At 42.4% G+C, this 141195-nt stretch overlaps 6 protein-coding genes across 10 annotated transcripts; 4 read left to right on the top strand and 2 right to left on the bottom strand.

The window, feature by feature from the left end:
• The first annotated feature begins 22965 nt into the window (after nucleotides 1-22965).
• Nucleotides 22966-31526, top strand: LOC100685462 (zinc finger protein 501). 2 transcript variants are annotated; one of them, XM_038527568.1, is made up of 3 exons: nucleotides 22970-23102; nucleotides 26779-26905; nucleotides 28204-31526. In XM_038527568.1, the coding sequence occupies exons 1-3, from the start codon at nucleotides 23070-23072 to the stop codon at nucleotides 29874-29876; spliced, it is 1833 nt and encodes a 610-aa protein (XP_038383496.1). In that variant the 5' UTR covers nucleotides 22970-23069; the 3' UTR covers nucleotides 29877-31526. The 2 variants fall into 2 exon arrangements, with proteins under 2 accessions (XP_038383497.1, XP_038383496.1); XM_038527569.1 differs by lacking the exon at nucleotides 26779-26905 and having other exon boundaries at nucleotides 22966-23102.
• Nucleotides 22971-50797, top strand: LOC491462 (zinc finger protein OZF-like). Of its 4 annotated transcripts, XM_038527576.1 has the most exons (3): nucleotides 41974-42245; nucleotides 44880-45006; nucleotides 46231-50797. In XM_038527576.1, the coding sequence occupies exons 1-3, from the start codon at nucleotides 42213-42215 to the stop codon at nucleotides 47772-47774; spliced, it is 1704 nt and encodes a 567-aa protein (XP_038383504.1). In that variant the 5' UTR covers nucleotides 41974-42212; the 3' UTR covers nucleotides 47775-50797. The 4 variants fall into 4 exon arrangements, with proteins under 4 accessions (XP_038383506.1, XP_038383505.1, XP_038383504.1 ...); XM_038527578.1 differs by lacking the exons at nucleotides 41974-42245; nucleotides 44880-45006 and adding an exon at nucleotides 22971-23102; XM_038527577.1 differs by lacking the exons at nucleotides 41974-42245; nucleotides 44880-45006 and adding an exon at nucleotides 30319-30448.
• Nucleotides 50798-75561: 24764 nt separating this feature from the next.
• ZNF550 (zinc finger protein 550) lies at nucleotides 75562-82845 on the bottom strand. Its single transcript, XM_038527584.1, has 4 exons — nucleotides 82671-82845; nucleotides 80418-80544; nucleotides 78220-78315; nucleotides 75562-77304 (listed from the first exon to the last, which is right to left on the bottom strand). Exons 1-4 carry the CDS (start codon nucleotides 82695-82697, stop codon nucleotides 76289-76291), a joined length of 1266 nt encoding a protein of 421 aa, XP_038383512.1. The 5' UTR covers nucleotides 82698-82845; the 3' UTR covers nucleotides 75562-76288.
• A 10304-nt stretch (nucleotides 82846-93149) lies between these two features.
• LOC102155171 (zinc finger protein interacting with ribonucleoprotein K) lies at nucleotides 93150-99177 on the bottom strand. The gene is given in 5 exon segments (XM_038525522.1): nucleotides 93150-94060; nucleotides 94220-94424; nucleotides 94427-94577; nucleotides 94580-94787; nucleotides 99131-99177. Coding segments are annotated over 5 exon segments (1179 nt in total). The 3' UTR covers nucleotides 93150-93492.
• Nucleotides 99178-111210: 12033 nt separating this feature from the next.
• Nucleotides 111211-117037, top strand: ZSCAN4 (zinc finger and SCAN domain containing 4). Its single transcript, XM_038525521.1, has 4 exons — nucleotides 111211-111236; nucleotides 114854-115235; nucleotides 115837-116002; nucleotides 116092-117037. Exons 1-4 carry the CDS (start codon nucleotides 111211-111213, stop codon nucleotides 116826-116828), a joined length of 1311 nt encoding a protein of 436 aa, XP_038381449.1. The 3' UTR covers nucleotides 116829-117037.
• Nucleotides 117038-127608: 10571 nt separating this feature from the next.
• Nucleotides 127609-134364, top strand: LOC119875986 (zinc finger protein 154-like). The gene is made up of 3 exons (XM_038527580.1): nucleotides 127609-127877; nucleotides 130725-130851; nucleotides 132196-134364. The coding sequence occupies exons 1-3, from the start codon at nucleotides 127845-127847 to the stop codon at nucleotides 133581-133583; spliced, it is 1548 nt and encodes a 515-aa protein (XP_038383508.1). The 5' UTR covers nucleotides 127609-127844; the 3' UTR covers nucleotides 133584-134364.
• Nucleotides 134365-141195: the final 6831 nt, after the last annotated feature.

Here is a 141195-nt window from a genome sequence, read left to right as displayed (position 1 = left end):
TTTGCCAAATTTCATTTTCTGTTGTGATGGTGACTGTAGTGGTCATGGGCATAGAATGTGTAGAAAGTGACCATCTGAACCCCGACATAAATGGGTTTTCTTGATCTCCCTCTGCTGTAACTGCAATGATAGCATCTGTCTGGGGAATTGAAATGATCTCTGAAAACCATTTGTGAAAAGTAAATTTACTCCCTACCAGTTTTAATCACTAGCAAAATTATGCACGATGTTACTAATTACCTCATGCTACCCATTAACATTTATTACATAAAAATTCACTTTGAGGGCAGACCCAGTGGCGCAGCGGTTTGGTGCCGCCTGCAGCCTGGGGTGTGATCCTGGAAACCCGGGATCGAGTCCGCATCAGGCTCCCTGCATGGAGCCTGCTTCTCCCTCTGCCTCTCTCTCTCTCTCTGTCTCTATGAATAAATAACTAAAATCTTTGGAAAAAAAAATTCACTTTGAGAAGGTACCCTGTGTTCTCATTATCCAGCATCTTTATTACTGAGAAGCTGCACATGATTACACAACTCGATGTCCTCAGATCAGAATGTGACTTCTCTTCCACCAGACTTCTTATGTCAAGCTTAGTCAAGTATGACTCAAGGGTTGTGTCCCAACTGGAAGGATAGATTTGTTCTTAACAGATGGGAAGGGGTGTTGGTGGTGGAGATAAAAGAGCTTGGAAGCATTGGGATCTCACTTTTGAACGTATTTTGTTTTAGAAACATTAAATATCCAAATGAGGCAGACTGTTGACATTTCAATATAGAACTCTAATTTTTTGGTAAAAATGTCAGCATTTTAATGCACTGATAGAGTGATTTCTTGAATGCTCATACTCTGCAATCCAGACTCCTCAACAGAAGAAGAAATTAATGTTCAGAAATACCACAAAGTAAAATGTCTCATATATGGATTTTTGCAGTTATAGGTAGGTAAGTCCAATATCTTAGAAAAAGTAAACGTAGAAGCAATTTAGCTGAGGAGTATTTAAATACTGGTTGACCTGGAGTACAAAAGGAGTGTTCCTAGGTCTCAAACCAGGACCACCTGTGGTACCATTTACACTCTAGATCTCTATGTGAGATCAGGCTGGCATAGATTCCAGATGAGATCACATCCCTTGTGTGGCTCCTTTCCTTGCCTCATTCTCCAGCCTTCCATTTTTCCTGATAATTACTCCTCTGTAAATCACATGTCATTGAATCCTGTGCCAGCTTCTGCTTCCACAAAACCCAACCTCAGACAGGACACATCTGGCCAAAATGTGAAATAGTAATCATATGAAGTGTATCCAGGATATGAAGGTTTCTTCTCCATAATAAGGTGAGCAAAGAAGATCAAGAAAACTTGCTTAAATGTGTCCTGAAATGAACAAAGCTCTGCAATTTTAGAGGATGGTTAGAATGTGATGGTGAATCTATTCGTGGGAGAGTGCCTGCCTCCTTAGTCAATACCTGATGCACATGGCACATGATGTTCTCTGCTGTGACTGTGTGAGATGGATCTCAAGTTCTTAGCAAAACAAACTTTTTCATAACAGCAAAAGGATTAAGGAAGAAGCAAGCATTCAATAATTTGTAAAATCTAAATAGATGGAACATAGATTGCAATGTCAGTAGTACTCTCCCAAATGATACTGAAAGATTATTTTTTTCTTATTATATACACATAAAAATGAGTCATTGTAAAAAAGAAACAACTAAAGTGACACCAAATTATCAGGGTCTCTTCAATTTTTTAGTTCCCTTTTTGCCTCTTTTGAGTCATGCTTTTTCACTGTAGTAGTAACTAAGGTGGAATGTGACATACAACTTTTAAAAACTTTAAAGCATATTATCTAACTAAAATTCCTTTGCAGGGTGCTGGGTGGCTCAATTGGTTAAGCATCTGCCTTCAGCTTGGGTCATGACCCCAGGGTCCTGGAACTGAGCCCTGAGTTGGGCTCCCTGCTCAGTGATGAGCCTGATTCTCCCTTTCCCTCCCCTTCTCCCTCTGTGTGCTCACTTGCTCTCTTGCTCTCTCTCTCATAAATAAATAAATAAATAAATAAATAAATAAATAAATCTTAAAAAAAATAAAATAGAAGAGAGAACTCTGCCAAAAAAAAAAAAAACAAATAAAAGAAATAACCTCAGTTTCCATCTATAAGTTTCTGGGTGAATGAATGAGGGCATAACTGCACTCACTTCTCAATATCTGTAGAAGTAGGGACAGGAAATTTTTGTATACCAAGCCAGTCAGTATTGTTTCAGTCTTTTTTCCAACATGATTGAGAAGTTAGGAAACATCATGAGCATAAAGCAAATTTTATAACTGCTTATGGGTGTTTTTCATCTGTAAGAAAGACTGGATAAATGGCAAAAATTGCCCTCAGATGAAGCATGCTATGCAGGAATTAAAAAAATGCTCACTAAGACACAACTAAAACATCTGCCAAGCATGTCAGTTTACTGTGCAGTATAGCCTCATACACCCACATCTAGTGCTACAATTTTCTGCCTGATTTTATTTACGTTTTTAAAATTGAGGTATTATTGTTATACAACATTATATTAGTTTCAGCTGTATAACATAATGATTTGACATTTGTATATATTGCAAAATGATCACAATAAGTCTAGTTAACATCATCACCATGCATAGTTACAAATTTTTTCCTATGATGAGAACTTGTGAGATCTCACTGTGAGATCTACTCTCTTAGCAACTTTCAAATGCACAATGCAATATTATTATTTTTTAAAAAAATTTATAGTCACACAGAGAGAGAGAGAGAGAGGCAGAGACACAAGCAGAGGGAGAAGTAGGCTCCATGCACCGGGAGCCCGACGCGGGATTCAATCCCAGGTCTCCAGGATCGCGCCCCAGGCCAAAGGCAAGCGCCAAACCGCTGCACCACCCAGGAATCCCACAATGCAATATTATTAACCATAGTTACCATGGTGCTCATCAGTTCCCCATGACTTATTTATTTTGTAAGTGGAAGTTTGTTCCTTTTGATTCCCTTCACCTGTTTTGTCCATCCCTACTCACTACTTCACAATAACTCAAAAGCCATAATCCTTCTGACACTCTACCTCATGCAAATTTCAGCTCTTTAAAGTAAAATGTTATATTTATTGCAATATTTGTGTATTTCTTAAACACTTAAAATGTGTAAAACTGTGTTTCTACATTTAATAGGCTTCTATCTTCTTTTTTATGTTTCACTGATGACATTTTTTAGCGTCCCAATAAACTCTGTGATTTTATTTTGGATCCTGTATATCGCAGTGGTTTTCAGGAACATATGCATTGTGTCATAGCAGAACTGATTCTATGGAGTTTTCTCCAGGATATATTCTATTTTTTTAAAGATTTATTTATTTATTCATGAGAGACAGAGAGTGAAAGAGGCAGACCTAGGCAGAGGGAGAAGCAAGCTCCTCGCAGGGAGCTCAATGCAGGACTCCATCCCAGGACTCCAGGATCATGCATGACCCCAGCTAAAGGCAGATGCTCAACCGCTGAGCCACCCAGGCGTCCCTCCAGGATATATTCTTTTTTTTTTTTTTAAGATTTTATTTATTTATTCATGAGAGATACAGAGAGAGAGAGAGAAGCAGAGACACCGGCAGAGGGAGAAGCAGGCTCCATGCAGGGAGCCTGACATGGGACTCAATCCCAGGTCTTCAGGATCACACCCCAGGCTGCAGGCAGTACTAAACCGCTGTGCCACCAGGGCTGCCCTCCAGGATATATTCTAAAAAGGAAAAGGCATAGTTCAAAACAGTGTACACAGTATGCCATATTTTTTTCAACCAAATAGAAAATTTTAAATAAAGGAAAAAAATGTAAACTGTAAACAGGTAGAGAGACAGAAATGAAAACTTTTGAAAGTTTCTTGTGTTTTCTCTTTCGTTTGTAGAAATTTAAATATTTTACATAGTTTTTATACAATGTCAAATCAAAATGACACTTATAAATCCTTAAAATGAAAAATAAATAAATAAATAAATCCTTAAAATGAAGGGCAAAATGAAAGAAAAAGTGAGCTTTATTGTGTGTTGGCCTTGTGTCCTATCTAGAAAAAGAAAAAGCCTTCAAATGGCTTTAAATCCCAGACACACACACACACACACACACAGGAATCAACTGAATAAAAGTAATGAAATCTGAATAGGAGCAGTGTATACTATCATTGTTATGCAAAATGTTACCATTGGAAGAAACTGAGTATTCACCAGCTTTCTCTGTATTAGTTCTTATAACTGCATGTGAATCACTAGTTTATCTATAAAAATCTCAACTTATAAAATATCTAAGGGATACATACATTGCAAAAATACCTGCAAAAATATCTTAAAATTGATACGTTAAAATTTGGCACTATTACACCAAAATTAGGGAATTAAAAAAACAGAAACAAAATTTAAAACTCTATTAAAGGGGATCCCTGGGTGGCTCGGCGGTTTAGCGCCTGCCTTTGGCCCAGGGCGCGGTCCTGGGGTCCCAGGATCGAGTCCCACGTCGGACTCCCTGCATGGAGCCTACTTCTCCCTCTGCCTGTGTCTCGGCCTCTCTCTCTCTGTCTACATCAATCATGAATAAATAAATATAATCTTTATAAAAAGATATCTTGCTACCTTAAAAATAAAATAAAATAAAACTCTATTAAAATATGAGGAAATTGGGCAGCCTTGGTGGCTCAGTGGTTTAGCGCCGCCTTCAGCCCAGGGCACGGTCCTGGAGACCCGAGATCAAGTAGTCCCACGTCGGACTCTCCGCATGGAGCCTGCTTCTCCCTCTGCCTGTGTCTCTGCCTCTTTCTCTGTCTCTCATGAATAAATAAATAAAATCTTAAAAAAAATAATAGAATAAAATATGAGGAAATAAATACTATCAGAAGAAGCTGCAGCCCAAGATAATATTTGTAAAGATTCTGTTACAGTATTACACTACAGTTCCAATCTTAATGGGGATATTTCTAACATTTCTCAAGTAATTATCAAATATAAAAATGAAAGGAGAACGAAGATAATGGGTACAAACAAAAGCTTTATGCTGAAAATGGATAGAAGTAGAAAAGTCAAAACAAGAAGCAAAGCCAACACATGGCACAAAATGAAAACCATAGTAAACAAATACATAAATAGGCATATGCATATACTTTTCCTGATAAATATAACCAATTTCTGGGGAAATTATGTTATTTATTGCATGATATTAACTTATCTGGACATAGAAACAGTTATTTCAACCTCATAATTAGAACTAAATAACACGCTGTATTTAAATTGTAAAGAATGACAGACCTTTTAGATAAAAATATTGGAGTGCATTTTTATGATTTCGAGTTGTCCATACCAATGGCATTTTAATTTAATAATAAAATATTATAATATAATAAAAATATTAGTAGATACTAAACAAACAAATTAAAATTAAACACAAGAATATTTAATTAAATAAAAAATATAAAAGGGGGATGCCTGGGTGGGTCAGTGGTTGAGCATCTGCCTTCGGCTCAGGGTTCAGGGCATGATCCCGGATTCTGGGGATCAAGTTCTGCATCAGGCTTCCTGAGAGGAGCCTGCTTCTCCCTCTACATATGTCTTTGCCTCTTTTTCTGTGTCTCTCATGAAAAAATAAATAAAATCTTTAAAAATATATATACATATATATAAGAGGAATTGTCAACCACGACCTCAGTAAAAAAACTAGACTATTGAAACCAAAAACAAATGATGGCAATGTGCAGTACTCAACAGACACCTTATACACTTATGAAATATGTTTGTCTCATATGTGATCATAAAAATGCAATGGAACTGAAAATGATGTTCTGTTATTTTCAACTCTAGCATCAATTTGCAAAAACGTTATGGCTCATTTTTTTTCTGATACAAAATTTTATTTCTCTTTCCTATCACAAACCATAATTAATTAAATATTATGCCATTAAGGTGCCTGAAAATTAGAAGACATTTTGAAACTTTTCATGCTTTCTTTCAGCTTGCCAGTTTGACTCACACCCTTTACCTCAATAGTACTTATTTTTAGAACCTAAAAAGTTATTTTTTCCAGAACAATTTATTTTGTTTTATTTTATTTTTTTAGAACAATTTATTTTGGATCAAGGAGATATAGATCTAATTTTTTAACGATTTTATTTCAGTTGCCTTGCTCATAATAAATACATTATGTAATGCAAGTCATTAACTTTGGAGGAATATAACTGAGTTAGCACATATGTCACCTGGTAGGGACATGGTGTGAGGACAGAAGTAGTGATCCTATTAGCAGTGATCACATGCATTCCACTGACATTGATTAGGATATTTGACAAGAGAATAAAGAGAAGGAATTGGCACAAGGTCAGTTAGAGGAGCATTCTCAGAGATTTTACTGGATATATATATATATATGAAAATCTGGAAGGAGCCATTGGCAGCAATGTTCTTTCTAAGAGTTGAAGAATGTGGGAGGGAGGAGGGAGATAGTGTGTCAAAGTGAATATATACTTTAATTTTATTTATATGTGGATTTGTTAAAAATATTCATATGAGGGATGCCTGGGTGGCTCAGCTGTTGGGCATCTTCCTTCTGCTCAGGGCGTGATCCTGGGATGCGGGATCGAGTCCCACATCAGGCTTCTTTTAAGGAGCTTGCTTCTCCCTCTGCCTGCGTCTCTGCGTCTCTCTCTTTGTGTCCCTCATGAATAAATAAAATATTTTAAAAATATATTCATATGAAAGCTATAATGTTATAACACCATTTAAGGTTGAAACAAAAAATATAGAAAATCACTAGAGTAATGAACCTAGGTTACAAAAAAGACAAGTGAAACAAAATAAGAGAAGGGGTAAAGGAAAGAACCAGGCATCATCTTCAAGAAGAATCACAAAATGAAGTGAAATAATAGAAACATGTGGGATAATAAATAATAATAATAATTTAATAAAATTATAAATAATAATTTATAATTATAATAATAAAGTTGACTGTGGAAGTTTAAAATATTTGCACAAAACAGAAAGCCTGACAATTAAGACATTGCTGGGTTATACATCCCTCTGGCCCCTAAAGACTTGTAGTGATTTGAAAGCAAAAAAGGCTCATAATTTCCCCAAATCTTAGGGGTTCTGTGGAGACCTAGGGAGGGTCTAAATTAAGTGCCTCCTGCTATTCTAACAGAGTATCTGGTCAGCATTTTAATTTTTTTGTTTGAAAAAGAAATATAAATGGACATACATTTGGGTACAATCATACTACAGCTAAGAGATTTTATGGCTAGGGAGAGAGAGAGAGAGAGAGAGAGAAACAGGAATGGGTCAATCCACAAGGATGGTCATTGGAGGGTGGAGAGTATCAGATTAGTATGACAACAAGACAAATGAGGCACTTTAAAATCTGTTTAAATTCCAGGATAACATTTCCATTTAAGATTTCAAGTCCTAGTTATTCTTTTATTCATATTCCCACAATCTTTTTGCCCTATTTATCTTTACACAATTTTTGCGTTTCTGTACATGATAGATAAACGAGTCTCTCACTGGTCTATATGAGAAATATGGTTAACAATCTCCCACTGATGATAGAAATTTAGAGACACATCTTTGAAGATTCCATTTAGCATAACATACCCCCACTCAAAACAGAAGAGAACACCAAAACAACATGCACATACACCAGCAGCAGGTATCACACAGATACTAGGTGACTACTCAGAGTGGGCGCTCACCATTTATGTGTCTATCTACCTATCATCTACATAAGACTCCTTCCCCACCCCAGATCAGAAAGCCAGGGTTTTTTTAGATTTTTTTAAAAATTTATTTATTCATGAGAGACACACACACACACACACAGAGACAGAGGCAGAGACAGAAGCAGACTCCATGCAGGGAGCCCAGTGTGGGACTCAATCCTGGGTCTCCAGGATCACACCCTGGGCTGAAGGCAGCGCTAAACCACTGAGCTACCCAGGCTGCCCCAGAAGGCCAATTTTTAAAATAATAATCATGGATTTCCTGAGATAAGTATTTCCTGAGAGCATGATACTTACCTGAAAAGAAAAGCTATTTACACAGTTTAGGCTCCCAGGACAGGGACTGCTACCACAGCATCGGTGAAGTATCTCAATAGGACACATATGCCAGACAAAAAGGTTTGTTCTGTGATATCATCTGCTTGCCAGGAAGTGAATATCATTTCACCTGTAAATTCAGTGACAGTGTCTGCATGAGGAGTAGAGATTAATTCTAATTAATCCCCAAATAACTAAAAAATATTTGGGATTTCGCAAACTTCTGAAAGCTATTAAAAGTGTTAATAGGATATTCATTAAAAGTGGCAGAGGGCGCCTATGTGGCTCAAGTCATGATCTCAGGGACCTAGGATTGAGCCCTGCACCAGGCTCCCTGCTCAGCAGGGAATCTGCTCTCCCTCTCCCTCTGCCCTTCCCCCCCAGTTCAAACACACGGGCACAGGCACTCTCTCTCTCAAATAAGATCTTTTTAAAAATTTGTTTAAAGGGACATCTGGATGGCTCAGCAGCTTAGTGCCTGCCTTCCACCCAGCGTGTGATCCTGGAGTCCTGGGATCCAGTCCCACATCGGGCTCCCTGCATGGGGCCTGCTTCTTCTCCCTCTGCCTGTGTCTCTGCCTCTCTCTGTGTCTCTCATGAATAAATAAATAAAATCTTTAAGAAAAATAAAAATTAAAAAATTGTTTAAAAAAGAGTGGCAGAAAAAGATGGAATCTACTTTTGAAATAATCTAATCCTAATGGAATGTGAAAGAATACCATTTTATCTAATCAGTGAGAGAAGATGTTGATTGAATGTCTTAGTTTGAGGGCTTTATTTACAGAAAATAATCCCTTTCCATTGCTGAGAGTACTGAAAACACAGAAATATTGTTTTGTCCTTCTCAATGCACTATATTAGGAGGCATATAGTGTCTGTTTTCCCTTTATTGGTAATAGTAACTTTTTCACTTTGTCCCTCTGATCTCCCTACACAAAAGTTACTATTTTTCTGGTATAACTGTAAGTGATTAGGGGAAGGGTTCTTTGAAAATGTATAAAAATTATTTTCCTCATTATTTTGTACTCTTTTAAGAAATGGTCAATCAGGTGTGGCCACAAGGGGAGATAAGGGAGGGGCTCAGGAAAACAAAGTTTATGATATTCACATGTTCTAGAAACAGGAGACATGCCACAGAGGACCACATGGGAAAGACACCGGGTTGGTCAGGAGGTAAAATATAGGAGCAAGGGGAAGGTTTAGGGTACCACCTTTATTTGGGTTTCTGGGAGAAAGGCAAGGCAGACCAGGTAAACAGTTTAGGATTGGCTAGTATGAGTAAGTTTAGGCTTTGGCTTTGTAAGTGGTCCCTAGTTGCTTGGCACCTGGCTGTTACAGCTGACAAGATTCCAGGCTATTGTCCTTGATCTACTTCTGCTTCCATCTGGAGAAGCAAATATTTATCTTAGACAGAGAGAAAATGAGAATTCGAGCAGGGGCAGAGGGAGAAGGAGAGAATCTCAAGCCGACTCCATGCTGAGCTCAAGGCCCAGCAAGGGGTTTGATGATCCCACTATCCCAAGATTATGATATGAGCTGAAACCAAGAGTCTGACCCTTAAGGGACTGAGCCATGCAGGCATCCCTGCCATAGGCTGCTTATTGTTGAGGTGATACCTGAGTACATTTTATGGGCTCCAAAATGCTCAATGTCTCTAGGATATCATATGGGAAGCAGTCACTCCCAATTCTTTAATTTGCACATACCAGTGAGTTTCTCATAAGTACACACTGTGGCCTCTGGGGCTATTATTACTAAGCATATGAGCCCAAATAGTCTATGACACTCTTTAGCAAATATTGTTTTTCTTGATTCTTGTCCTCTATCCACAAAACATGGACTATAACCATTAGGGTACATAATATCACAAGCCAGACATACAGAGAATTTTATATCTATGTATCTGGGCAACGTTTTCTTTCTTTCTTTTTCTTTCTTTCTTTCTTTCTTTCTTTCTTTCTTTCTTTCTTTCTTTCTCTTTCCTTTCTCTCTCTCTCTCTCTCTCTTTCTCCCTTCCTTTTCTTTCTTTCTTCTTTCTTTTAAGATTTTATTTATTTATTCATGACAGACACACAGAGAGAGGCAGACACATAGGCAGAGGGAGAAGCAGGCTCCTTGTGGGTAGCCCAATGCGGGACTCATCCAAGGACCCTAGGATCACAACCTAAGCCAGAGACAGATGCTCAACAACTGAGCCATCCAGGCATCCTTGGACACTTTTTTCAATGGCTTCTTTCCTTGGTTATAAACTCCACATAGATCTGTGGCTCTGCTGTAGAACACAGCATTTTGGGTGTAGTTAGGAGGCAACAATCCCTGCATATTACTTCCCAAAAGGGTTTTTTTGAAATAGATATAGCCAGACAAATGGATATTAAAAACTAAGTAATATTAGAATTATTTCACATTTTAATCTGTTAGTATTAGAAACACATTATATAGATGAATCCAGATTGTATTCATCTTAAATACATTGGGGTCAGTCCTTGACCTTTAGCTTCAAGCAGATGAGAAGGTATCTGAAGACAAATAGTCTCACCACTATGGCCATATGTAGATAAAGCAAAGATATGATATCATTCTCTGGCTCTCAGCCTCTCACAAGGCACTAAGTAAATGTTAGAACTTTTTCTTTTTGCAGATTTTCACATCGTCCCTTTCCAAAATAATTTCAGTAAGAGAATTCCTTATTTAGATATTATACTCATTACAATAATTCATTTGGGTAAAGGTAAGGCATCCATAAATCCCTGCCTTGTACCATTATTTCATTGCAAACCATCTAGAGTTTCATTACCATATACCTTGTTATGTTGTCTTTTAAACTTTTTTAAGATTATTTTTTTAAAGACATGTTAGATTCATAGCACAACTGAGAGGAGGGTAGAGAGATTTCTTTTGTTCTCCTTGCCGCTATCCACAGCCTCTTCCATTATCAACATCCCCACCAAAATGGTGCATTTGTGACCATTGTTGAGCTTACACTGATATGTTATTATCACCCACAGCCCATAGTTATATTAGGGGTCATTCTTGGTGTTGTTCATCAGTGGGATTTGGATAAATGTCTAACAACATGTCTCCATCATTATACTCTCATACATAGGATTTTCACTGTTCTAAACTTCCCTGCTCTGTCTATTCATTCATTCAATCCCTTTCCCTATCCCTGGCAACCATTGATCCTTTTACTCTCTCCATGGTTCTACCCTTTCCAGAATGTCATATAGTTGGAATCATACAGTATGTAGCCTTTTCAGATCGGCTTCTTTCATTTAGTAATGTGATTTTAAGGTTCTTCTATGTCTTTTCAGGGTTGATTGGTTCAGTTATTTTTAGCACTGAATAATATTCCATTGTCTTAGTGGGCCACAGTTTATTTTTCCATTCACCTACTGAAAGACATTTTCTTTTTTTTTTAAGATTTATTTATTTATTCATGACACACACACACACACACACACACACACACACACACGGAGGCAGAGACATAGGCAGAGGGAGAAGCAGGCTCTCCACAGGAGCCAGATGCGGGACTCGATCCAGGATCCTGGGATCATGCCCCAAGCCAAAGGCAGCCCGCTGAGCCACCCAGGTGTCCCTTGAAAGACATTTTCATTGCTTCCAAGTCTTGGCAATTGTGGCTAAAGCAGCTATAAACAACAGTGTGCCTGGTTTTGTTTATTTGGCATTATTTATCTTGTTTCTTAATCTCCATCACCTTTTTTACCCATACCCCTACTCACCTCCTCTCTGGCAACCACCAGTTTGTTCTCTGTATTTAAAAGTTTGTTTTGGATCAGACTTGGATCAGAGGCATAGTCAGGACAAGCTTTAGTATCATACTGTATCACCACCCATAACTCTTCAGCTATAGTATCTTCTCTGTTGCCTTCACTTTCCCTAGGACAAAGAAAACTAGCCAAGACAGTGTATTCTTAAATGACTTTCCCTAACTTTCAAAATATTTTGACATTCACTTATTTTTTATCTCCCCAATCCTACACCTACTGACTACAGGTCCTATATTTATACTTTCCCTCTCAAGACTGTAGTCCTTGAACAACCACAAACCACAAATGTCCAGAAGCCATCCAGACAGCAACAATGGTTCCTCACCCACTACTCCAGTACTGCCAATTTTCTTTTCCCCCCAAACTGTCTTCTCATTATTATTTAGAGTTGAGGATCATATGAATTATCCTATCTGTATCATAAACTGCAAACATTTCATGAGTCTAGATAATTGAAAAGACTCACACGTCTTCAGAACATCCAGATGTGAGGCTTTTATTAAAAGGTACTGGACGGGAGGTGGGTGGTAGATGGGTTAAATGGGTGATGGGTACTAATGAGGGCCCTTGTGATGAGCACTGGATGTCCTATGTGATGGAGGAGCAGAGGATTAGCTGAGAACAAAGCACATTGACAAGTCCATGAAATAGGCAGTGACTTTCCTGTATGAGACTCAACTGCCTTGATGTTAATACTTTACTAAGGGCAAAAGGCAATCTTAGCCTGACCCCAGGATCCTGTAGGTCTACTTTAACATAAAAAAATTCCTTTAGGAGTTTCCTTTATCTCTAAACACCACCCCCCCACAAGATACATGTTGGCAATCATCCGCCAAGCACATGGCCCACCGATGTACATCTGAAGGGCCTCATGACAAATGTTTTATTAGGTGGTAATAAATGACCTTTTCCCAACAATAGCTAGCCCCCTCAAGGTTCTGGAAACTTTGCTTCCAAAATTCTTTAGAGAGTACACTATCCCCAAACCCCTCCCAACTCCCAGGTCTATAATCAGGAACTTCTCACAGGCCTGTGGCAGTAGCTCTTCCTGCCCACGGGTCCTGTCCCCGTGCTTTAATAAAACCACCATTTTTGCACCAAAGATGTCTCAAGAATTCTTTCTCGGTCATAGGCTCTGGATCTCACCTATATTCCAAAACTTCATCACTATGTAAGTGATGAATCACTAAATTCTACACCTGAAACTAAAAAAAGGCAGGGGGACCCTATGCTGGGAGGGAGAGGAGAGTTAAAGGACATACTGTAGTAAAATAAAAGGAGTGTGGGTCACCCAGGCACAGCTTTGCAGAATTGTTATTTGCACATGGATATGATTCATCTTCAGATCAAGGATAATTTGAGTCAGTATTCCCAAAAAGGATTTTATGCCCTTCTGCTAAAAGTAAAATCAAGATGCCTAATCAATTATGCAATTTTGAAAACCATCAGTAAACAAACTGGCCTTGGGTGCCCCCATGGGATTTTTGGACTTTAAACAGAACATAATAAGTCCCACTGCCCTATCTCAACAAACGCTCAAAGCCAGACATCCAGAGTTCCTAGACATAGCACTGAAGTTTTCCAGTCCAAGTGAATTAATTCTACCTTATGCAGAACAAATACACAACACATTACAATTTGTGAGATGCTGCTAAAGTAATTCTCTTTAAAGGAAGGTATTTTGCTAAAGGTTTTTAGATAGGGCAGTGAAGGAAGAAAAAGGGAATGATGATGTGACCAGTTTAGAAACAAAGAAGTAACATTGCGTCTATTAACAGAGGACGTGATGGTATATGGAGAAAATCCTATAGGACCTACAAAACCCTAGAAACTAAAAATAAAACTACTAGAACTATTAAGTGTTACTCTACATAATAGCAATAAATAACTGCTAATTTTAAAAATACTGCAGCCTCTAATAGTGTCAGATATATTAACACTTAGAGATAAATAAGATGTTTAACTTCTTGGTGAAAGTCAAATAGGATACTGAGGAAAACAAAAAGTAACAAGTCTTTATTCACTTACTAAGATAGTATAAATGAGAGGCCCAAAAGAGAAAAGGGTGCTGGCTTCCATGAATTTTACTTGCCAGAACTGCACTGGGTGAGGGTCAGTTAGGTTAGTGCAGATTAAGGATCTCACTGCCAGGGTAGCCTTGTACAAACAGACTCAGTGTATGGGGGGGGGGGGCGGGGGAGGAGAAATGGCTAGGAGTACTGGGAGTGCTGAGTACTAAGTCAAAGTGTGGAAGGTCTTCAAATCCCCCCCATAAGAGGGTCTTGGTAGAGGTGCCTGAATACTATTTCAGTGGAGTCCTGCCTTTGCTCCCACCTATGAAAAGGACTCTGAATGGAGTTCCCTAGTCTAGGAATGCAGATACCCACAAGAGCATGGCTGTGGTGCAGCCTGGGTGGCTCAGCGGTTTAGCACCACCTTCAGCCCAGGGCCTGATCCTGGAGACCTGGGATCGAGTCCCATGTCAGTCTCCCTGCATGGAGCCTGCTTCTCTCTCTGCCTGGGTCTCTGCCTCTCTCTCTCTCTGTCTCTCTCTGTCTCTCATGAATGAATTAAAAAAAAAAAAAATCTAAAAAAAAAAAAAAAAAAAGCATGGCTGTGGGCAGAAAGAGAATGATTCATTGGTTGTAACTCCCTGAGTGTGCACCAGGTCTGTTGTGGGGAGGGCAGCTTTCTCCCAGAAGGCTTGCCAGGTGAAGTCTTTCTAATTGCCTATAGTTGGCCTGAAAGTTCACATATAGGATTTTAGCTTGGAGTTAAGCTACTCAAGAACTGAATAAAAGGAGAGATATACCATATTTATGGACCAGAATACTTCCTATTAAGATGTTACTCTCTCAGAGTCAGCCTATAGATAAAATGCAATCTATAACAAAATCCTGGTAGATTTGTTCCAGTAGAAATTAACAAGCAGATTCTAAAATATACATGTAAATATAAAGGGCCAAGGATGGCCAAAATAACTTTGAAAAAGAACAAAGGGGCAACTGGGTGGCTCAGTGGTTGAGTGTCTGCCTCAGGTTGTGATCCTGGGGTCCTGGGATCAAGTCCCACATCAGGCTCCCCACAGGGAGCTTGCTTCTCCCTCTGCCTATGTCTCTGCCTCTTTCTCTGTGTCTCTCAGACACAGAATAAATAAATAAATAAATAAATAAAAACAATCTTTAAAAAGAAAAGAAAAAGAATGGCGTTAGAGACTACACAACCCTGATTTTAAGACTTTTTATAAAAACACATTCATTAGCACATGGAAGTATTGGTATAAATACAACAAACTGATATGTGAGACAACAGAAAGATTAAACTTTCAGCTCCGTTCACTTGGAGAAATTGGGGCAAAGCTTAACATTCTGGAAGCCAAGGCGCCTGGGTAGCTCAGAGGTTGAGTGTCTGCCTTCGGCTAGGGTCATGATCCTGGGATCCTGGGATCAAGCCCTGCATCGGGCTCCCTGTGGAAAGCCTGCTTTTCCCTCTGCCTATGTCTCTGTCTCTCGTGTCTCTCGTGAATAAATGGATAAAATCTTTAAAAACAAACAAACAAAAACAAAAACAAAAAAAACCCTGGAAGTCACTAAGAAGGTAGGTGGTACTGAAAACAAACAAACAAACAAACAAACAAAACAAAACAAAACAAAAAAACCTCATCAATTCTTTGCAAACAGGAGACACAGTCACATTTAGTTTCATCCAGGAAATATTCCCCCCAAATGCTGCCATTGTCTCATTTTGCAGAAAAGCACCAAGGGGTTGACTGAGACTAGTCAGTTAAGACTATGGACTGTGGGCCTGAGATCATGCCCCGAGACCACAGTGAAGTTGAAAGAAAAAGGAGAATGGCGTTTTCCAGGATCCCAGCTTCCATCTGAGTAAAGAAGGTAATTCCTGAGCTGGCCAAACCCATGACAGCAATGTCTAGGGGTATGGATTTTAATCACACTCCAGAACATAGGGGAAAATAAAAGTATATGCATTACCATCTTCACGTTTCCCTCAATGTGGAACAGAACCCACAATGCCCACATAAAATAAAGCATAAAAATATATTATGAAACATGGAAGAGTTTATTAGTTGAAGCAGTAATTCTTAAAAAAAGAAAAGAAAAAAGAACTGGAAGCACAAGAAATAACTTGTCAGATAAACAAAGACTCATTGACACAAAGTACTACTTACTGATTGTAAAAAGTAAAGAAGCAGGTTTTTATACACCAGGAATAGTTCCTACAATTTTCTACTTCTATAGGAGAGAAGAAAAGTATATATGTTTATGTGTATGTTTGTGTGTGCTTACATAAGGAAACAGTTCAAGGATAAATGAAAAATAAAGGGAGAGATGTGTTAGTGAGGAAGAAAGAACAGTTTGAAGGAATACATTCAAAAGCCAGACTTAGGAATCAACATTAATTACAATTTTCACTGTGCAACAATATTATATAAAACAATTAACCAAGCTATAAAACAATTTAAAAAATTAACCTACAATTAAAAATCATAACAGAGGGCAGCCTCTGTGGCACAGTGGTTTAGCGCTGCCTGCGGCCCTGGGCGTGATCCTGGAGACCTGGGATCAAGTCCCAAGTCGGGTTCTCTGTGGAGCCTTCTTCTCCCTCTGCCTGTGTCTCTGTGCCTCCCTCTCTGTGTGTGTCTGTCATGAATAAATAAATAAAATCTTTAAAAAAATCATAACAGATCCATCATATGAAGCAGAATTGAAAAATAATTTGTTTTTTTAAACCAAATCCATATTACCAAAAGTATTTTCCCTAGACATACAGAGAATTTGTTTTCTTTATTACAGATGCAAAAGAACAATTGTGAATTTTAGCTTCTAATCCAGGACGTGGAAGGAGAGCTTGTAGGGGCATCACTGCTGCACTATAAGGAAAAAGAGCTTTGTTTGCCCCAAATCCATGATGGAGGGCTAAGCTGAGCTTTCCCAGGACTGCAGGGTTACCATTTTGCAGGACTGTGACCTTCAGCGAAGGTCACCCTGCCCCACTCTTCTCAGTCCGCATGGAGCTGGCACAGCAAGGATCGTGTCCCAAGCCCTCCCACATCCAGACCCCCATCTGCATGGTTCCCTGTTTGAGGGAGAGTGGTTTCTTTCTTTTTTTTTTTTTTTAAGATTTATTTTTGTTTATTTATGATAGACAGAGAGAGAGAGAGACAGAGACAGAGACACAGGCAGAGGGAGAAGCAGGCTCCATGCCGGGAGCCCGACGCGGGACTCGATCCCGGGACTCCAGGATCACACCCCCGTCCAATGGCAGGCGTGAAACCGCTGAGCCACCCAGGGATCCCCGGGAGAGTGGTTTCATGAACTCTTTGCCTTCCTAGCTCCCACTTCTAGGTCTGGGGACTTTGGGGGCTTCCCTTGGCCCAGATTCCTGAATCTTGAATCCAGTCCTGGGCTTGTATGATAAAGTCCACATTTCTGGCAACCAATGTAACATGAGTCCAAAGGTTGTCCCTGGGATGGGAAGAGTCTTCTGCAAATACTTGGAGATGAAATACTTGGAGATGAGGCTGAATTGACAGTGTTCAAGTAACCATAGTCTACTTTAGTGGGAATGAGGAGGGCACAGGGAGGAGCAGGATTCAGAACTAGTACTGCTGGCTGAACAGTTGAGCCTCTGTTCTGAGGGTCTGGGGAGCCACAGAAAATTTGGAACAGAAGAGGGAGGTAATCTGACTTATCATGAACAAGTCCTCTAAGGAGTTCAGAGTGGAGAACAGATTGTGGGGATGAGGAAGGAGATAATTGCAGTAGTCTGGAGCACCCTGGAACACCCTTGACGGTGGCTGGACCAGAGGGGTGGCTGTGGAAGTGGAGGAGGTGGTTGGATCTGGATCTCTGGGAGCTGGCTAACTGCAGGGTTTTGACTTTAACACCTGCAAGAATGGAAACACCATCAACTGAGATGGGGTCAGGGGTAGGACTCACTTTCTGGGGCAATACTCAACCAGTAGTATGTGATGAAAGGTTACCTGGCCACAGGAACCAGTGAGTTCAGATGCTTAGAGATGACAGTGAGTTGGGTGTTCAGGGAATGAATTGTGGGTCCCTATTCTATTTGCTGGGCCCAGAAAACTGACGGATGGGGGCAGAAGTCAGCCCTGGAATGGCAGCCTAAGGTGGTCAGAGACTCCAGGGGAAGCTATTATAATAGTCCAGGGGAAAGTTGATGGTTCATAGCAATGGCTCTGAAGCTGGTAGAAGAGGTTGGTTTCTCAATCTGTTTGGTTAGCAGGGACAATTTTCTGCTATATGGATGAGAGAACAGTCAGTTATGCCCCCAAGATGTTTAGCCTTCACAACTGAAATGTGGAAGCATTGGGTACTGAGATGGAAAGTCAGTAGTGGGAGTACTTAACAGAAGCACACTACACGGAGTTAGCTTTTGCCCTTTCGGTCTGAGATATTCCAGGGACCCCTCAGTGGAGATGTCAAGTTGGCAGTTAGAAACAAATGTGGAATTTAAAGGAGGAATTGAGATTGAAGATATCTGAGTAGGTTAACGGCATATATAATATGTCCTATTTCAGAGGAGACCTCTTCAAGTTATGGTGGCAGTGCCATTAGGGGGAAGAATGTGGAGGTTATTGTCCAAGGACTGGGTATCTGGGTAGTGCTGGCAGTCTTCATTAACAGAAGCTGGACAGTACTGACCGTGGGGGGTGTGGTGGTGAGAGGGGAAAGTGTTGGCTACTGGCACAGGCTTCCAAGGGGAAGTGGTTATGGGATCTGTTCAGAGACAAGGAAGTAATGGGAGTCAGATGATGCAGAGGTCAGTATTGATACTTTTTCTTCCCTCTCCAGGCTCAGACTTTTCTTTTTCTTTTTTTGATAACTGTTGGTAGAGCCAGAGGAATTTCAGACAAGCTGACAAGCTTGGAAGCAAATGATTTTTACTGGAAGCAATGATTTTTACACTGGCGTGTGATGGGAGCAGATGAGGCTGGGCTTTGAATGAGTGTGGGTGGAGAGAAAAGAGGTTATGAGTGTATGTATAGGACATGCAACACTGAAAAGGAAGGGGGGTTTAGGCTACCTGAGGTCCATGGAGGGTCTGGTTGGCTGAAGATGAAACAAGGAGCCAGGCCAGGTGGGGTGGTCCTCAGAGCAGCAGAGGAGCAGGCGGGAACTGCCTCTGGCAGGAGGGTCCATCAGAGGCTTGAGGTGCCTCTGAATCTGGCTGCAGTTGGCAAGCACTCCCTGGATGCCACATGCAGATGTCTTGTAGAGAAGCCAGAGAGGTGCCTGTGACATGGACCAGAATGTGGCAATGGTGTTGGGGATGTAGCAGCCATAGGATGAAGATAGAGCAGGTGCAGTCCCAAGAATGTTGTGCAAATGGGAAGGGAGTTTGAATGGATTACTCAGGGTCTTTGTTCTCAGCATTTAAGCAAAGAGGATGAGCACAAGTGGAATGATCTGAGGAACTCCAGGGGAATGGACTCTCAGGAGAGCGGTAGGTACTCTATATGCCAGTTCTAGAAAGTAGATGACAACTTCTTTTCCCATCAATTCCTACTGATGACTGACAGAGTGAGGAGTTTGACATAAGGAAGAGCAGGTACCTTTGGAGAAGGACCTAGGATCTCCTCTGAGTTGAGGAGCTGAGGAGGAGGGCCATGGCCATGGCCTGGGGGTCTTGGTTAGAGAGGCTGCTTATGCACTCCCCTGCCCTCATCACAACAGGGCCATGTGACCTTTGAGGATGTGGCTGTGTACTTCTCAAAGGAGGAGTGGAGGCTCCTTGATGAGGCTCAGAGACACCTGTACTGCAACGTGATGCTGGAGAACTTGGCACTTATAGCCTCTCTGGGTAAGGAACCTCATTTCCACACCATTGTCTTATGTGGGGCTGTGCTCTGCTCCTTTTCCCAAGGGTCTCTGTCCCTCTCAGAGCTGGGCCATGGGCACTGCTTCCTTCCCTGGTTTCTTGGCATGGGTGTTGTGTTTGCTGGGCCTGGGCTTTATGAAAACTCCCAGGGTGTTCTGCCTTGAAGCCTCTCACAGAAAGGTTTGGTTTCTGAGTCTTGTAGCCTGTCCTGCCAATGCATTTGGCTTTGTACCTTCTTGGTAAGGTGACTGTTCCCACTTGTGTCAGATGTGTCACAATTTCTGCCCCTCCTTTTATTAGATATTGTGTGGACCTTGCCTGTCTCGGGGAGTTACAGGCACTTGAGTGGTCATGACTGCCACACACCACTAGGGTGCTACAGTAAGCCTCTCCTTCAAGGTTCTTTGTATAATAAATTTTTGTTTTAGTAGTCTCATGAGTTGAGATACCCTGGGCTAGTGTTGTCTATTCGACTGCTGTGTTTTTCTATTCAAACTTACATCTTCCAGGTCCCATTTAGTTACGCAACTTGAGCCAAAGGTTGGAGGGGAGCTCTGGGTGCCTAACAGGGTGACAAACTTCCAAAGGTTAATGGAGTCCTGGGTCTGGTGAGCTGGAGCTATAAGAAGGCATGATGTCAGGACTGACTACACATCATATCACGTAAATGTCCTTTTTCATTTTCCTGAGTGCCAATAAAGTTATTTTTTAAAACTATTGTTTGAGTTTTGGAATTCTAAAGTGGTATGCAAGAGCTTTGCAGTCTTTGGCTTTAAATCTCTCTCTTGCTTATTTGTAGGATTTATTAAATGTACTTATTATATATACATATTAACTCTTTAAAAATTATAGATGACTCAATACCTTCTCATCTGCATTCTTGTTATTTCAATTTTTATGTTTTTTGTAATAGAAGCCTATTATTTTCATATAGTTTGTGTATATGTTTTGATAATTTTTATATTTGGCTTGAGAACTCTTGCTCTATCATTTCACAAATACGTTTTCTTCCATGATCTTGTATGAGTTATGTATTTTTTATTCCCATTTAAGCCTTCTTTATCTGAAATTAATTTTTCTATGATTAAGAGCAGAGATGAAAATTGGAGTTTAAAAGTTGGATACCCTATTTCCCCTGAACAATTTTTTAAGCAGCTATTTTCCAATGTTTTCTAGCACCAACATAGCTCAGTCTTGCAGGAGGAATCTAAATATGTGAGCACCTCTTTATAACCTTTAGAATTTACTCTGCTAGTTTTGAACTTGAATTCCATGCTACTATGCCAATAAGACACTGTTTTATTTTAAATTTATGACTTGCATTAATCTCTTATAGAAAAATCACTATGAGGGCAGCCCCGGTGGCGCAGCGGTTTAGCGCCACCTGCAGTCCGGGGTTTGATCCTGGGGACCCTGGATCAAGTCCAACGCCAGGCTCCCTGCATGGAGCCTGCTTCTCCCTCTACCTGTGCCTCTGCCTCTCTCTCTCTGTGTCTCTATGAATAAATAAATAAAATCTTTTTTTGAAAAAAAGAAAAATCACTACGAGCTTTTATATTAAAATAATTTTTGTATCTTCTATACATACTGACTTATGACATTTATGAATAGCTTCTAAAATTCCAAAATAATGTTGGGATTTTTACATTTATAACTGTTATTTTCAACACTTCACCTTACCAGTCACCCCCAAAATAGTATTTTAGCACAATATCTTAGTGGTTTTGCCTTGCAACACCACCAATCATGGCAAATTAGCAAATAGTGTCAACAATGGATATGTGATATCTACTTTTATATCTTTACTTTGTAGCCAATGATGAAGCATACTAGCAAAACCGTAGGCAACAGAATTTTGTTGTATATAATTCACATTTTTTATTCCAAATCTCAATGCTTTGAGTTTTCTTTTTTCCTTTGAGGTTTTATTTATTTATTTGCTAGAGAGCAAGAGAGAGCATGAGCTGGGTTTAACTGATTAAGCTACCCATGCGCCCCAATGCCTTGATTTTTCTTACTTGAAAATTTCTCCAAGATTTTCTCTTGACAGTCTTTTAGAAAGAAAACATATTTTTAAAAAAACACAAAAATTAAGGACTGTGTCTTACCTCAGTTTTCTAATACTTTGCATGGTTTGTAATCCTGCATCAATGTTTATGTTGAGAAATCAGGTTAAAGTGGATTCTTTTAATAGGTATATATATTCACACATATACATGAACAGCAATAATCCCGAAACCTCACTAAAATGTAGTGAGGGAAAAAAAAAATGTAGTGAGGAAGTTTCGGCAAAGGGAGCTCTTACGCATTACCACTGAGTCAATTGCAGACCCAATAGGAAGAGATACACTTGACCTAGCATATGGATACTACTTCACTATCCCAGCTGAAGAAAGAAAACTTCCCTTATCCTCCAACTCAACAACTCAGCCAATGAAAAGTCCCTCTTCTTCGAACTCCCAGTTTATTCCACGGGACTTGTAGTTTATAACAGCCTTCCCAACTCACTCCTTTTCTCCATAAAACTGGGAACCTCTCCTTTGTCCTTCGACTGCCTACGATTTTGCTGTAGTTTGTTTATCTTGGATTATAATTCTCTTTTATTCCTAAATAAGACCTTCTTTGGCTGGTAAAATAAGTGGCAGTTTTGTTTTACGGTTAACAGGTTTTGGTGTCTCAAAGACTCTAAGACTCAACCCGACGTGACTTTTCCATTTATTTATTCATGAGACACAGAGAGAGGCAGAGACATATAGGCAGAGGGAGAAGTAGGTTCCACAGAGACATAGGCAGAGGGAGAAGGAGAAGCAAGTTCCCCGCAGCAATCCCGATGGAGGGCTCGATTCCAGGACCCCGGGACCATGACCTGAGCCGAAAGCAGACGCCCAACCACTGAGCCACCCAGGAGCCCCACTTGCAATGGTCTTAATTTGTCCTCTCCTAGGGACCATTCGGCCATCAATCCGCAGGCGAGGGGGAGTGGCTTTTACCCCCACAGCAAGCTGAGGATTAGAGGAACTACATTACCCAGAAGACTGTGCGCCAAGCTTCCGGATCACAGTGACCAATAAGGGAGCAGAGTTTCCACGAGGACGAAAGACCAGGGGGTGGGAGTTCCCGCCTGTTTCGCTTGGAGGCAGTGTTTCCGGCCACGGGCTGCTCGTTCGTGCGTCTGGCTGAGGAAACTAGATCCTAGAGGAGCGAAAGACTTGTGTGCTTTGCAACGGAGCGGGTGTGAGGTTCCGTGTGAGCGCGGCTGCAGCGACCCACTTCGGGGCCTCCTGCCAGTCTCCGCCATTATCCCGCGTCCCCTGGCCCGGTTGAACCCGCAGGTTACTATGGCGACGGCCAGGCTAAAGTACCTGGCTCAGGTGAGAGTGTGTTCTCGGGACTCCTCCCAAGGAGGAGTCTCCTGCTCAGGACACTGCAGTCCAGGCTCCGGGTCCCAGAACCTGGGGCGTTCGAGGAAGGGGCCCCCATTTCTGGCCGCCAGTGGAATGTGTGTGGAAGGGACCGTGGGGGCGCCCGGGAGAGCTGGGGTCCCACTCCCGCTGCAGGGAGCAGCTGGGCGGTCGGAGCGAGGGCTCTAGGGACCTGGGAGGATGTTGAAGTTTCAGTCTTTCAAAGGCTCCGGGGAGCACGGACTTAGGGAGCGGGGGAGAATGCTGCAAAAGACTCGAAACAGTGACGCTAGTTTCTGGACCAGAACGCTGAGACGAGAAAACTGGTGTGAGGAGCAGGTGTCAGGGAGAGTTTAGGAGTTGGATTTTGGACATACTGTTTCCGAGATTCCCAAAATAGAAGTGACATACAAGCTCTGGTCTGGACTGGGGTAAGCTGGCTCAGTGATGTTCGGATAATGACAGCCTAAGTCTTGGAACCAGGACCAAGCCTGGATCTCAAATTTAGGATGGAAAATCTGGACCCTTCTGTGAGATAGGTCCGGAGATGAAGAGAGGTCTGGGGCTGGAGGGCAGGCAGAGTGCCTTGCAGATGGGAGGGTCCCGTGGTCCAGGGCTTTATGGGGGGTGGGGAGGGTGTAATGAGTTAAGGAGCCGTGCTGGGATGGAGATGGAAGGGAAGATGTGAGAGTGTGTGAGATTCTCTGCTCTGAAGACTCAGCAGACAGTCTATTCCCTGTGGAGTCAAGGAAGGGCCAGCCTGGCTGGTGGAGCAGCCCAGGCTGTCAAGATCTCATAGGTGCCTCAGCTCACCTAGGAAGTACAAGTTCAAAACGGTATAGCTTTAGCCAGTTAAGCTTATGTAAGCAAGTAGTAATTGATTAAAATGACAATATGCCTTTGTGATAAAGTGTGTGTGTGTGTGTGTGTGTGTGTATGATTTTGTTATGGACTCGGCTTTGTGATAAAATGTGTGTGTGTGTGTGTGTGTATTTGGATTTTGTTATGGACTCACCATATATCTCCTAAAACCCTTAGAATTTTCTGGGTGTTAGGAGTGTTTTTTGTTATCCTAACTGTCCCCTTTTATCACGCAGGAGTTTATTTTAATGAGATGACTTGGGGTGAGGCTCCTAGATATCCTCAAGTTGAGGCCGATCACCAGAAAGACTGGATGATTAGAAGTTTACACTTGGAAAAGCATGAGACTCTTAATCTTGGAGATGTGAATTTGAGCCCCAAGTTGGGTAGAGAGATTACTTTAAAATAAATAAATACAATGTTAAAAAAAAAAAAAAAGATATTTCAATTTTTAGTTACCCCCCACCTCCCAGATGGGAGAGGAGTTGGAGGTATTGTTGAGCAGTGAGATTCACGGAGCCTCCAGGATGGTGAACACATTGAAATAATAGAAGTAAGTGCTGGGACATTGTGCTCACTGACCCTGATCCCCATCTCCATGGTCCTGGTACATACATAAAGGAGATAGTGACATGATGAGGCCCTTCTTTCTGGGCCCTTGGGTCATCTCAGGTGCAGGGTCCTTAATCAAGGTCAGAAGTCGTGTTGAATTGTCCCATTTCTCTAGTCCATAAGGTGAAATGATGAAAGGTTTCCTGGCACAAGAACCAGCATGTCCACATTGGAGTATTCACTGAACTGCAGAACTCCATTAAATCTGTTGGGAATAGATTGAGGGGCAAGAGTCAGTCCTCGAGTAGCAGCCTGAGGAACTGAACCTCTGTTGAGGGTAGTGAGTCCGTGGAAAGTTTGGAGCAAAGAAGGGAAGTGATCCGACTCAGGTCTAAAATTTTTTTTTTTTTTTTTTTTTTTTAATTTATGATAGTCACACACACACACAGAGAGAGGCAGAGACATAGGTAGAGGGAGAAGCAGGCTCCATGCACCGGGAGCCCGACGTGGGATTCGATTCCGGGTCTCCAGGATCACGCCCTGGGCCAAAGGCAGGCGCTAAACCGCTACGCCCCCAGGGATCCCCCGACTCAGGTCTAAACAGGCTACTCTGCCTGCAGAGTGGAGGATAGATTGTGGGGGTGAGGTAGAGGCAAGGAGACCCCAGTGGAGACTGCAGTCTTGGTGAAGGTTAATGGTAGCCGGATCATAGCACTGGCTCCTAGCTGGAGAAGATTGTTTTGTTTCCAGGCTATTTTGTAAGTAGGGGTGATTTTCTGCTGTACAGAGTGAGAGAATCTGGGATTACTCCAGGATATTTGGCTTTAGCCGGAAGTGTGAAAGTGCCATACCTGAGATGGAAGTCCATAGCAGGAGTATTTAACAGCAGCGCTATCAGGAGTTAGGTTTTTGCCATGTTGCATCTGAGCTATTGCAGGGATCCCTGAGTGGAGGTGGCAAGTGGGCATCTGGAAACACACATCTGGATTTCAAGGAAGGGGTTCAGGTTTCCTCCGTGGTGGCAGGCATATAGACCATGTCACATATAAGAGGATACACCCTGAAGATCATGTTGGCAATGCCATTACAGGGGAAGGATGGAAGGATATTCTCCATGGACTGGCTCACTTACTTGGGCACCTGGATAGGGATGGCTGTCATCACTAAGACATGAGGAAGTACAGTGACCATGAGTGTGTGTGTATGGGGGTGGGGGGTATAAGGGAACAGGCCTTCTATGGGGGTCCAGGTGGTGGCACAGGATTCCCAGAGGTTGGATGCAAGATTTATTGAAAGGCAGAGCAGTAATGGAGATCAGATGACACTGAGGAAGGCATGGTACTTTTTTCCCTCCACAGGTTGTTTTGTGACAGCTCTTGCTGGAACCTGAAGAGTGTCAGATGGTAACAGATTAGCTAAAGGGAAAAGGAGGTCAGCTGATAGTCTCTTGGGCTGCGGTAGGAGAAGTGGGACTGGGCTGTGAATGAGAGGAGGTGGAGAGAGGAAAAGTGTGACTGGTATGGGGACAGAACAAGCAAAACTGAGGAGGAGGGCTTAGGGGGTCTGAATTCTACACAGATTAGGTGGCTGAAATTGGAAGACAGGGCCAGGCCAGGTGGGACAGTCCTTAGAGCATTGCTGGGACTGCCTTTGGCAGGAGGGTCTATTAGAGGCCTGGGGTAACCCTGGATCCTGCTGCATTTGCCAGTCACTGTCTGGGTGCCATGTGCAGAATGGCATATGGGGAAGCCAGAGAGGTGCCTATGACAAGGACCATAAGTGGCAGTGGTATCGTGAGTGAGTGGTCTTGGCCTGGCATGTGAGAGAGGAGTGCTGTGCAAATGGGGAGGGAATGTGAGGACACACTGAGTGTCCTTGTACTCAGGGTTTAAGCCAGAAGGCTGAGCATAAGTGACATATGGGGCATGATCTGTATGATCCCAGGGGAGTTGACTGTGAAGAGAGTGGCAGGGACTCACTCTGTGCATCAGCCTAGAGCACAGACAGGTAAGAACCTCTCTCCCCATCAATTCTTATTGATGATTGACAGAATGAGGAGTTTGACATGAGGAAGAGCAGGTACCTTTGGAGAAGGACCTAGGATCTCCTCTGAGTTGAGGAGCTGAGTTGGAGAAGGACCTAGGATCTCCTCTGAGTTGAGGAGCCATGGCCATGGCCTGGGGGTCTTGGTTAGAGAGGCTGCTTATGCACTCCTCTGCCCTCATCACAACAGGGCCATGTGACCTTTGAGGATGTGGCTGTGTACTTCTCAAAGGAGGAGTGGAGGCTCCTTGATGAGGCTCAGAGACACCTGTACTGCAACGTGATGCTGGAGAACTTGGCACTTATAGCCTCTCTGGGTAAGGAACCTCATTTCCACACCATTGTCTTATGTGGGGCTGTGCTCTGCTCCTTTTCCCAAGGGTCTCTGTCCCTCTCAGAGCTGGGCCATGGGCACTGCTTCCTTCCCTGGTTTCTTGGCATGGGTGTTGTGTTTGCTGGGCCTGGGCTTTATGAAACTTCCAGGGTGTTCTGCCTTGAAGCCTCTCACTGAAAGGTTTGGTTTCTGAGTCTTGTACCTGCCTGATCAATGCTGATTAGCTTTGCCCTACCTTTTCTGTGTTGACTGTTTCCATTTGTGGAAGATCTGTGTCACAGGCTCTGTCCCCTTCTGTTTTGTGTACTGCCTGTCTTGGAAATTATAGATACTGACATGGTTAGTATTTACAGGCAACCCTAATTCTTTTTGCAAGACTGTCTTCAAAATCCTTTTAGTAATAGATTTCTTTCTTGTAGTCTATGAGTACAGTCACTCTGGGCCAATGTTGGCCACTTAACTGCCTTGTTTTCTCCTGAGGACTTCAATCTGCTGGGTTCCAGAAAATTGTCTAGGTTGAGCTGAGAAGTAGAGGAGAATCGTGAGTTCCTAACAGCTCAGATACTTCTCTAACCATAGGAAAGGAGATTAATGGGATCCTAGGCCTGGAGCAGTGGGAAGGCATGATTACAGGACTTTGTATATGCCATACCAGGAAAATGTCCTTTGCTCACAATTATTTTAGTGCCAAGACTCATAGCTACAACTCATTTCAGTCCTTCCTCCCCATGCTTGACATTTCGCCCACTTGTCATTTCTGCTGTGACTTCTAGTCCTGACTGTCCCTTACATCTGTGTCTCTCACATCTTTACCCAATTCTCTCTCTCTGTAATGTTCTGTAGCATTGGCCTACCCTCCATATGTCATGACATGTGTGCATAGCCCTGAATGATTGACCACCAGCTACCCAGAGGCAGTTGCCTTTTTCTGGGGTGGGATACACATTCTTTATAGCACACACTTGTCATAAGCAGACAAGGTCCTGCTGGGAACCACTGGCAGAGGAGGGAGTTGTACCAGACCTGTCTTGCTGGCACATCACTGTATCCTACTTTCTTGCTAGTTTTGAGGCCTCTGTACCTTCCTTCCCCCCACACTGTTTTATAACCATCAGAGGCCTGGTACTACACAATGTCCCCTTCCTCCACCTGATCCTGGCTCCTTTGTCTTGAAAACAAACCCATGGACTCAGTCCTGGTTGTGTCCTACACACATTTGTAATGGGCTGTTCTGTCTCACCAAAGTCTATATACACTTCACCAGCATTTTTCTGCTCTTAGGTTGTTGGCATGGGGTAAACGCTGAGGAAGCTTTTTTTGAGCAGTGTGTTTTTGTGGAAAGAGTGCCACAGGCCAGAACTTCAGATCCAGGCCGATCTATCCCAAAGGTTCATTCCTGCAATATGTGTGTCTCAGTGGAGAAAGACATCTTGTACCTGGCTGAACACAAAGGAACTCACGCTGGCCTGAAACCATGCACTTGTGGGCCTTGTGGAAAACTGTGCTTATTCAGTTCATACCTACAGCAGCACCAGAAGCAGAACCATGGAGAGAAGGATCTTGAAAGGGAAGAGAGCAGGGCTTTGTTCATGAAGAACAAAATCCTTGTGTCAGACAGTATTTTCACCTGTGGAGAGGCTGAGGATGTTTCCTTGGGGACTGTGGGCCTTGTCCAGCACCAGACCATCCCCAGCAGAGAGCATCCACAGAGAGGCAAGGGGAGAAGCGCAGTGTCTCACACTCTGCAAGGGCAACACAGTGAACATGGGCAAGCCTCCCACAAAAAGGTTAAATACACAGAGCAGCAGAGTGCTCACACTGGAGAAAGCCTTCATAAGTGCAGTCAATGTGAAAAGTCTTTCATCTACAAAAAAAGACTTCTTGAGCACCAGAGAATCCACACTGGAGGAAAGCCTCATGAGTGTAGCAAATGTGGGAAATTCTTTAAGTACAAATCTAGTCTTAATCAACACTGGAAAGTTCACACTGGAGATAGGCCTCATAAGTGCAGTGAATGTGGGAAGTCCTTCATCTATAAAAGTAGACTTCTTGAGCACCAGAGAATTCATACTAGAGAAAGACCTTATAAGTGCAATGAATGTGGAAAGTCCTTCATCTATAAAAAGAGACTTCTTGAGCACCAGAGAATCCACATTGGAGAAAGGCTTTATAAGTGCAGTGAATGTGGGAAGTCTTTCTTCTACAAAAGAATACTTCTAAGGCACCAGAGAATCCACACTGGAGGAAAGCCTTATGAGTGTAATGAATGTGGGAAATTTTTTAGACACAGACCCAGTCTTATTCATCACTGGAAAGTTCACACTAGAGAAAGGCCTTATAAATGCAATGAATGTGGGAAGTCCTTCATCCATAAAAGGAGACTTCTTGATCACCAGAGAATCCACACTGGAGAAAGGCCTTATAAGTGCAATGAATGTGAAAAGTCCTTCTTCTATAAAAGAATACTTCTTGAGCACCAGAGAATCCATACTGGAGAAAAGCCTTACAAGTGTAACGAATGTGGGAAGTTCTTGAGACACAAATCTAGTCTTAATCATCACTGGAAAGTTCACACTGGAGAAAGGCCTCATAAGTGCAGTGAATGTGGAAAGGCCTTCATCTATAAAAAGAGACTTCTTGAACACCAGAGAATCCACACTGGAGAAAGACTTTATAAGTGCAGTGAATGTGAAAAGTCCTTTGTCTACAAAAGCAGACTTCTTGAGCACCAGAGAATCCACACTGGAGAAAAGCCTTTTGAGTGCAGCAAATGTGGGAAGTTCTTCAGACACAGCTCCACCCTCTTTAAACACCAGAAAGTCCACACTGGCAAAAGCCGTCTCAGTGCAGTAAATGTGGAAATCTTTCATCCACAGAAAAATATTTCTTTTGTACCAGAAAATCCATATCGGAGAAAAGTTTCTCATGTAGCAAACATGAGAAAACCTTCATAAAAATGTTTGAATTCAATGAACACCAGAGAGTTCACCCTAGAGAAAAGCCATATGAATATAATGAATGTGGGAAATTCTTTAGACACTGATCACTGATCCACTCACGTTCAACACCAAAATGTTCATGCTGGAAAGAGGCCTTGAATAAGTGTAATGAATCTGGGATGTCCTCCATTTATAAAAGAAATCTTGAGCACAGAGAATCCAAACTGGAGAAAGAACCTTTGAGTACAATGAATGTGGGAGAGCCTTCAGCCTCAAGGATAGACTTGTTCAGCACCACAAAGTCCACACTGGAGAAAAGCCTTTTTGTGCAGCAAATGTGGAAAGATTTTTATTGGAAGATACTGCTTCATCAGGCACTGTGAAGTTCATAGTAGAGAAAGTCCTTAGCCACAAGGGAATGCACTGTCACCAAGTTTAACAACACACCAGAGTGTAGACTTTCCATGGGATTGACCAATTGAACCTTTTATTTATGAGGATCTCCAAATCACTACAGGTATCAGGTGCTTGCGACTGTTTCTTCAGCTAACCTGACTTTCGGATGTGCAGAGTGCCTCTGGCAGAAGGTATCTCTCTTCTACAATGTTGCATGTCCCCACAGCATCCATCAGTCTCCCAGTGTGTTCAGGGGATATAGATCTTTGTGCTCCAAATCCTGAAGGAAATTGTATGTAATAGCCTAATTGAGCTGCATGGGGTGTAGATGAGACCCAGCTTTGTTGATAGGAGCAGTCTGGGTTCTTGGTGGATCACAGAGGTTTCCTTCATGATGCTATTCTTTCATGTGATTCTCATGATAGATTTATGCCTACTCCAAGTGTCCCAGCTAGGAAACTGTTTGCCTCACCATTGACTGTTGTGCATTGACATGCATTGACAAACACCTTATTGTTTAAGTCACCTTGAAGTTTGGAGGTTATGTGCCCTTTCGGGTTAGGTTTAGGATAGAATTGTGGTTTCCAGTGTGAAGGGTTGAATAGCTTTTGTGAGTCATAATGTCAATATCAGAGGCATAGTACAAGTCAGAAAATAGTTCCTATTCCTATTTGGGCTTAATTTGTATTGCTTCTCAAGGTGTCCTGGGAAAGATTGCAGGGCTTTGTGATTAATATGTAGCCGTGCATTCCTGTGTCACAGAGTAGTTAAATGTCTAACTTAATAAAGGATAATCTAATGTGGTGATACCAGTTTACATTCTCACCAGAAAAACCATTACTAGAGTTCCAGTTGCTTTATATCTTTATACCTGGTATGGTCAGGCTTCCTAATTTCAGCAATGTAATAGGTGAGTAGTGACACCTTGTAATTTTAATTTGTATTTCCCTAATGACATGGTGTTTAGAGGTTTTTTCGTGTGTTAATTTCCAACCATCATCTCTTTTTTGAAATTTCTGTTTATATGATTTTCCATCGTAATTACTGAGTTTTGACATTTGTCCATGGATTAGTGATAAAAATCTTCTATTTTAAATATTTGCCAATATATTCTTCCAGTCTTGATTTTGTCTTTTCAATCACTGTTCTTGTGAAAAATTTTAAAAATTTTAATGAAGTCTAATTTGTCTGTTCTTTTACTGAATATCCTTTTGATCTTGTATATAAAAAAAAGTTTGCCAAATTTAAAGACATAATTTTTCCTGTTTCTTTTTTTTAAAGACTCCATTAAAAAAAAAATAGAGACTCCATTTATTCATGAGAGACACAGAGAGAGAAAGAGAGAGGGAGGCAGAGACACAGGCAGAGAGGGAGAAGCAGGCTCCATGCAAGGAGCCCGACATGGGACTCAATCCCGGGACTCCAGGACCACGCCCTGGGCGGAAGGCAGGTGCCAAACCACTGAGCCACCCAGGGATCCCCTTTTCCTATGTTTTTTTTTTTTTTTTTTTTTTTTTTTTTTTTATGATAGTCACACACAGAGATAGAGAGAGAGAGGCAGAGACACAGGCAGAGGGAGAAGCAGGCTCCATGCACCGGGAGCCCGATGTGGGATTCGATCCCGGGTCTCCAGGATCGCGCCCTGGGCCAAAGGCAGGCGCCAAACCACTGCGCCACCCAGGGATCCCCCTATGTTTCTTTCTGTAAGTTTTTTCTTTTTTTTTTTTCCTGATGTAAATGTGCCTTTCTCAGTTAACTTTTGAACATTTTTTTTTTTTAATTTATTTATGATAGTCACAGAGAGAGAGAGAGAGAGGCAGAGACACAGGCAGAGGGAGAAGCAGGCTCCATGCACCGGGAGCCCGATGTGGGACTCGATCCCGGGTCTCCAGGATCGCACCCTGGGCCAAAGGCAGGCGCCAAACCGCTGCGCCACCCAGGGATCCCTACTTTTGGACATTCTTAATTAAAAAAAAAAATTTTATATGGGAACAACTGGGTGGCTCAGCCGTTGAGCATCTGCCTTCAGCTCAGGGTGTGATCCCAGGTCTAGGGATTAAGTTCCCCATTGGACTCCCTGTGCAAGGAGCCTGCTTCTCCCTCTGCCTATGTCTCTGCTTCTCTCTCTGTGCCTCTCATGAATTAAGAACTAAAATCTTTAAAAAAAAATAGGGCAGCCCCGGTGGCGCAGCGGTTTAGCGCCGCCTGCAGCCCAGGGCGTGATTCTGGAGACCAGGAATTGAGTCCCGCATCGGGCTCCCTGCATGGGGCCTGCTTCTCCCTCTGCCTGTGTCTCTGCCTGACTCTCTCTCTCTCTGAATGAATTAAAAAAAAAAAAAAAAAAAAAAGGATACCCAGGGGCAGCTGGCTGGCTCAGTAGACTCAGTAGAGTCAGTAGAGCATGTGACTCTTGATCTCAGGGTCATGAGTTTGGTCCCCAATTTGGGCATACAGATTACTTAAAAAAAAAAAAAAAAAGTAAGAAAAAAAATATGATACCCATATTCATTTAAAAGATTTTTTTTTTCTCCCTTAAATTGGCTTTTGTATTTTCATTGAAGGTTAATCATTTATGTGTATGTTTATTTCTGGACTCTCTTCTGTTGTATTTATCTATTTTATTCTATACTTTTTTGTGTTGAATAATTTGTTTTTGTAATATGTCTTGAAACCAAGGTCATGTACTCCTACAACTGTCTTCTTTTTCAAATTTGAGTGGTCATTCTTGGTCTTTCACCTTTCCATATGAATTTTAGAATCCACTTGTCAATTTCTATATCACAAAAAAGCAAACAAGGATTTTGATTGAGACTGCGTTTAATCTTCAATTTAGAAGAAATACTGAATGTCCCAATCCATAAACATCATATGTCTCCTTTTACTTAAATCTTACTGAATTTTTGTTCATAATGGGGATTTTATTTTATTTTATTATTTTATTTTATTTTATTTTAATTTAATTTAATTTAATTTTATTTTATTTTTTATTTATTTTTAAGTCACCCAATGCAGGGCTTGAATCACAACCCTAAGATTAAGAGTCACATGCTCCACTGACTGAGTGAGCCAGGCGTCCCTCTTAGCAGTGTTTTTTAGTTTTTTTTACAGGCCTCACGTATCTTATATATCTCCAAGTATTTTCTACATTTGATGATATTATAAATGGTAATTTTTACATCAAATTTCAATTTGCTAAAAAAAATTTCAATTTGCCAATTGTTTAGCGTTATTATACTGAAATAGATACAAAGGATAGAAGCAATCCTCCTTAATTTTATAAATGATGTCTACAAAGAAACTCTTACAAATATTATACCTTATCATCCATTACTAAGATTGTCCTATGGGATTAAAACAAAGGGAAAATAAATAGTTGCTCCTTTGTCTTATTCAGTTATCCTGGAGTTCTAGTTTCATTCAGTAAGGCAAGATGATGGATATGTAACAATTGTCAAGGAAGAAATAAACCACCTAAAATATTTCCTGTGTTGTTATCTTCACTACAAGGCCATATATAGATACCCAGTTTATTGCCTCAACCCATTCCAAACTCCTAACTTCTTCATCACCCATTCACTGTTCTTCTTTTCTTAGGACCCATCACCTTCTATAACAGTATGCAACTCAATATCATTTATGAATTGTGTATTGTGTTTTCCATCAACTATGGAGTAAGTTCCAGGAGGGAAATTTCTTTTTTTTTTCTTTTTTAAGATTTTATTTATTTGGGAACCCTGGGTGGTGCAGCGGTTTAGCGCCTGCCTTTGGCCCAGGGCGCGATCCTGGAGACCCGGGATCGAATCCCACGTCGGGCTCCCGGTGCATGGAGCCTGCTTCTCCCTCTGCCTGTGTCTCTGCCTCTCTCTCTCTCTGTGACTATCATAAATAAATAAAAATAAAAATAAAAAAGATTTTATTTATTTATTCATGGGAGACACAGAAGCAAAGACATAGACAGAGGGAGAAGCAGGCTCCCTGCAGGGAGTGTGATATGAGACTCGATCCCAGGACCACAGGATCATGACCTGAGCCAGAAGCAGATGCTCAACCACTGAGCCACCCAAGTGCCCCAGGAGGGAAATTTCTATCCACATTTTGTGCACTGGTACATTTCATGTTTCTAGAAATGTGCCTGAAACACATGAAGTACATAATCAATGTGGTTTTTAAAAAGATTTATTTATTTATTTTAGAGAGCAAAAGTAGGGGGAAGGGCAGAGGGAGAGAAACCCAAGCAGACTCTCTGCTCAGAGTAGAGCCCAACTCGGGGCTCGATCTCATGACCCTGAGATCATGACCTGAGCCAAAACCAAGATTCAGGCGCTTAACCATCTGTACCACCCAGGCACTCCAATAAATAGTTTCTTATTAAGTTGGTATTTATATTTCTCAGTAAAAATATATCCATACACATATGTATGTGATTTTTTTTAGATGCTTTTTTTTAGATGCTTTTCTTTTTTAGAAAAGTTCTGTGTCCCAGACTTTTCTATTTTTTTCTTTTTCAGTATAAAATGTTAGTACCCATTGTCTTAATTTCCCTTGTTTTTAACTTATTCTTATAATTTTTATATTTTATAATTAGGACATGTTAGGAATATTGCCAAAATATCTATGTTTGAGTTATGAATTATGTTAAATAAGATATTTATATTATAAAAATGTGTTTACACATATCATCTTGGGCTATACGGTTGTTTCTGCTGTTACTTCTGATCCTCATAGTTTAGTAGTTTTAACTTTTGCTTCCATTTTCCATAAAATTACCTAATTTTAGTGTTATTTTTGCCAAATTTTAATTAAAAGGCTTGTTTTTAAAATTTATCAATACTAGTTGATTTTGTCAAAACAAGATAAGTGAAGGGCTTTAAGATACTTTGTAGGAATTTTTTGATATATGTATTCCTTGGATTCTTTTTTTTTTTTTTGGATTCTTTAATTGAAATATTTATCGTGAAAATTACAAGTTACATGTAGTTGTAAAAATTGTTACAGACAGATCCTTTGTGTGTTTTACCCAGTTTCTCCAATGGTGACATTTTCTAAGACCATATTACAGTATCACAACAGTGATATTTGCATGAATACTATCACTGATCTCATACAGATTCTTCTAGTTGTACACACGGTGTATGTGTGTGTGCGTGTGTGTGTGTGTATGTATGTGTTCTGGACAATAGTTTTTTACTTAAGAATATATTATGGAGAGAGTCACCTGGGTGGTTCAGTGGTTGAGCATCTACCTTTGGCTCAGCGTGATCCTGGGGTCCTGGGATCGAGTCCTGCATCCAGCTCCCCACAGGGAGCCTGCTTCTCCCTCTGCCTGTGTTGTGTCTCTGCCTCTCTGTGTGTGTCTCTCATGAATAAATAAAATCTTTAAAAAATATATTCTGGAGGAAAGTCCACAAAGTCCGTTGTGCTGTAATGGAACCCGTGTGTTCCTAAAAATCACAAAGCTGTGCAAAATCCAAAATAAAAATCACAGGGCTTCTAAAGATCCTCAAAATATCATCAGTAAAACATAGAAAAAGAAGATAGAATCCTAATAAATGCCATAGCACAGTTTTATACATGTTAAAAGTTTGAGAAACACATAAATACTTTAATACAGCATTTAATCTTAAAAGCCAGAAATTTGTTTGTGGAAGTGGGTTGCAGTAGTGAGTTATTCTATGAAGTTATGGAAGGAGGGTTACCCAAAATCAAATGGTTGCCTAAAATTCACCCTTCAGAAGTGAATGAGTTTGGCTCATAACACATGGTGAACTGGCATACTCCATAGATGTTTGACTTCTCTCCTTACGTGTGTTTTTATACACCTACGTGACTTGTTTCAGCTGGGTAGCTTTCTGCATTCTAGACTTTTCTTGTAAATGAAAGATGCATAAGTAAGCATAAAAATTTGCTTCATTCTCAAAATGCTCTATAATTTCTCAATTGTGTTGGGAAAAATTCTGAAATAATACTGACTGGATCAGTGTCTAGAGATCTTTACTCGTCTCTACAGTTACGGAGGTCTATTGTGTAATTGTGTCCTCATTCATTCACCTGATCCTTAGAGATGATGGACCCTGAGGCTATTTCTTTTTCTTTTTTTTTCTAATTCATGAGAGACACAGAGAGACACACACACACACACACACACACACACACACACACACACACGTGGAGGGAGAAGCAGGCTCCCTGTGGGGAGCCGGATGCAGACTCAACCCCAGGACCCCGGGATCATGCCCTGAGCCAAAGGCAGATGCTCAATTACCAAGCCACCCAGGCACCCCCCTGAGGCTATTTCTAATGCAATTCTTCAGGGAATTGTCTTTGCACAATTAAGCACAAAAAAGCATATAGTGTTAAACCATGCCTCAAGTGAGAAAACATGAGTTAGGAAAAGCACAGAAAATTACTCTATAGTGATAGTAAGATTTATTTTTGCTTTTTTTCCTACTAAGTCCACTGACTTTGAAAAAATTCAACAACCCTTAGACATTAATAAAATGGATTCTGGTAAATTGGAATTGGGGATTATCTTCCTCACTCAGACTGGAGTTGGGATCCTAGGAAATCCATCCCTCCTTTGTTTTTATACATTCTCTTTGTTCACTGGACACAAGTTGAGACCCATAAACCTGATTCTCTGTCTGGTCCTAGCCAACATTGTGGTCCTTTTTTTTTTTTTTTTTTTTAAAGATTTTATTTATTTATTTATTCATGAGGGACAGAGAGAAAGAGAGAGGCAGAGACATAGGCAGAGGGAGAAGCAGGCTCCATGCAGGGAGCCCAATGCAGGATTCAATCCCTGGACTCCAGGATCACACCCTGAGCCAAAGGCAGATGCTCAACTGCTAAGCCACCTAGGCGTCTCTGTGGTCCTTTTTTCCAAAGGGATCCCTCAAATGATGGTGGCTTTTGGGTCCCAGTATTTCCTGGATGATGCTGCATGTAAGTTTGTTTTTTATGATTACAGAGTGAGGTGAGCACAGGGGTTTCCTTCATTGCTGTCTCAATGGCTTCCAGGTTATTAAGCAGGATCTAGTCTTTGTATTTGGATGGAGCTCAAGATTAAATCCACCAAGTTCATTGGCTTCTGTTTCCTCTGCTGGATTCTGCATCTCTTGATAATTTCATATATTCGTATATTAGTGAATGGTCCATTAATTAGCAAAAACAATAGTGTAAAAATAAATGGATACTATTCCTAGAACATGGTAGGGAGATTTAACCTACTATATGCAGTCATATATTTTCCCCCTGACTTAAATAGATGTTAGAACCCTTCGGTGGATTGAAAATGAGGCTGACAGAAATGATAGGTTTCTGATGCTATCCTTTTATTGATTGAGATGCTGATTTAAGAGTTGTGTAGCTTTTGGGAATATTCACTGAGCTTATAATTATGTGTTTATTTTGCAGAATGCCATGTGTGTCATACAAGACTGGCACTTTGACTCTCCATGTTTGTTCTTCACTTTCATTCAAAGATTTTCCTTTCTCTCTAAACCCACCTCATGATCTGTGGCTCCCTCATGTTTAGCTGATGGCTTCAAGTCATTCTTCCTTCAGAAAAAAGGATAAAGAGTACCTTCTAACTGTATCCCCATCCCCTACTTGAAATGGGTCACCACAGGACTCCCATTCTCTCTCTTCTCATCATCACAATTTAAGAAGGGCTTCTGCTCCACCTCCCCAAGTGGGCTCTGGATCCTACCTTTTCTTGACATCTGAAAGGTTTCAACTCTGCTGTTTCTACTTTATCTCTCCTCTGTCATCTCCCATCAGCATCCAAATATGGTCTCATATCTATTCCTCTGAAAGAAAAACACTCTTGCCTCCACCACAGCTCCATTCCATTCCTGACGTTTCCTGGCTCTTCCTTCCCCACTGCCCATTCCAGTTGGCTCTGTGGCCATAAAGACTATTCCTGTCAAAGTCACCAATGACTCCATTTTTGTCCAATGATTACTTCTGCATCCTCAGATCAATTAATTTTGGGGAGTTTTCAATAAGGTTGGTTGATGTTGCCCACTCCAGATTTTTCCCCATTACCCTTGATATTTCCTGAACCCCAGACTTATTTTTCCAATTCTTTACTTGACATCCCAATTTGCCTCTCTGATAGATACCTTTCTTTTTAAAGATTTTATTTATTTATTCATGAGAGACACAGAGAGAGAGAGAGGCAGAGACACACAGGCAGAGGGAGAAGCAGGCTCCACGCAGGGAGCCCAACGCGGGACTCGATTCTGGGTCTCCAGGATCACGCCCCGGGCTGAAGGCGGTGCCAAACCGCCGTGCCACTGGGGCTGCCCCCCGAACAGATATCTTAATGTACTTGAAATAGAGCAGTTTTCCCAGCTCTTATCCTCAAAACCGTCTCAATCATTTTCTGTCACTATGAATAACATCATCTTAACAGTTGCTTTATTGCTCTCCAAAAATGAGGCAATTTTCCATCCTTAATTCATCTCTTTTCCTGATCATTTAACCCATGTTTCAGTAAGTCTTATTTTAAATTTTTATTCAGAATGCATCATAGGGGCAGCCCGGGTGGCTCAGCAGTTTAGCGGTGCCTTTGGCCCAGGTTGTGATCCTGGAGACCTGGGAGCGAGTCCCACGTCAGGCTCCCTGCATGGAACCCGCTTCTCCCTCTGCCTGTGTCTCTGCCTCTCTCTCCCTCTCTCTCTCTCTCTCACGCTCTGTGTCTCTCATGAATAAATAAAATTTTTAAAAGGAATGTATCATAGACTTAATACTAAACAGCAAGTGACGTGGAGGAAAATCTTTGTTACCATGGTTAAGCAAATACTTCTTAGATAAAACAACAAAAATAAGTTATAAGAGAAAAAATGAGAAATTACACTTCTTCACCATTAAGATCTAATACTCTTCAAAAGGCTCTGTAAAAAAACAAAGGATGAGCCACAGATGGGGAGACAATACCTGCAATCACACATTTGGTAAAAGACCTGTATCCATAATATTTAAAAAGTATTAACTAGAAAACTCAAATATTAGGAAAATAATTTAAAATTATGGGTAAAAGATTTTGTCAGACATCTCTCTACAAAGAATATAGACCAATGACAGTTATGCACATATAACGTTCTGTGGAAAATGCAAAATGAAATTACTATGCTATACTACTATTTACCTATTTGAGTAGCTAAAACTAAAACAACTGACCATACCGAGTGTTGGTGATGTTGTGGGGCAATTGGAACTCTCATACATTGCTGGTGGAACATAACCTGGGACAATTGATTAAAAAAAAACACTTACCATAAAACCCTGTGATGTATTCAGAGTATTTACCTATGTGAAATAAAAATATGTATTCACAATTTTCATAGTGGCTCTACTAATAATTTCCAAAATCTGTAAACAAAGTTCAAATGGATCTCAGCTGTAAAATCTAGGCTGCATCCCTAGAGTCATTTACCATTCAGTAATGGGAAGAAGGAACTATTGACACATGAAACAACATGGATAAATCACAAATGCATTAGCTAAGTGAAAGAAGCTAGATTCAATGGTCTTGTGCTGTTTGATTTCATTTATGTGAATCTCTGGAAAAGTGAGTCTCTAACATTCTAGAGACAAAGATCACATATGGTTACCAGTGTCTGTGGATAGGCAGAGGCACATAGGAGCACAAGAGTTTTTGGTGTGATCCAACTATTCAGTGTATTGATTTTGGTAGTAATTACAAAACTATATGCTGTCAAAAACCCCTAGAGGAATATACAGAAGGGTATATTTTATAGCGTGTAATTTATAATTTAATTTAAAATTGTATAAAGGCAAAGAAGTAGCTATTAATACTTTAGACAGTGTGGGCATTAAAGAACATTCTGATAATGGCATTTGGCTAATAGCTTGAAGGGAATAGGCAGCAAGCCATCCCTGTAGGAAGAAAGTTTGTAGGGTTGGGCTAAGATATGATCATGTTTGTTCTTTAAACCTATTGCAAGAATTGAGGTGTTAATTTGTAAAGAAGCATGCATTGAAAGGTTTGGAAAGGGAAGTGACATGATTTTACTTGGGAAAGATTAGTCTGTCTCCCTACTATTTAAAGATTAGACCATGTATGAACAAGGAAAGTAGAGAGATCATTGAAAGACAACTATAAGAAATCAAGGGTGAGGAGATGGCAGTTGGATCAGTTATTAACATATTTAGTTGAGAGATATAAATAGATATTTTTGTTCTTTGAAAGTAAGTAGCACATGATTTGACCATGAATGCTATGAGGGTTAGTATGGTGGTTAAAGATGGCCTCCCGGTTGGTGTTTTGAGGAAGTAGGATAATGGAGTTATCATGAAGCTGGTGACTACTGGGGACAGCAGAATCAAGCCCATCTGGACATGCTGAATAGGTGAAGAGAGGTATAGGTAAGTTCCTGGAGGAACTGTGATGCACAGATGTAAACTTGAGTCATAAATACAGAGAAAATGTCCTTAGAAATGAGGCTGGTTGAGGTTCCCCCACTGTAGTGAGAAGTGTACATACAAAAGAAGTGAGATCAGAAATCTGAGCCTCACTTGGCACTCTCATTTGTGCGTACATTTGTGCCCCTCATATTCCTTCTATCCTTCCCCCTTGCCCTTTCCTGGCTACTTGATCTTGCACCAAGCCTCTTCTCATCTTCTGTTTTTGGCACTTTCTCTACCTTTGTGTTGGATTGTTTTAATCTGGCTCTGCCCATGAATGACTCATCATTTGTCCTCTCAGTGTCAACTTGGTTATCAGCTGCACAAAGTGGCTACCCATACCCAGAATACAGAAAGGAGCTCTTTTTTCCCTCCTTTCAGTTTAAACATTTATTCGGCTCCTTTCTCGATTTAACTTTTATTCCCTTCTGATCCTCTGTCTTCTCCCTCATTCATTTTATTGATACATTTAGAGCAAGAGGAGAACAAGAAGAATACGTTTTGTTAGTAGGTCTTTAGGCGTAGTAGTGAGTTGTGCCGTTTTCATTTCGAAAAAAGAACAATATATTTCAGGATATGGAGCAGAAATAAGCTATAGATAAAGCGGTACTGCTCATCGGCTTGGATAAATTACTGGTAATTTAAGCAGGAAAGATATTTTCCGAGGGAACCGGAGCCTGGCTTACCCTTGTCCACCTGCTTTAGAGTGGCCAACATGCATTCCTCCTCTATTTGCGTTACCACGACCCTATCTGGAGTCTTCTCTCCTGCCCCTAACCTAAGATTCTCAAGCTAACGAAACTGACTCCAATGCCCGGGGGCACTTACATTTGAAAAGCAATAGCATGATTTTTATTAGCTTCTAGCTACGGAGCGAACGCATTTTGTACAGAGTAACTCTGGAAGGCTATGTCCATTTGGATCTGTGTCCCTTTGGGGGCATCTGAAAGAATATTCTTTGGCCTCTGACGCAAGCTCGGCTTCATGGAGTCTGAAATAACACGTTTCAAAACACTTTTGCGATCGCTTGCAACAACGGACCCAGAAGCTTGGATATTGCTCTTCCATAAGGAGGCAAGCTCCAGTCTCTTCTGGGCGAGGCCATTTCCCCGTGATCTTCGCGGTGCTGCCTGACGCCGGGGAGGTAGTTATGGGGACATCCTGGACGGAGTCTGCAGAGCTGTGGGAACTACGTTACCCAGAATGCTCTTGCCTGAACGCCCGGTGGCGCTGAGCCAATGAAGGCTCAGGAGAGGGCACTTCTGCGCGAACACGTCATACTGGGGGGGCGGGGGGACTCCTGGCGTACTCTTTTTGGCGGTCATTTTGGTTTCTTAGGGTTTACCTTGGTTTAGAGGTACTACAACTCTGGTGAGGTGACGGGATCAGAGAAGGGGCGGGAGGAGGCGCCGTCCTCACCGCGCAGACTGGGGTCCACGGCTCGGCGACGCCTCCTAGGCTGCCCCTTACGGGGGTTGGGACAGAGACCCCCAGCCCGGGTGTCCGCCCCGCAACCCGAATCCGATGGCGGCGGCCGCGCCCAGGGTCCCGGCACAGGTAAACATTCGTCCCCGGGGCCCTCCCCACCCTCCCTCCACCCAGACCCTCAAGGCCCGAGCGCGGGACGCCCGCTCGCAGCCCTGCGGCCCAGGCTCCGGTGTCCGGGACAGGGAGGCGACGGTGGGCAGGGGCCCCTCGTGTGAGCGCCGGCGCGCTGGCGTGAGGCGCTGGAGCGGGCTGCGGGGGAGGGGCGGGTTGGGGGTGCGGCGGAGGCGGGAGGACTCTGAGGTCGGGGAACTGGTAGCCTGAAGCGGGGTCACGCCGGGATTGGCGGGCGGAGGTGCTGTACCTCTGTTCCGAGGGAGCCATGGATGGTAGTGAAGAGAAGAGGGACACGGTCTGATTGTTTTCAGTTTCTCGAAGGTTGCTTGGAAAGAATAGATTGGAAGGGTTTTTGCGAGGACAGTGAGGCCCCGGAAGGTGGCGTTCTCTTGCAAGGCCACACCCCTGGTAAGAGTCCTAGCTGGGGCACAAAGGTTAGACAGTCAGCGGAGGTCACCTGACCCCGGGGCTGGGCAGGCATATGAGGAGATCTATCTGAGCCCATGGATCCTGGCCATGATGATCTTCCTCTGAGGCCTGCCTCTTTTCACATTTCTGTGGCTGAAGAAATGCTCATGAGGCCAACACAGGTCAATGGAGGGAGTCTCAGTCCCTTACCTGTCCTGACTCCTCCCATATGGTCTCTGGAATTTAGGTCTCCTGGGACTCTGCCTGCCACTCTCCCAGCCCTTGTGTCTGGGGGCACTTGAAGAAACTCTAGGCACAGTCCTGAGTCTAGGCTGAGGATTATATGGAAGGATTCTTGTTTCTTGAAAGAGGTGTGGAAGGTTATCCTTGGAACAGTGCCAGTATGTGCAAATACTTGGAAGGTACAACTTAGCTGGGAGTGCCAAGGGAACTGAAGTTTCCTTTTTTTTCCTCATGGAAACAAGAGGACAGAAGGCAGGGCTGGAGTGGCTGCCTTTGAGGTCAGGTGTCAATTCTGGAGATAAGAAGTTTGATTAAGAGTAAAGTGATCTTACCAAGGTCTTAACAGGTGTCGTGTGGCTGGCTGCATAGTGGAGAATGGACTCTTAAGATAAGGGAGGGAGAAGGATGACCAGGAAGGAGGCGGCTGTAATAGGCCAGATGAGTATTGTTGGATGCGGGAAGGGGCATGGGGCTGAGGCGGGAGGACTTCTCCATCGAGGTGGGAGAAGTGGTTGGATCCTGGACCCTTTTTTTTTTTTTTTTAAATCAGGTCATCCAGATTTGTTTATGTGGAAGGTGAAGGACAGAAAGGAATTGAGGATGATCCCAAAGTTTTTGGTCTTAACAGCTGGAAGGATGTAAGTTCCAGCAACGGAGATGGGGTAGTTGGTAGTGGGATCAGTTTTCAGTGGGGTATCAGGAGGTTTGTTTCAGCCATATTAAGCCTGAGACATTTCAGAGACCACTGAATGGAAGCATTAAGTGGGCAATTGCACACAGTTTGGAAGGTTTCAGAATGGAGCGTCCCAAAGACGATTGCTGCTGTGTCAGCCAGGGTGGAGCTGTTGGTTGCATTGAGAAGGGGGAATCTTCAGATCTTGGTGGTAATACTGTTAGCAGTCCAAGAAGATGATGTGGGCCAAGAACTGAGCCTCTGACTTGGACACCTGGTTGAAGGTGGAGAGTATTGGGTACACAGGTGATGGAGAAAAGTGGCTGGGGAGAAGTGTGGGCAGGATGATGATCTGGCAGGTGACCAAGGTTTCCAAGGGAAAATTGAACATGAGAGGAATGTGGAGGCATAGGAGTAATTGAGGCAGGATGATATTCCCTAGGATTTTGTGGTGACCCTTAGGTGGGGCATGAGGTGTTTCAGTCAGTATGGTAGGTTATTTCAGAGTCCATTGTGGTCATCTGTGTGTTGTTAGGCCTGGGGTAGAGGACCAGTGGGGCTAGTTTTGAATGAGGTTTTGGTGTGACTGGAGGGGACAGGAAGTTGAAGAGGGCCAAAGATATCTGAGGTATGCATGTAGTTATGGTTGGTGAGGTTGAAGCAAAGAACAGAGCCAGCTTTCTATGAAGGGGAGGCTTTCCTAGCAGAATTCTGGACTCCCTTGGTACTGGAAGCCATTGGAGGTCTGGATAATATTGGATTCCATTTGAGTTTGTCAAGCAAATATTGTCTCGATGCTGTGTGCCAAGTGATATGAGGAAAATCTAGGGATATCCCTGTGCTATGGGGCAGGAGGGTAGTTGTGGTGGTGGAGGGAGTGCATCTGTGGGTTCCAGAGATGTAAAAGGTGCAGTCTATGCATCACAGGGATGTGGAGAGTGAGTATGAGCTAATGACCCCAGGTCCTGGTATTGGAGTCTTAAGGTTGAATGAAAAGCTCAAATGTGGTTGAGTCTGGGATGCTTAGTCTGGAGGACTGCAGGATTATTGCTTAACAGGAGGGGTGGGGCCCAATGTGCCAGGCCCAGAGTTTAGATGGTGTTTATCTGATGACCTGCTGTTGTTGCTGAGGGCTGACCACAGCCATTAATGGGACCATGAGGAGAGACCACCGGTGGTGCCAATGGGGTGATTTTGTGGGGGAAGGGATTGTGGGTCCTTGTGAGAGGGGCTCTTTGGGGTTTCATCTGTCTCTGTCCTGACAGGACAGTGTGACATTTGAAGACGTGGCTGTGTACTTCTCCTGGGAAGAATGGGGTCTCCTTGATGAGGCTCAGAGACACTTATACCACGATGTGATGCTGGAGAACTTTGCACTTGTGACCACCCTGGGTAAGGCCCTCATTCCCTCCCCAGGGATCTGGGCTAAGCCTTTCCACATTTATCCCAGGGATAGCTCTGTATTTCTCCCATCACAAACATGGGCACTGCTTCCTTCCCCAGTTCCCTGGTTAGTTGCAGTCGTTAGGGTTGGGCTGAGTGCACTGTCCCAGCACTTCACCAGGGAGGATTCAGGGTCAGTAGTCTTGCAGTTATGCTAATGGCTTCCACCTTGCTTGTCCTTTCACTGTCTGGCTGACTCTGTCCAAGTCCACGGCATCTCTCTGTCCCCAGTGTTGGCCTCTTCCTATAGGTGATGACATTTCCTGTCTCTGCCTGCTCCAGGAATTATAGTCACTGACATGGTCAGTACTTATGTGGACTATGGTTCTCACAGGAACCTCCTCTGAGGATTTTTTTTTCCTTGTAATATTAATTTTCTTTCCTATGGTCTGTTTATGTGTTAAGTTGCTCTGGGCCAGTGCTGGCCATTCATCTGTCCCACCTTTTTCCTTATAGCTTGAATCATGCAGGTCCCATTTAGTTCCTGAATCAGAGGTTCTGGAGAGTCCTGGGTACTTCCAGGCCATGGCAAGTTAGACTCAGAGGAGTCTTGGCCCTGAGAAATGTTAAGGCTCATCAAGGCTCCATTCAGATCGTACCAAAAATCTGTCCTATTTCACTGGTGGCTATTGGCCACCTCATTTCTACTTTTCCTTCTTGACACTTGCTAATTTGTCATTTCTGCTCTGAATTTGGTTAATTCCCACCACTCTGGACTCCATATGTCACCACTTCCTCTATTGCTTTCTCTGTAGTGCTTTCTCACATTGACCTACATATGTTGTATCATTAAGTGTGCACATATCCTCACATAGTTCTTAAACACCAGCTCTCTTACACTTGGATTTTCCTGAGCTTACATACACCTTTCTTCACTGTTGTCAGCAAGGATTTACTGAAAGCCATTAGCAGAGGAATGAGCTATAGACCCTGCTGCTCCTCCCTGTGCCACACCCCATCCTTATGTTCTTCACCTGGAGAGGTCTCCCTCACTGTCTGACCTTTAGAGGCCCAGTACTGCATAGCAGCTTCTCTACCCTCACCCCAGCTCCTTCATCCTGGTAATAGTGCCATCAGCTCATTCTGATGGGTGTGAGAGACACGTAATTATGATGGTGCTGCCTCTTCCCACTACTGCCTATACGTACTTCACTAGAATTTCTCTGCTTTCAGGTTATTGGCATGGAGCAGAGGATGAGGAGGCACCTTCTGAGCAGGATGCTTCTGTAGAAGTGTCGCAGGTTAGGACTCACCATGTAGGCCCATATCCCAAGAAGACACACCCCTGTGGGATATGTTTTCTGGTCTTAAAAGACATTTTGGGCATGACTCTTGATCAAAGAACACATGCCCAATTGAGACCATACACATGTAGAAAACAAATTAGTTTCATTGCAAACCTTCATCAGCATGGGAAGCAGCACAGTGGAGAGAAACTTTTGAAATGGGCTTCATGTATGAAGAGCTGCAGGTTCCCTGTGTCAGGGAAATCCTTTACCTGTGGGGAAGTTGATAAGGACTTCCTCGCCAATTCAGGTGAGCACCAGCACCAGGATATTTGTAATGGGAAGAAACCACACAGTTGCACTGTGTGTGGGGAAGCTATTCACAGTGAGAAAAGCTGTTACAGTTGGTGCAAATGCAAGAAAACCTTCAGCCACAAATACACTCTTACTGAACACCTGAGTGTCCACAATGGAGAAAGGCCTTATGAGTGCAGTGAATGTGGGAAATCCTTCACCCGAAGGTTTAACCTCTCTCAGCATCAGAAAGTCCACACTGGAGAAAGGCCCTATAAATGCAATGAATGTGGAAAATTCTTCACCCACATCTCCAGTTTCATTCAACACCAGAGAATTCACACTGGGGCGAAACCTTATAAATGCAGCAGATGTGGGAAATTCTTTGGCCAAAGTTCCAGCCTTATTGTACACAAGAGAGTTCACACTGGAGAAAAGCCTTATGAGTGCAGTGAATGTGGGAAATCCTTTAGCCAAAGCTCCAGTCTCATTAAACATCAGAGAGTTCACACTGGAGTGAGGCCTTATGAGTGTGGCGAATGTGGAAAATGTTTTGGTGACACCTCCACCCTCATTAAACACCGTAGAGTTCACACTGGAGAAAAGCCTTATGAGTGCAGGGAATGTGGGAAATTTTTTAGCCAAAGTTCTGGCCTCATTCAACACCAGAGAGTTCACACTGGAGAAAGACCTTATAACTGCAGGATATGTGGAAAATCCTTTACCCGCAATTCTGACCTCATTGAACACAAAAGAGTTCACACTGGAGAGTGGCCTCACGAGTGCAAGGCATGTGGAGAATTCTTTAGTGACACCCAATTTGCTCAACACGAAAAAATTCACATCAGGAAAAGGCCTCATGAGTGCAACATATGTGCAAAAGCCTTCAGCCGAAGGTATAACCTCATTCGACACCAGAAAGTTCACGACCTCACAGAAAGGCCGTATATGTGCAGCAAATGTGGGAATGTCTTCAAACAGTGGTCTGCGCTGATTCAGCACCAGAAAGTTCACAATGCAGATGGGCTTTATGAGTGCAATGAATGTGGGAAAGCCTTTAGCCGAAGGTGTAACCTCATCCGACACAAAAAAGTCCACACTGGAGAGAGACCTTATGGGTGCAGTGAATGTGGGAAAGCCTTCAGCCGAAAGTCTCACCTCATCAGGCACCAGAGAGTTCACACAGCAAAGCCATAGTCATTCAAGGAACGGGCCTTTTACTTCTTCGATGTCATTATATTGGAGAAGAGCCTTTGTGAGGGTGCCTATTCCTAATTTTGAACTCATATATCTGAATGTACACCACAGGGAAGATTCGCTATAGGTTCCAGGTATGTGGGAAGCTTCTAGGAACCATATTGCACTTCCTAACCTACTTGGGGTCCTTGCTGAAATTGTGTGACTGTGTTTCTGTGGTGTAAGTCATCTCTGCTCTACTGCCTAAAAGACCCCAATGGTATACATCAATCACCCCAATGTTTAGGAAAGTAGATTGTGTTTGCTCTGGATATAATAATGAGCAGCCTGAGCCTTTAAGGTGATGTCATTCTTTTCTCTATAATGATGTGTATACCTGACCCAGTTTTCTCCTAAAAGACCTTATCTAGGGGATCCCTGGGTAGCTTAAGCGGTTTGGCCCCCGCCTTCGGCCCAAGGTGTGATCCTGGAGTCCTGGGATCAAGTCCCACATTGGGCTCCCTGCATGGAGCCTGCTTCTCCCTTACCTGTGTCTCTGCCTCTCTCTCTCTATGTCTCTCATGAATAAATAAAAATCTTTAAAAACAAAAAAAGAAAAAGACTTTATCTGGATTCTACTGGTGGCTTTTAGAGGTTTGTCTTCATGGACATTGTTTTCATATGACACTTAAGGATTTTTCCAGTTTCCATGTCACCAACCCATAAACTGCCTGCCTCATCTTGTTAAGATTTGTGCAGTAATAAAGGCCTTATTGTTTAAGCCATCTCTAATCTTGGGGGTTGTAGTCACTAATGGGTTCCTTTGAAAGCATCATGAAGGGGTAAACAGCTTGTGTGAGACTTCCCAACTTTGGTGTGCCTCAAAGGCCAAGTATGATGGCAAAGAATAGCTCTTTATTTTGGGCCTAGTTTGCAGTGTTGCCCAAGGCTTCCAAAGGAAAGACTGTAGGCTTTGTACAGTGGAGCGAAACTGTTGAATCTGGATGCCAAGATTTTGTGGGCCCAGATGTCACATTGAGGAATGGGCACTTGCAATAATCCCCAGTGTTTCTGTGATTGGTTCCTTTGCTTATAGTGCGTATCATGTAATGACTACATGGTTAAGGGAAATCTCTTTTCCAGGGCCTTCAGGGGCGCCATGTGCCCTGGTGTCCAGAATTTAGTAGGGTAGTATCACTGGTTTTAACACTAAAGAATCAGGGAATCATAATTGGTGAGAAAACACTAGATTGATAGGAAGTGGTGGAGCCTGCAGCAAACTAGATGGAACATTCCTCTCCTAAAAGTGGACCCACAGCTATTCTGGTGACTGGCTGTGTCGGGTGAGCATGTACCTCCTGGCCTGTGTATCTTGAATAGCTGAGGTGACTGGCAGAGAAAATAAAGGTTTTGTGGATTCCTATGGCTTTCTGGGCTGTTAGCCTTAAGACTGTTACTGTACATACAGGAAAACAAGGACAGAAGGGAGATCTCTTAGTCCAGTGATACGGCCTTTGTGACTACGGTAGAAACATCTTCCATTGCTCAGATATTTAGTACTACTGAGGTAAGGCATCCCTCCAAAAGCATTAAGAGAGAAGTGATGGAGATAATAGAGGGTTGCCAAGCCTGATTTTTTTTTTTTAATGGAGTGGGAGATCCTTTTATTTTGAACCATTGCTTAAAGCTTTAAGTTCTAATGACATGCAGTAAACTGCACATATTGAAAGTATATAGTTTGGTAAGATTTGACAGTATAATCCACAAAATCATCATCATTGTGATAATGAATATATAAGCCCCACACATGTTTACTTCAATTTTTATTACTCTCTCTGCCCTCTCTGGCTCTCTGGGCAAATTTGGATTTACTTTCCTTTACAGTAGACTACATTTTCTAGAATTTTATGTGATTGGAATCATAAAGTATTCTTTTTTTCTGATTTCATATATCCTGGATAATTACTTAGATTTAAAAAGTTCATTCCTTTCATTGCTGAGTAGTATTCTGTTGTATGGATATACCATTATTTGCTCTGTATATCTGTTCCTTGACATCTGGGTTTGAAAGTTTTGGCTATTAAATAAAACTTCTATGAAGATTCACATATATATCTTTATACAGATACATGTTTCATCTTTCTTGTGTTAATACCTCTGAGTGCAATGCCTGAATAATAGGGTAGGTGAATATTTAGCTTTTTAGGAAGTTGCCAAAGTGATCTGAAAGGGTTTTTCTATTTCCTACCAGCAGTATATGAGAGTTTCACTGCTTCCCTGGTTCCTGTGAGACATTGGAATTTCCACTTAATCCCTCCCTCCATAGGGTCCATCTGCAAGGATGTAAAACCACTCAGAGGGGCACCTGGGTGGCTCAGTCGTTGAGCATCTGTCTTTGGCTCAGGTCATGATCCTGGGGACCTGGGATCGAGTCCCACATTGGGCTCCCTGCAGGGAGCCTGCTTCTCCCTCTGCCTATGTCTCTGCCTCTCTCTTTGGGTCTCAAATAAATGGATATATCTTTAAAAAACAACAACACTCAGAACCAGGCTTGAATAGGCTTCTCAGCAACCGAGTCCCACTGCACATGTTGCCTGTAATCTGGTCCCTTTGGTTTTGTGGTGTCCTTCCTATATGACAGGCATAGCAGGAAGTGACAGAATGTTTTCTTATGCTATCTGTGTAAGGAATAATCTTTCTCAATCCATTTGGGCTTGTGGTCTCCTTACCAGTCATATGTATGGCAGATTGGCAAGCAAAAATCTAGACTAGCAGTTGCTGCTTCATAAAGATTGCTTGACTTTTTGACACCACATTTTCATTACCATGATTTTCTAGTTTCTTCATATCTAGTAAAGAAGTCACCTTTTGGCTTTCTCTTTCAAAGTTACCTGTAAGCAAAATCATTGTAAAAGGGGTTATGTATAACACAGGAGAAATAGCTATAAAATAAAATGTAAGGGATGCCTGGGTGGCTCAGTGGTTGAGCGTCTGCCTTTGGCTCAGGGTGTGATCCCAGGATCCAGGATCGAGTCCCACATCAGGCTCCTGCGGGAAGCCTGCTTCTCCCTCTGCCTGTGTCTCTGCCTGTCTGTCTCTCATGAATAAATAAATAAAATCTTTAAAAAAATAAAATGTAAGATTTACTTTCAAAGTTAGGAGGATATAAGTAATACAAAAGTTGTGATAATATGGAAATGCTGGGCATTGAATACAGTGGTTTCATAAAGTACACAATGGATAGGATAAATAGTAATGTCTGTACAGGGGCACCTGGGTGGCTGTCAGTTGAGCATCTGCCTTCAGCTCAGGTCGTGATCCCAGGGTCCTGGGATTGAGCTCTGCATCAGAGTTCCTGCTCAGGGTGGAGTCTGCTTCTCTCTCTACCTCTGCATGTGCATATGCTCTCTATCTCTCTCAAATAAATCTTTTTTAAAAAAGAATGTCAAAAAAAAAAAAAAAAAGAATGTCTATTCGACTAAAATAAAAAATATTAGGGGTGCCTGGCTGGCTCAGTTGGTAGAACATGCGACTCTTGATTTTCAGGTTGGGAGTTCAAGCCCCAAATTGGGTGTAGAGTGTATTTTGGGGGAAAAAAAAAGTATGAATATATATGATGGGGATTAATAGTAATATATATTAAATTATATATGTTAATATATAATATACTAAAAGCATATGTAAAAAATATATATTAAAATATATATTATTAAATATCAGTGGAGGAACTCTCAAAACAGTCCTAAAGGGGTAAAACTAGTGGAGATTTTAAAGGAAATCTAAAACCTGACACATTAAAGAAGCAGCAGACATATATCTAGATAATAGAACACAAAGAAGGAGGAAATTGCAGAGGGGGAATGTTTGGAAGGGAGAAACACATGCTGCCTAGACCCATTATAATAAGAATCAACGACAGGAGGAAGTTATACACATGTGCAAGGAGAGAAATGGAGGAACCCAAGTCAGCAGGCTCATTCCTTTTCACGATTAATGAATGCAAGTGTACCATGAGATAAGTTCTTAAAGTATTGAAGTAAAAATTATATATACCAAGAAAATCCTCAAGCAGCCAACAGACACATGAAAAGATGCTCATCACTAATCATCAGAGAAATGTAAATCAAAACCAGAATGAGTATCACCTCATATTTGTCATAATGGCAAAAATAAAAAACATGGAAAACAAGTATTGGCAAGGAAGTGGAGGAGAAAGGAAACTTCATGCACTGTTGGTGAGAATGCAAATTGGTGCAGCTATTGTGGAAAACAGTTTGAAGATTGCTAAAAAATTAAAAATAGAATTACCATATGATCCAGTAATTCCACTACTGGGTATTTACACAAAGAATATGAAAAACAATCATTTGAAAAGATACATACACCCCTATGTTTATTGGAGATTTTTTTATAATAGCAAGATATGGAATCAAAGTACCATGGACTTTCTTCAGAGAGTTGGAACAAATCATCTTAAGATTTGTGTGGAATCAGAAAAGACCCCGAATAGCCAGGGGAATATTGAAAAAGAAAACCATAGCTGGGGGCATCACAATTCCAGATATCAGGTTGTACTACAAAGCTGTAGTCATCAAGACAGTGTGGTACTGGCACAAAAACAGACACACAGATCGATGGAACAGAATAGAGAATCCAGAAGTGGACTCTCAACTTTATGGTCAATTAATATTTGAGAAAGCAGGAAAGACTATCCACTGGAAAAAAGACAGTCTCTTCAATAAATGGTGCTGGGTAAATTGGACAACCACATGCAGAAGAATGAAACTGGACCATTGTCTTATACCATACACAAAGATAAACTCAAAATGGATGAAAGATCTCAATGTGAGACAAGATTCCATCAAAATCCTAGAGGAGAGCACAGGCAACACCCCCCCCCCTTTTTTAATTTATTTATTTATGATAGAGAGAGGCAGAGACACAGGAGGAGGGAGAAGCAGGCTCCATGCCAGGAGCCTGATGTGGGACTCGATCCCGGGACTCCAGGATCGCGCCCTGGGCCAAAGGCAGGCGCTAAACCGCTGAGCCACCCAGGGATCCCCGCAACACCCTTTTTGAACTTGGCCACAGCAACCTCTTGCAAGATACATCCATGAAGGCAAGAGAAATAGAAGTAAAAATGAATTATTGGGACTTCATCAAGATAAAAAGCTTTTGCACAGCAAAATAAACAGTCAACTAAACTAAAAGACAACCTACAGAATGGGAGAAGACACTTGCAAATGACATATCAGATAAAGGGCTAGTGTCCAAGATCTATAAAGAACTCATTAAATTCAACAGCAAAGAAACAAACAATCCAATCATGAAATGGGCAGAAGACATGAACAGAAATCCGGGGCTGCCCCAGATTGTGTTTTAATCGCCTCAGCAGCAATGAAAAACGATCCGGACACATTGAACAACATGGCTGAATTGTACTGACTAGTACTTTTTATTTCCCTCAGTGGCGGATACAGAGGCATCTATTTAGGAACATTTGTTAAATTCTAAGTATATATTAATCCCCTGTGCAAATGTTGTATTTCACCATAAGAGTGTGAAGAAAAAATGGGATAAACCTAAGTGTGGTCCTTAAGTGATAGAACCAAAAAACAGTAATATGTAAGAATTTAATGAAGATGAATTATACATAACCTTCCCAGAAAACAGAAATGCGAAAGGATTAAAAGTTGGAAAGAAGAAAAAGAAGGTTGATTATTAGGTTTAACTAGCAGGTTTCTTTCTAATGAGATCTCTCATAAGAGGCAAGGTATGAAACAAAAACACAAAATCAATCAGTATGAGTGTGAATTCCTTACAGACTCAGAGAGTGATTGCTTGACTGAAAATCAAGTGGAACAGATCAATCCATAAAATGCAAAAGAAAAAACTCCCAAAATGCTTCATTCAGCTTCAAAAACACTGTTACCTGGATGCAAAGTATTTCCATTAAGAACATGGTCAGAAACTTGGACAAATGAGTTTGAGTCGAGTTGTGACATGGAATGATGGCTGGAGTTTATAGGTTGTAAATCTGTTTTCTCATCTTCAGATGAACATGAGGATACTTAGCTTATAGATGAGTTGTATGAATACATTGTTAGCAGACCCCTAGAAATAAAATAATCTCAGACTCACTGTTAGAAAATATGAAATCTGCTGTAGAACCTATAGACCAGTAAGGTCAGGGGACAGACATGCAGTTCAGGAAAGAACTGACAGCAGTCATTAGAGCAGGTCTGGGAAAGCTCACTGTGAGGTGTGTCTGCCTGAGTCAGAGACAGAGTCATCACAGAGAAGGAAACTGCTGTATCCTTTATGGCTTCATTAGGTGTCATTGGGCTAAGGTTCCATTTTAAATACAGTGTTTTCTCATCAACTATTCAAGAACTAATTAGTCTAGGAATTACTTTAGGACTACAGAGGACAAAAGTTAATTGGTGATCTGTAGGTAATTGGAAAGCATTTAAGTCAGGGTGATTTAGAGAAACACACCCTAACTGATAGTGGATTCTGTGTGAGTGGATGTCATAGGAAGGACAAGGCCTCATCATAGACAATTGTGGAAACAAGCTCAAGAAACAGTTGCATGGCGCATGATTTTTTTAATAAAAATTAATTGGACTTACGGAGGCCTATAAATGTCATCATTTTCTATGTGCAAATAAATGATAAAAAGGTTATACATTCTCAAAGACAGCATTCAGTCTTAGGATTTATCACAATTAACTATAAAATAGTTCTAAAAATATCTGGACTCTTCAGGAAAATTAACAGGTTAAATTAAAATCCTTAAAGATGATATGAACAGCCTGAATTAAATAAAAGACAAGACATCCCAGAGGAAAAAATATACTTAATAGTAAATGTGAGAAATAGTAAATGTGAGAAATGCTTACTTAAGTTCTTGAAAGTTTGCCTTTTGTTCAAAATAAAAGCACTTTGGAGATATTCTGAGTTCCATCACCCTAGGGATATTAGAATGAAGCTTAATGGCCTGGGAGTCACTCAAAAGGCAAGTGATGCTGAGGGAAACTCCTCTACCCACTCTGTGTATGTAAAAGACAACTTTACATCCAATGTCATCCAGGAAGTATTTCCATCCAAAAGCTGCCATGGTCTTGAGGGATCCCTTTGGACAAAAACACCAAGGAGTTGGCTTAGACCAGTTGGTTGAAAATCAGTTCTTTGGATTTCAACTTGGGTCTAGTAATCAAAGTGAAGTTATAAAGACCAAAGAGGAGGGAATTTCCCAGGGTCTCCACTCCTTCTGAATGAGGAAGATGAACCCCATTTCCAAGTTGGAAGAGCCCATCATATCAATATCAAGTGGAAATCAGTCTTTTAAAACATTTTTGAAGATTTTGTTTATTATTTATTTATTTGTTTGTTTGTTTGTTTATTTATTTATTTGAGACAAGGGAGAGGCAGAGACATAGGCAGAGAGAGAAGCAGACTCCCTGCAGGGAGCCCGATGTGGGACTCTATTCCAGGACATGGATCATGACCAAAGCCAAAGGCAGATGCTCAACCACTGAGCCACCCAGGTGCCCTGCAAATTGGTCTTTTCTTTATAGTGGAAATCAGTCTTCGATGGAGTTGAAGATCTGGAGGAAACCCCATATGTATATATTACTATCTCCTGTTTCCTGTAGGGCTTTTCATTAACCACATTTTTTCCACATAAAGAACATTCAGAATATGTCCTGAAAGGCAAACAAAAGGGGGCACCTGGGTGGCTTATTTGGTTAAGGGTCTAACTTGATTTTTGGCTCAGGTCAGGATCTCAGGGACCTAAGATTAAGCTCCACCTCATGAAGCCTGCTTAAGATTCTCCCTCTCCCTCTGCCCCTCTCTCCTCCCCCTACCCCCGCCAAACAAACAAACAAATGGATCAGAGAGGTTATCTAAAGGAGATTTTACTAAGTAGTAAATAAATGATGTTTCTCCAAGGTTGCACGCTAATTGACAACAACCCTTAGTCCTTGGGTTATTGAAGGAGGGAATTGTGGGTTTGTTTGTTTGTTTGTTTGTTTGTTTGTTTTTAACAATTTTATTCATGAGAGACACAGAGAGAGGCAGAGACATAGGCAGAAGGAGAGGCAGTCTCCCTGTGGGGAGCCAGAAGGAGGGCTTGATCCCAGAACCCTAGGATTGTGACCTGAGCCAAAGGCAGATGCTCAACCACTGAGCCACCCAGGTGCTTCAGTTGTGGGGTATTCAGACAAAAACGTTCATGTTAACTTTATAGGCAGGTCGATTTGCTCAGAATGTTTAGATACAATTGTGATTTTTATAACAGCAATTACAATTGAAAGATAGTTTTAAGAAAAAGTAGTAGAATATACATATGAACTTTGTCAAAAGAGAATTTTAAACCAAAGGGAAGTTCCAGAAATAATTTTGAAAACATAAAATGAATTTAATTCTCCAACAAAGATGCCATTTTATGTAGAGTGAGAATTTACATAGTTTCTGTAAATCATAGACAACTTTGAGGAGTCTCTGACTCCTTAACAGCTGTGATCACCAGCCACTCCCATGCTCAAAGTGTAGTCATTCAAGGGCAAAAATAAGAGATTAATTTTATTCCCTTTATAAAAAGGAAATGGTGGCCATGGAGCTGTGGTTAGGAGCTAAATTATGTGCACTGTGCAGAGAAAGAATATTGAAATGTCCATCATTATGCTACTTGGGTAGAACTTTATATGTCATAACAAACTATCCTGTTAATGCTACAGGTGTGTGAGTGGTGAACACACTAGAATTTCAAAGGGGGATCAAAGGGGACAGCGAGGTTCTTCTTGGGTAGAAAGTTATGTATTTATAGGATAATTAGAATTTCACAGTAATTAGGATGCCTGGGTGGCTCAGTGGTTGAATGTCTGCCTTTGGCTCAGGGTGTGATCCTGGGCTTCCGGGATCAAGTCCCGCATTGGACGTCCTGCATGGAGCCTACTTCTCCCTCTGCCTGTGTCTCTGTCTCTGTGTGTGTGTGTGTGTGTCTTTCATAAATGAATAAATAAAATCTTTTTAAAAAAAGAATTTCACAGTAATTTTGAAATCTGATAATACTGAGAATCTGAGAATATTGAAGTCCCTGATAATCTCTGCTCTTCTAAAGATGGAGTCTTTAGTCACTTTTCTCTTAAAACAGTCATCTCCACACGGGAGTTGAAGATTTATACTCTTCCACCAATCATAGGCATTGTAGAGAAATGTAATTACAGGATCCTTTAAACACACAGGTTCTCAGTGATTAAAAACAAACAAAACCTACTGCATATATCTGCAATTGCCACCCAGAAATCAAGTGTCCATTTTGCAGATGAGAACTAAAAATAATTGTCTTACTGTTCGTTGTGTCTTGGGAGGTTTTTGATGACTGCTTCAATTTCCTCCTTGGTTATTGGCCTCTTCAGTTTCCTATTTCCTCCTGTTCCAGTTTTGGTAGTTTGTGGTTTTCCAGAAATGCGTCCATTTCTTCTAGAATGCCTAGTTTATTGGCGTAAAGCTGCCCATAATAAGTTTTTAAAATCGTTTGTATTTCCTTGGTATTGGTGGTGATCTCTCCTTTCTCATTCATGATTTTATTAATTTGAGTCTTTTCTCTTTTTAATATGGCTGGCTACTGGTTTATCTATCTTATTAATTCTTTCAAAGAACCAACTCCTGGTTTTGTTGATCTGTTCTACAGTTATTCTGGTCTCTATTTCATTGAGTTCTGCCCGAACCTTTATTAAGTCTCTTCTTCTGCTGGGTGTAGGATCTATTTTCTGTTCTTTCTCTAGCTCCCTTAGGTGCAACGTTAGCTTTTGTATTTGAGTTCTTTCCAATTTTTGGATGGATGCTTGTATTGCATGTATTTCCCCCTCAGTACTGCTTTTGCTGTATCCCAAAGATTTTGAATGGTTGTATCTTCATTCTCATTAGTTTCCATGAATCTTTTTAATTCTTCTCTAATTTCCTGGTTGACCCTTTCATCTTTTAGCAGGATGGTCCTTATCCTCCATGTGTTTGAAATCCTTCCAAACTCTTGTGATTTAGTTCTAATTTGAAAGCCTTATGGTCTGAAAATATGCAGGGGATGATCCCAATCTTTTGATATTGGTTAACACCTGATTTATGACCCAGTATGTGGTCTATTCTGGAGAAAGTTCCTTGTGCACTTGAGAAGAATGTGTATTCAGTTGCGTTTGGATGTAAAGTTCTGTAAATATCTGTGAAATCCATCTGGTCCAGTGTATCATTTAAAGCTCTTGTTTCTTTGGAGATGTGTTTAGAAGATCTGTCGATTGTAGAAAGTGCTACATCCAAGTCACCAAGTATAAGTGTATTATTATCTAAGTATGTCTTAACTTTGGTTATTAATTGATTGATATTCTTGGCAGCTCCCACATTTGGGGCATAAATATTAATGATTGTTAGGTCCTCTTGTTGGATAGATCCTTTAAGTATGATATAGTGTCCCTCTTCATCTCTCACTACAGTCTTTGGGATAAACTTTAATTTATCTGATATAAGGATGGCTACCCCTGCTTTCTTTTGAGGACCATTTGCATGGTAAATGGTTCTCCAACCTTCATTTGCATGGTAAATGGTTCTCCAACCTTTTATTTTCAGGCTATAGGTGTCCTTATGTCTAAAATGAGTCTCTTGTAGACAGCAAATAGATGGGTCTTGCTTTTTTATCCAGTCTGAAACCCTGCGCCTTTTGATGGGGTCATTAAGCCCATTCACGTTCAGAGTTACTAATGAAAGATATGAATTTAGTGTCATCATGATACCTATTCAGTCTCTGTTTTTGTGGATTGTTTCCTTGGATTTCCTCTATTACAGAGTCCCCCTTAGTATTTCTTGCAGAGCCGGCTTGGTGGTCACATATTCTTTCAGTTTCTGTCTATCTTGGAAGCTCTTTATATCTCCTTCTATTCTGAATGAGAGCCCTGCTGGATAAAGTATTCTTGGCTGCAGGTTCTTCTCATTTAGGACCCTGACTATATCCTGCCAGCCCTTTCTGGCCTGCCAGGTCTCTGTGGGGAGATCTTCTGTTAACCTAATATTTCTCCCCATAAAGGTTAGGGATCTCTTGTTTCTTGCTGCTTTAAGGATCTTCTCTTTATCTTTGGAATTTGTGAGTTTCACTATTAAATGTGGAGGTGTTGAGCGGTTTTTATTGATTTTAGGGGGAGATCTCTATTTCCTGGATCTGAATGCCTGTTTCCCTTCCCAAGTTAGGAAAGCTCTCAGCTATGATTTGTTCAAAGACATATTCTGGACCTCTGTCCCTTTCGGTGCCCTCGGGAACCCCAATTAAATGTAGATTTTTCCTTCTGAGGCAGTCATTTACCTATCCTCATGATCTTTTAATTGTTTTTCTCTTTTTTCCTCAGTTTCCCTCCTTGCCATCAACTTGTCTTCTATGGGGATCCCTGGGTGGCGCAGCAGTTTAGCGCCTGCCTTTGGCCCAGGGCGCGATCCTGGAGACCCGGAATCGAATCCCACGTCGGGCTCCCGGTGCATGGAGCCTGCTTCTCCCTCTGCCTATGTCTCTGCCTCTCTCTCTCTCTCTCTCTCTGTGTGTGACTATCATAAATTTTTTTAAAAAATGTCTTCTATGTCACTCACTCGTTCTTCTACCTCGTTAATCCTCATCGTTAGGACCTCTAGTTTGGATTGCATCTCATTTAATTGATTTTTAATTTCTGCCTGATTAGATCTAAATTCTACAGTCATGAAGTCTCTCGAATCCTTTATGCTTTTTTCTAGAGCCACCAGTAGCTTTATAATTGTGCTTCTGAATTCGCTTTCTGACCTTGAATTGTAATCCAAATTTTGTACTCTGTGGGAGAGAGGACTGTTTCTGATTCTTTCTTTCGAGGTGAGTTTTTCCTTCTAGTCATTTTGCTCAGTGCACAGTGGCCAAAAACAAGTTGTACTGGAAAAAGGAGAAAAAGAGAGAAGAGAAAAAAGAAAAAGAAGAAGAAAAAAAGTGGGGGGGGAGGAGCAAACAAAACAAAAAATAAGGGGGGTATCCTCTGATTCTATATACTGTAAATCCCTCGACTTCCCCTGGAACTTTCCAGTGCTGCTTGGTCAATAACTTGCTTTTCCCCTGTCCTTCTAGCTGGTCTTCTGGGGGAGGGGGCTCCTGTGCTGATTCTCAGGTGTGTGCACCTGGGGGAGCTGCTCAGCCCCCTGCCTGGTGCACGGCTCAGTGGGAGTTGTTTATCCTGTCAGGACCCAGGAGGAACAACAACAGTGGCAGCGGCCAGCTCTCCAGCCCTAGAGTCAGCTCCGGCAGTAACTACTACAGGTCCCAGTCCACAGGGGCCTGGATGCTCCGGGGGTGGGGGGCAACGATCTGCACAGCTCAGGGCAGCCCAGCGGCAGGAGCGTCCTTGCTGTCCTGTGTCCTCCCGGCCTCTGCCTATCCCGGGGGGAGCCCCGGATCTTGGGCTGTGTCCCCCAGCGCCCTGGGCTCTGGGGCCTGCACCGCTGGAATAGTACTCCTCCCCTCCCCGCGGGGCCACTGCCGGAGCCGCCGCCCGAGCTGCTCCCGGGCCCTTTAGGGAGCTTGGCTGTGGTGTGTGGTGCGCTCTCCTCCCCTCCCCCCCTTCCCCCCCTCGCGCAGGTCCTCTGTTAGTGCCCCTGGGAGCCTGAGGGCATCCCCGCCCCTCCTGGGATTCTGCTCCATCCAACTGCCTGTGAGCACCTTTCCATCCGGGAGGAATGGTAAAGCTCCTGCTTCCTCTGGCCGGGGCTTTCCTGTCCTGGGGGCACTCGCCTTGCGGCCTTAGCCCGGTTCCTCACGGGGCCCCTCCCCCTTGGATGCTTTTTTATTTCTTTATTATTTTTTTTTCAGTCTTCCTGCCTTGATAGAAGCACAAACTCTTCTCACTGTACTATTCCAGCTGTTCTCTCTTTAAATCTCAGACTGAATTTGTAGGTTTTCAGGATGATTTGAAAGTTATCTAGGTAATTTGGTGGGGACAGGTGACGGGGAACCCTACTCTTCCGCCATCTTGCCCCCTCCCAGAAAATTGTTTTTTAAAGCATGTTTTTATTTCTGAGACCACTGAACAAAAACAAAGTTGGCTGTTAAGAAAAGGTAAATTGAGGATAAAATTGACCAAGGTGTATAAACACAAAGAAAGGGATGGTGGGGCAGCCCTGGTGGCTCAGCGGTTTAGAGCCTCCTTCAGCCCAGGGCCTGATCCTGGAGACCGGGGTTGGAGTCCCACATCAGGCTCCCTGCATGGAGCCTGCTTCTCCCTCTGCCTCTCTCTCTCTCATGAATAATAAATAAAATCTTTAAGAAAAAAAAGGGATGGTGTCCTGTTGTTTCATTGCTGAATAAATATTTATTGAGCACCTCATCTGTCTCAGATGCTATTCTAAATGTGTGTTCACACCAGTGAAAATAACCAAAAGTGTGTTGCTCACATTCTAATTGATGGAAATAGAGAACAAATAATAAAAGAAATATTGGGGTTCATAGTAATTTGTAAAGTTACATCACTCAAATAGAGACAGTAGAAAATTCATGTAAAGATAACCATGTACAATAGAGTGGATAGCAATGTAAAATATGGTGATCAGGGTTGGTCTCATAGGGGTGTGAGCAAATATTTGAGTGGTGAGGGAGTGTGTGATTTGCATTTATGGGAGGATGTTCCACACAGATGAAATAACCAGACTAGTGCCTGAAGGAAAAGAGCATACCTGGATCTTTGCTGAAAATGTGAGCATGGAGCATAACTACTAAGGGAGCAAGTATAAAGCTCTGAGGAAGAGCTAAGGAAGCCAGATTATGTAGGGCACTCTAGACCATTGTAAAGAACTTGGAGTTTCTCTAAGTGAAATGGTGAGCCAGTGTATACATAGTATTGGAATAGAGAGGGGCATGATCCAACCTGTATATTAAAAGGACCACTCTAGCTTCTGTGTTGTATATCAATTAGAAGGAGCAGAGGAAGTGGAGAGGTCAGTGAGTCACTATTGTGCCAAAATTTGAACTGGGAAAGTTTAATATAAAGAAACAGGGCTGGAGTTAACAAGGGATTGGAGGGTAAGAAGTAGTGAGAACTCTGAAGAATATAGGAGTATCAGATATAAGGAATTCTAGGCCTGAGACAGAGCAGTCAGAGAGCATATCTCAAGATGAAATCTGTACCTTGTGGGCGAACGCACAGCTGGACCACTGAATAACAGAGAAATCTCAGTTTGAGTCTATGGATCCCAGGTCCTGCCAAGCATACATGGTAGCCAGCAGCTTTCCCAACATCACATCCTTGAGAAGTTTTAAAGTGGACTACCTCTGACCCTCAAGAATAGCTTTCCCAAACACTCCCAACTTCCAGAAGACAGTTTCCAGAAGTCCTGCTGGTGAGACATCAAAGCAACTCTATCATTCCAAAAATCACCATCTGCCCTTTCCAACAAGATCTTAGAAAGTCCCTTTGGTGGGGTAGGAGGATATCCTATTTGGACACATAATCTCAGCCCAAAGTCTTCTAAAATGTGTTCTTCTAATATGTTTCAGGGCTCTTTTTATTTTTACTGACAAATCTGTCATTACAGCAATCCCCTATTGGTCTTTTATGTTAAACTCTCACTGTTCAAATTCTGGTGTGGTTTCTCTCTTCTGATTGGCCCTGGTTGACATATCACCTTGTAAGCAATTAAATTAGAAGTGTATCGGGATCCCTGGGTGGCGCAGCGATTTGGCGCCTGCCTTTGGCCCAGGGCGCGATCCTGGAGACCCGGGATCGAATCCCATGTCGGGCTCCTGGTGCATGGAGCCTGCTTCTCCCTCTGCCTGTGTCTCTGCCTCTCTCTCTCTCTCTCTCTCTCTCTCTCTCTCTCTCTCTCTCTCTGTGACTATCATAAATAAATAAAAATTAAAAAAAAAGGGATCCCTGGGTGGCGCAGCGGTTTGGCGCCTGCCTTTGGCCCAGGGCGCGATCCTGGAGACCCCGGATCGAATCCCACGTCGGGCTCCCGGTGCATGGAGCCTGCTTCTCCCTCTGCCTATGTCTCTGCCTCTCTCTCTCTCTCTCTCTGTGACTATCATAAATAAATAAAAATTAAAAAAAATTTTTTTAATTAAAAAAAATATTAAATTAGAAGTGTATCATCCTTTGTTGGTATGTGTCTGTGTGTATGTGTATGTATTTGCACTGATATGCTTGTCTATACATGTTCGCATATGTCTGTGTGTGTGTTCAATCAGAAGCCAATGCACTTTGAGGATTTACCTTTGAGCTCCATCCATCTAGAGAAATTGGGGGCAAAGCTCATTGGCCTGGAAGTCACTGAGGAGGGAGGTGGTGCTGAGGAAAACCCTGCTGCCCATTCTGTATTTTTTTAAAAAGTTTAAATTCTGCATCATGCAGGACACAAATTCTTTCAAAAGCTGCCACTGCCTGAAGAATCCCTATAAAGAAGCAAGGATCTAGGGAGCCTGCTTCTCCCTCTGCCTATGTCTCTTCCTCTCTCTCTCTCTCTGTGTCTCTCATGAATAAATAAAATCTCTAAAAAAAATGTGTAGATTATGAAGAGCAATATTAAGCATGGTCTCACTATGGATATTAATCATTTAGATAACAGATTTTTAATTTATTTTTTAAAATATTTTATTTATTCATGAGAGACACAGAGAGAAAGAGAGGCAGAGACACAGGCAGAGGGAGAAGCAGGCTCCATGCAGGGAGCCTGATGCAGGACTTGATCCTGGAACTCCGGGATCATGCCCTGGGCCAAAGGCAGGCACTAAACCGCTGAGCCACCCAGGGATCCCATAGATAACAAAATTTTTAAATGCCAGTAGTGTATATGAACAGGTAGTACTTAGAAGTAAAAACATTGTAAAGTTATGAAATGCTTGTCTCTAAAATATGTGAAATGAATTGAAAATGATATACCATTATTTTCTAGTGTGATTTTTATAAATTTACCAAAATTGTTTTTTAAGCCACACTTCTGTGGTACAATATTTTCACTTTCATATCACAAACCATAATTAGCCAAATGTTTTACTACTGTGTAAATCTTTAAAAATGGCCCCAAGAAAACGAACTAGGGGTGGTGGAAGGGGAGGAGGGCGGGGGGTGGGGGTGAATGGGTGACGGGCACTGAGGGGGGCACTTGATTGGATGAGCACTGGGTGTTATTCTGTATGTTGGTAAATTGAACACCAATAAAAAAATAAATTTATTATTAAAAAAATAAATTTAAAAAATTAAAATGGCCCCAAGAGTTTAAAACATTTGAAAGCCTCATTGAGCGCAGAATGCCCACTGGTTTATATGATGCAATTCTCAAAAGCACTCTGGTTTCATCATCCACTTCTCCTTTATAGCTTTTTAAAAGGAGGGCAGCCTGAGTGGCTCAGCGGTTTAGTGCCGCCTTCAGCTCAGGGCGTGATCCTGGAGACCTGGGATTGAGTTCCACATCAGGCTCCCTGCATGGGGCTTGCTTCTCCCTCTGCCTCTCTCTGTCGCTCATGAATAAATAAATAAAATATTTTTAAAAATAGCTTTTTAAAAGGATATGCAATGTTTATTTTCTTCAAAGCATTAAATTGAGCTTTAAGTACAAAGAAGGCATTTTTTAATACATCTATATTCCAGCATTTCATTCTATCAACTACACTATGTAATTGAAATAAAGGGTGCAATGGTGTTAAGGTTTGGGGTAGAAAACTGACTCTTGATAATGACAGTTAAAATTTAAAAAACATTAGATAATAAAATATTATAGAACTAAAATTAGAAAATAGGGAGAACAATAGGAATGATTTAGAGGAGAAATCATAGAATGTATTTAAATAGCAATAGGTATGTCAACAGTCATGGTGTAGGACTTAATACATTTTTTTCCTTTTTAAGAAGAGATCTCACAACAGAAACATGTGAATCTTCAAATCAGTGTGATTATTAACACTCAGAACCAATAAAGAATTGTAGCAATGGGACAGCCTGGGTGGCTCAGCGGTTTGGCGCTGTCTTTGGCCCGGGGCATGATCCTGGAGACTCAGGATCGAGTCCCATGTCGGGCTCTCCGCATGGAGCCTGCTTCTCCCTCTGCCTGTGCCTCTGCCTCTGTGTGTGTGTGTCTCTCATGAATGAATGAATGAATGAATAAATAAATAAATAAATAAATAAATAAATAAATAAATAAAATCTTAAAAAATTGTAGCAATGCGCAGGGCAATAATGGTTTGCGCTGTCCACGTGCTCATAGTGGATTTGTAAGTCACGGGGAAAATCTAAATTTAGTGCCCCTGCTCTAAGAGAGAGAGGAAGGTGAACCTGCCTGTCAGTCAGAGTCTCTGGACAGAATTTTTTTCAGTTTGAAAACAGAATAATGTATAAAATGAGGTAGGTGGGTAAGTGGATAGGGTGGCCACACACTACATATATATTTAGATAGAAATATGGATGATGGATGGATGGATAGATATAGGTAGAAAGATGATAGATAGATGATTTTAGATTTAGATACAATGGATCCAAAGGGATAGCTGAGATCCCTAGAGGGTAGAAAGAATGTCAGAGTTGTACAAGAAGGAGACTATTGAAGCCCCTTCACAATCTGGTTACCTATCAGAGTAACATTTGTATTTTGAGACTATTAAAATCATGATTATTCCTTTTGTCTGTCCTCCACAAACTTTTTGCCACATAATTTTGTTACCAAAAAATTTTTGTTTCTATCATGCAAACAAATAAGACATTATTTTCTGTAAATGGGATATGAATGCTTACGAATGAGAGAAATTTAGAAACATATTAGACTTTAGTTAGCACTACATGCCACCCTTGTTTTGCAAAATATAGAGCAGCGTCACCAGAAGCACCAAGGCATCCTGCCAACAGTCACTCAGACATTCACCATCTGAGAGCTCCTCTTCTGTTATTGCTGCCCCCACACCCACAGCGTGAAGTCTCTAGAGCGGAATCTCTGAGGTGCAGTGTGCTGCAGACAAGTGAGAGACGGTTTCACAAGGGCTGTAACTGGGGGAAAGGGAGCAGCAGGGGTGGCCCTGAGGCAGGTGGACAAGGGTGACAAGGGCTTCTGGTTTCCTTAGCTGGTTACGTGAGCATATGTCTCCCCTACCCCTCAGTCTTTTACGTTTCAATTTCGGAAAGCCTCATGCTTTTAAGAGAATGGGTATACCCGGGTTTCCTGAGATAAACTCCTTATAATAATGAAGAACTTAACTGGAAAAAAAAAGTAGTTAATAACCCAATTGGTGTGTGCTGTGAGGCAGTGACTGCAGGGATGGCACCTGTGCAGGTCTGGAAAGGGGGCTTTTGAACCCTGAAGTAGAGGTTTAGAGATTCCATGATTTCATCTGCTTGCTGGAAAGTGATTATCATTTCATCTATAACTGCACTGACAGTGTCTGCTGGGGACTTAGCATTATTTCTGGAAAACATTTATGAATTGTACATATCACTGAACGCTGTTAAAAGTTTGATGGAGATATCCAACAAGAGTGAAAGAACAGGATGCGGAGAGCAAGAATCCTAATGGAAATTGAACAGAAGACACTGAGATCAGGTAAGTGAAAGAATGAAGCTCAGCCCATCTTATCCACTTAGTCAATTCCATGTTTATATCCAAAACATGATTTCTTTCCTCTCCTGAGAGCCCTGATGGTACTGTAGTTGAAGGGAGAGACACCAATGGGTGGGAAGAGTTAGGAACAACATATGATGTTGCAAATGAACAGGAACTCTGTGTTGTCATATTGTTTGGTGCTCTGGCAGATATTTATGGTGTAGCTTATGTGGGTCAGGCACATTTCTAGGTGTATGATACATGAGTACACAGAACATAAACAAGGAATGTTTCCTTATGGAAATTGTATGCTGATTAAGGGAAAGAGATAAGCAATGGGTCTAAGTTGTTGAATTACATAGTGTCTTAGAAGGTAATAGGTTTTCTGGAAAGAGAAAAGAACCAGATTGAGTGAAGAAAAGTGTAGGGGGTAGGGAAACATTATCATTAGTAAATTGGATCTTCATAGTAGGACTCAGTGAAGATGAAATTTGGGGAAAGAAAGTTAAGGTGGCTAGTGATAAATCCCTTATTTACTCCTTTCCAAATGTTACATATCCATTTTCTTGTTTTATTGCACTAGGCAAAAACATCAATATTAATACTGGATACAAGTACAGAGAGTAGGCATCCTGGTTTTGTTCACAATCTCAGGGGAATATTTTATAATGGACAAAGAGGCATTTGCAATAGCGCTTTTGTAGAAGCTATTTAAGATCCTTTCTAAGTTTAATGACTCTCTCTGTGGGTGTGTCATATACACACCCCCAAATTTTAAAAAATGCGCAGAGAAAAGTATTTTGTACTGAATAGGGAAAAAAACACTCAACATAAGAAAATCTATGGGAGGCTTCTAAAGCAGTAATTTAAGGAAAATTTATCATGCAGTACTTTAAGGAAAAATTATCACATTAAACACTTTTAAAAAATAAAGGTGTCGGGATCCCTGGGTGGCGCAGTGGTTTAGCGCCTGCCTTTGGCCCAGGGCGCGATCCTGGAGACCCGGGATCGAATCCCACGTCAGGCTCCTGGTGCATGGAGCCTGCTTCTCCCTCTGCCTGTGTCTCTGCCTCTCTCTCTCTCTCTCTGTGACTATCATAAATAAGTAAAAATTAAAAAAAAAAAAAAAGAATCTTTAAAAAAAAAAAAATAAAATAAAATAAAAAAATAAAGGTGTCTAGGCTCCTGGCTCACTCAATCAGTGGAGAATGCCACTCTTGATCTCGGGGTGGTGAGTTCAAGCCCCACATTGGGTGTGGAGCCTACTTTAAAAAAAGAAATCTCAAATCAAGGATCTCAGCTCCCACCATTTCAGCTTCCATCATTCAGTGAAATGAAATCCAGAGAAAGCCAAAGAAAATAATAAAGATCAAAACAAAAAATGAATGCAACAGAAAATGAAGAACTCTAGAGAAAATTAGTGAAACCCAAATCTTTAAGATCAATAAATTGATGAACTTCTACCCAAACTGATCATACAAAGAAGAGGGCAATACACAAGTTTACAATGTCAGAAATGTTAGAAGTAACATCATTAAAGATTCTATAGGTATTAAAAGGATAATGAGGGAATATTACAAATCATTTTATGACAATAAACTGTCAATGTGATTTAATATAAGACAACTACTGACATGTACTGCCAAAAAAGTCTTATTTCTATAAATCCTAAAATTTCATGTCTCCAAGAAACATGGAAATTGAAGAGTCTTTAAAAATGCAATTGAGGTAAAAAATGGGTTATAAAACCATACCAGATTAGATATCATATAAATCTTTGAATATTCCACACTTAGGTTTTTGACATCTTTAAATTTTCAGGCTATTTGAAAGGATTCACAATATCAAGGCATGTTTGATCAATTCTGGTTTGTGATAATGAAAAATACGTAAAATTTAAATCTCATGGATTTGATCCAAAATACAATCTGAGCAAATTAATATGTTATAGTTGAACATAACTGAGCTTCATTTTTGCTTGCAACTTTCTACTCATTGGTAGGATGAAATAATTCAATAACATCATCAAATAGGACTCACACTCTCCTAATTTTCTTCCAAAAATTCTTTTAAAGAGTTGGTTTGTTTGAATCAGGGTCCCAACATTGTATGTATATACCTAAAATTTAGATGTTTTTGTTTTTGAGGTTTCTTGGAATTAAGGTGTCTTTTCCTTTTCTCCCTTCTTGCTCTCATTTTTATGAAGATAAAAATGGATCATTTGTCTTGAATGATTTCAAACATCCTGCTAGTATATTGTATCATGCTGATGTCATTTAACACATATCCTCATATGCCCTGTATATATAAACTTGATCTAATTCAGGTTCAGGTTTGTCCAGGACTCTTCGTAGGCAGCTCAGTTATCTCCTTATTGCCTCTTTCCAGAGCTGGCCATATCAGCCACTTTCCTTTCTGTACTGTGAAGTTTGATCAGCAGGTACATGTGCTGTTATCAGTTTCCTACCAGCCTTTATCCATTGGTTTCCCTATACTGCTAATCACTGACCCAATGAAGTAATCCATTCAATGCTGCAGAAAGTTCATATTTTAATGTTATTACTGTTTCTGTATTTAGGACCTGGAATTATACAGGTCCTAATTATACTTTAATTAATTAATTAATTAATTATACTTATAATTATACTTTATACAGAAGAATTCTCACTCATCATCGATTTGGTTACCCTGAAATGTAGTCTGTTCAGTAAAGGCAGGAGAAATGATTGACTTTTTCTATTTATCCATTTAAAGAAAAATGGAATTGGTTCCTTAACATCCCCTCATCATTGTGAAGTTAGAGCCTCTTTAAGATGAAAGATGTGTCCCATTAAAATGTCACCAGCTGTCTTTGAGAATTTCCTTGCTTGCTGGTTTGGTAAAATGTTCTGGCCATTTCCTTACCTAGACCTGGAATTGGCAATTTTTTCAAGATATTTATTTTCTTTTAGTGAGAAATGGCATTTTGAGAACACAGTCTGGGTAATGAGGGTGGCAGTACCTCCAGAGTTTGTCACTGTGTTTAGACCTGGCCAACAGAAAGTGATAGAACTTATGTCTATGATGCAAGTCAAATGCACCCTGAATTAATGGGATTAACTCCCATACAAATTTGACATTACAACATTTTTATTAAGATTTCTTTATTTTGAGAGCAGGAGCGAAAGCCCATGCAGAGGGAAGGGAGAGAGAAATTTAAGCCATCTCAGTACAGTGCACAGAACCCCACACTAGAGTTCAATTCCAAGCCCCTGAGATCATGACCTGAGCCAAAACCAAGAGTCTGATGCTTAACCAGCTGAGTCACCCAGGGATCCCAATGTCACAGCATTTTTGGACAAATATGTTACCCTTATATTTCTGTATCTCCTTTGTTGATGAAAACCCTGGTTCCAATTACACAAATACATGTACCTAATTAATTTCAATATTTAACAATAATATGACGATTCACAAAATTTTAAGACCTTTGCAGGTATTTCTACCTTCATATATCACTAGTGGCATATAGTCAAAACTTCGGGGTTTTTATTGTGTTGTTGGAAGTATTACTCCTTTGTATGGAAGCTATACATTTATTGTGCAATCAAGTTTACATACTTTTTTTTTGCCTTTGAATTTTATGGGTTTTCAGTTCCTTTTAACATTGTTTAGTAATTATGTAAAATATTTATATTTGTTCAAAAACCAAACGTATAACATCAGGTCAATTCATATCTAGTGTCTATTTCTGTCCTTCAACCGTGATCAGAGACTCTTGTAAGAAGTCACAGTGGCTCACCCTTAAACAGTTTTCTAAAGTGACTGAATATATAAATATACATGTACACATACACAAATATATGTGTGCATATGCATTTCTTTACATTTTTCTAAGTTAAAAAATCTGGATATAATACAGAGTATACAGAATTTTTACTTTTTTTCACCTAACAAAATATTTCCTATTTTATTATTTCACATATACCATTTAGAGATGTCTCTCATCCCATTTTAGCACTGTAGTTACTACATAAATTATGATAAATTTCCCAATTAATGTACATTACACTGTTTTTAGTCTTCAGATTTTATAAAATGTGCTTCAGTGAAGACCCTGAACAACTAGGGCACAACTAGGACAGATCTTTTTAAAATTTTTTGTTATATTTTTTTAATGGAGTTGATTTGCCAACATATAGCATAACACTCAGTGCTCATCCCATCAAATGCCCCCCTCAGTGCCCATCACCCAGTCACCCCATCCCCCCACCCACCTCCCTTTCCATTACCCCTTGTTCATTTCCCAGAATTAGGAGTCTCTAATGTTCTGTCACTCTCACTGATATTTCCCACTCATTTTCTCTCCTTTCCCCCTTTATTCCCTTTCACTATTTTTTATATTCCCCAAATGAGTGAGACCATATAATGTTTGTCCTTCTCCGATTGACTTCCAGCAAGCTGGAAGGAGCTCCCTTGGGCCCAACCTGGGAAGACTTGAGCATCACAATGAATGGCCCACTTACATACTTAAGTGTCCATTATTCCATATTAATGTAAATTTTTATTTTTTAAAGATTTTATTTATTCATTCATGAGAGACAGAGAGAGAGAGGCAGAGACACAGACGGAGAGAGAAGCAGGCCACATGCAGGGAGCCCAACGTGGGACTTGATCCCAGGACTCCACGATCATGCCCTGGGCCGAAGGCAGGTGCTAAACCACTGAGCCACCCAGGGATCCCCATATTGATGTAAATTAATAAAAAATGAGTGAACACACAATCTATTGGGAAACTTACTTCCAAAGTAGAATGCCAAATAATTAATGTGGGATTTGAAAATCATCAGTGGTGACTAAAATAATGGGGTGGAATATGGATGTGGATCAGTATAATCAATAGTTTTGAAACATCTTCTGAATAATTATATACTAAAAATAAAGGGAAATAAAATAACAGGCCCATCATGGAATTGTTTATGTTAAGTTACAGTTTGGATCTCCCAAAAATGGAATCATAAACATCAGGATTTCCTGATTAGTACTACTCAGGTACTTTGCCTGATGGACTCCAGCCATCTCCTGAAGGAAAGTGCCCTTGTATAAACCAACCCACTTTTTGCCAAGAATGACTTCTTTGTCCCCACTTCCTTCTCCTTTATTTTTTTAAGATTTTTATTTATTTATTCATGAGAAACAGAGAGAGAGACAGAGACAGAGAGACAGAGACAGAGAGAGACAGACAGACAGACAGACAGAGACATAAGCAGGCTCCGTGCCGGGAGCCCGACCCGTCTCCAGGATCACGCCCTGGGTGGAAGGCGGCGCTAAACCGCTGAGCCACCCGGGATGCCCATCCTTTATACAAGTATTTCATTTTGTAAAGCTCCTTGGAGTTCCCTTCTGCTAGATTAGATGCTGCCTGATTTGAATCATTTTTTGCTCAAATAAACTTAAAAATGTTACAAAAATAAAGGGAAATAGTAATTCTTAAGTCAAGATCACAAACTTACAGAAAGTGACTGAAGTTACTCTATCCATATTGGTAAGTATGGACACCAAGTGCCTCCTGATATGAAGTACTATGAAAGATACAGTATCACTTCTGTGATTTCAGTGTAAAAGCAAAATATCATCAAGAATCAGAGAAACAAAAGGAAATTCCACAAAATACATGACCTGTCACATCCAAGGAACACAAATAGTGATGAACTGTTTCATTAAAGAAGTGGAGAGCAATGACAACCAAATTCCCCATGCCATTCTGGGGGGAATGTCATAAAGACATGAAGGGACAACATTAGGACAAATGGTAATATTTGAACATGCACTGTGGATTACATAATAGTATTTTACCAATGTTGAATTTCCTAATTATGATATTCTAACATAAAATGTGCCCTTAGGAAACATGCACTGGAGCATTCACTTGTACAGAGGCAATATATTTCCCAAAGTTAAATTGTTCAGAAACAATGCACATGCACATGTATGTATGTGGGGAGAGATAAAACAAAAGATGCAGAACAAACTATTGTTTAATTGGGCAGATTTTATACAAAAGTTATCTTGCACTATCTTGCACTTACTCTAAGTTTAAAACTGAAAACTTTAAAAATTCAAAAATCAATATGCTTGACAGCTTCATACAAAATGGTATGTATCATAATCAACTCAGATGATGCATAAAATGTAATTTGATGTTAATTCACATTCTTGCCTTTTTTAAAAAAAAAAGCATAGAACAGATTTTCCTTAAACATCCAAAAAATTCTGCAACACATGCCATATGTATGATGTTAATATTTCACCCAAGATCAGAGACAAAAGAAAAATAATTGGGATCGCCTAGCCTTCAACATTACTCTATAGGCACTATCTAGTGCTATATGGCAAGAAATGTATTCATATATGCATTAGAAAGGAAGAAATAAATAAATTTGCCTCTTTAAATACATGCCAGAACACATCATCTACACCAGTCCTAAGGTGAACAGTCTTAATGTTGGGACTCCTCCCTGTCCTCTGTTTTTCTTCACCGCTGTCCTGCTTTTCTCTTTTCCTCAGAACCTACTCCTTCTAACATGCTATGGAAGTTAGGAATATTGCTGTTTCCTCACCCAGAATGTAAATTATACAAGGGTGAAATTCTTCTGGTGTTTTGTGCATCTCCTATATCTACAAAAGTCCAAGACTCACATAAGATATACAATAAATGATTCCTTGGGAGCACTAAATATCACTTTAATTTCCTTATCCATTTGTAAGAATTCACTCTGCTATTTATCCCAACTTTACTATTTCACTACCACTCTCCCTTCTGTAACAATATCCTGAGTGCTCTCAAGAATGGAGAAGAATCCTATTTTAAGAGACAAATTTTTAAAGATTTTATTTATTTATTCATGAGAGACAGAGAAAGAGGCATTGGCAGAAGGATAAGCAGGCTCCGTGCAGGAAGCCCGATGTGGGACTCAGTCCCAGGACTCCAGGATCATGCCCTGAGCCAAAGGCCAACACCCAACCACTGAGCCACCTAGGTGTTCCTGGAGTCAAAATTTTCAAGGTGATTAAGAATCCAGCAAAGCCATGTGCTCACCTTCCTTCTCTTTTTAGATTTCAGTGTACTCTGCTCACCTACACTGGCATTAAGGTCCCTCCCTGCTCATGGACAGGACTCCTGGCTCAATCACCTGGGTGCCCCACGTTCCACAGTATGCCCAGAACACAAAAAGTGGTCATGTGGATGAAGGATGGAGGTCTCTACTGAACACACCATGTATATAGTAGGTCCACTGAACACGTTAAATGAGGACTGTATGGACCTTGAAGTTGAGGGAACAAACTCTCAGATTTTCTTCACATAGTGGAAAATGCTTTGGGACAACTGGGGTCAGTGTCCCAGGCATGCAAAGGAAAATCCTTTGATGAAAACCAAGATGTTTACAGAGGGGTTTCTCCAACTCTCTTGAACCCAAGGTTCAGCCACAAGTACAGACACAGCTACAGTACACACCACCCTCCAGAGACAGGATGGAAGAGGGTGGGTCTATGAGTCAACTCTCCTTTCCAAACAACAGAAAACTATGCACACTATCCAAACAAAAACTAGGGTTCTTACTAACTCATCAAGAAGTGCAGTCATACTATGTGCGCCACAGAAAAGGCACATGCCCACTATGTAATGTGTACTGTATGTAGTCTTTTATTTTTTTAATTTTTAAAAAAGATTTTATTTATTTACTCATGAGAGACACAGAGAGAAAGAGGCAGAGACAGGCAGAGAGAGAAGAAGGCTCCATGAAGGAAGCCCAATGTGGGACTCAATCTCAGGATTCTGGGATCATACCTTGAGCCAAAGGCTAACGCTCAACTGCTGAGCCACCCAGGTGTCTCTGTATGTAGTCTTTTAAAAGGTGCTAAGGAAAGTTCCAAGTGAGGAAATGATCATTTTATATTTTCCTGTACATTATTTAACCCATTAACATTATCTTGTGTACCTTGAAAACTAGTCTTGAAGGAATATCCACAGGATGAATTTCAAACAACCACATCCAATGCCAGCACCCAGGGAATACTAAGTCCACGGTGGCAACTGTGAAGCCAACACAAATCCAACACCTGCATGTACACAATTGGACTCTTCTGTTCAAATCTCTGGCACTTTATTTTGTAACAAAACTTCACACAACCAGTTGTAAGATCAGACCATGAGAATAGTCTGTTTGTTTTTCTGGGCTTACCATGAATTTGCCTCAGCAGAGTGTTTTTCTTCCATGGTTTTAGCTATAATTCAACCCCTAGAAAGCTGTGGAGAGGGACTGGGGAATGCCCAGTCTCTGACACAGGATTAATGAACTTGTGAACCCCCAGGAACAGGAAGGCATTAGGCCCCAACAGAGGAGGCCACACTCATACTATCAGGGGAAGATACAGAAAAAAACCAAGCAGAATGGAATCAAGAAAAAGTGAGGGAGGGAGAACATCAGGCATTTAAAAGCTACACGAACAAGGAGTTTTACTTATAAATATCAAACCCGGGGCTCAGCGGTTTAGCGCCTGCCTTCGGCCCAGGGCGCGATCCTGGAGTCCCGGGATTGAGTCCCGTGTCAGGCTCCCGGCATGGAGCCTGCTTCTCCCTCTGCCTGTGTCTCTGCCTCTCTCTCTCTCTCTCTCTCTCTCTCTCTATGTCTATCATGAATAAGTAAAAAATTTAAAAAAAAATCAAACCTTTCAACAGTCTCAATGGATCATGTTTTAATGTGGCTGTTGTACATGGATCCTTCTCTCCTCAGACAGCATCAGAGGCAAATGGTATATGTTATTTTCAAAATTCTAACTTCTTCTAAGTTCAAGTATCTTATGACTCAGCCTTCACTTTCCTCACAAAGAATGATGCTCCTTGTGGGTACAGATGTGTGGAACAAGCCTTGCAGCAAACGTCTAGAGAGCTGCCCTCACTGTCCAAGCTTCCTGACACAGGATAGCAGTGAACACACATTAAAAACAAAGGGCTGACACCCTTTCTCTCAAACATTCCCCCACCAAAAAAATAAAACTGATGAAAAACTGTAATAAGTTTGGCAGGGAAATCTGAAAGTTTGTGAAGACATTTGTTTTTTTCCATTTATAGTTTAGGTTTCCATCTCTTTCTTTTTATTTTTTTTAAAATAATGCTGATGGGCAGCCCAGGTGGCTCAGCAGTTTAGCGCCACCTTTGGCCCAGGTCCTAATCCTGGAGACCCGGGATCGAGTCCCATGTCGGGCTCCCTGCATGGAGCCTGCTTCTCCCTCTGTCTGTGTCTCTGCCTCTCTCTCTGTCTCTCATGAATGAATAAATAAAATCTTAAAAAAAATAAAATAAAAATAATGCTGAGATGGCTTTCTAAGTGTCAACCAAGGGGCAGACCTGTGGTTGGAGGTCTTTGTAAGTGCACAGTACCCACTGTCCATTTCCTATATCCTCCTCATGGGCATAATAAGGCCCACACAGCGTCCCATTCCATCTGACTCTTAACAGTTAAGTGCTGACCTAAGTTTTCTCACAGCACTGGCAATGATGTGACTCCTGTTGGTTATGAATTCTCAGATGGCAGGTAAGATTCTTCTGGCTAAAACCTCTTCAATAGTTGTGTTCAGAATGTGTTTCCTCAGAGCTTTCTCTGATGTTGACAGAGGTGGACTCACAGGTGATCTGCCTTCTCGAAATTCTCTCTGGTATGAATCCAATGATGAGTGGGGGCAGAGCAGTGGCTAGAGGCTTTCTCATGCTCACTACATTCACAGGCTTCATCTCCAGTGTGACAACTCATGTGTTTGAAAAGCCAACCAAAAAAACCTCTCCGACATTCTTTAAACTGAAAAGGTTTTTTGTTTTTGTTTTGTTTTTTTTTTCTTCCTTCAGTGTGGATCCCCTTATGAAGGACAAAAGAGTAGCAGTGGGTGAAGGCCTTTCTGCATCCACAGCACTGAGAGGGCTTCTTTCAAGTATGAACCCGCTGGTGCTGCAGGAGGTGTGACCTGCGTTTGAAGGCCTTCCCACACTCGAGGCACTTATATGGCGTCTCCCCCGTGTGGATGACAGAGTGCTGAATGAGGTATGTGCTCCGGTGAAAGGCTTTCCCACACTGGGCACACTCATAGGGCTTCTCCCCGGTGTGAATCCGCTGGTGCTGCATGAGTTCTGAGCTGCATCTGAAGGCCTTCCCACACTCCATGCAATCGTAGGGCTTTTCTCCAGTGTGGATGATATAGTGCTGAATCAGATGTGCTCTGTTGCTGAATGATTTCTCACATTCTTTGCACTCAAAGGGTTTTTCTCCAGTGTGGGTCCTGTTATGCCGAATAAAAGTTGAGCGGTGGGTGAAGGCCTTTCGACACTGACTGCACTCGTAGGGCTTCTCTCCAGTGTGAATTGGATGGTGTTGCATGAGGTAAGACCTGCGTTTGAAGGCCTTCCCACACTCCATGCACTTGTATGGTTTCTCCCCAGTGTGAATGAGGTAGTGCCGAATAAGGGTTGAGCTCTGGCTAAAGGCTTTCCCACATGCGTTACATTCATAGGGTTTCATGCCAGTATGAACCCGCTGATGTCGAACGAGGTACCACTTCCGGTTAAAACCTTTCCCACACTGCTTGCATTTGGAGAGATTATTCCCTGCATGAATCATATGGCCTTTACTTGGTCCCTGTGGATCACATTCATGGAGAACATGTCCCTGAGAGACTCTCTCCTGTAATATCCTGGAGTGCAGACTATCATCTGTCCCCAAACCATCATTTTCAAGGCTCATTCTCTCAAGATGGGTCTCCTTTTGAGCATCTGTCCCAGGTCTCAATTGACCATTTCTGGCATTCAAAAGCCCTTCCCAACCTCTGGCATGCGCCAACCTGGAGTCCCCTGAAGATCCCTGAGTCAGGCTTCCCTGGAGCAAAGCTCCCTCAGACAAAACCAGTGGAGAAGTGCTTGGGTTCCTGATCTGAAGTTTTGTGTCGTCACCTGCAGAGAAGCCAACACAGAGGGGGACTTTTACTGCTCAATACAGAAGAAACAAACTCAACACTTCAGTGGCAAAGTGAGGGTGAAACAGCATATCTCTGGGACTGCTGCATTCTGCAGCTCTATAACCTGGGTTCCCAAGGACTGTCTATGGTCCTTATACCCTTGACACCATTAAAGGGAAAATCCAAAGAGCAGGCTGGACCAGGGGACCGAGGATCTAGAGTAGAGACCCCTTCTCACAGTCCAGAGGAGAGAAGGGAGAACACTTTTGATAACACTTGTCTGTGGGGTATTTGCTTTAAGAATTGATATCTCTTGGTGTTAGGAGAGCACATAGAAGTAGCTCTATGGAATGAAAGAAAAGCATTCATCTTCCTAGAGGAGGTGTCCCAAGAGCTAGGTCCTAATAGAGAATCAGAGTTGCCAGATAAAGAAAGAAGAAAGGAGCACTGGGTTGGAATGGAAGGAGCAGCCATGGGTAGAGTCACTCTTGGACAGTACTGAATGGTTAAAGGAAGAAAGGGCCCCACATGCCTAGTAATGCCAACACTGAAGGAAGTAAAAGGAAGAGAATTAAGACTGAGGAAGATGGAAGGAGACACTCAGGGACAAATATGGTAGAAAAGACAAGCTTCTGCTCTGCTGAGAGGCACTATGTGGTGGTTAAGAGGCCTCCAGAGCCAGAAAGCCATTGTTCTGTCCCACCTCTACCAAGTGAGTGATCCTGGATAGGTTACTTTCTTCTTCAAGGCCTGATTCCTCATCTGAGAGATCAGGAGACTCCATTTCATTCATGTTCTCCATGAATGTAACCAGGAGGACACAAAGAGTTTCACACAGAAGTTCAGAGGCACTGGTCTCTTGCATGCTGAAGGCTCCCATGACCCCACCTGACCAGTTGTCTGCTCCTACCTGAGCAGGTACTATGTGAGAGGCCTCTCTTTCCTTTCCATAGCTCCTGCCCACACTCCAGTAGATGGGTCAACTCTGGTTTGGGGACCGGATGCCCTGTTGATGGAGAAGGAAACAGGTCATGGTGTATGAGAAGAAGGCAACATCTCCATCCCATCTGGGACTTCATAGCAGGGACAAGACCTGAATGAAGCTGTGAAGAAAACGCTGATCTGCAACCTGGAAAGCAAGCGCACAAATCCCATCCTTGGGCTGCAACTGCCATAGAGGGTAGCGCTGTCTGCACAACACCAATGTCCCTGAACCTCATCAGTACAAGCCAATCCTACTCAGGGGCATAACACTTTCACACACAGCTGAGAGCCTGGGAATGGGAGCCCCTCCTTCCAGAAAGGATTCTGTAATTAATTTAAGTCACTGTTCTTAAACACCCTGTGCTTCAGAACCACTTAAGGATGCTTGATTCCAACCTCAAACCAAAAGATACCAAACTGCTTGGGGTGAGGCCTAGCCATGATATTTCTGAGCTCTCCCTAGGGAATTCTGTCTTTCAGAGAGAACTGAAAACTGCCAGGGGAAGAAATCGGGGAATGGCATCTCTGATCACTGGTAATCTGAGGCAAACAGGTAACCAGAACTGAAGACAAAGCCTTTGTTCCAACGTGAGGGGAGGCTGAATGAGGGGGCTGTTTCCTCAGTCCCGGCTTTAGCACCTCATAGGCCCACAAGGGTGACGAGCAGAGAGAACCTTACATCGCTAAAGACAGAACTATGTGGCTGCTACCTTCACCCAGGGGGCCAGCCCCACCCTGGGGCTTCTCATGAGGGGAGATGGGGAATCTCCTTCAGGGGAAGCCAGGTTTAGCTGCTGTCACGTGCAGCCAGATACATCTCAACAGAGACAGGTGGGTTCTGTACAGAAGTCTAGTGATTGAGGCCCCAGGACCCACTGAAGTCTCAACTGGAAAATTCTGATCCTCAGCCCCGGACTCACTGGGACAGGTCTCGGTAATGGTCGCCAGTGTGTGCTACCTGCCTGGCACCAAGTTCAGGGAGGGGCAATAGAAATGTGAGCCAGACCCTCCTCTGGCTCTTCCAGGAGTGGAGCTCACTGTCACCTCAGGGCCTTTTCATGTACTGGTTCCTCCAGTAAACTAAAACCCCTCCTCCACTTCCCCTCCAAGCTTCAAGTCTCAGTTCTAATGTCACTTCCAGAGATGCCTTTTCTGAAGCAACCATGAAGTACCCATGATGGGTTATGACCACCTGGCTACATATTCCTAAGTTCCCTTAATTTTTCTATGTATGACTCATCACAATTCATTTAAGATTGACATCTGCCTTCCCATCTGAACTCAGAGTGACTGGTGCCATTGTCACTGATGGCTTCTCTTTAAACATACCCACTTTTAATTTTTGTTACATATTTTGTTATAAAAGGGAACTCTGTTTTGCTCTGGCAAATGAGAAAAGTCAGGTTCACTTTCCACAAGTGGCAGGTTACCATCAAAACACAACAAGGAAATCAAAGTAATGCCAGTAGAGTCCTAGCAAGTTCATGTAGAGAGCTCAGATTGTGAGCTAGAGGCTGTTCCTTCTATTGAAGAGAAAAATTGGACACAATTAGGGCACATGAAATACTCATAACTGTTCTGAGACTTTCTCTTGACACCAATCAGCATTCCAGGCTGAAAAGGTAAAAGGACTGGCTTTCTCAAGGTGTCCACTCCTAGCATTCTGTGACATTCCCATGTACCTTCTAAAGCAGCTCCTGCCCCAGTGCAGGACTGTGACCCAGGCCTCAGGAGAACAGGTGATGTACATGGAGATACCAAGGGTCTCTTTACAGAGACTATTGTTTAGGAAGATCCTTGAGGGGCACTGATGACAAATGCCATATAGGGATCTGCCAGACTCTCTCCTGAGAACAGCCCTGCTACTGGATCCTGGGATGTCTGACCCAACCAGGCTCCTGTGGAATCTGGAATGTGGACTTCAGATTGAAGCCTGAATGTGCTGGGTATTGGGGTGAGGGTTCGTGTTCAGAAGTTGTTTCTGTCCCAATGATCCTGGATGAGAAGGAGCCAGAAAACTGTAGGATCTTTGGGGAGGAGGGAAGATGGCTCCTATGACCTTCTTGATCAGCTGGAAATCAAGAAGGCTGGCTTGACCCATAGGGATGAGAGATGAACCCTTACCCAGTGAGACCAGAAGCCCATAGGTCTCCAGCATCACCTCCTGGTACAGGGCCTTCTGGTCCAGGTCCAGCTGCCCCCACTCTTCCCGAGTGAAGGTCACAGCCACATCCTTGAAGGTCACCAAAACCTGGAAAGCCAAACAGAGGTAATGAGGTTGGCCTCATGCAGCTGGGTGGGGTCAGACCCAGTCTCTGGTGAAGGTGCAGAGACCCAGGCCTGAATCACCAAAGCCTCCTGAAGGCCGAGCTCTGAGCTGGGCTCAAGGGAGAGGGAGATGCAACCTTTGACACAATGCAATTATGGCTGAGAGAAACTTCCCCTGGGAAAGCCACTGTGATGACAGACAGTAGCACTCCTCTGATAACTGTGGGGGCAGGCAGTACGTCATCAGGGACATTAGAGGAACAGGGAAAATGTTTATGATGATAATTTCCAACAATGAGAACAGCAGCAATGGTAGCTGAGTCTCCCTGGTCCTCCCCCATGCCCGCCCCCAGCTAAGGGCTTCCCACACAGAGGAAGGTGGCTAGTGACTAGAAGTCCCTAGTTCTGGAGCCAGACTCCCAGGGACTGAATCAAGATTCTTGACTCTGACACTTGTAGGCTGTGATCACGAGGAGGACATCATATCACTTCTCCAAGCCTTGATTTACACATCAATACAATAATCATCCCCATTTCACCAGGCAGTTCTGAGAACTAAAGACAAAACGCTCACAGTGCAAACAGCGGAGTACCTGGCCTGGTATGTGCTCAACATATTTTGTGACTTTTATTAATCCTCCCACAGCCCACAAGGTGAATGCCACCATCACCTCCATGTCACAGCCAGCAGCCTGAGGCTCGGGCAGCTCTAGAAAGTCACCCACAATCTCACATTTAAGGAGTTAAGACAGGATCTGAACATCCAGCAAAAGATGACAGAATTACCAGAAAACAGGCAGGTAAGGGCCCAAAGCATCTTTTTTTTGTTTGTTTGTTTATTCATGAGACACACACAGAGAGAGGTAAGAGACACAGGCAGAGGGAGAAGCAGGCTCCATGCAGGGAGCCCCATGTGGGAGTCCATCCGGGAACTCCAGGATCATACTCTGAGCTGAAGACAGACATGCTCAACCGCTGAGCCACCTAGGCATCCCCCCACAGCATCTTAATTAGAAATAAAGCAACCAGGAAAGGCTAGTCTCAGCGGTGACACTGATGTACAGGAGGAGTGCAGAGAGACAGCCCTGCAGGGACGTGGGGACAGGGCCTGGGGCAAAGGCTGCAAAATGGGAAGGACTCTGGCAAATTCAGCATCACCCAGCTGGGTGCAGTGAGCAAGGGAAGAAAGGAAGAGGAGCACCGAGGTAAGTCCAGGGGCAGATGGAGTAGAGCTTGGGGCCCACGGAGGGGTCTGTGTGCATTTAACAGAAGTATGATGGGAGTCCCTGAAGGGGAGGCCCATTCACTCATTCAGCCATTTATTGAATACCTTTTACAAGCCCAGGCCAACTAGGTCTCAGCATAGGGCAGCCACAGGTGCTCACGATCCAGGGCTGGAAACAGATCCTAAACAAGCAACTAAAATCAGCAAGACAATGTCAGAGGGCCCTAAAGAATCCAAAGACAAGAAAACAGAGCAAGGGGACTAAAGAGATTGTAGTCCCCATAGGGCAAGACGGAAGGCGTCTCGCAGTATGGCACCACTAACTGAATGTCTTAAACAGGAAAGCAGATTCACTACTGTCAGGGGAAAGCCAGTTCCACTTACTCTAACTGGAAGGATAAACTGCTTGGCCTAACTGGCTCCCAGCCTGCCCTTCCAACCGTTTCTGCCCCAGCACAGCGGCAATTCCAAAAACCGCTCCTGTCTCTCTTCCACCCCAGCCCTCAGAGGCCAGGAGGGCGCAAGGCTCAGGTTCCCGCTGGGGTGAGCCAAGACAGACGGGCATCCTCGAGCAAAGAGCTCCCAGAGCGAGGCTCCCGGGACCCGCTGGACACCAGGGGATGCACATCATCCCCGGATCCTTCTAGTTCCCTCAACCTAGGACGAGAACTATCAACACCCAGTGCAGCAGGGGGACACTTGCGAGGTCACGGCCTCGGGAAGGGTCGCCTACACAAGTCACGCCGTCCCTTCCACACGGCATCCCCCCCGGCTGCCAGAGACCGGCGCTACCCCCACGTGCCTCCGACCTGCCTTCGGAGAAACAGCGGCCGGGAGGCCAGGCGCGGGGTCACAGGGCACCGCCATCCCGAACGGCCACTCACCTGCGCGGGGTGCACGGGCACCGCCATCGGGCCGCACGAGGGCGCTGGGGGGCTGTCGCAGGGTTAGCCGGCTCTCCCCCTCCGGTCCCACGGAGAGGCGGGAGGAGCGCGCTGCCACCGTTCCCCTCTCCCGCCCGACAAGCGGAAGCTCACAGTCGGCTAGCACCTACCCACCACGTCACAAACGCACGCCCACCCGCGACGCTGGAAGTCCCGCCCCGCCAGCGGGGCCGGCAACGCCCCTTACTGTGGCACAGCTTCCCGGGTAATGTAGTGTTTGTCCTGACTCCGGCCCGCGGAGGATTGCTACACTCTTTCCAGGAGCGAAGAGGGCATTGTCCAAGGACAGGGGCGCTGGGTAAGGGTGTGCAGAAGATCCGAAGAAGAGGGCGGCATCGGATACTCCTAAAGGGATGCACCCACATTTTTGGGAGGAGGAATGCGCCCAAATTGCGTTTTCTATGTCTTTTTATTTTTTTAAAGATTTTATTTATTTATTCATGAGAGACAGAGAGAGAGGCAGAGTCACAGGCAGAGGGAGAAGCAGGCTCCCTCGGGGGAGCCCGATGTGGGACCCGATTCCGGGCCTCCAGGATCACGCCCTGGGCCGAAGGCGGCGCTAAACCGCTGAGCCACCCAGGCTACCCTGTGTCTTTTTATTTTGTAAGTGCCTGATGGAGCTAGTGTTGTAATTTTTTTTTAAGATTTTATTTATTTATTTATTTATTTATTTATTTATTTATTTATTTATTTATTCATGAGAGACAGAGAGAGAGAGGCGGAGACACAGGCAGAGGGAGAAGTAGGCTCCATGCAGGAGCCCGACGTGGGACTCGATCCCTGGACCCCAGGACCCCAGGATCACAACCTGAGCTGAAGGCAGGCGCTAAACCGCTGAGCCACCCAGGGATCCCCTAGTGTTGTAAATTTTTAAAACCACATTCTCTTGTTGCTTCAACATCCTACATACAGGCTGAGAGCCCACGTGACCAGGTACACCAGTATGATAATAAGGCTAGTTCCCTATACCAATTCCTTTCCTTGTCCTTCCCTGTGATCTAGTGACATTCCACTGCATTAATGAAATTCCTGTGTCTGTGTACTCCCCCTTGACTCCCAATAATGATACTTGCCTCTCTGGGATCTCCACCTGCTTGGTTGAGTCAATTCCCTGGCTCCATCTGGCTTCTTGTATGGGGTGTGGTGCCTCCCTCTTCTAGGAGCTGTGAATGTAATAAATCCTTTAATTTCATATATCACTGAGCAGCCTTGTAAAGTGTTGCTTAAAGACTCCACAGGGGGACTTATTCCCGCATTCACTATATGGGGGAGTAACACATGATATATTTTATCATAGTGTCCCTTAGATACAAGTACCTTCATTCACAGCTTTGAACTAATAAACATTATCTTGTTGCTCTTCAAATACACTCAGACTGAAGTTTTAGAGTCAACTTTGTGAGTTTCAGTATGTCCACTGAGGGTAAGGAGAGGAAAGACTTCACATAAGCAGCCATTACTGGGATATTGGGGAGGAAAATGTTGTGTGTCCCTGAAACAGGTAGGGAATAGTGAAAATTTTGTTTTCTATAAACTTTTAAATAAGTTTATGAAGCTCCTTCAGATTTTATGTGGAATATATAGATTTAATTTACCTAAAATGAGAGAGGTTGACACAAATTATAATTTTAAGCTTATCATTATCCAAGTATCCTTATATTTATTCTGCCTTTTCCATTTTTAAAAAATGTATTCCCAAAATGTAAGGCAATATATTATAGATTCCATCCAGCAGAACAGGAACCCAAAGAAAACCTGAATGTACACACTGCAATGTTAGTCCTATAATGCTTGCTTTCAATAGTTGGCAACCAACAAATATTATTTCTCTTCAACTACATGTTGATCAAAGCTTCACAATCAATTTTGTAGGCTTTGGTATGTGCAATCAAGGGACAAAGAAGAAAGAATTCAGCTAGGGTCATGACATGGGAAATGAATGAGGAATGGCAAAAGGAAACAGGGTGCCTGGGTGGCTCAATCGGTTAAGCATCCAACTCTTGATTTCCTCTCAGTTCATGATCTCAGGTTGTGAGATTGAGCCCCATGTTGGGTTCCACACTGGGCATGGAACCTGCTTAAGATTTTCTCTCTCCTTCTGCCCATACCTCTACATGTATACATCTCAGTATTCCAACCCCAGCAATCCTATCTGTTCCCCACCCCCAAATATATTTCTAACTGAATTTCCTAACACAAATACTGCTATGATCTGAATGTTTGTGTCCCCCTCAATTCATATGTTGAAAACCTAATGCCTAATGTGATGGTATTAGGAGATGGGACCTTTGGGAGGTGACTAAGTCATGAGAGCTCTGCCTTAAAATGGAACTAGTGCCCTTATAAAAGATATCCTTGCCCCTTCCACCATGTGAGGACACAGCAAGAAGGCTGTCAGCGAACCAGAAAGTGGGCTCTCACTAGATGCCAAATCTGCCAGGACCTTAATCTTGGACTTCCAGCCTCCAGAACTGTGAGAGATAAATTTCTGTTGTTTATAAGCCACTCAGTCTGTGGTATTTCCTTATAGCAGACCTAACAAACTAAGACAGATACAATTCATTTTGAAATCTTAGACTTATCTGAAAAGAAGAGCCACTTGCCAAATTTTTTTCCTGCTGTGATAGTGGCTACTATGAAAACAATCTGAGCACGTGTGCAAAGGGGACATCTTATCCCTGAGATAAATTTTTTTGGGCACCTGGGTGGCTCAGTGGGTTGAGCATCCAACTCTTGGTTTTGACTAGGGTCATGATTTCAGGGTCCGGTGCAGTGGGGAGTCTGCTTGAGGATTCTCTCTCCCTCTTTCTCTGCCCCCCCACTCATATGTTCTCTTTACCTAAAATAAATAAATAAACAAACAAACAAACCACCTAATTCTCTCTCCCCCTCTGCCCCTCCACTAAACTCCTTCCTCACACTTGTTCTGTCTCTCTAAAAAAACAAAACAAAAAACATTTTGTTATTATTTGAGGGTGATGTTCGTGATCCAAATAACTATTCTTCCCTTTTCTATACAGACTTATTTTGAGTTAACCGAATAGAAGACTGTGGACATTTCTTTGTACTTCATTAGAATTTCTAGCTAATAAATGCTATTAAATAGCATATGCTGCTATTATGCTATTATAAATATCATATATATTATATATATTATAAATGCATAAATAGCAATAGAAGTAGGATACAAATGTGTTTCAATGGTGCATGAAATAATCAACTACCCAATAATGATCACTGCATGCTGACAGTGTATAAGATGCATGGTGAATTGGTATTGGATAGAAAATGCTAATAATATTAGGACTCATCACAAAAGAGACACGCCCATGCATCATAGCTGACTTACTTGAGGCAGTCACAATTTCTCAGCACTGTGTGTAGAGTATTATGGCCAAAGGCTGACCTGGATTTCAAACTTGTTTGGATGGCAAGACTATTAACTGAAATTGAGAATGTTGGAATATGAGCTCAAGGTGCATTTGAGGCATTCAACTGGAGACATTGGATTGAGGATATAGGATGGCATTTGGAATAGACTCAGGATCTTAGCTGAGGCTGGATATGGGCACTTCTGGCTGGCTAGGCAGCCTGGAAGGATGATCGTTAAGGGTGAGGCCACAACTTGGCAGGGAAGCCAATCCATTTACTTGATGGCTGCAGCTGCCTCTGCAGTCAGAGGTGAAATAGACATTGCTAAATATCATATTCGTATTTAGAGGACACAAAGGTCAGGGAGACACAGTGCAAGGGAATACCTTTGAATCGGATAGACAAAGAGGAGGACGAATAAATAGATGGAGAATGTGGAAGAGGGTGGGATACAGACTATTATACAGATGGTAATTTCAAGGAGAAGAAATATCTTTTTTCTTGAATCATGAAGACAGTCTACAAGGAAATGTATATTATTGTTATGATTAATACTATTGCAAGAATAAAAAAATACTATTGCATGAATAATTCTAAAATTATTTTGTCTGATATAAGGGTTGCTAACCTGGCTTTATATCCACTCTTATTTGCATGGCAAATGCTTTTTCATCCCTTCACTTTTAATCTGGAGGTATCTTTAGATCTGAAGAATCTTTTATAGGGAGCATATAGACAACTCTTGCTTTTTTATACATTCTGTCACCCTACTTTTGATTGAAACATTTAGTCCATTTACATTCAAAGTAATTATTGATAGGTATGTACTTACTCTCATTTGGTACTTGTTTTATGGTTGTTTTGTTTTTCTCTGTTCCTTTCTTCTCTTGCTCTCTTCTCTTGTCGTTTGTTGGCTTTTGGTGATATACTTGGATCTCTTTCTCTTTACTTCTTGCATATGTACTATCAATTTTTTTAAAAGATTTTATTTATTCATTCATGAGAGACACAGAGAGAGAGAGAGAGAGAGGCGCAGAGACACAGGCAGAGGGAGAAGCAGGCTCCATGCAAGGAGCCTGATGTGGGACTCGATCCTGGGTCTCCAGGATCACACCCCGGGCTGCAGGCGGCGCTAAACCGCTGCGCCACCTGGGCTGCCCTGTACTACCAGTTTTTTATTGTGGCTACCATTAGGTTTATACATAACATCTTATGCATATAGCAGTCTAAATTAAGTTGATGGTCACAATGTGAACCCATTCTTCTTGTTTCAGGTGTATGGTGTCATACATCTTTTATTTTGTGAATCCCTTGACTGGTTTTTATAGACATATTTAATTTTACCGCTTTTGTGCTTCCTACTTTTCTTACTCTTGCTTCTTTCCTTTCTACCCAAAGAATCACCTTTAACATTTCTTGTAAGGCTGGTTTAGTGGTGATGAATTCCTTTAACTTTTGTTTGTCTGGGAAACTCTTTATCTGTCCTTCTATTCTGAATTATAGCTTTGTTTGGTAGACTATTCTTAGTGCAGGTTTTTCTTTCAGTACTTTGAATATATCATGCCACCCCCTTCTGACCTGCAAAGCTTCTGCTAAAAACAACTGATAGCCTTATGGGGGTTTTTATTGTATGTAACTGTTTTCTTTTCTCTTGTTGTTTTTAAAATTCTTCATAACTACTTTCTGTCATTTTAATTACTATGTGTTATGGTGTATATCTCCTTGGGGTGATTTTGTTTGGTGGGGTCTTTCTTTGCCTCCTGGATCTGGATTTGTTTCTTTCCCCAAATTCAGGATCCCTGACAAATCCAAAATACAGCAAATTATGACAAATGACTAAGCAACTTCGACAAACAGATAGTCTAAGAATTAGAAAATGATGTGGTTTTAAGTGAGTAGGGAACAGACCCATCTACTAAGTCATATATATCCATTTTGGATCTGATTCCCTTAAAGAACAGTTTAGGAAAATTGAAAGAATAGAGCACTGACATATGAAATCCCAAATATATTTTTTTCTGTTTTATTTGACAGAGAAAGAGAGCACAAGCAAGCAAAATGGTAGGCAGAGGGAGAGGGAGAAGCAGATTCCAGCATAGCAGAGAGCTTGATATGGGACTCAATTCCAGGACCCTGGAATTCATGACCTGAGCTAAAGGCAGATGCTTAACCAATTGAGTCACCCAGGGCCCTACTCCAAATATTTTGTTTGAAAAAAAGTTTTTAGGATTAAACAGTCCTTACATTTTGGAAATGCATTCCAAAGAGATTAGGCATTGAACAAGATGTTGAGATTATATGTAAAAAACAATCTAGTAATGAGTGAGACTAGAGGGAATAAAAACAACAGGGAATTGATCAATGTTGAAAGATTAGGATTGGGGTCATGGGGCTCCATGACACATTTCCTTTTATGTATATATTTGAAAATATCCATTCAAAGGATAAATATGTCTACCATTTTAATGTTAGGAGGGATGCATTAAAAAAGGCAGAAGAAACATTTGGTTTCAGGGGTTAAGCATGTATCAAAACACAAATTGTACACTTTAAATATGCACAATATAAGAATTTTTAATAAAGCTATTTTTATTTTTTTATTTTTTATTTTTATTTTTATTTTGGGGGGAATTTTTTTATTTTTTAAAAAGATTTTTATTTACTTATTCGAGAGAGAGAGAGAACGAGGCAGAGACACAGGCAGAGGGAGAAGCAGGCTCCATGCAGGGAGCCCGATGTGGGATTTGATCCCGGGTCTCCAGGATCAGACCCCGGGCTAAAGGCAGTGCTAAACTGCGCTAGGCCACCAGGGCTGCCCTTAATAAAGCTATTTTTTAAAGTAAATGTAATAAATACTCAAAAGCTGTCACTTCCAAATTATTTTACTATATCGTACTCATATATATTCCTGAGGTTATTGATAACTATTGTATCTGTATGGTGGTATAGAATATAATGTGCTACTGCACATCTCTTCCCAAATTCACGTTCAGTGACATCATTTTAGCAATCTGAAACTGACTGGGATGGGAGTATGTATATACATGAGAGAAACTGACAAACACTACAATACAGGGCCTGTGTTTATTGAATGTCTAGACTTCAGAAAATGATGGAGAATATGTTAAGAATATAGAAAATGCTTAAATGTATATGGCCTCTGTAGGTGTTACACTGTAAATAGCACAAAAAAGTTTTTTTTAAGATTTTGAAATTTTTTAAAAGATTTTTTAATCTATTGACAGAGAGAGCACAAGCCAGGGGAGGTGGGGTGGTGGCAGAAAGAGAGAGAGGGAGAACCAGGGAGCCTGACGTGGAGCATGACTGAGCCACCCAGGTGCCCCCCCCCCAAAAAAAATTGCAAAGATATTCTTATAGAATTGAAAAACAATACTTCCATTTGGCAGAGGATACAACAGTCCTGAAAAATGAGTAGAGTTCCAAAATGTGTCTTTTTATTATTAATGAAAAGTATCAGCCAACATCCATTTTAAAATAAACAAATAGTGTTGTCATTTTCATTAAAGAAGATATATAAGTGGCAAACATAAAAAATGCTCAACATCATGAAACATCAAAGAACTGCAATTAAATGCTATAACACCTCTATTAAAACAATTAAAAATTTAAAAGACTGACAATATGAAGTATTGGCAAAATGTGGAGGAACAGGAGCTCATAGGCTGTCAGTGGGAACTCAGATGGGTATAACCAGCTTAGATCACAGTTTGGCAGTTTCTTTTTTTTTAAGATTTTATTTAAAAAAAAAAAAGATTTTATTTATTCATGAGAGACAGAGAGAAACAGAGAGAGAGAGAGAGGCAGAGTTTGGCAGTTTCTTACAATGTTTTTAGTCTTCAGATTTTATAAAGTGTGCTTCAATGAAGACCCTGGGGCACAACTAGGACAGATTTTTTTTTTTGGTATATTTTTTAAATTGGAGTTCGATTTGCCAACATATAGCATAACACTCGGTGCTCATCCTGTCAAGTGCCCCCCTCAGTGCCTGTCACCCAGTCACCCCATCCCCCCACCCACCTCCCTTTCCACTACCCCTTGTTCATTTCCCTGAGTTAGGGAAACATTATACAGCAATTTGGCAGTGTGTCACGATACAAAATCAATGCCCAGAAATCAGTGGCATTTCTATACACTAACAATGAGAATGAAGAAAGAGAAATTAAGGAATCAATCTCATTTATAATTGCCCAAAAGCATAAGATGCCTAGGAATAAACCTAACCAAAGAGGTAAAGGATCTATATCCTAAAAACTACAGAACACTTCTGAAAGAAATTGAGGAAGACACAAAGAGATGGAAAAATAGTCCATGCTCATGGATTGGAAGAATTAATATTGTGAAAATGTCAATGCTACCCAAGGCAATTTACACATTCAATGCAATTCCTATCAAAATTCCATGGATTTCTTCAGAGAGTTGGAACAAATCATCTTAAGATTTGTGTGGAATCAGAAAAGACCCCGAATAGCCAGGGGAATATTGAAAAAGAAAACCATAGCTGGGGGCATCACAATGCCAGATTTCAGGTTGTACTACAAAACTGTGATCATCAAGACAGTGTGGTACTGGCACAAAAACAGACACATGAATGGAACAGAATAGAGAATCCAGAAGTGGACCCTCAACTTTATGGTCAACTAATATTCGACAAAGCAGGAAAGACTATCCACTGGAAAAAAGACAGTCACATCCTGAGACAACAGGATCTCCATTCTCTGTTTTCGTTTCTCTGCCTTTAGAGCAGTGGATGGCCACTAAGGTGAACAGCCCAGGAGGACAATGAGGACAATAAATGGTGCTGGGAAAATTGGACAGCCATGTGCAGAAGAATGAAACTAGTCCATTCTCTTACACCATACACAAAGATAAACTCAAAATGGATGAAACATCTAAATGTGAGACAAGATTCCATCAAAATCCTAAAGGAGAACACAGGCAACACCCTTTTTGAACTTGGCCACAGCAACTTCTTGCAAGATTCATCCATGAAGGCAAGGGAAACAAAAGCAAAAATGAACTGTTGGAACTTCATCAATATAAAATGCTTCTGCACAGCAAAGAAACAGTCAACAAAACTAAAAGACAACCTACAGAATGGGAGAAGACATTTGCAAATGACGTATCAGATAAAGGGCTAGTACCCAAGATCTATAAAGAACTTATTAAACCAACAGCAAAGAAACAAACAATCCAATCATGAAATGGGCAAAAGACATACAGAAGTTTCACCAAAGAAGAAATAGACATGGCCAACGAGCACATGAGAAAATGCTCCGTATCACTTGCCATCAGAGAAATACAAATCAAAACCACAATGAGATACCACCTCACACCAGTGAGAATGGTGAATATCAACAAGACAGGAAACAAAAATGTTGGAGAAGATGTGGAGAAAGGGGAGTCCTCTCGCACTGTTGATGGGAATGTGAACTGGTATAGCCACTCTGGAGAACAGTGTGGAGGTTCCTCAAAGAGTTAAAAATAAAGCAATTGCACTGCTGGGGATTTACCCCCAAAATACAGATGCAGTGAAAAACCGAGATACTTGCATCCCAATGTTTATAAACCAACATATTGCTAAAGAAAGTAAATCCCTGAATCCCTGTAAGGTCTGGTAAGGACAAAGAGAAATTATAAAAGCATGAGGTACATCATGGTTCTTCATTATCATGATTATGATGGTTTGTATGGGTTTAAATGTATGACAAAAATTTTCAATTGTACACCTTAAATATGTGCAGATTACTGCATGTCAATTGTACCTCAAAAAAGTTTCTAAAAAATAGTTCAGAATAAAAAATCTGAATCACCTACTTTTTGTAAACCAGCAGGTTTAACCACCCAGTACTGACTCCACTCTATTTTTCCTTATTCCTGAGAAAGAGCAGCCCTGAATCAGTGCAGGAAATACTGGTGAGCAATGGAGGCTGTTCCAATCTGGGACAAATGAAACACTGACTAGACCACAAGAGTCACATCCTGGGACAACAGGATCTCCATTTTCTGTCTTCGTTTCTCTGCCTTTAGAGCAGTGGATGGCCACTGAGGTCAACAGCCCAGGAGGACAATGAGAATTCACAAATACCTCTAGATTATTTGCTCTGACAATGACTTCGGCTAGAGAAGATACACAGCACTGGGAGTCCTGTAATTCCTCATAACAATAGTCACTGGGAGATTTATGGATGCACTTTTAGAAGAGGGATATAGCATCTAGTTTGCCTATTAATCACATCCAGGATATCAGTACCACCTATGGTTGAAACCAGTTACTGTAGTCTGAGGAGTGATAAAAGGCCTTCAGAATTATAAATATCAGGACACTCGGCTCCTTTGTAGAACCTGTTGAAAATATTCCCCTCAACAGTGCTGTGCATCACATGACAGCCTCTAGGAGCAAGAGAATAAATTCATGCCATTCCTAAAGGCACCAGAACTTTCCAAAGCAAGGGGCCCTTCCTTAGGGTGTCCTATGGTCTCACAATAGATGGAGGAGGCATCTAGGCCACAAATGAGGACCATGAAGCACTGCATTGTTTCCTAGGTCTTGTGCAGCCATACAAATTAGACCAAAACAGGAATGAGAACTTCTCTCTGTCACTGCATTGTCCTCACTGAGCTGCACAAAGTTGGGGCCCCCACACAAGCACATTTCTGTTTTCCATTCACCCAAAACAGTGAATACAACCCCCATGATTAAAGATAGATTAAACACTAAGAACTTTATTGCTGCACAAACCAGAGCAATGAGGCAGACCATTGGTGACCTTAAGGCTGGAAAAATCAACTACAAGTGTTGTCTGAAAACAAAAATTTCCATGAAGAAGGTAAGCCTTCCCTGTAAGCTGCCAGCAGAGCCCACTCTTGACCCAAACTGGGTCATATTCATACTTAATCAGAAAAGGGAAATTACTATAAGGGCAAAGACTACTCAAGATTTCCTCTAGGGAATGGGAGAGAGCACAGACATCTGCCTTGCTTTAGGCACACTGCAGTGACTGATGAAACACTGTACAAGGTAAGAGAAGTAGGATGGCTTCTATTAGAGAAACTGTCAGTGATCTAACTCTGGTAAGAGCCCTGGGTAGTTTGGAATGTGTAGTGCAGCTCCTGTAAGCCTCACACATGCCTATAAACTCATGGGGGAATTTCACCCTCTGGATGCTTGCAAGTATGAGGTTTAACTTTAAGTACATGGCTCCCTCATACAAACTATTTAGTGCCATTAGAGTGAACAGGAGATGGCATGTTTCCTTCAAATCTAAGCCTATCTTCAAGTATGGACTTTCTGGTGCTAAACATCAGATGTTGTAGTGACCGATTTCCCATATTTCCTGCATTCATGGGCCTTTTCCATGATGTGAAATTTTCAGTGGAGATTGAGGCTGGAGCATTGGCTAAAGGATTTGCCACATTTGCTGCACTCATAAGGCCTTTCGCCAGTGTGAACTACCTGATGTTGAATGAGAATAGGTTTTTGCCTAAATGATTTTCCACAATGACCATACTCATAAAGTCTTGCTCCTGTGTGAATGCTGCAGTGCTGAATAAGGCTGGTGCTTTGACTAAAGGATCTCCCACATTCACTGCACTTCTAAGGCCTTTCTTCAGCGTGAATTTGCTGATGTTTAGTGAAAATAGCTCTTCTGCTAAAGCATTTCCCACACTGGCCACACTCAAAAGGCTTTGCTCTGCTGTGAATTCGCTGGTGTTCAACAAGGCTGTAGCTTTGTCTAAAAGACTTACCACATTCAGCACATTCATAAGGCCTTTCTCCAGTGTGACTTCTGTTGTGCCGATCAAGTTTGGATTTGGATCTAAAGGCTTTCCCACATTCTCCACACGTGTAAAGCCTTTTACTGGTGTGAACACCCTGATGTCTAATGAGAGTAACTCTTTGGCTAAAGGATTTTCCACACTGGGAACACACATAAGGCCTTACTGTGGTGTGAATTCTCCAGTGTTGAACAAGGATGAAGCTTTGAAGAATTTCCCACATTCACTGCACTTGTAATTTTCTCCACTATGAGTTCTCTGGTGCCTTACAAGATTGGATCTGCACCCAAAGGCTTTCCCATTCCTCACACTCATAAGGCTTTTCTCCACTATGGATTCTGCAGTATTCAATAAGGTTGGAACATTGACTAAAGGATTTCCCACATTCACCACACGTATAAGGCTTTTCTCCAGTGTGGTCTCTCTGGAGCTGAACAAGTGAATACTTGCAGTAAAAAGCTTTCCCATATTTGCTGGACTCATAAACCCTTTTTCTAGTGGATACTCTTCAGTGGTAAACAAGACTCTGTGGCTGGAGACTTTCCCAGTGGATTCATGTGATGTGTAATGACTTTTTCCACCATGAAAGGCCTCCCCACACTTGGTGATTTTGTGGTGCTGAAGAAAGCCCAATGTGGCTGGAAACTCCTTTCCAACCTTCCTACAGGTGAAGGGACATGGTAAATGCAAGTCTTTACAAATAAGGCCCTTTCCACATCCCTTTTCTCTGCAGTATAATGCTTCTGAAGCTGGTGTAGGTTTGCACATGCTCCATCCAAGTATAGTTTCTACCCAGGTAGAACAGTCAGGTACAAAATGTCTTTCAGAATAGGGACACATTTCTCACAGGGGTGAGTCTTCTGGGTGGATAGACCTATCTTTGGAGTCCTGATCTGTGACAAAACTTCTAAAGAAACACTGCCAAATTATGCCTCTTCATTCTCCACTCCATGCCAACAAACTAAAAAAAAGAGAAATACTGATGAATCATGCTGACTACAGTGGGAGAGTATTCATTACAGTGTTTTTAAAGCTTTCTGCATAGGATGATTTCGCATCTTATAAAACCATGATGGTAGAGGAGACAATGGACCTGAACAACACTATGGACCAAATGGAGCTAATATATACAGAACAATCCACTGAACAGCAACAGAATACATATTCTACTCAAGGGTGCAGGGGAAAGTATCTAGGATAGAGCATATGGTAGGCTACAAAACAAATTTTTACAAATTTAAGAAAACTGAAATCATATAAGTATCTTTTCTGACCAAATGCAATGAAAAGTAGAAATAACAGGAAGATAATTGGAAAATTCACACGTATGTGGAAATAAAGAACATATTCTTGAACAACCAATGAATCAAAGATGAAATCAAAAGGGAAATTAAAAAAATATCTTGAGATATATGAAAATAAACAATATGCCAAAATTTATGGGATCCAGCAATAGCAGTTCTAAGAGGGAAGGCTATAGCAGATACTTATCTATATTAAGAAAAGATAATGGATGTTAAGTAAACATTCTGCTTTTACAACTCAAGGAATTAGAAAAGAACTAAGCCTAACATTAGCAGGAGGATGGAAATAATAAAGGTCAAAGGGAAATAAAGAAAATAATCCTAGGGGATGCCTGGGTGGCTCAATGGTTGGGTGCCTGCCTTCGGGGTCATGATCCCAGGATCTAGGATCAAGTCCTGTGTTGGGCTCCCTGCAGGGAGCCTGCTTCTCTTTCTGTCTGTGTCTCTGCCTCTCTCTCAGTCTGTGTCTTTCATGAATAAATAAATAAATCTTTTTTTTTTTTAAAGAAAAGACTAGAAGAACAATAGAAAAGATCAAAGCTAAGAATTATTTTTGGTTTTGTTTTTTGAAAAAGATAAAATTGACAGACCTTTAAATAGACTAAGGAAAAAAGAAAAGACTCAAATAAATGAAACTAGAAATTAAAAAGGGGATATTGTAATTCATACCACAGAAATATAAGGATCATAAGAAACTACTATTAACTGTACATCAATAAATTGAATAACCTACAAAAAAAGGGATATATTCCTAGAAACATACAACCTACTGAGACTTAACCATAACGAAATAGGAAACCTGAACAAACCAATGATGAGTAAGGACATTGAGTCAGTAATCAAAAACTTTCCCTTAAAACAAACAAACAAAAACCTTCCCCAAAAAGAAAAGTACAAGATTTGATGGCTTCACTGATGAATTGTAAGAAACACTTAATGTCATTCCTCCCCAAACTCTTCCAAAAAACTGAAGAGGAGGGAATACATCCAAATTCATTTACAAGGCCAGCATTACCCTCAGACCAAAGCCATATAAGGATACTACAAAACAAGAAAATTACAGGTCAATATCCCTGATGAACCTAGATGCAAAAAATCCTCAAAAAAATACTAGTAAACTAAATTCAACAGCACATTAAATGGATCATACACTATGTCCAACTGGAATTTCTCTCTAGGATGCAAAAATGGTTCAACAAACACAAATCAATAAAGTGATATACCACATTAACAAAATGAAGGATAAAAATCATATCATCACCTCAATAGATAGAAAAGCATGTGACAAAATTCAACATCTTTTCATAACAAAAACTCTCAACAAATTAGGTATAGAAGGAACATGATACCTCAACATGATAAAGGTCATATATGTATGATAAGCCCATAGCCAACATCATATTCAATGGTGAAAAGTTGAAAATTTTTGGCTAAGATTAGGAACGAGACAAGGTGACCTCTCTCACCACTTCTATTCAACATAGTACTGGAAGTCTTAGCCAGAGTAATTGGACAAGAAAAAGAAATAAAAAGCATGCAAATGAGAAAAGAAGAAATAAAATTGTCTCTATTTGTGGATGACATAATCTTATGTACAAAAAACCCAAAGACTACACTTAAAACCTGTTAGAATAAATGAATTCAATAAAGTTGCAGGATACAAAACCAACATAAAAAATACTGGATTTTAACTTATTAACAATGAACTGTGAAAAAAGAAATTATAAACAATCTCTTTTATAATAGATTCAAAAGGAATAAAACACTTAAGAATAAATTTAACCAAGGAGGTGAAAGATCTATACACTGAGAACTATAAAAACACTGATGAAAGAAATTAAAGATACAAATAAATGGGAAAAAAAAGTCCTTGTTCATAGATTTTCAATAATTAATATTCTTTTTTTGGTAAATTTATTTTTTATTGGTGTTCAATTTGCCAACATATAGAATAACACCCAGTGCTCATCCCATCAAGTGCCCACCTCAGTGCCCGTCACCCAGTCACCCCCACCCCGCCACTGCCCACCTCCCCTTCCCCCACCCCTAGTTCGTTTCCCAGAGTTAGGAGTCTCTCATGTTCTGTCTCCCTTTCTGATATTTCCCACTCATTTTTTTCTCCTTTCCCCTTTATTCCCTGTCACTATTTTTTATATTCCCCAAATGACTGAGACTATATAATGTTTGTCCTTCTCCGATTGACTTATTTCACTCAACATAATACCCTCCAGTTCCATCCACGTCGAAGCAAATGGTGGGTATTTGTTGTTTCTAATGGCTGAGTAATATTCCATTGTATACATAAACCACATCTTCTTTATCCATTCATCTTTCGATGGACACTGAGGCTCTTTCCACAGTTTAGCTATTGTGGACATTGCTGCTATAAACATCGAGGTGCAGGTGTCTCGTTCTTTCACTGCATCTGTATCTTTGGGGTAAATCCCCAGCAGTGCAATTTCTGGGTCGTAGGACAGATCTATTTTTAACTCTTTGAGGAACCTCCACACAGTTTTCCAGAGTGGCTGCACCAGTTCACATTCCCACCAACAGTGCAGGAGGGTTCCCCTTTCTCCACATCCTCTCCAACATTTGTGGTTTCCTGTCTTGTTAATTTTCCCCATTCTCACTGGTGTGAGGTGGTATCTCATTGTGGTTTTGATTTGTATTTCCCTGATAGCAAGTGATACGGAGCATTCTCTCATGTGCTTGTTGGCCATGTCTATGTCTTCCTCTGTGAGATTTCTGTTCATGTCTTTTGCCCATTTCACGATTGAAATGAGTTTAATAAGTTCTTTAATAAGTTCTTTAATAACTTAATAAGTTTAATAACTTAATAAGTTCTTTAATAACTTAATAAGTTTTCTTTAATAAGTTCTTTATAGATCTTGGATACTAGCCCTTTATTTGATACGTCATTTGCAAATATCTTCTCCCATTCTGTAGGTTGTCTTTAAGTTTTGTTGACTGTTTCTTTTGCTGTGCAGAAGCATTTTATATTGATGAAGTCCCAACAGTTAATTTTTGCTTTTGTTTCTCTTGCCTTCATGGATGAATCTTGCAAGAAGTTGCTGTGGCCAAGTTCAAAAAGGGTGTTGCCTGTGTTCTCCTCTAGGATTTTGATGGAATCTTGTCTCACATTTAGATGTTTCATCCATTTTGAGTTTATCTTTGAGGCAGGCGGGTCTTGGATGCACCAGGGGCCCACGGGTAGGATCTGCGTGGGGCTCTCACTGCTCACATTCTCATTTAAATCTTTCCCTCTACGGACAGACATGCTTCAAGTCAGCGGGCCAGGTGTGATCTGAGGTCGCATCAGACAGGGTACAACGTGAACTGGGCACAGTGAGGGTGGACCTTCAGACCCCACGGAAGCTCAGGTGGAGGTCCGGGAAGCGCGGGAGGCAGGGAACACACCTAGAGGGCGTGGGGACCTCCTGTGGGGGGCCTCAGAGTCTCCCTCCCAGGCCTCTTCTCCCCAAGGGCGCTAATCCCATTTTCACACGCGGCCTCCAGGGGGCGCCCGCCAGGTCCCGAGTCAGGTGCGGGCCGCGAGCTGCCCCGAGGGCCCGGGGGTCCGAGAGCCCGGAGCTGCGGGAGCGCTCGGGGGTTCACAAGTGTTGGGCACCTGCCGGCAGGCCCCCCCCCCCACCTCCCGGACTCCAGGCGTCTCCACTGCCGGTCCCGGTGCCCCAGATCGAGCTGCCAGCGACGCGTCCGCGCGGCCCTCGGGGGGCTGAGTCTGCACCTGTCGCCCCCGAGGCCAAATCTTGATCTTTTCGGGCGACCCCGGGAGGAGCACACAAACCCGCTGGCCCCGATCGGGTCAGGTCCCGAGCCCGTGAAAAGCGGCTCCGAGACTTGTCAGCGCGTTTCGCAGAGAGCGCTTCCCCTGGGAGACCTCCTACTTTGGCTGCGACCCCTCACTCCGCTGAGGGTGCCCTTGTGGGCTCGAACTTCCACGAGGGGACCATCGCCGGGCCTTCTCCCGCACACTACAGTGAATGAAGGATATTCCAGGCCCTCAATGGTCCTGATCCCACCCTTTGTCTCTGGGATTGTGTCCTGGGACTCTTGGCCTGCCCTCTTCCACTCTTCTTGGGCCCAGAGACATTGAAGAAATCCAAGCCCAGGGTCATAAATCCAGAAGTTCCTGTTGCTGGCCACCAATACAATGAGGTATAAAAGATTGTTCCAGACATAAGTATCAGAATATGTTCAGTCTAGGAGATGACTATGAGTTTGTTCAGAGAACTGCAGTTCCCCTTTCTTATCATTATAGAGAGAAAGGAGGAGAACTGAGAACAGGTGGGAAGGAGTCAGGCATGGAATGGCTCCATGAAAAGTTGGGCATCTCTTCTGGAGGTGATGGGAAACAGGAGATTTGGAACAGAGGGAACTGATCTGATACAGCTCTCATCAAGCTCCCCGTGGCTGCAGCCTGGAGAGCAGAGCATATACTTTTGGCCTCAGGAGGTTATGGGAAGAACAAGGAACAGGCAACAACTGCAGTAGTACTTCAGGTGAGTGTTGGTGGTTGTACCAAGGTGGTGGCTGTGGAAGTGGGAGAACTGGTTGGATTCTGAATCAGTTTTTTACTTAGAGCTGCCCAGAATTTCAGATTTTTGCTGAGAGGGAAAGGAAGGGAGTTTTAGAGCTCAGCAGCTAGAAGGATGGAAATTCCATTAACCAGGATATTAAAGTAGGTGGTAAGATAATTTTCACTGAGGCTATCAATTCTGGTTTTGACTATCTTAAGAATCAGAGATGTTTCAAAGAAAAATGGGTGAAGAACAATTAGTAGATGGCCACACAGGTCTGGAACTCTGAGGAGGGGTTCAGTAGGGAGATGTGCAGAACGTGGTGGTCATTGTCTGCACTGGAGGGTAGCTGTGGCTCACAATTAGGAAGGGGATCCTTGTCATCATGAGAAAGGTATTGGATGCCCAGCAGGGGAAGATGGGAGCTGTGACTGGGTGTCATGCCTGGGTATTTGGGAGGGGTACTGGGCCTCATAAACACCACTGAGGGAGAGAAATGGCTGTGGGAAGGTTGTAAGGAGAGAGGACAATCTGTCAGGTGGCCAAAACATCCATAGGAAGCATAGATATGAGAGGATTATGGAAGGGGTCCTAATGGATGGGACCACAACATTTGTTAAGTGTTCTTGCTACACACACACAAACACACGCACACAAATAATGATAATAATAAAGGGATAGGAGGAAACTTAGGTGATGGGTATATTTATGGCTTCAACAATGATAATGGTTTTATGGCATATACTTATCCCTAACCCATCAAATTGTATCCATGAAACACGTATAGGTTTTTACATGTCAATAATTCCTCAATAAAGTAGTTTAAACATCATTTACTAAAAGGCACCAAAGCCCAAACCTCAGAAACATAACCATTACTGAGGCTCAAATCATATCTGGGGAATCTCACCACTTTAACACACTGTGCTCCTATACTTAGGAAAGTAACCAGATATAAAACAGAAAAATAGATCTGCCTCACTTGAATTGTAGCCTTGCCTAAATTTCCCAATGTCATAACACCCCAAAATATCCCATATTGGGCACACTCTAACATGATGAATACTGCATTTAAAATTAGTATAAGTCTTTGACACAGATTGGCTTAATGGGATCCCACAGCCCCCCAGCACTGCCCCAGGTATTAATATCACCCAATGTAAGTTAAAATAGGGCCTCCAATGATTGAAACTTATTATATATAAAAAAACTTATTATATAAAATCTAATTAATAAAATGGTGATTATCCTCACTACTTCCCTATCCTACAACCTGACTGTGTCTGTTCTTAAATCTGGAAAAATTAAAGGCTACTTCCTGGTGGATTACTATTATTCACAATAGCAAAAGGTGGAAGTAACCCAAGTATCTTTTAACATGAATGGATTTTTAAAATGTGGTACATTAAGGCAGAGTGGGTGGCTTAGTCAGTTAAGCGTCTGACTCTTGATTTTGGCTCAGGTCATGAGATAGAACCTACTAGGATTCTCTCTCCCTCTGGCCCCCTCTCTGACTCAAGTGGTCACTCTCAAATAAATAAATAAATAAATAAATAAATAAATAAATAAATAAGTTATATATTCATGCAATGGAATATTATTCAACCATAAAAAGAAATGAAGTTCTGGGGCACCTGGATGGCTCAGTCAAGTGGGTGCCCTCTGCTCGGGTCATGATCTCAGGGTCCTGATATCGAGTCCCACATTGGGCTCTCTGCTCAGTGGGCTAAACTATTTGAGATGCCTGGGTGGCTCAGTGGTTGGCACCTGCCTTTGGCTCAGGGTGTGATCTTTGAGTGTCTGGATTGAGTCCCGCATGGGGCTCCCTGCATGGAGCCTGCTTCTCCCTCTGCCTATGTCTCTGCCTCTCTCTTTCTGTGTCTGTCATGTCAAAAAATAAATATTTTTTTAAAACTTAAAATTTTTGATTGACTATCCAGGTGATGGTCCCTATATGTAAAGAAAATACATATAGGGAAATACATTTCAAGTGAATCAAAAATACAAAAATATAGAATTTTGGGTGTATATCCCTAAGGGGAATATCTGAAGGCAAAACTATCTGCCAAAATCCTAATATTTTACTACAATGTATTGGTATAGTATTCGTGGAACAAATACATTAGTATAGATAAGAAACAAGTTGTTCCATGTAAGACAAAACAAATGCAGACAGGACACCAAAGGATTTGAGTAAAGTCTAAAGCCTGCATTGGATAGAAACAATATCAAGTCATATAGTATTGATTTTAACTTTTATGTATTTCATTTTTCTTTTCATTGAAAAAATCTAGAAGTGATGGGCAATGCCATAACAATGCCTAATTCTAGCACCCACCTTCATACAGTTTTTCAGTATAAGAAGCAGAGTGGCTTGGGAAGAAAACAAAAGGGCCTGTTCCAGATTCTAGGGCAGGAACTTCCCAAGATATCCCAAAACTTCTTGTCAAGCAAGGGAATAGAGGAAACTGTCAGAATGCTGAGTATCAGAGAGCCTGCTTCTCCCTCTGCCTATGTCTCTGCCTCTCTCTGTGTGTCTCTCATAAATAATTAAAATTTTTAAAAAAAAGAAATTTCTGTATAGGCACAAAAAACTGGTCTGTTTTGAATAAGACTTGTGGATAGATAAAAACATTTTCATCATGGGAAAAGATTCTGAGGTACAAAATTAATAAAAAATAAATTCAACAATATTTTAGAAGAGACTTCCTCGTAAGAACAATTCCTTCTTCCAGATGCACTGATGTTTCAGTATTCGATGATGAAGTATGAAGACATTTTCAAATTGTGAAGACACAAAACACAGAAGTATGCAAACTTTAAAAAGTTTAATGAAAAGAACTTTACTGGGCAGCCTGGGTGGCTCAGCGGTTTAGCGCTGCCTTCAGCCCAGGGTGTGATCCTGGAGGCCCGGGATCAAGTCTCATGTTGGGCTCCCTGCATGGAGCCTGCTTTCTCCCTCTTCCCTCTGCCTGTGTCTCTGCCTCTCTCTCTCTCATGAATAAATAAATAAAATCTTTTTAAATAAAGAACTTTACCATGTACAAAGTATAATAACTACAAGTTATTATTGGCAAAAAAGCCAAATATGGAATAGAACAAGGGGCTTGCAAATTATGTTTGCAGGTATTTATAGAAGCTTATATATGATAAAAATTAATGAATTAGTTTGGAGAAATGGGTTTTTTAATATATGGTAGTAAAATATTTGGAGATTTAATTAAGAAATGAAAGGTATATTTCCAGCTTTAACATTAAGAAAATAAAAAAAAAATAAAAAATAAAAAAATTAAGAAAATAAATACTAAATCTAAACATAAGGAATGTCTAATCTCTTAGCTATGAACATGGTAGTATATTTTCATAATTTTGGCTGAGCAGAGTATTACTAAGTTTTATTAAAACCGAGGACTTAAAACATTCCTAGCACATTTGTATTTAATAATGATTTAAAATTTTTTCACTGGGATCCCTGGGTGGCGCAGCGGTTTGGCGCCTGCCTTTGGCCCAGGGCGCGATCCTGGAGACCCAGGATCGAATCCCACATCAGGCTCCCGGTGCATGGAGCCTGCTTCTCCCTCTGCCTGTGTCTCTGCCTCTCTCTCTCTCTCTCTCTCTCTGTGACTATCATAAATAAATAAAAATTAAAAAAAAAAAAAAAAAAATTTTTTCACTGGGTGCCTGGGTGGCTCAGTCAGGTAAGCATCTGCCTTCAGCTTAGGTCATGATCCCAGGGTCCTAGGATCAAGTCCCACATTGGGCTCCCTGCTCAACAGGGAGTCGACTTTCCCTGTTCCCACTCCCCCTGCTTGTGTGCTAGCTCTCTCTCACTCTCTCTCTGTCAAATAAATAAATAAATAAATAAATAAATAAATAAATAAATCTTTTAAAAATTTTTCATGTTTATGCTATCTTTTACTGAAAGATCCCTAAAACAATAGAAAAATAAAATTCAAAGAAAACATTTAAATATGTAGAACAGAGGTGATTATAGTAATCATACTGCTGCTTTGGCAATGTAAATGAACAGGCAACTCTTAGAAAAGAAAGTATACGTTAAAAAATGTGTTTTTCTCATAAATATTAGAAAAAGCCAAATTACACAGAAAATGACATAAAATTTTTCAAATACATGCATACTCTTGCTGAAGTCTCATTTTAAGGTCTGTTTCCTCTGATAGAAAAATTGCATCATTTTTCTTTCATATCAAAGAGGATTTATGAGAGGACTTGGGTGACTCACTCAGTTAAGCATCTGACTCTTGATTTCGGCTCAGGTCATGATCTCTGGGTCCTGAAATCAACCCATCGGCTCTGTGCTGGTCTTGGAGCCTGCTTAAGATTCTCACTCTGCCTTTCTTACCCCTTTACTCCCGCCTTCAAGAAGAAAAAAAAAGATTGACAATTTGGAGTTTTATTGGTCTCCTTTATTACGAATTGGAAAACTGGATATTTTCCTACTGCTACAACATCCCCACAATGTGTGAACACCTGAGCCAGGTGACCAGGTGCATCAGTGTGAAGGCTGGCCCCTGCCACAAGTTGCTCCTCTTGCCTTTCCTGACCATGACCTAGGGACATTCAGATGTGCCAATGGAATCCCCTTTCACTGTTTACTGTGAACTCCATCCTGACCCTCAATGAAGGTGCTTGTCCATAGGTCCCCCTCTCTTCCCACCCCACCTTCCTCACCTTCCCTGCCTGCTTGGTTGAGTCAGGCCCCTCGGCTCTTCCACCAATGACCTCCTGATAGTGTGCACTGACTGTGTCTCTATAGGACCTGTGAGTATATAAACTTTGTTTTTCTGGGCCTCTCTTGCATCACCTCTTGTGGCCAACCTGACTAATCATTTTATGACAGATACAAAACACCTGCTAATTTAAAATTTTTTGAAAATCATTTAGAATCCCAAATACATAATATTTTATATTTTTTCTACTTGTTTTCCAAAGATGATCGTGCCATTTAGGATTAAGTAAATTAAATGCTTTATAAACTAACTATGCTTCAAACATATTTCAGTAAATAAAATAAAGTGAACAGTTTGTACTTAAGTATGGGGGAGACACCTCATTCTTGGTAAGCAAACTAGTGGACTAGTGAAAAGACAATCCTGTGGGATGAATAGGAGGAAAACATATCTTACTAGTGATGATCAATCATAGTTGTTGGGCACGGATTAGCATGTTCCATAAGAGAATGTAGAAGGCGAACTCAACTATAAATTAGCAGATGTGACTTAAGAGAGATCTTAGTGACTGAATGTCAGTTGGTGTAAAAGGATCCTCAGCTGGTGAAGCAGGGTTACCTGTCTGGGCTAGAAAAGTGGACAGGGGCAGAGGAGTGGTGACCCAGTGGATATCCACCTGAAATTTATAAAGAAGTTGATTTCCTAAAAACTTCACAATGAAATGTATAGTTTTTAAATTTAAATTTTGTAAATTTTAAAACACCACTTAATATTGAAGAGAGAACTTGGGGCATAATTAATTGAATAAAAATATGTAATAGAGCCTGAGTGGCTCAGTCAGTTAAGCATTCGACTCCTGATCTCAGCTCAGGTCTTGATCTCGGGATTGTGAGCTCAAGCTGCATGTTGGGCTCCATGCTGGGCATGGGGCCTACTTAAGAAAATATGTAATAAGCTTTGCACGGTGGCAGTATCATAGCCAATGAGGTTTATTCAAAGCATGATTATTGCTAATAGAAAATATGTAATAGATCTAGGACAGTGAAATAAACTAACAAGAAGGGAAAGATTTAAGATCTTTTGAAAGAGACATCATAAAATAAATTTGATCTTTTTAAAAAATATATTTAAACCTAAAACACTTAGGTAAGAAGACACAGTGTGGGAATTAATAAAATTTGCTTATATAAAACCCCACATCAGAATCCTTTAAATCTGTGGTTACTGATTATTCCAGCCCTTAAAGACTTGAGAAATACTAAAGCAATAAGAGATCATGATATTCCCATAATCATAGGGTGTTGGGCAACAAAAGGAGGATCCAAACTAAGTGACTCCTGGTCTTAGAAAGGGGGACCTGAATTTCCCCATCAAACAAGTTCTCTAGTTAGAATTTTATTTTATTGTTTTTGTTCTTATCTTTTTAGTTTGATAAATACACATCTTAGAGGGCAGAGAGAGCAACAGCTTAACAGCAGTATGAGACTAGCAAGAGACTTTTAACATCTGGTGACTTTATGTACCAGGGTAATACTACTCTTTGAAGATTATTGAAGTCTCTGATTATTCCTCCCTTCCTGCTCCTGCCCCACATCCTACAACCGTTAGGCATGGTGTTCCTCAAATAATAATTTCTCTTGACTAGGAAATGAGATTAGTCTTTTAGTTCTCTAAACAGAAGATAAATACTAACACTTTTTTTTTTTAATTTTTATTTATTTATGATAGTCACATACAGAGAGAGAGAGAGAGAGAGAGGCAGAGACACAGGCAGAGGGAGAAGCAGGCTCCATGTACCAGGAGCCCGACGTGGGATTCGATCCCGGGTCTCCAAGCTCGCACCCTGGGCCAAAGGCAGGCGCCAAACCGCTGCGCCACCCAGGGATCCCAAATACTAACACTCTTTTACTGATGACAACATTTAGACCTATATCATCATAGATGCATTTAGTACAACAAGCTCAAACAAAATGTAACAATAGTAACTATAAGTGATAGTTTCTGTCACACAGGCCCCAGGCAACTACTCAGAGATTGGAATTCAGTGTCTTTATCTACCTGCTGGGCACATATCTGCAGTCTTTAGAGTAATTCTGTGACATTCAGCATCCTTAGAGAGAAATGAAAGATTTCACAGAAGCTGTAACTTGAGGAGAGAAGAGAGATGCCAGACAGCTGTAAAGATGGTGGGTAAAGGGATAGTATGCATCATGTGTTCTCAGGAAACATCATTTCCCACTATATGCAAAAAATATATTTGTGTTTCAACCCATAAAACATGAGAGAAAGAAAGCAAGCACTTTATGTTTGTGGATTTTCTGTGATATAATTCTCCTATGAACCTGAAACTTAACTGAAAAAAAAAAAAAAAAAAACCTTACCAAATAACATTTGGAATCAGGACAGTTATGTGTTAGGGAAGCTTCTGTGCCAATGTGGAAAGGAGCATCTGAACCTACGATAAAGTTTCGGGATTCTATGATCTCATGTCCATGGTGTAAAGTGATTATCATGTCACCAGTAATTTTAGTGACAATACCTGCACAGGGAGCTGAGATTATCTAAGAAAAACATTTGCAGGGCACCTGAGTGGCTCAGTCAGTTAAGCATCTGCCTTCAGCTCAGGTCATGATCCTAGGGTACTAGGATCTAGCCCGGTATTGGGCTCCCTGCTCAGTGGGGAGTCTGCTTCTCCCATTACCGCCCCCCTCCCCTCAGCTGGTGCTCCAAACACAAACTCTTGCATTTTTAGTCAGTTCAGTTAATTTTTAACAGAGGTGCCAAGGTAAATCAATGGGGAGAGAATAGTCTTTTCAACAAATGTTACTAGGACCATTGGATATCTACATGCAAAAACATGAGTTTAGACACTTATCTCACAAGATAAAGAATTAACTCAAAATAGATTATAGACTTGAATATACAACTTAAAGCATCTAGGTAAAACATCTAGAGGAAACACTGGATAAAAGTTTTGTGTTTTTGTGCTAGGTAAAGATTTTGTAGGTATACCATCAAAAGCATGATTCATAAAAGAAAAAAAGATAAATTAAAACTCATCAAAATAGAGAAATTCTCATCTTTCGAAGACATTAGAAAAGAATAAAAGACAAGCCACAAACTCAGAGAACTGATTTGTAAATCACATACCTCATGAAGGTGACTTTGTTTTCAGCGTATATTAAGGCTCAATAAGGAAAGTGAGAAAAGAAGTTGAAAGATATGTAATCCAAGAAAATATACAGATATCAAGTGAGTACATGTTAAAATGCTCCATCATTATTTATTAATGAATTGCATATTAAAATCACAACAAGGGACGCTTAGGTGGCTCAGCGATTGAGTGTCTGCCTTTGGCCCAGGGCATGGTCCGGGAGTCCTGGAATCAAGTCCCAAATCAGGCTCTCTGCATGGAGCCTGCTTCTCCCTCTGCCTATGTCTCTGCCTCTCTCTCTCTGTGTCTTTCATGAATAAATAAATAAAATCTTTAAAAATAAAATAAAATAACATCACAACAAGATACCCCTTCACATCCACAAGCATAGCTAGAATTAGGCAATTCTAACTGTTCCCAGGGATGTGGCAAAGCTGGAACATTCATACATTGCTGCTGGAAATGGAAAATGGTGCAGCCCATGTTCCAAGCAGCTTTAAAGTTTCTTAAAATATTAAACATAAATTCACCATATAACATGACCCAACATTTCCACTCCTAGGAATCTGCCAATGAAAATGAAAAATACCAAAAAAAAAAAAAAAAAAAAAAAAAGAAAGAAAGAAAGAAAAAAAGAAAGAAAATGAAAAATACCTGTCCACACAAGGATGTTCATAGCAATGTTATTGATAATAATTAAAAAGTTAAAACAATCCAATGTCCATAAAATAGTGAAGGGGTAAACAAAATGTGGTATATTAATAAAATGGAGTATTATTCATCAATAAAAGGGAATGAGCTGTTGATACAAATAGCAGCATGGATGAATTCCAAGATAATTATTCTGAGTGAACAAAGCCAGACAAAAAGGAGTACATATGGTTTTATTCCATTTATATACAAGTCATAGAAAATGAAAAATAATTTATAGTGACAGAAAGTCACTTATTTATTGCCTAGAAAGGAAGTGTTGGGGAGGTTTTTTAGGGTAGTGGACATGTTTGTTATCTTAATTGTAAAGGAATTTTTGCAGGTGTATACATATAACTATGCCAAATTGAACACTATAAACAATTACATGTGTGTCATTTATACCTCAATACAAATGCAAAAATGGAAATTAAATTAAAAAATATATTTGCACATAATATGACATATATATAAAAATAAGCAAATGATAGAGTTGAGGAATGAAATTATGAAGATTGTAAAAATGTCTTAATCGACACACTAGGGTAAAAGAATGGTAGGAAAAATGATAGGATATAGATGAAGAGACAGAGAAAGATAATTATATGTATGTATATGTGTGGGTGGCTGTGGGTGTGGGTCTGGAAGGGGGAGACAGAGGGAAGGAGGAAATAGGAAGGAAGAGAGATCATCCTAATTTCACTAGAGTCAAGATGATATTTTGGATGGAGTTTGGGCAATTCAGAGCTCAAACATGCAAACACATTTTCCCAGCTAGAAACCAGACCCCAGCCTGCCCCCTTCTCACCCACCTCACCCCCCTGCCTCACCCACCACATGTCTTCCTGTGTGGTCCCTGAACTTCTTCCACCATCTCCTACCACACACTTGAGGGTTCTGAAGCCTGAGAATATCCCGGCCTTCCTGTCACAGGACCGCTGTTCCCTCCACAGATGGACCTTCTTTGTCAGAATCATCTCAACTTTCCTTCCTTTTTTTGGGACTCCTTGGAGTCCCAATCTTCTTACTTTATTGATGAGGGAGCAGAAGGCAAGCTGAGGACAAAGCACAAGCTGACACTCAGCAACCACCCCCCACTCCTTAGTGGAATATGTGTGACATTCCGCCAGGAAAATCCCAACTGTCTTAATGCTCCGCTAGAGTGAAAAATCACCTTAGCTTGACGATTTCCATCTCTAGTATCCTGAGGGTCTTCTTTAGCATATGAAAATCCTTTTGGACACCTCCCTTTTTCTTTAACTCCTGGACTTCAAGTATATAATCATCCATTCCTCACAAAGCCCAGTTCAGCTGATCTTTCTGCCCTCAGGTCCTGTCCCTGTGTTTTAATAAAATCATTTTTTTTTTTTTTTTGCACCAAAGATGTCTCAAGAATTCTTTCTTGGCACCAGCTCCAGACCTTACCAACATTCTGTTGTGCCCAAGATTGAGAATCCGAGAAACCACCAAGGAGCCAACACCGATGCAAGCGCACGAGGGTTTATTAGCAAGCTTGAGCTTAAGTTCGAGTATACCTGACACGGCGGAGCAGGGACTTGGACCCCGAAGTGGGTTACGGCTGGGTTTTTTATAGGCTGGTCTAGAGGATTTACAGAAGGGGTGGAGGAATTTCTCAAGTTCTGTTTACATTCTGATATGGGGCTTAAGGGCATTGAGTTCTGTTCTCATTCTAATATGGGACTTTCTACCACAGCATGGGCTCTGTTGTCTTTCTGATATGGGATTCTCTGCCGAGGGCAATTCTGAGCTCTGTTGTCTTTCTGATGTGGGATTCCCTGCCGAGGACATTCTGCAGTTTTTCCTGTAAAGTTCAGCTCTTATTCACAGGGGCCAAGATGGCTGTACTTGTGCTAATGTTAAACTTGAGGTGGAATGGCCTTAATTTTTGGCCTCCACACTGAGGCATCCTCTGATTCACCAACTGGGACTGAATAGTAAAAGAGAACATTAGCCTTGTTCTCCGCCGCTCGTGCAATCCACAAATCTCAGAAAATTAGGAAGTACTAGCAAATTTGTGTGAGACTCACTTCAGACCAAACTTGGCCAGAATTTATGTGATACTAATGGTAATTTTTGTATTCTCCTTTAGCGTAAGTATTGTTACATCTCACTGCAGAAATATTAGTGTATTTGATTGTGGCCAATTGTTCCAATCACAGGGATGTTATCTAATAATGTATTGGAGAACTGGAGCTAGAGCAAGATGAAGATTCCATCAGAGATCCCATCAACAGGATAATCTTATCCAATCACGACTGTAAATGCTTCATTGACCCCACACCCTATAAAAGGGATGAGTCTTAAGAAGGCAGAACTAGTGCAGAGAGTGAGTTTCACAGAAACTTAGCTTTCAGCCCAGAATTGACCAGTTTGAAGTTCAGTCTTCCTGAATAGGTGAGTTTCCAGAATGAAAGCAAAATTTCCAGTTTTGTGCTTGTGTTTTATGCATGTGTGTGGGATAATCATTGGGGAAAAATGCCTAGTTACAAAAATATGGGGCTTGTTCAGTTAGGTATGGTGTTTCTTCCGACTGGATGGGAGCCCCCCAAATGTAGGGTGACCAGATCGGTGGAAATTGGTGGGATGGGAGATGAGCGGATCCACCTGAGGCAGAACAAAGGTGATAGAAGTTTATTGAATACATGCAAGGGAGCAGCAGGCAGGACAGCAGAGGAGCGACTGCTTGCAATGAAGCAATGGGTGGGGGTTGCTTTTATTTTTATTTTTTTAAGATTTTATTTATTTATTCATAGAGACAGAAAGAGAGAGGCAGAGACACAGGCAGAGGGAGAAGCAGGCACCATACAGAGAGCCTGATGTGGGACTCGATCCAGGGTCTCGATCCAGGGTCTCCATGACCACGCCCTGGGCTGCAGACGGCGCTAAACCGCTGCGCCACCAGGGCTGCCCATGGGGGCTGCTTTTAAAGAGGGAAGGTGAGCAGGTATGGTAACAGAATTTTCCATTTTTTGGTAAACTGTACCTGGTTATAGTAGCTCATTGATTAGTTAGGGCCTATGGATAATTTGAGGTGGGTTGCCTGATGGGATGGTCTGTATTTAGCCAGGGGATTGCTGTGGCACTTCTCATCCCATCTCACCTACATCTCTACTCTATTGGGGATGGTCTATTTTTATAGATGCTCTAGCTCAGTAGAGATCAATGTTGTGGGCTTTATAAAAGCCTGGCCTGGTTGAAAGAGTTCTCCCATCGAAGGCATTTTTGTATGGCTCTGTTGTCTTGTTAATTTTGTTTCTAGTGAGATGTTTTTATGGCATCTTGTTAAAAGTGTTGGTCCTGAGTGGATTGGGGTGTGGTTGGGGGCTAAGATTCAAAGTTTAAGTATCAGCTATTTAGCATACCCTTACTAAGTGGCTACCTTATGCTACGGCCTGTCCCTGTGTTTTACATATATTAACTAATTGAGTTCCAGTAACAACCCTAACAGCAGGGTGTTTTTAAGAATTCTCTGCAGGGCAGCCCGGGTGGCTCAGCAGTTTAGCGCCCATCTTCTGCCCAGGGCATGATCCTGCAGTCTGGGGATCGAGTCCCGCTTTGGGCTCCCTGCATGAAGCCTGCTTCTCTCTCTGCCTCTCTCTCTCTGTCTCTCATTAATAAATAAGATATTTTGTTTTAAAAAGAATTCTGTGACAGATGGGGACCTCATGGGTAACTTGCCTGGGCCAAACAGCTTGTTTCACATTGGAACCTGGCAGTCTGATTTTGAATGCCAAAGTCTTTTTTATTCATGAGAGACAGAAGAAGAGGCAGAGACACAGGCAGAGAAGGGAGCCTGATGCGGAACTCTATCCCGGACCCGGGATCATGCCCTGAGCGAAAGGCAGACTCAAACACTGAGCCACTCAGGCATCACTAAATGTGGAATCTTAAAACAAAAACCTTAATTCATAAATAATGAGATTGGTGGTTGCCAAAAGCAGGAGGTGAGGGGTGGCAAAATTGGTGAAGTGGGTCAAAAGTTATAAACTTTCAGCTATAAATAAGTCATGGAGATGTAATATACAGCATGGTGACTATAGTTAATAATTTTATATTGCATATTTGGAACTTGCTAAGAGTAAATCTTAGAAGTTCTTATCACAGGGATGCCTGGTTGGGTTAGTCAGAAAAGTGTGTGACTCTTGATCTTGGGGTCATGAGGTCGAGCTCCATGTTGGGTGTAGGCATAGAGAATACTTCAATAAATAAAACTTTAAAAACAAAAAGCTAACAAAGTTCTCATCACAAGAAAAAATATGTAATTATGTATGGTGATATTAACTAGATTTATTGTGATCATTTCACAGTATAAACAAATAGTGAATTATGTTGTACTCCTCAAACTAATAATGTGGAATGCCAATTATACCCCAATTAAAAAAACTAGATCTATTTTTTTAAAGATTTTTTTTTATTTTTTTTTTATTTTTTTAAAGATTTTGACAGAGAGCAAGAGAAAATAAGCAAGGGGAGCAGCACAGGGAGAGGGACTCCCCACTGAGCAGGGAGCCCAACACGGGGCTCAATCCCAGAACCCTGGGATCATGACCTGAGCTGAAGGCAGATACTTAATTGACTAAGCCACCCAGGCACTAAATCTATTTTCTATGTAATCTATTTTTGTGTCCTTTTTAATCTTAGATGGTAAGTAATTCACAGATCTGTATTTATTTTATTAAAAATTTCATATTAGGGGCACCTGGCTGGTTCAGTCAGTAGACTGTGTGACTCGATCTCAGGGTTGAATTTGAGCCCCATGGAGTAGAGATTAAAAATGTCAATTACCAAATATCTCATCTGGTAGTCTGATAGGATTAATCATGTTGATCCCATCTATAGATGAAATAAAGATTAATCCAGAAGAACCACACAGAAGAAAATGGAATACATATTTTCCTTTTCCTAATCCAGATGACTTTAGTATAATGCTAATCTTGTCACATGCCATTTTACATTCCCTTGCCCTCAGGAAAAACTACTGAGTCCTTCCTGGTCTCATGAGGCCTTACCTCGGTCATCTCATCCCTCTATTCTTAGCTGTCATGGCTGGTTCTCTATATCCAGGTACATTGGCCTTATTTTTCCTCTGCAGATCTCTTCATCTGGGCCTCCCCACAAGTTCTCTTTTTCAAGACCACCCCAGGCACAAATAGACCGCATGGTCACACTTGCAGACAAATACTCAATCCCACAGGGACACTGCTGTGGAGCACTGTGATTAAGACCTTAGCATTAGGGATGCCTGGGTGGCTCAGTGGTTGAGCATCCGCCTTCCGGGATCTGGGATCAAGTCCTGCATTGGGCTCCCTGCGTGGAGCCTGCTTCTCCCTCTGCCTTTGTCTCTGCCTCTCTCTCTTTGTATCTCTAATGAATAAATAAATAAATCTTTAAGGAAAAAACCACAGGAAACAGGTATTGGCAAGGATGCGGAAAAAAGGAACCCTCTCACACTGCTGGTGGGAATGCAAACTGATGTAGCCACTCTGGAAGATACTACCAAGGCTCCTCATAAAGTTAAAAATAGAACTATCCTCTGATCCAGCAATTGTACTACTAGGTATTTACCCAAAGGATACAAAAATACTGATTCGGTATTATAGCCAAATTATGGGAAAAACCAAATCCCAAGAGCAAAATTTTTAAGAAGACTTCTTTTTCTTTTTTTTTAAGATTTTATTTGTTTACCTAACAGTGAGAGAGCACAAGCAGGGGAAGCAGCAGAGGAAGAGGGAGAAGCAGGGTCTCCACTGAGCAGGAAGTCTGATGTTGGGCTCCATCCCAGGACCCTGGGATCATGACCTGAGCTGAAGGCAGACCCTTAAGGAACTGAGCCACCGAGGTGCCATAAGAATTTTTCTATAGTCATTTTGTAAATGCCTTATTACACAATGGAAGCTCCTCTCTACTCCTGGTTTTACTAAATACCTTTCTCAAAATTGAGCACTGATTTCTTATTAAGCTTTTTAAATATATCTACTATTAAGATGAAAGCATATTCTTTAAATTCAGTAATGTGATAAATTACACTGCTTTTTGAGATTTAACCCAAATTGTATATAGAAGATAAAATCCACCTATTCATGAAGTATTACTTTCCTTATATATGACTGAGTTTGATTTTCAGATATCTATGCTCATAAGAATTATTGGCTAGTATTTAATGTACTAGTATGGTTTATCCGTAAGGTTAGTTAATTAATTAACCTCATTAACTAAAAGAGGAGTGTCTTTTTATATGCTCATCTAAGACTAACATTATGTCTTTCTTAAATGTCTCATAAAATTCACCTATGAAGTAATATGGGTCTGAAATTTATATTTTCTTTTTGCTTTTTTAAATTATTCCAGTGATACAATTAAATATCTCTTCTTTGTAGTTTATAGTTTTTAAGCATCCACCACTATCAACTCTATGCAACATCTGTTATCTAAATAGTAAAATGAGAACAGAAATATCAAATGGATTCCCTGATTTTGTTTTGAAACAGATCTCCAGAAACAGGACTTCACAAACTGCATCCAGGAATTTGCATCTCTGATAAATATTACTAAGATTGGATTTATTTCTGTGTGAACCATCCATGGATGATCCTGGGTCAAAAAATAAAGACTTTAAGCCCAGCCAAAGACCTGCTCTCCAAGAGGCAGAGGAGATTTCTGAGTTCAAGGACACTCAGAACAGTTTATTTCAAAATGGCAACAACTCACATGCAAAGCAGGAACTGCAAAGACTCTATAAATCATTTTACTTCTGGCTGCAGCCAGAAAAACACAGCAAGGATGAAATTATTTTTCAAGTGGTCTTGGAACAGTTTATGATCAATAGACATTGCAGTGATCGGTCTACTTTGAAGAATAAATGGGAATCAAGTGGCAGGAACCTGGAGAAATTCATGGAAGATCTGAGTGATAGTTCTGTGAAGCCACCTGGCTTAGTGAGTAGAAGATTCTTTTCCCCTAGAGGGAGGGGCCAAAAAGAGTCAGGAATAAGCAGTCAGTAGGAGATACTGGAAGTAGGAAAATAAGTTATTATAGATGCAGTTGTCAGATCACTCCTCCTCACCGAGGAGGGAAAACTTAGGAATAAGTGAGTAAAAATAAGGGGTTATAGTCATTCTTTCAGTGGGAAAGAATAGGAACCAATATATTAATTTATTTCATTGAGTTTCATTGGAGAGGTGGTACAGAAACTCAGCAAGAAGTTGTCAGTTGGGCAAAACCTCAAGGATGAGGAGAAACACCTTGACAAGTGCTGGATCTTCCCTCAAAGCCTTAGCATTCATCTTTTTTATTAGGGAAGACACATCAATAAAGAATACATAGGGCATCCCTGGGTGGCTCAGCTCTGTAGCGCCTGCCTTCGGCCCAGGGCATGATTCTGGAATACCAGTATCAAGTCCCACATCGGGCTCCCTGCATGGAGCCTGCTTATAGCACTGCCTGTCTCTGCCTCTCTTTCTCTCTCATGAATAAATAAGTAAAATCTTTTTTAAAAAAAGAATATATTACAGTTATCTTTTTTTCTTTTAATAACAGGTCCACGTCCACATGAAGGGCCAGGACGCCCTCTTTTCTGAGAATATGCCCTTAAGAGAAGTCATCGTTCATTTCATGAAACAATTGTCAGCAGGAACCCCAACAGAAGAGAACATGGGGACACCCTCCTGGACTTCCCAAGATACTTCCCTGGAAACAGGACAAGGTGAGTGGGGTAAGCCAAGGTACCAGAGGGATGTTGTGTGTGGACTCCTTCTTGGGTACAACTTCACTGAGTTGTTTTATCCCCCACAGGAGATAAAGCAAATGGCTACAACATTTATCACAATGACGGTACTACTAGTCAAGGCAATGCAGTACCTTCCCTGTTCATTGTCCATGAGGAGGACTGTCCTCACCCTGAAGAGGACAGTGTTTCTTTGAAGGATCTGCTCAGCCCTGGAAGACCGGGTCTAGGTACGTCCAATTCCCAGGAAGGGTGCCTGCAAGGACGCCCATATCAAGATGTCCTGATGGAGGGGGCACCAGGGTTTCACTCTCGGTCAACCGCAGTCACCCCTGACCCTGTTTCTACCCACCAAAAAACCGAGGGGAATTCCACATGTGGGGGACACCAAGAAAGATTCCGTGACGCCCAAAACTCCTACAGATGTGAAAAATGTCCCAGGATCTTTAGGTATTTCTCTCAGCTAAAAGCCCATCAGAGAAGACACAACAATGAGAGGACATTCATTTGTGCTGAGTGTAACAAAGGCTTCTTCCAAGCGTCAGACCTACACGTGCATCAGAAGATTCACACAGAAGAGAAGCCTTTCAGGTGCAGCACATGTGAAAAATCCTTCAGCCACAAAACCAACCTTCTGGCCCATGAGAGAATCCACACGGGTGAGAAGCCCTATGTATGTGCGCTTTGCCAGAGAAGCTACCGCCAGTCATCCACCTACCACCGCCACCTGAGGACTCACCAGAAAATTGCCGTCAAAGGTACTCCTTCCACATCAGAAGCTTCCTCAGCTGTAGCCTCAGTGTAATGCTATGTGAATATGTATGCAAATACGTATATTTCCATAGCACCTCCCTATTTAGAACATATAATTTCCTGATTATATTTTCCATTTATTTTCTTCACTAAAATGTAAGTTTAAGGAGGAATTTCTGTTCGTTCACTGGAGTGTATCTCAGGTGCCCAGAAAAGTGGCTGACAAAAAATTCAAATAACCAATAAATAACCTGCTGAATAAATGGATGAATGTGTAATGTTGGTGTTTATTCCTTAAAATCCATGAAAGTTCAACTCCAGGACACAAACACCAGCTTCCAGTGGTCAAGTGATGCTTTCCCTCCTGCTCCCCTGCCTCTGTCCACACACTTTATCTTTACTGGGTCACATGCACTTAAAAAGGTGCAGAGCAGGGGCACAAACCCAGAAATAGGCCTTAGTCTATAAAAGGGAACTTCTATATTCAAATGTTATATTTCTTTAATTCACTTGATATATTAATGGCTAAACTCCATCTGATATGATTGGTGATTGAAAGTTTGAGAATGCTATTTTATTGACAAATACCAAAAAAGGTCAAATGCTTTCTGTTCATTTTTTCCAGAGATGGCAGGTATGGGGTGGTGGTGGTGGTGGGGGGAGGATGAGGAGCTCATTTGCAGAACTAGTTTGAAAGGGCACTTTGGAGGAAATGAAAAGATGCTGTGCACAGCTGAGGCAAGAGCATTTATGTTGGTTACTTGGAATACATTTGTGAGCTGGTTTCCACTAGGAAACTGGGACTCAATCACATTGAGAAACTAGAAGGTACCATGTGAAAATGGCTTCAATCATGGAAGGGGGTATTCTGTGAGGTATATTGTGACATTTCTCTCACTACATTCATAGTGCAGAGGACTATGGGGCTGCAGACAATGCTCCACTGTGTGGAGAAGCCCACTGATCCATCCTCTTTCCTGGGCTGTCTCCAGGTGTTTCCTATTGTGAATATTCTTGCACATACCTCTTGGTACAAGGGAAACCTTTTGTTTGGAAAGACCTCTGTGAGGCAGGTTGTGAAATAACAGAAAATATATATGTGGGTCTCTGTCCCTAGTTCCAGGCACAGAGCCCCTAAAACCCTTGTAACTTCTTAAGTGATGAGAGCACTAGAAGCATCTTTTGTTCTAATATTTGGTCTTTGACCTTGGTTCCTGATACAGAACCCCAAAATCACTTGGAATTTCCTGGGTGATAGGAGTGTCTTTTGTTTCAGTGAGGCAACTCCCGGGTAGCTTCAGGATGGGGGCTGGTCTCCAGAAAGACTAATCCATGAGTAGACGTTTAGGACGTTCATCCCTATCCACAGTGGAGAGGAGCTAGAGATTGAGTTAATGATCAATCATACCACAGAGTTTGGAGAACTTGGTGAACACCCACGTGCCAGGAGGGAGGCACACCCCCAACTCCATGGGACAGAAGCTCCTGTGCTGGGGACCCTTCCAGACCTCACCAAGCCTGGCAACATAAATGCACAAATACTCAGAGACTCATGAGACAGGCATGTCATGGGGACACCCAAACAACACAGAATTGTGTAGTCCCCACAGACCAAGTGTGATGAGGGGGATGGGTGTAGAGATAGTCTAGCTTAGAGAAAACAACCTATCCCATCTCTGCATATTTGATGACGCGCTGGTGGGAGTCAGAACAGAAAGTTGGGTGCACACCTTGGTACAGCCCGGAGGCTCACACAGGTTTGAAGACTTACAGGTGGTGGGGGAAAAACCAGCTGGGGCCCAGAATTCATTACAGGTTAATGCTTGCCCCCAGGGCTAAGAAGCCTCAGTCTAGTTGGGAGAGGAAGGTGGGAGGTTTACAGGCTTTACAGGAGGGATGGGAACTTTCTAGCAGGTTGGCAGTCACTGTTTGGACAATTTGCAATTTACCAACAATGGTGAGGGAGAACTGTAAGCGCTAAGGTCTCCTGCAAGAGCTGCGGGCAGGGATATGTGAAGGCCTCAGTGGCTGCTCTCAGTTCTTCAGGGCCACACAGCACCCATAATAGTGACAGTGATAACTGGGTGACAGCTCAGTATGGGGGCACAAGGTGGAGCGGCCACCTAGAAGCCATATTTAGGCTTCCTCCCTCCGCGGGGAGGAATTATTGCCAATGGTGGTGAGGGGACAGGATGGTCTACAGTGACACTTATGACCCGGAGAGTCTCAGGTGGAGATGTCAGGGTAGGGTTACTTGGTGGGTCAGGCTCCATGGACAGTCTGGCAGGTGAGGTGTCTGAGTGTCTTGGCCCGAGTCCTGGGCAATTTCCAAAGGAGAACAGAGGCGAACAGGGTGAGAGGGTCCAGCATGGTGTAGGCTGACCGTCCCCAGCTCAGGGATGTAGCAGCTGTGCTGCCCTGTGGAAGTCCCTTGCCCTCTCCGAGAGCTAGATCCCTCCTTTGAAAAGTGGAATAGTCTCTGCACACTGTATGGTTTGCAGGCTGTTAAAATGAAATGATCCTCAAGAGAGCCCATCAGCATTAGGTCCCCATGAAAAGATGAGTGGAGGCCCTCAGCAAAGGGGAAGGGAGGGTGTGTCTGCAGAGTGCCGCAGAGGGCCTGTGGGCCAGAAGCAACGCCAGTGAGGGGCCTTCTGTGAACCTCTGAGACCCTGGCCTAGCGGGAGTTCTGGAGGACATCTCCTGCCAGCTGTTATCGTTGCTCCTGCAGAGCAAAGCAACAGCCAAAGAGCAATCCCAGACCTGTTCAAACTAGTATGAGATGTGATGGCTGCCAAATTTGACCTTTCACGAACTTTCCCCCTCATTACAATGCTAAACGTCATTGCCAGAGGTGGAGACTTGACACACAAAAGAAACATACGTGTATAAAGAAGCATGTTCTGGGATGCCTGGGTGACTCAGCGGTTGAGCGTCAGCCTTTGGCTCAGGGTGCCATCCTGGGTCCGAGGATCAAGTCCCACATTTGGCTCCCTGCGAGGAGCCCGCTTCTCCCTCTATGTCTCTGCCTCTCTCTCTGTGTATCTCATGAATAAATAAATAAAATCTTAAAAAAAAAAAAAAATAAAAGGAAGCACGTTCTGTCAACTGTGCTTGCACTCGCTCCCAATTCCCTGTATTTCCCCACCCCACATGCTTAGCCGTCACTCCTTTCTCACCTCGGGTCCTTTAAAACTTTCCCTGCCTATTTTTCCAGGAGCCAATGTGACACATTTTCGTGACTGTGTCTCCCTTCAACTGCAGCTGGTGCCCCAATAAAGCCTTGACTCTGCTTTTAAATTGTGGACACAGGGATCTCTGGGTGGCGCAGCGGTTTGGCGCCTGCCTTTGGCCCAGGGCGCGATCCTGGAGACCCGGGATCGAATCCCACATCGGGCTCCCGGTGCATGGAGCCTGCTTCTCCCTCTGCCTGTGTCTCTGCCTCTCTCTCTCTCTCTCTCTGTGACTATCATGAATAAATAAATAAAAATCTTTAAAATAAAAAAAAAAAAAAAAAAAAAAAAAAAAAAAATAAATTGTGGACACAGTCTCATTTCTACCATCTCTGGGTACAAGGACCCAAATCTGATAACATCATTATGTGCTCTCTGAATCAAATAAACCATTAATTTCCACATTACATTTACTGACTGTCATTACTTCAATTCATTCTATGATTTCATGTTCAACTTAGGCCTACACTTTTCCCTTTCCCTTTCTTTTGCTTCACAGTTCTAGTCTATTATGTATTTCATTCCACTCACAATTTCTTAAATGTCTGATTTCAATTACAAATGGATTTATAAAATGTTAAACAAATTCATCTGTGTGTACATTTAAGGTTTTGCTCTGTTAAATAACAAAATTCAACTGAGTAAGTTTTAAAGATCTAATTGGCTTTACTCAGCAATTCATGAATCTGACAGCGTCCCATCCAGCGTCCCATCCTTAAATAGAAAGGAGCCCCAAGGAGCTATACAAAATGGAAAACTTTTATAGGCAGAAGGGGTGGGACAAGGAAGTTACTAGCAAAGAGTAGATTGTTTCAGGCAAGATCATTTTCCTTTGGGGAGCACAAGTCTGTTGGGCCTCACTGGTGCTGATGAGGTAATTCCAGATTGTCTGCTTTAAGGTTCCACAAGTGTGAGAAGTTGAAATCATGATTAAGTTAGGTATTAAGTCCTAGTTTGATGACATGGGCTTAGGGCATGTGACTCCCTTTGGGGCCTCTTGTTTCTTTTCTTAACAGTTCCGTCTGACACACTTAGCCACTCCTCCCTCCAACCTCCTAACCCAAGGGAATGAACGTTTAAATTCGTGAGAATCTACAAGACACATTTTCTCCCTCATTTACAAACATTCAGTAAAATATCCATTGACTTGCCTTTACCTGACCTGTTTGTTAAATTCATTCATTGGCTCCATTTGTTTCAAAAAGCTTACTAGTCAATACAAGTGCAAGAAACCCACCAGTGCTTTGTTTCAACTGTTTCTAAATTTATTTTATTTTTTTTAATTTTTTAAAATTTATTTATGATAGTCACACACAGAGAGAGAGAGAGAGGCAGAGACACAGGCAGAGGGAGAAGCAGGCTCCATGCACCGGGAGCCCGACGTGGGATTCGATCCCGGGTCTCCAGGATCGCGCCCTGGGCCAAAGGCAGGCGCCAAACCGTTGCGCCACCCAGGGATCCCTGTTTCTAAATTTAATATCCTGGAAAAACAGTACTTTAAAATGTTACTGAGTTTTAAAAAGAACAATAACACAAGATTAGGTAATTGTATCATATGTCTATTTATGTATTCCACTCTCTGAATGGTTTTCAAAGATCTTTAACTTTTCTGGCCACTTTTAGTACTGCAAATTGTACAGTACAAATGGTGAATTATTGTTTCTTTTTTTAAAGATTTTATTTACTCGTGAGAGAGAGAGAGAGAGAGAGAGAGAGCCCCCACGCGCGTGTGTACAAGCAGGGGGTGGGGCAGAGGGAGAGGGAGAAGCAGGTTCTCCACTGAGCAAGGAGCCCAATGAGGGGCCTTTGGGACCATGACCTAAGCTGAATGCAGACACTTAACCAACTAAGCCACTAAGCCACCCAGGCAGCCCATTGTTTTTTTGTTTTGTTTTGTTTTTAAGACAAGAATGTTTATGCACAATTTCTTTTATTTATTTATTATTTTTTTTAAATAAGATTTTATTTATTTATTCATGAGAGACACACAGAGAGAGAAGTAGAGACACAGGCAGAGGGAGAAGCAGGCCCCATGCAGGGAGCCTGATGTGGGACTTGATCCCAGATCCTGGGATCACGCCCTGAGCCAAAGGCAGACGCTCAACCACTGAGCTACCCAGGCGTCCCCACAATTTCTTTTAGAGGAAATTAAGCCATAATAGAATTTCAGCAAATGAACATGTTATATTTGAATTTCAAATATACATGATTTTCAATCTAGTTAATATTTTGATCATTTCTTAGAAATTTTTCATGTGTTTATCATTATTCTTCAAGGATTACCATTCATATATATTGCCTGTTTTTGTTTTAAAGATTTTGTTTATTTATTCATGAGAGAAACAGAGAGAGAGAGGCAGAGACATAGGCAGAGGGAGAAGCAGGTTCCCTGCGGGGAGCCCCACGCAGGACTCGATCTCAGGATCACACCCTGAGCTGAAGGCAGACGCTCAACCGCTGAGCCATCTCTACATTGCCTGTTTTATTTGCTCTTTAACCAATGTGATTAGTTACAGCATTGAAATTAGCACAGTCCATTACATACTGTCACATATAAATTTTTTTACATTTTTATTTTTAGTTTGTTTTTGTTATATTTTGTTACAGTCTACTTTCTTTTTTTTTAAAGATTTTATTTATTTATTCATGAGAGACACAGAGCGAGAGAGAGAGAGAGAGAGAGTCAGAGACACAGGCAGAGGGAGAAGCAGGCTCCATGCAGGGAGCCTGACGTGGGACTCGATCCCAGGTCTCCAGGATAAGGCCCTGGGATGAAGGCAGTGCTAAACCACTGAGCCACCCGGGCTGCCCTATAGTACACCTTTAACTGAATTTTTACTTTTATGGATTTGAGTATGCCAGTAAAACTTAAGGCTTCCTATTAACACTTAATGATGAGCTGTCCAGTTCAAGACTGTAAAAATCTATTCTAATACATTTATATAGGAAAATCGTCTGTCTTCATGTTTGAACCCTTATTTACTACCTCTAAGATGAAAGCTAAAATATTTTTTAAAGATTTATTTATTTTCTTTTGAGAGAGAGCGAGAGAGAGCGAGCATGAGTGAGAGGGGCAGAGGGAGTGGGAGAATCGCAAACCGACTCCGCCCTGAGTTCAGAGCCTGACAAGGGATTTGATCTCATGATCCTGAGCTGAAACCAAGAGTCAAGACACTCAACCAACTGTGCCACCCAGGCGCCCCTAAAAATGTTTTTACTTTAAGTTCTAAGATGGGAGCTGAAAATATCCCCTTAATGCTGTCAGTGAAATTTCCATATATTTTAATAGCCTTATTTAAAAAAATCAATTCCCAACTAACTAGTAACTGACTTTTATCAGATATCAATTTCTAGAAATTACCTGACATCTACTCCTAAACATGGTTTGTTTGGGGGCTCCCTAATAACCTGTGGTTAATAGAGTTTACAAATGGGAGGACAAGTTTTCTTCATTGCACTTTCCATTCAGCCCTGAAGTTTGTTTCTGCTATTATTGAAAATAGACCTAGTCTATGGTCATATTGCCCTGAAAGTGTCCCATTTCGTCTAACCATGGCCCATCCTGCTTTAGTACCACCTTGGTTAGTATCTGGATGGGAGATCACCTGGTAAAACTGGGTGCGGTAGGCTTTTGGGATAAAAAATGGGGAAAAGAGGGAAGAGGAGTAGGGAAGAATAAAAGAAAAAGAAATTGAAAGACAAAAGAAAAAAAGAGAAAAGCTAAAACAGAGTATATCTAATCTAAATAGAGTTCTGAAATTTATTTCAAGATCTTCTCCCTATTTCTTATGTATTGAAATTCTACCTCATGGTCTAATAGATATCTAAAATGGAATATATTTTTTAAAAAGCCCTGATGGCTCCTCCAAATCTCCTCCACACACAGCCTCAAAATCTCAGCCCATAGCATATCTGTCCTTCTGGATGCTTGGGACAACATTTTTTGAGTCATCCCATCTCGTTGTATTGTGTTTCAACAAGGCTGCTCTTTGAGAGTGAGCAGGGAAGAGGAGTAAGGAGAAAGAAACCAATCTCTATTCTTTTGTAGGACCTGGGTTGGATCCTGCTGAGGCTGTGCCACCTGTTCTGGTTGCCACCTCTCATGATCCCCTCTGGCTACAAGCTCCTATGCCAATAGTAGTAGCACTGATAGCGAAGCACAGGTGGGATGAGTGGAGGGTTTCCCAGGCCCTTTTCCGCTAGACCTCCACCCCCACCCATATGTATTTTGTGCCCCAATACAGAGGAAGGTTTTTCCTGGACACTTCATCTTTCTCTCTCCTTGATGTTGAGTCTGGGGACCGTGGAGGGTCACTTCCAAACTAATGTACTAAATCCAGGCCAGAGGTGATATGATATGGGGAGGTTCCCACTTCAGGAATCCAATGAGATACAGTGTGGAAGTATAAAGTGTAATTTCTCAGAATCCCACTGACCCTGTGTCATTTGCATGGAGGGAGCCACAGAGAAGAGCAGAGCTGCAGAGACCAGAGACCTCAAAGTGCATTCTACTTGGGCCCTTCTCCAGGGCTGTGACCTGAAGTAAATCTCCTCACTGCCCTTGCTATATATTTTCTTGAGTATAGAATGGGAATACTGACAATCTCCCTCCTTACTGGAAACTAGGGGAGTTCTTGGGCCCTGAGACCTCAACCACCAGCTAGTGCCAGGCTCTTGACTTCCCCCACTAAGAAAGCATTCAAGGATGAGTCACAGTAAAGTATGACAGAAAAAGCTTTATTGCAAGGTGAAAGTACACACTCCAAGGGACACTGAGTATGCGCCCACTGGGGAAGATCTGAGCCATGCCAGGTACATACAGGGCTCTGATTCTTAAGGGTGGTTATTATTTGGGTGTGGACTATTCAAGTGGGGTTCTGGGAATAGGCATGGATTTCTAAGAACTGTACATATCACTATGCATGCTATTCTAGCTACCATGCACAGGCGCAGTCTGATTTCAGGCTAACTGGGCGTTTGTGCACAGCGTGTCACAACAACTGTCTGGAGCAACAACTTGACTTAGTCATAAATGGTTGGATTTGAAATACACCAACAAATCCATAACAATCCATTTTCCTGTTTAAGGCAATTACTTGATTTTGGAAAGTGAGTCCACTAAACTGTTGGGCTACAATAATTGCAGAAATGAGGTGTCTCTTTGGATGTAAATGGCCGAGAGGCCCTGTGTTCTCTTATTGTAATGCCAATCACCATCAAGACTTAAATATTTTATTCATCTGTTGTCCATATGGGTTCCCTCCTTCACTTCATTCCAGACTACTCCCATATCCTCTTCTCTTAGAGCCCTTCCTAGGTTGCCCAGTGTAAAGTTGCCCCAAATTCTAGGGTCTTCCCTCTGCTTTGCTTTTGTTTTTTCAGGATCCCTAGGGCTCTTTGACATTCTCTTCATCATTTATTTAGTTCCTGTGTGAAGATCTGACTCCATCAGTGGAACTACAGGTCCTCTTCATGTAACTCCACATTATCACTCATCACAGAATTATTTTGAACTAAAGGCAATAAGCAGCAGCAAAAACCAGAAAAACACTATGCTCTCCTCCTATTTGCCTAAAAGCTGGAAAGAAATTTACTAGGACTAAATTTAATCACCAAAGACAACTTTAGACCCTTATCAGCCTGGCGACAGCACCATAGGAATTTACAAAACACACCTTACTAACTATCCTTTATCTATCTGTGCTTGCCTTCCCACAATATGCCACCCCTAGAGACTCAGGTACTTTTCCCTTGTCTTGCTACTTCTCTAATATTGTACTGTTCCTTAAAGATGTTCTGTAAGACTGAAAACAAATCCATGTCTTTGAGTTATTCAACCCAGACTCTCTCTCATGTACATATGAGATATACATACTAATAAACTTATGGTTTTCTTTTGTTAATGTCTTTTGTTATAAAAGTCTGAGGAGAGGGGCAGCCCGGGTAGCTCAGCAGCTTAGCGCTGCTTTCAGCCCAGGGCCTGATCCTGGAGATCCGGGATCGAGTCCCACGTCGGGCTCCCTGCATGGAGCCTGCTTCTCCCTCTGCCTGTGTCTCTGCCTCTCTGCCTCTCTCTGTGTCTCTCATGAATAAGTGAATAGAATCTTAAAAAAAAAAAAAAAAAAGTCTGAGAACTTGGGACGGGTAGCAGAAAACATTTGCATCCCCTTTATCTCTACATATATGTGATGAATTGCAGACATGACTCCCCTGCACTATGCTTGTGGCCCTTCTAAGAAAACACAAAGTCCCCAGCCCTCTGCCTTGAAATCCCTGCAATTTCCAGTGCCCCTTATGGTACCCAAGACCTCTTCTTTTCCCGCACATGACACTAAGGACATCCTTCTCAACAGGCCCCTGGAGTAATGGGACCTATATTAACCAGAAAACACTGGTCCAAGGACAGGTGAGTTGCTCCAATGTAAGCCCAGCAGAGGGGCAATTCCCTGCCTAGGAATGATGTTAGGGCAGGACCGCCCCCATTCTCCTCCTGGTTTTCTCCATAGTGCCAGGTAAGGATCAAGGTGATTGACTCCAGGACAGGATAGGGATCGCCCCACCCCCAGAATCCCCCTCCTCTCTGCCCTGCTCCAACCAAGGACTCCGAAGGTTGGTGAGGGGATATCAAGTGCAGGACAACCGCAGGAGAGCCATCGGGATCTGAATCTGATTTGATTCTTGGTTAACGACATTGAAGCAAGGAACAGGGAGGGAGGCCTTCTTGATAGGACTCATGGCTGCCTCTGCCAATGGGGAAATCATAGTCTGGGATAGTACTTGATCCTGTCTGAATCTGCCAAGCGTATTCTGGGCAATGTATGCTGAGTAATAATTAGAGAGGTGGAGGAGATAAGTATGATGTAGGGCAAGGAGGAGCTGTGGCTGTGGGAATGCAGTTGCGAGAGGTGTGGCAGCAAGAGTAATGTGCCCACGGAAAGGGTCTGCGCACTCATGACCCAGGACCCCCATACTGGCATAACAGTAAAGGTGAGCCCACGTAATGGAGGTGTCTGGGAAAGGCGACCTGATGAACCCCAGGAGCACTGCCTGGAAAGAGGGGGTGTTGTGGCAGTGAATGGCAGGGCCAGAGCTTAGGTGCCATCTGTCGGCCCACCTGCCTATATTGTTGAGGCGTGACACAGTCACCAATGGGACCATGAGATACTAATTGAAATAAGGTAATGTATATTAACTTCCACTAAGCGAGGACATCTTGTGACGTAAAGACGCTATGGAATGATGTATTTCTTTGGTTTGTAGCCTTTAGGATCATCAGAAATATTCTCGGCCTCCAAGAGACCGCGAATTTCGCTGGGTCTGAAATAAGTATCCAAACATTTGGGTGATCAGTGGCAGAGACCACTGCGCAAGACTATGATAACATTCTCTCAAAGAGGAAGCGAAGAACAACAGAATCGGCCTTTTCAGACGCACTAACCTGCAGGACTCGGGCCTTACCTGCCAGATGTCCCTGACCCCGGCCTTCGTAAAAGCGGAGACTACTTTACCCAAAATGCCCGGAGTCGAGTGGCAGCGTCGCTCTCCAATGAGAACTTAAAGAGAGGCTCTTCCGCGTGTGGCCCCATCGCGAGGGCGGGACTTCCTGCTGTCTCCTCAGGGCGGCCATGACAGCTGCTCTTGTTGAGGGCTCACCTGGTGAGAGTCTCTGGCGTTCTGCGTTCAGATTGATCTGACGCAACAGAAGGGGCCCGAGGAGCCGCTGACCCTGCTGCACGGTTGCGAGTCCGCGGCTCGGAAACGCCGCCCGGGCTGCCCCGCGCCGGGGACAGAACAGGGACCCCCGGGCCGGCTGTCCGCTCCCCACCCCGAGTCCGATGACGGCGGCGGCGTCCAGGGCCCCGACGCAGGTAAACGCTCGTCCCCTGGGCCCTCCTCGCCCTCCCCGCGCTGCCCGCCCTACCCCCTCACCCCCCCACCCCCCCACCCCCCGCCGCAAATCCTCGAGGCCGGAGCGCCGGGCGTCTGCTCGCGTCCCTGCGGCCCAGGCTCCCGTGTCCCGCAGAGGCAGGCGCGGGTGGGCGGGGGCCCAGTGTGTGAGCGCCGGCACGCGCGCTGGCGGGCTGGAGCGGGCTGCAGGGGAGGGGCACACCTAAGGGGCGGTAGTGAGCGCTGAGGCACACAGCTTGCCTGCCAGCGCAGGCCTGGTCTTCCGGGCCGGGCAAGGGTACAGGGAGCTTTGAGTCCGTGGAACCCGCCGTGGACTCGGTCAAAGGCTGGACTCTCCCCAATTCCCACGGCTGCAGAAGCGCTTATGGAGCCGACACGAACAAGTGGGAGGTGGCCCACGCCTTCACTGGCCCTGACCTGACCCCCACCCGCTTGTCTTCTGCATTGTTGTGTCCCGGGACTCTGAAGTGCCATTCTGACAACCGGTGTGTGCACGGTTATCCCAGGAGCATCAAACACGGTGTGCACATGCTTGAATTAATACTCAGCTGGAACTGTCTAGGAAACCACCGTTCTTTTTTCTTAAGGGTGGGAGCAAAGAGCAGGAAGGCGGACAGGAATCAGGACTGGAATAACTGCCTGGGAAGTTGGGTGTGTCCTCTGGTGGTAATGGGAGGCTTGGATATGAGCAGCCATGTGGTATTACCAAGGTCCTGATAGGCTCCATCCCGCCATAGCATGAAGTATAGACTATGGGCTGAGGGAGGAGGCAGGACGATCAGGGTGGAGGCTCCTGTCATAGGCTAGGTGAGGGTTTTTGGACCAGAGTGCTGGGTTCGATGTCATTGTATTCTGGATATGTGTTTTAAAAAGTGACAACTGTATTTTCTATGTGGACAGAGACAGGGTGAAATGGAGGATTCAGGGGTTATCTCTAGGGGTTTTTTTCTTAGCAGCTGTAGGAATGGAAGCTCCATCAACTGAGATGAGTGATGTTGGTGGGAGATGTTTTGGAGAGCACTGAGTGGATGCATTAAGTGAGCAGTCAAACACACAGGTCTGGAAATCTGGGGAGGGGTTCAGAAGAGAGACATCTAAAACCATCATGGCTCCTGTGTGGCCCCGGGTGAGTGAGCCATGAGACACATTTGTGAAGAGCAGTCTTCTGGTTATGGTGATAAAGCTCTTCTGGTGCCAGGAAGTTGAGGGGGGAAAGGGAACCAGGACTGGATACTTAGCTGATTGTATGACTTCAGCGATGAGAGATGTGAGTGGCCATGAAGGAAGAGTGCGTCCAAGACTGGATACCTGGGCAGGTGGCCAAGGTTTCCAGCAGAAGAGTAGACAGAAGAGGGATCCGGAGCTGAGGAGGAATTAAGACAAGATGATGACACTCAGCACTGCGCTAGTGCTTCTCCACTCTGAACTCCACCAGGGTTTTGTGAGGACTTTAGTAGGGCCTGGGGTATTTCATCCTGGAGGAATAAGGTCATGTGTAATGTGCTGATGTGATCACCTGTGAGAGTCACTAAGCCTGGGGTAGGCCACCCAGCAACCTTGGCTTTGGATGAGGGTCAGGACAGAGGGAGATTGTGATTGCTGAGGGGACAACAAGTGCAGTACAGGTGGAGGAGGACTTTGAGAGGAGGTATCTTGAGATCTACATACGGTTCCTAAAACATAACAGGTTCCCTGTTATGACTTTATGTCTGGTGAAAGGTGGAGGAACTCATGGTGTGAGTATAAGTTCTCCCCGCTCTTCTGCCACTGGCAAGGTCTCCTAAAGAAACAGCCTTTCATCAAAGGTGTGTTTCCTGCTTATCCCACCCACCCACCCACCCACCCACCCTTTTTCTTTTTTGGAAAGATTTTATTTATTTATTCATGAGAGACACTGACAGAGAGGCAGGGACATAGGCAGAGGGAGAAGCAGGCTCCCTGTGGGCAGCCTGATCCCAGTTCCTATGGACTCGATCCCAGGACCCCAGGATCACGACCTAAGCCAAAGGCAGACGCTCAACCACTGAGCCACCCAGGCATCCCCCTGCTTATCCTTTGTATGGGTTTCAGTTCCCTACCAGCCCATGGAGTTATTCAGAAAAGCCAATCACATCCTCTTACAGGAACCAGGAGGTACCTCACCCTCTTGATCCCACAAAGCTCAGATCCTACAGCTCCCGGCTGTTCACTCTTTCTGAGAGTGCCACCCCCATGTGGGCCTGTGTGGGGTGTGGTGTCCTCCTCTCCCAGGCTGTGAATATACATGATTAATAAAGTGCTATCCGTCTCCTCTGTACAGGGTCAGGTGTCGTGTGTTTGGCCATCCCCATAACCCTAAGATGAGACTCCTGCACTCACCAGTGGGTTGAAGAGGAGGTGATTAAAATACAAGTAACATGGGGGGAGGCCAGGGAGATTCCTGTGGTGTGGGACAGTGAGGCAGTGATGACCATAGGCATGTGGCCTTGGGCTCCAGTCTCAAGAGTGTTGTGTACTTGGAGAGGGAGTATGCCTGGTGATGCCAGGGCCCTGGTATTCAGCGGAATAGCCTGGGTGGCCGGGAGGATCCTTCTGTGCCAGGTCTGCAACTTAGTGTCCACCTGCCTCTTGTTGTGTCGGCGGGCCCTGTGATCAGTGGGCCCATGAGGAGACAGTGGTGCCATGGCACCCAGGCACTGGGGCCTGGTTTCTCCTGTCAGATGGGGAGATCGGGGGGGGATGGGCATAGGGTAGATGTGGGTGGGAAAAGGGAAATGGGTTCTTGGGAGAGGGGCTTTTTGTGGTTTCATCTGTCCCCATCATGCCAGGGCAGGGTGACCTTTGAAGACGTGGCCGTGTACTTCTCCTGGGAGGAATGGGGTCTCCTTGATGAGGCTCAGAGATGTCTGTACCAGGATGTGATGCTGGAGAACTTGGCACTTATAACCTCCTTGGGTAAGACCCTCAACCCCACCCCTGTGCCCTGAGCTAGTCTCTGCCCTTCCCTTTGTCCCCAGGAGCAGTCTGTCTTTGCACAGGGGCCATGAGCATTGCTTCCTTCCCCCGTTCTATGGGTAGGTGCTGTAGTTGCTAAGGCTGAGGTCAGTGAACTGCCTTCCTTCCTTGAGCAGCCGCCCCAACACTAGCTTTCCTGCTGCCTTTCAGGGAAGGAATCGGGGTCAGGAGTCTTGCAGTGAACCTAATGGATATCAGCTTTCTTGCCCTCTCCCTGACTGGGTGACTTTGTCTAGATGCAGGATATCTGCATGCTCCAGGTCTGCTGCTTTTCTCTAGCTGAGGCTTCCTCGTGCCTGCCTATGTCAGGACTTGCTGTCTCTTGACAAAGTTACTACTTCTATGGAGCATGGGCTGTTCTCGTGAGAGAAACCCTGTCCAGACTTCTCTGGGGACTATTTAGTTCTCTTTGCCATGGGCTGTCGTGTGCTGCGTTGTTCTGGGATACTGATGGCTGCTCATCTGTCCTGTCTTTTCCTTAGCACTTGTATCATAAAGTTGCCATGTACTTGCTGATTATGGGCGTGGGGTTGGATTGGAGAGCCTGTGGTGGTTCACAGTGGGTACATTGACCCACATACAACATGATGGCTCAGAGGAAGCCGGGCCTGCAGTGGTACCTGGGGGAGATGCTGTGTGTTCAGGTCATACCAGAAGCCCATTCTGTTTGACTAGTATTTTGATGCCAGAGTCCACATTTCATTTCTATCTTTTCTTTCCCTTTCTTGGCACTTTGCCGACTTGTCAAGTCTGTTACTTGTCACTCTTGCTTCTGGCCTGAGGTGAACCTCACATTTCTGGGATCCATATCTCACTTGTTTTTCCTGCCACTCCACCAACAGTACTTTGCACATTGGCTGCTGTATGTCAAGAGGTATGCCTGTGTTCTTAAGCAGTCCTTGAACACCGCCTGCCAGGTTCCAGTTCTATTTCCTTGGGTCTTGACACACCCTTCTGCATGGAATAGGTGTGTCAGTAGGAGATACGTTTCTTTGGAAAGTTATTTGCAGAGGAATGAATTGCAGACCATCTCTCTCCTCTGTGTCACACCACATGCTTGCATCCTTCACCTCATGAGGCCTCTCCCATTCTGTGCTCTTTGTGCTCATTTTGTGCCTGCCACTGCTAAGCAGCCCCATCCTCAACCTGAACCATCTCCCCAGTCCTGCAAACAATCCCATTCACTGGTTCCTGGGTTTGTTAGACACACATTTGTAGCTCGTATAGGAGCTGCCCCCTCCCACCAAAGGCAGCATGCACTTCACCAGCATTTCTTGCTTTCAGGTTGTAGGCTTGGAGCAGAAGATGAGGAGGTCCCTGAGCAGAGAGTGTCTGTGCAAGGAGTGTCACAGGTCAGGATTTTGAAGGCAGTTGTGTCTCCCCAAGAGGCCCATCCTCGTGAGGTGTGTGGCCAGGACCTGAGAGACATTTTGCTCTCCACTGAGCACCAGGCAACACTTTGTGGACAGAATCACTACCAGATTGGGGCCTGTGAGAAACAGTGGTATTTTGGTGCAAACCTTCAGCACCAGAAGCAGCACACTGGAGAGAAATGCTTCAGAAGCAGCATGGGCAGAGCCTCTTTTGTGAAGGACAATGAATTCTGTGTATCAGGGAAACCTTTTTCCTGTGGGGAGGTTGTGAGGGACAGCTTGGCCACCTCAAGACTGCTCCAGCATCAGGCCACACACGCCAGGGAGAAGTCATGCAGGAGAACCGAGTACGGGGCATCCTCTCGTGGAAGGAAAGCACAACACAACTGGGGAAAAGGCACGCAGGACTTCACTTGCACACATGCACTTGTTCATCCCCAGAGAGACCTCTCTAGAGAAAGATGCTTTATGTGCAGTGAATGTGGTAAATCTTTTAGCAAAAGCTACAGCCTCAGTGACCACTGGAGAGTGCACACTGGGGAAAAGCCTTACGAGTGTGGGGAATGTGGGAAGTCCTTCAGGCAGAGCTCTAGCCTCATTCAACACCGGAGAGTTCACACTGGAGCAAGGCCTCACGAGTGTGCTGAATGTGGGAAATTATTTAGCAACAAGTCCAACCTCATTAAACATCGGAGAATTCACACTGGGGAACGGCCCTATGAGTGTAGTGAATGTGGGAAATCCTTCAGTGAAAGCTCTGCACTCCTTCAACACCGCAGTGTTCACACTGGAGAAAGGCCTTATGAGTGCAGTGAATGTGGGAAATTCTTTACCTACCACTCCAGTCTCATTAAACACCAGAGGGTTCACTCGGGATCAAGGCCCTATGAGTGCAGCGAATGTGGAAAATCCTTCACTCAAAACTCCAGCCTCATTGAACACCGTAGAGTTCACAGTGGAGAAAGGCCTTATAAGTGCAGCGAATGTGAGAAATCTTTTAGCCAAAGCTCTGCGCTGCTTCAACATCGGAGAGTTCACACGGGAGAAAGGCCTTATGAGTGCAGCGAGTGTGGGAAATTCTTTACTTACAGTTCCAGTCTTCTCAAACACCAGAGAGTACACACTGGATCGAGACCTTATGAGTGCAGTGAATGTGGAAAATCCTTCACTCAAAACTCCAGCCTCATTAAACACAGGAGAATTCACACTGGAGAAAGACCTTACAGGTGCCACGAATGTGGCAAATCCTTTAGCCATAGTTCCAGCCTCATTAAGCACGGAAAAGTGCACACTGGATAAAGGCTTTAGGAGTACAGTGACTTTGGGAAACGTTTGACGTGTCTTCCATTTCAGTGACCATTCAAATTTTCACATTGAAAAAGGCTTTGTGAGTATTTGAACGTAGGCTAATATTTACCTAGAAGTCCAAGCTCTTACAACACCACGTTATCTCCTTAAATGAAAGCCTGTGAATGTGGTGGCAATTGTGGGAAGTGGCCAACCAGAGGCTAGCCTCATTGCACTCCAGAGAACTCGTGGTAGTGAAAGGCCTTCTGAATGCAGTGACTCTGGGAGAGCCTTCACCCGAAGGACTCACCTCAGAGGATATCACAAATTGCAGATGGGAGAACTACCTTAAATGTGCAGGTATTTATAAGTGGAATGTAACAACACTGGAAGAGATCCCTTGTGAGGGTGCCATTTGCCTGTGTTGAAGCTCACGCATTCAAACATCTGTATAAATCCCAGGTGTGCGGCAGCTGCATCGTACTTTTCCAACCTGCCCAGGGCCATCCCCCAGTGTCAGGGCAATTGCTGGATGACTAATGAGTTGCCTGAGCGCTGACTCCTTTCCTATTTTTCCTCCCTGAAGAGAAGGCATGGATCTCACCCAGTTTTGTCCTAGAGGATTACTGGTGATTTGAAAAGGTGGACTACATTATTCGGGGACATTGTGGTCCTTGTGAAACTCTATGATGATGCAATCCCCCAGTCTCCAAGTCACCAACCCAGGAACAGTCTGCCTCCCATCGCTCGTGCTCTGTGACAGTAAAGATCGTATTGTTTAAGCCACCATTAATCTTTGTTTGTTTGGTTTTTTTTGTGTCTTTACTTTTTTTTTCTTTAAGATTTTATTTATTTATTCATGAGAGACAGAGAGAGAAAGAGAGAGAGAGAGAGAGGCAGAGACACAGGCAGAGAGAGCAGCAGGCTCCATGCAGGGAGCCTGACGTGGGACTCAATCCCGGGTCTCCAGGATCACACCCTGGGCTGAAGGCGGTGCTAAACTGCTGAGCCACCCGGGCCGCCCTAAGCCACCATTAATCTTGGGGAGTCTGTTCACTGTGTGTGTGTGTTGAAAGCAACTATTTGCTAGCATGAAGGGGTGAACAGAGTTGTGTACCTCAGAAGGGACTGTATGATGGCAGAAGATAGCTGTTCAAAGCCTTTGGCTGCTCAGAGCCTTTAAGGAAAGACTACAGGGCTCTGTGGTCCTAACTTCTAGTTGGATGCCAGGATGTTTTGTGGGGTTGGCATTTCAACTCAAAGAGGAGGCAGTTGTTGGTTATTTGACAACCTTCAGTGCTTCTGAGCAACGTGATCCTGTTCTCTTGTTCACGGGGGGTATGGATGGCATGGTGCTCAGCGCTGGTGAAGGAAATCTATTCCCCAGGCCCAGCAGCAGAGCCACGGGTCTTGGTATCCTGAATTCTGAAGGGTAACATCACTAGTTTTGAGAGTGTAATGCCAGGGGAATGATCATGGTCCCAGAAACACTGGATTAATAGTGCAGGAGACCAAGAAAGTGGTTGGAATGTGCCTCTTTGAGAAGAGCATGCACAATGTTTAGGCACCAGGACTATGAAGGATGGGCAGGTTCAGAAATTCTCAGGACCTCCAGAAGGATCTATCCTGTGTAGCTGAGGACCTGTCAGAAAAAATACTCTAAAGGTTTTGTGGATTCCTTGGTGCCTCTGGGCTGTCCAAAGGCCATTACTGTGCGTGGCAGCAAAACAGGACAGAGACAGGAGAGATCTCTTAGTGCAGCAATGAGGTCTTTGTGACTCAGCCAGTATCCCTGTTTAATGAACTGGAAACACCTTCACTGCTCACCTATTTTTGCTACCACTGAGGCAAGTTCCTTCTGATGAGGAGACAGACGGTGGAGTCACTATGGTGGCAAACTTGTTCTAAAGCGTATGGAATCCAGACAACTTGAATCATATACTTTTCTTAAGTTATAATAAGGTGTAAATGGCGTTCAGTGTCCATCATTAAATTGTTGCAATTTGACATTTTGACATTCACATAAACCCATGAAGCCATCAATCATGATTAATCAGCCTTTTCATCACACCCACATTTACTTTGTGACCTTTAATAATCTCTCCTGGAGGCAGGCATTGAGTTGCTTTTCATTATACTAGATAAGTTTGTATTTTCTAGAATTTATATGAAGTCTTAAAGCGTTTCGTCGTCCTTTTCCTTGGGTCCCCTCATGTGACATACTCCTTTTAAAGTTCACCTATGATGCTTATATGAGCAGTCCATTCTTTGTATCTTTGAGAAGTATGTTTTATCGACAATGCACTATTTATGTATGCATGTGTTTATGGATATTTTAATTGCTTCCAGTTTGGATGGCTGTAGGTAAAACTGCGGCAGAAGGGGCGCCTGGGTGCCTCGTTGGTTAAGCATTCCGACTTTTGATTTGGGCTCAGGTCACGATCTCAGGGTTGTGAGCTCAAGCCCAGTGAACCCTGTGTTGAGCTCTGCTGTGGGTGTGGAGCCTGCTTAAGATTCTCTCTCTCCCTTTCCCTCTGCCCCACCCTCCCTCCCTGGCGACTGCCCACCTCTGCCCTGCTGGGGCTTTCTGAGTAAATAAATAAAATTGCAACCATCCCCCAAATCCCTAAAAACCCTTCTAAAAAAAAGAAAAGAGAGAGAAAAAAAAAAACTGCTATTGGATTTGGATAGCACTGTTCCTATTGGTATTGTTCCTTTCTCTTGTCCATACTGGAATCTGAGTGTAGGTGAATGAATGTATGACCTCTTAAAGAATACCAAATTGTCATGGAAAATGATTATTCCTTTTGTATTCCCACTTGCAGTGTATGAGAGTTCCAGTTCTCTGGTATCTTTGCTAATATTGGGTAAGGTTAATCTTTTTAAGTTTAAACTCTTTAAGTAAATGTGAAGCATTATCTCACTGTGGTCCTGGTTGCATTTCTCTGATGTTTCATGATGTTGAACAAGGCTAATGTACAAGAAATGTGGGGGGAGCCTGAGCATGAAAGAATCAACAAGCCACATTTACACTGTAGCAAATTTTTAAAAAAAGATTTTATTTATTTATTCATGAGAGACACAGAGAGAGAGATACAGAGGGAGAAACAGACTCCTCACATGGAGCCAGATGTGGGACTCAATCTCTGGACCCGGGATTACTCCCTGAGCCGAAGGCAGACACTCAACCACTGAGCCACCCAGGCGTCCCTGTAGCAAATTCTTCTTCTTCTTTTTTTTTTTTTTCCAGTACCAATAAGTTTTTATTCATTGTATTTTCCCAAGGTAAAGAGAGAAGGGAAAAGGGTCAGCATGTGTGTTACAAGACAATATCAAGTGGGAAAGGAAGTACCCGGCACAGCAACATCAACCATCAAATAAACATTCCCCAGAGATGGAGTCACTAAAGCCCAAGAGGGCTCAGTCTCCTGCAGTTCAGAAATGAGGGGAAGGGATCAGGTTAAGAACAGATAGGTACAGCTTTCCTACTACCACCCCCCTCCTCGCCCCAATAAAATCAAGATTTCACAAAGCTTTGGTTTCTAGCAGTAAACATGGAGTTACATTTGTCCATCTCCTATTAAACAATCTTGTGGCCACTTTGACAGAAGTTTCTTGCACCTGCATAAAAGTTCCTGAGTGACTTGGATATACATTCATCTTCCTTTCTTGGTCTCCTGACCCTACTTTCTACATTCAAGGCCCCCCTCGTTGCTTCTGCTTCCCTCTACCCTCAGCCTGGAGAGATTAAAGTAGGTTTGTTCATCCAAATACAAGTATATTAGTATGAATCACATCAAGGAATGGTCTTGACACAGGAGTTTGGGAACAAGGGAGGAAGTGTTCTTCGCTTCTTTAGAATGTGAAATGTGTATGTGTGGGGCCTTTTCTTGGGAGGGGGGGGATAGAAGGGTAGGGTAGGAGTTAAGTTTTTAGGACAGAAGATCTGGCCCAAAAAAGGAAATACGGGAAGGGAATACAAAAGGATAGTCCAAGGCCGCCACACTTTAAGAGGGGTCACCAAGCTACGTTCCAGTTTCTTTTCCTGGTGCAGAACCTTTTGTCAAAGATGCTTTGGCTATTTTTCTCAATACAGAAAAGTTTGTAAACAATAAAACCCCAAAAGGACATGGAGAAGACCAACACATTATATTTACACAAAGCAGGCCACCTAGCAATCACCCAATCAGCTATTCATGAAAACCTACAAAACCCAGACAAATACAATCACTAGAGGGGGCAGCAAGCAGGGGAGACGAGAACCCAGGATCAGACACACATCACCCAATGTGTTCTATTGCATCTGCCCCATTTCAACAATTCCTGCTGTGCAGACCTGGAGCTGCTGCCGACTTATCCCTGAGATTGTTCATGTACCTGAGAACACAGTGCAGGAACGAGGGCCTTAAGATTAAAATACACACAAAAATACAAAAACCAGAATATTTGTATTACGAAAAAAAAAGTTAAAATGCACAGGACACGTCATTTGCACACAGCTAGTGCAGCTGGCATCCTGGAGAAAGTGGGGCCCAAGGTGCGGTTGTCCAAGGGAGCAAATAAATAAAATCCTATCAGCCCAGAATGGGGTGGGATTAGGCTTAGGAGCAGGAGGTCTGTAGCTATTCCCCCAACAATCCCTGTGGCTACTGTCACAACCCATTGCTTGGGACAGTCCTCAGCACCCTATCCCAAGAGTGGGTTATGGGACAAGATGTAGAAAAACCCTGCCTTACCCCTTAGAGATTCCCTCCCCACAGAATATAGTGGTTTGTGGGTTGGGCCCATCAATCTGGTCTCATGCATCATCTCTACACTCTGACATGGGAAAAATTATTATTACATGTCCTTCTTTGAAAGGAAAACAACTTCCCTATCCATGCTACTTTCAAAAGCTGGAGATCTGAGGGTGGAGACTCAGGTAAAGCACACGGGGAGGGATTTTCTCCAGAACCCCCCACAAGCATTTGGATAGAGCACAGTTGTAATTCATTTGCCTCAACCCTTCCCCCCCTACCCTGCCAAGAGGGAAGAGGGGGTGATGCACAGCAGGAATACTTTTTTGTTTTATCACCAGGGAGAACAACTATTTGGAGTGCATAGCCTATTGAACTACCTGTAGCAAATTCTAATGGACAAAAGGCCTAGCAACCTCACCAAGTGAACAATAAAAACTAAAAGTGGTAAGTGGTACATATAGGTTAAAAGACTCACAAGAAGGACACCTGGCTGGCTCAGTCTGTACTGCCTGGGTCTCTTAATCTCAAGGTCATGAGATCAAGACCCATGTTGGGCATAGAGCCTACTTTATTAAAAAGAAAAAAAAAAAAAGATTTGAAAGGTTCACCAAATATTTGGCTGAGGCTGAATTTCCCATCCTGATTGAAATCAATCTGCATTAAATAACCAACACAGGGATCCCTGGGTGGCGCAGCGGTTTGGCGCCTGCCTTTGGCTCAGGGCGCGATCCTGGAGATCCGGGATCAAATCCCACGTCAGGCTCCCGGTACATGGAGCCTGCTTCTCCCTCTGCCTGTGTCTCTGCCTCTCTCTCTCTCACTGTGTGCCTATCATGAATAAATAAAAAAAAAATTTAAAAATAAATAAATAAATAAATAACCAACACAGCTGACAAAACCCAGCACTTAAAATGACTTCATAATTTCAATTATTTAAATGTTCTGTTACAAAGTTTTTATAGAGTCCTACAGGAGGAGTGTTTCAATTTTAGAAACACATTTTTTTTTAAGATTTTATTTATTTTTTCATAAGAGACACAAAGAGGGAGGCAGCGACACAGACAGAGGAAGTAGCAGGCTCCACGCTGGGAGCCCAACGCAGGACTGGATCCAGGGTCTCCAGGATCACACGCTGGCCGAAGGCGGCGCTCAACCGCTGAGCCACCCAGGCTGCCCTTTAGAAACATATTCTGAAGGGGTTAGGCGTGAATGACAATGTCTGGTATCATAAAGAAACCACTAAGTGCATGGGGTAGATGAAAGAACAACCATAGAATGATAAATAATGACAGAATAACAACTTTCTAATAGTCTTTTCTGTTTTGGGAATATATTTGAAAATGCCATTATGAAGGGTAGAATATGTCCTGTTAGGAGTAATCTGCTTCTTACTGACCTGCTATAAATCAGAGGCTCCCCTGACCCCTCCTCTTACTTGACTGTCTTGCTGGCGTGGCTCACAGGACTCTGGGACGTATGTTTACCGGCAGATGAAGAAGTTCATAGGGTGAGATGCAAAAGGGTCTCCAGTGCAGGAGCTTCTATCCTCATGGAGCCTTGATGTGCCACCCTCCAGGCATGTTTACAAATATAGAGGCTCCTCAATTGTTCAAGAGTTTTTATAGAGCTTTAATTTCCAGCTAGCACTTTCCCAAGGGGATCAGCGGAGGGGATTCAAGTTCCAGCTGTCTAATCCTGGTGTGTCTGATGACCATTCCCCATCCTGATTAGGGTCCCCACCCAAATATACCTCATTAGCATAAATCCAGGTGCTCTAAAGGGGGCTCCTTATGAAATACACAAGATACTCCTATCATCCAGGAGTTAACAAGGGTTGTAGGAGTTATGTGCCAGGAACAGGACATATGGGACCAAGACCAAATATATTTCTTCTTGTATCACATTATTGAATAAGTATTAAGGTGGAATGTGATGTGCACAAGAAATCAGCAAAGACATTGCAAAGACAGAAAAAATCTCACCCTGTTATACAAACAAACAGAGAGAACCCATTACATATGTATTTTTAAGATAAATAGAACCTGTCCTCAAGTAAGGTCACTTGACAGCACGTTTGTCACACACAGTTTATTCTAACTTTATGTTTGTAACCGGAGTAGCCATATGTGTTTTTATTGATTTTTTTATAGAGGAAAAGTAAATTTATTTGTATGACAGTACTTTTTGGAATTAAACAATATAGGTCATGAATGGAGGAGTAAGGGAGTCCTAGTGGTAAAAGGTGTAGTCTTCAAAGGGATGGGGGGGTTGCTCATAAATTCTCTAAGCAAAATGCTGTGACAGAAGAGAGGGGAGAATCAACAGGGAGAATTAGGCCTCTCATTTCTAATCTGTATTTCACATAGCTGAAAACACAAAGCTGACATTCTAACAACTGATGGATCTACCTAGGAAGATACCTTACCTAAATAATCTTTCAGGTAGGCAACTTAGAGTCTACATTGCACGAGGTAGCCTATTCATGCAAAATAGAAAGAGGGCTATTGGCTAACCAGAATTGTAATTCCTTTTTGTCCTGTGTATAAACAGTATTGCAGAGGCCACTTAGGAACCCTGGCATTAGGTACTTTATGAAAAGCTTAAAACTTCATCCTTGATGTTTCCTTTTCAAAGCTGTCCCTCTTTATCCTCTTTGTAGACCTCCTTTCTTTTCCTTACCCTTATGTTATTCTGACTTGGCTGAAACTGCTGAAGTATCCATTGAGTTTGTAACTTTTTTGTGGGGGAGACATATTCCTGGAAGATGGCCATTCAACCCGGTTTTTAAAAAATCTCTTAAAAAAATAAAAAATAAATAAAAAATCTCTTGCATTAGTTACTAACCATCATATCAGTAATTCCGAAGGGAATAAGGAGTGTCCTTG

This window comes from Canis lupus, chromosome 1, assembly GCF_011100685.1.
Source record: "Canis lupus familiaris isolate Mischka breed German Shepherd chromosome 1, alternate assembly UU_Cfam_GSD_1.0, whole genome shotgun sequence".
NCBI lineage: Eukaryota > Metazoa > Chordata > Mammalia > Carnivora > Canidae > Canis > Canis lupus.
This window is presented reverse-complemented; position numbering and strand designations above follow the sequence as displayed.

Excerpts from the sequence above, each read along its gene's own strand:
- LOC100685462 (XM_038527568.1), top strand. The coding sequence starts at position 23,070 with ATGGCGACGGCCAGGCTAAAGTACCTGGCTCAG. Across the intron at positions 23,103-26,778 it reads GGCTAAAGTACCTGGCTCAG|GGCCATGTGACCTTTGAGGA; the intron begins GTGAGAGTGTGT and ends TCATCACAACAG. Across the intron at positions 26,906-28,203 it reads GGCACTTATAGCCTCTCTGG|GTTGTTGGCATGGGGTAAAC; the intron begins GTAAGGAACCTC and ends TTCTGCTCTTAG.
- LOC491462 (XM_038527576.1), top strand. The coding sequence starts at position 42,213 with ATGGCGGCGGCCGCGCCCAGGGTCCCGGCACAG. Across the intron at positions 42,246-44,879 it reads CGCCCAGGGTCCCGGCACAG|GACAGTGTGACATTTGAAGA; the intron begins GTAAACATTCGT and ends CTGTCCTGACAG. Across the intron at positions 45,007-46,230 it reads TGCACTTGTGACCACCCTGG|GTTATTGGCATGGAGCAGAG; the intron begins GTAAGGCCCTCA and ends CTCTGCTTTCAG.
- ZNF550 (XM_038527584.1), bottom strand. The coding sequence starts at position 82,697 with ATGGCGGTGCCCGTGCACCCCGCGCAG. Across the intron at positions 80,545-82,670 it reads TGCCCGTGCACCCCGCGCAG|GTTTTGGTGACCTTCAAGGA; the intron begins GTGAGTGGCCGT and ends TTGGCTTTCCAG. Across the intron at positions 78,316-80,417 it reads TGGGCTTCTGGTCTCACTGG|GGCATCCGGTCCCCAAACCA; the intron begins GTAAGGGTTCAT and ends CTCCATCAACAG.
- ZSCAN4 (XM_038525521.1), top strand. The coding sequence starts at position 111,211 with ATGGGGGCTGCTTTTAAAGAGGGAAG. Across the intron at positions 111,237-114,853 it reads GCTGCTTTTAAAGAGGGAAG|ATTGGATTTATTTCTGTGTG; the intron begins GTGAGCAGGTAT and ends AATATTACTAAG. Across the intron at positions 116,003-116,091 it reads TTCCCTGGAAACAGGACAAG|GAGATAAAGCAAATGGCTAC; the intron begins GTGAGTGGGGTA and ends TATCCCCCACAG.
- LOC119875986 (XM_038527580.1), top strand. The coding sequence starts at position 127,845 with ATGACGGCGGCGGCGTCCAGGGCCCCGACGCAG. Across the intron at positions 127,878-130,724 it reads CGTCCAGGGCCCCGACGCAG|GGCAGGGTGACCTTTGAAGA; the intron begins GTAAACGCTCGT and ends CCATCATGCCAG. Across the intron at positions 130,852-132,195 it reads GGCACTTATAACCTCCTTGG|GTTGTAGGCTTGGAGCAGAA; the intron begins GTAAGACCCTCA and ends TCTTGCTTTCAG.